This window comes from Dasypus novemcinctus, chromosome 24 (assembly GCF_030445035.2).
Source record: "Dasypus novemcinctus isolate mDasNov1 chromosome 24, mDasNov1.1.hap2, whole genome shotgun sequence".
Lineage (NCBI taxonomy): Eukaryota > Metazoa > Chordata > Mammalia > Cingulata > Dasypodidae > Dasypus > Dasypus novemcinctus.
Genome location: NC_080696.1, coordinates 41776281 through 41919089, shown reverse-complemented (window position 1 = coordinate 41919089; position 142809 = coordinate 41776281). Strand labels below are relative to the sequence as shown.

At 48.5% G+C, this 142809-nt stretch overlaps 3 protein-coding genes across 3 annotated transcripts in view; 1 reads left to right on the top strand and 2 right to left on the bottom strand.

Annotated features, from left to right (window-relative positions):
- Positions 1 to 14739, top strand: part of LOC111765424 (lipopolysaccharide-binding protein-like) — an 18943-nt gene extending 4204 nt beyond the window's left edge. Inside the window, exons 4-9 of the mRNA XM_058287072.1 lie at positions 1684 to 1747; positions 3824 to 3887; positions 4870 to 4961; positions 6432 to 6606; positions 7971 to 9191; positions 14672 to 14739. Of these exons, the coding sequence (XP_058143055.1) occupies positions 1684 to 1747; positions 3824 to 3887; positions 4870 to 4961; positions 6432 to 6473 (262 nt within the window). The 3' untranslated portion in view covers positions 6474 to 6606; positions 7971 to 9191; positions 14672 to 14739. The remainder of the gene's footprint in view (positions 1 to 1683; positions 1748 to 3823; positions 3888 to 4869; positions 4962 to 6431; positions 6607 to 7970; positions 9192 to 14671) is intronic.
- A 33080-nt stretch (positions 14740 to 47819) lies between these two features.
- Positions 47820 to 68353, bottom strand: LOC101432584 (lipopolysaccharide-binding protein). Its single transcript, XM_012527247.4, has 15 exons — positions 68179 to 68353; positions 65254 to 65368; positions 64074 to 64202; positions 61731 to 61886; positions 61091 to 61154; positions 60531 to 60594; positions 58160 to 58251; positions 57516 to 57692; positions 56129 to 56188; positions 54061 to 54228; positions 52951 to 53018; positions 52429 to 52471; positions 50571 to 50634; positions 49675 to 49751; positions 47820 to 48005 (listed from the first exon to the last, which is right to left on the bottom strand). The coding sequence occupies exons 1-15, from the start codon at positions 68300 to 68302 to the stop codon at positions 47961 to 47963; spliced, it is 1446 nt and encodes a 481-aa protein (XP_012382701.2). The 5' UTR covers positions 68303 to 68353; the 3' UTR covers positions 47820 to 47960.
- Positions 68354 to 80932: 12579 nt separating this feature from the next.
- BPI (bactericidal permeability increasing protein) lies at positions 80933 to 107760 on the bottom strand. The gene is made up of 15 exons (XM_058287071.2): positions 107592 to 107760; positions 104688 to 104802; positions 104002 to 104130; positions 102055 to 102213; positions 100874 to 100937; positions 97371 to 97434; positions 95938 to 96029; positions 92597 to 92773; positions 91547 to 91606; positions 89807 to 89974; positions 88636 to 88703; positions 86464 to 86506; positions 83813 to 83876; positions 82706 to 82782; positions 80933 to 81297 (listed from the first exon to the last, which is right to left on the bottom strand). The coding sequence occupies exons 1-15, from the start codon at positions 107698 to 107700 to the stop codon at positions 81259 to 81261; spliced, it is 1428 nt and encodes a 475-aa protein (XP_058143054.1). The 5' UTR covers positions 107701 to 107760; the 3' UTR covers positions 80933 to 81258.
- Between the last annotated feature and the right edge of the window lie 35049 nt (positions 107761 to 142809).

The window sequence follows — 142809 nt, the reverse complement described above, 5'->3', positions numbered from 1 at the left end:
TGGGAAAGCCTGTTCTGGGCCATGTTCCCACCTAATGGTGGCTGTGGTTGGGAGGGGCTCTTGGGGAGCAGCTTTATCTGAAACAGGTTAGACTCACTTCGCAAACTCTGAGAGGTCAGAAGGCAAGGCTGTCTTGTTCACCACCATCCCCTCGGCACCTAACACAGGGCCTAGCCTGTAGGAGAGGAAAATGTTCGTTGATCGAGTGAGTCAACGACTAATTGCTGGCCTGCCAGATTAGTTGTTGGGGGAATTTTGGCGGGTATACAGGGTGGGTCTTACCCCCTCCTTATACATTGCAAGTTTTAAAAAGTGTTTTTGAATAGGCAATTCATTCATTCACCCTAGCTCAGAATTCAAAATTTGCAAAAGGGTACAGAGTAAGAAAATCTCTCCCCATCTTGTTCCCCCACTGACCAGTTCCCACGTCAGAAGTAACCAATATTAACAGCACTTTGGAGATGGTTTTTGTGAGTCTATGCCTGCACATCGAGACATTTTATTCTTTTGCTATTTACACAAATAGTAGCATGCTATATACAGTATTAGGTTCCTATATTTTTTTCACCTAATGATGTATTTAGAAGTCCTTTCACATCAGAACACAAGAGATTCCTTTAAAAAAAACACTTCATTGTATGAAGACACTATAACGTATATAACTAGCTCTCCATAGATGGACATTTAGTTTGGAGAGCTTTCCCCTCTAGTCTTTTTTCTCTACTCTTTTGATCTTACAAATAATTCTACACAGGATAACCTTGTACATAACATTATTTTGCAGTTGGGTCAGCATATTGTAGGTTAAATATTCTAAATGGAATTGCTGGGTTATAGAGTATGTGCAATTTGTAATTTTTATATATACTAATGAATTGCCCTCCAGAGAGGTTTGGAGGCAAAACTATTCCCCTTTCCAAAACTTCCCAAGATTTTTGACCTTTAAATTTATCCAACTCCTTTACATTGCAAGTACAGAATACATTTCAGAGGTTTAAGCATTGAAGGAGTAGATTGGCTCACACATATGCCTGAAAAGTTCATGGATGGATACAAAGCTGTCACTGGATCCAGGATCATCAGGAATCTCTCTGTCTTTTAGTTCTGCCTTTTACCTTTGTTAGCTTCATTCTCAGGCAATGTTTCCTACCTCTACAGTGGCAAAGATGGTCCCTGGATGCCAAGGTTTCCCTGACCCTTAGTGCCTGAAATCTCAGCAAAAGAGAAAAGTGGCTTCTCCAGCAGCTCCAGGAAGAGCCCTGTGGAAAGCTCTCACTAGCTGTTGGGGCACATGCCTGACCCTGGAGCTGTCATTATGGACACTGATCAGCTGAGTCGGGGCCCCGAAGCCACTCTGAGACCTGGGGGGAGGACTGGGGTTAGCCCCATTGAACAGCAAGAACTGAAAGTGTGAAGGCGTAGGTTTCCAAAGAAGGAAGGAAAACGATGCTGGAGAGATAAACCACAGATGTACATAGATACCCCTTCCCCAACTAGCCTACTCCCACTCACTTTTCTGATTAGGAGAAAACCATGGATCACCCACCTTGGGTTAAATTCATCAGGTTGGGGCCCATCTTGGACAGGATGGGGAAAGCGCAGGTCGAAGGCTAACCTGTGGTTTACTTAGGGAATGAAGTAAATCCTAACGTGTGATTAGACACTCTTTGTTTTTTTCTCCAGTTGGATTCTGAACCTATTTCAAGAAAGAATTGAAAACAACTTGAAAAATACATTGGAACAAAAGGTTAGTTGGTTAATCATTGGCATGTACATGATCGTGTTTGGAGACAGTCTTCTCTAAGTATGTTGCCATTTGAATTTGCTTGGCAAAACCTGTGTCATTCCTGCTGCAAAGACAAATTTTAAGGTATTCCCGAGTTCTTATGACTACATAGGCTAAATTAGCATTTGGAATAGATAGAGTGATCTTTGATTATGTAGTCGCAGATAAAACTGGAGAGATATGGGGGAGAAATGAGTTTGGATCCCACCTTCACACCATACACAAAACTCAACTCCACATAGTCTAAGGATTTAAATGCCAAAGCAAATCTTAATATCTTTATGGAGCAAACTTAGTATATTGTGATCACCTTGACGACAGGAAAATATTTCTTGAATAAGACACCCTAAAAAATGCCAACCATATTGAGAACAGCAGTGAGGTTGGCCCACAGGGTCACTCACCTCTGGAAAAGGCTTGACTGTGGAGGCAAAGGGGTGCCTCTTCCATTCACCATGTGGAACTCTGGGTGAGGTGATGCACCCCTGGAGCTTCAGTCTCCTCGTTACTAGGGTGGAGGCAATGGCCCCTACCTCGAAGCACTGGGGAGGATCAATGAGATAACCACGAAGTACCTGGCACACAAGGTCTGCTCAGAGCAGTCATCACTATTTCAGTTTCAGAGCCATTTCACAGTTGGATTTCACCCCCTTGAATCTTCCTGCTGAGATGGCGAGCCCCACAGTCAGACACTCTGGGGTTCAACTCCAGCTCTGCCACTTGGCTGGCGGTGAGGCTTTGGGTGACTGGCTTATCTCTCCAGTCACAGGATTCTCATCTATAAAACAGGAATAACCATAGCACCTACCTCATGGCTGATGTGAAGACTGATGCCGTCGTACCTGGACACTCACCAGTGCCTGCAAAGAGTAGGAGCTGGGTGAACGGGGCGAGGCAACTTCAATTGTCATCTATGCTCCACAGTCCTCCTATGTGGCAGGCTGAGGCCAGGGGTGGGTAGTGGTCTCTGCCCTATAAATACAGGAATCAAAGGCCAGAGAAATCTGCATCCCATGTAACTGGGGGGTAGAGGAGGCTGAAGCCGAGGAGAGGACAGTTTCAGAGGACATAGTCATTGGGTTCAGTGTCTAGAGACTCTGGACAAAGCTCTCACAGGCTGTGCAGTAGAGGACCCCTGCCTTGGGACTTGGGGGTGGACAGGCGTTGGCCCCAGGGAGGACACACCCCAAGCCCCGGGAGGCATGGCTGCCTGGGCAACGCTGGCCTACCCGCTGCTCCAGGAGAGGCCGACAGGCCACGGACAGAGGCACTCTTGCCTGCTTGGAGTTTGTACTACGATGGGTCTCAAAACGGGGAAACTTCCCTTCAACTGAGAGCTGAAGCTATGCCATGTGAAACCTTGCTATTAAATTGTGCAGAAAGCAGAATAAACAAGTGATTTCCTTAGCAGTCCTCCCTCTACTCCTTGTTGTGTCAAAGGGAGAGTCTCAGTTTGAGACTAATGTATCCTGAACACTTCTCTGAAACGAAACACTGGCATTTACTCTCCAAGAAACAGCATCTAGAAAGCCATCCTCAGCGTTTCTTCAATTCCCTTGTATTCATTTTTCAAGATATTTCCTCTTCATGTCAAGGGATACCAGTTTTCCACCGATGAGAGCGTATAGAGCTTTTGTATTTTTTTTAAAACTTAGGTAACGTTTTAGAAGCTATTGGTGTAAGGCAGGTATGGAGTAAATAACCAAGGGAGAGAAATGGTAAGCGCAAAATCACAAGGATGGCATAGGAATGGCGGAAGCTAGGAAATCCCAGGACTAGGGGCTCCTGGGACTTCGCCCAGCCTGGAATTCCATACCTTACGCAGGAGGAAGTTAGTGACTGAGGAACCGTATTCTGGGTTGGATCTCCTCCTTCCTTTGCTCTGGGTCCCTCTGGTGGCCTCGGCCAGTACTGCCTGCAGACCAGGCCTACAGGCCAGGGCCATTCCCTCTGGGGTCTGGAGGTGGGAGTGGGAAAGGGTCACCTCCGCAAGGAGAGAGGAGGGGCTCACCCGGTGTTCTCCCTCACTTTCGGCAGATCTGTGAAGCGATCAAGAGAGCAGTATCCTCAGACCTGCAGCCCTATCTTCGGACTCTGCCAGGTTTGGAGCCCCTCACTCCCTGGAAGCCATTAAACACCACAGTGCCTGGTATCCTGGAAACATCTAGCCTCAAGGGCCCGTACCCTCCCCATCGAGGGCCTCTCCATCCAGAGTTGGGCATGGGGCAGCCCCTCCCTGAGGTTCTGCTGTCTCTGGGTGGTGCAGGTAGTGGTGGTAGGTGAAGGGTTCAGAGGTTGTGACTGGGAAACCTGCCAGGGGCAGGAGGTGGTGGTGGGTGGTTACACATACGTGGTGGAATCACATGTGGGCTATGTCCTGGCTGCTTTGACCACATAGGCATGGTCAGAGCTCCCTGCGCAGGCCTGGGGGACCTCCCAGCCCTGCCCCTCTGGCTGCCACCGAGGCTTCTCCAGTCCTACATCAGGTCAGGTCAGGCCCCCTTCTTGAGTCTTCAAAGGTCCTTCTGCTTCTCACAATACTCAGCCCAACCAGGGCGACAAGACGTTGCATGGTCCAGGCGAGCCCACCACCCCTGCCTCCAGCTTCATCGTGCTCCCCTCCCTGACTTGTCCTCTGTGTCCAACCACACTGACCCCAATGGTTCTCCTAATATGCTCCATATTCCTCCAGGATCTCATAGCATGCGGTTCTCTCTACCAGCAATTTTCTTCCCCCACATCCACCCTCTTCACCCAGTTAACACCTATTCTTCCTTCTGTTGTTGGCCCAAGCAGCACCTCCTCCATGTCTCCCTGTCTAGGGCTGAACCCTTTGCTCAACCCTCCATTGTGTTGCTGCTCAAAAATATTTAGTGATTGCATGCATGCATGAATGAATGAATGATTGAATGAAGCAATCTCTTTCCATGTCACAAGGCACCATGGATCAACCTCAGCCCCATTTCTATCGCCCAAAGGCTCTAGTCCATGTGAACAGAGCTCCTTACAGTTGTGCAGTATGCAACCTTCCCAGCTGCGTTTGGCTACCCTGGTCATAACCCTGCATCTTTCCTGTTCCACAGTCACCTGGTTGATTGATGAGGTAGCTGGCATCGACTACAGTCTGGTAGATGCCCCCATGGTGTCCTCCCAAGGCCTGGATGTGTTCTTTAAGGTGAGAGATTGTGGGCAAATGCTGTGGAGCTGAGGACTAGCAGGAAATCAGCTCCAGCTCCCAGGGTTGAATCCTCTCCTTCCTTTCCAGTCCATCTGTCTGTCAGTCCACATCCCTGACCCTTGCCCTTGATGGGGTAACCAAACCGTGTCCAGCAAAACCTAAGGCCAAGTCTCTCAGCCAACATGGTCTGTCATGAGTCCAGAGCACCTGAGCTCGAATCCTGCCCCCACCAGTGTTGTGCTGTGGGACCTTGGGAGAGTTACCTAACCTCCCTGAGCCTCTATTAAGTTGGAATAGTAATCACAGGCTACCTCGTAAGGTTGTGGTGGGAATGAAGTGAGCTGATGCGTATAAGGAGCTCAGCAGGGGCTTGGCACGTATTAAATGTAGATGGTAGCACTATCATTGCTGCTTCCCCTCCCCTTGTGGTAGGCTAATCCCTGGAACCTGTGAGTATGTTACCTAACATGGCAAAAGGGACTGTGCACATGAGGGCAATGTAAGGATCTTGAGGTGGAGAGATTATCCTGGATTATCCTGAGGGCCCATCATGATCACCAGGTCCTTAGAAGAGGGGTCAGGAGATCAGAGGGACAGAGGTCATGAGATGACAGAAGCCAGAGTAGGAGGGAAGCAAGTGGTTGGAGTGATGCAAGGAAGGGTCACAAGCCAAGGTGCTCAGGCAGCCTCTAGAAGGTGGGCAAGGCAAGGAGACAGACTCTCCCCTAGGGTCTACAGAAAGGAAGGTGACTCTACCAACACCTTGATTTTAGACTTCTATGTCTAGAAATATGGGAGAATATATTCGTGCTGTTTTAAGCCACTAAATTTGTGGTCATTTATTACATCAGCAGTAGGAAACGAATACACCCTCTTCATTGCTGTCACCTCCACAGCTCCCTGTGCCCTGAGCCAGGCCCCTGAGGCCCCCCTCCTGGCAGTTTGATTTCTTTAACCTACACTCATGTGTATCTTTTTATGTGGCAGGTGCTGTTGTAAGTGTTTGTGCAAATACTGACAAGTGAAAATTTCATGTCACCCTGTGAAGTAGGAACTATTAGCATTGTCCTCATTTGACTGGTTGCGGATTTTGAGGCACAAGAAAGCTGGTGACTTGCCCCAGGTCCCACAGCTGGTTGGATCCAGGCTTTTGTGCTCCTGAGCCCCTGCATGCACCTCCAGGCTGCGTTTCCTCTGCCACCCCCTGAGGCCTGTGGGAACGCAGGGCTCACTTCTCCACCCCAAAGGGATGACGCTATAATAGCAGTATTCCAGGCACCTGTCAAGCCTCGATGCTGTGGGGTGGGAGGGAATCTCCCAGCAGGCCAGGTCCACAATCTGGAAAGGAACCGCCTCCCAGGTCACTACCCCCTGCCGAGGAGGTGTCCCCATGGGGCTTTGGCCGCTTCTGCCCCACACTCCCTCTAGTAGGACCCTTGGGTGCCTGATGTGTCCTTCTGTCTCCAGGGTGAAGTCTTTAGCCGAAGCGCGCTCCCCAGTCCCCTCTGAGGCTCCAGGCCTCATGCTCCTCCAGAAGCAGGAGCGCATGGTCTACTTGGCCGTCTCCAACTATGTCTTCAACACAGCCAGCCGGGTTTACCACCAGGACAGGCGCACGAACTCCATCATCTGGAACGAGCATGTGAGTGGGGTGTGTGGAGCTGGGGACCCCGGGAGAAAGCTTCCGGTGGGGTTTAGAACTGCAGTGGTTGCTGGAGGGAGCAAGGGAAGAATGCAGAGTTTGGAGCCTGCCAAACATAGGTTCTGCCAAACCTCAGTTTCCCTCTGTACAAGTAGACCCCACTAGTGCCTGTTCCCCTGGGATTATATGAGGTATTGTCAGTGAAGAGCCTAGTGTCTGACACATAATACAGATGCGCACATTTAGCAGGTTTTTTTTAAGACAGACAGACTATGGTGTGTCGTATCAGGTCCCCTGAGGAGCAGATGCCATGAGCATTAGACTTGCTAGAGGCTGACTAGGGAAATGCCTGTGAAGGATAAGCGAGAGGGGAAGAACAGGTCGGTGGGGTGGGCCTTGGACATCTGTGAAGGGAGAGAGGGCAGGAGGGAGGATGGGGCAGCAGGAGCCTCAGACTGCACAGCTCTGAGGACGTCTCAGCCAAGCTGCTGGGGACACACAGAGCGAAGGCTTCTTAGCAGAGGAGGCCCAGGTCAGGCAGAAATTGCCGGGCTCTGCTGGCCCTGCCATGCTCAGCCACGGAATGGGAGCAGTCTGGGGAGAGCGTGGCCTCCATGTGAACGGTGCGGGGGTCCGATGTGAGGCAGCTGACAGTGTCAGCTTGCTGCCCCCTTGTAGCTGATCCTCTTGAAGGGCGATCTGAGCTGTGCCCTCATGGCCACCATCCAGAGACAGCTGTATAGGGGCAGGCCAGGCAAAGAGAGCAGGTAAGCAGAAAGAGAGGTCAAGGAAGGGGAATGTGCACAGGGAGAGACAGGGTGTGCGCAGCGAAGGGTCAGCAAGCGATGGGGGCAGAGGTGCTGTCGACAATGGACGCCTTGAGAGATGCTGGAAAAGCTGGTTGGAGGAGCCATACAGGAAAGGGCATCAAATGCCAGAATGTGGTGTTTACAAACTCTAGTTGGTCCATTGAGGAGAGGCCCAAGAGAAAGTAAACTACAATTCAAACTATTATCTATGCGGTGCAGCAGTGCTCCAAAATATATTCACCAAATGCAATGAATGTGCCACACTGATGAAAGAGGTTGTTGATGTGGGAGGAGTGGGGTGGGGTAGGGTGTGGGGTATATGGGGTATATGGGGTATAATGTAACTTTTTCTTATGATCTATATATCTTCAAAAAAATACAATAAAAAAAACTCAAAAAAAAAAAAAGGAGTAAATAACAGTAACAGACATTTATTAAGCATTTACTATGTTCCAGGCATAATCCTTACCATTTTAGCATTTATGTACATCATATATTATCTCATCTAATCCTCACACACCATGAGATAAATGCTATTCTTTCCCTATTTTCCAGATAAAGAACCTAACAAGGCTGTCCAGCCATCAGTCAGCTAAAAAATGGCGGAAGCAGCATTTGAACTCAGGCTGTGTGACACAGGTGAACACATCTCTGGCTATTATCCTGTCCTGCTATGTGAGTAGTATCCTGGTTTCTCTGCTGCAGATTCCCCTGGAGTCTTCAGTCAGCCTGCACACCAGCTCCTTCCGGGTCCTGATTCCTAAGGTGAGTCCTCTGTCTCCTCATCACGAAGGATAAACGTTCCTCAGCCTAACCCAATCTGAAGATTTTATGTGGACACCAATGTGCTGAGTGTAGGCTTTGCCCAAATGATCATCTTACCTGATAAAACAGTGGGTAAAAATAAAAATTATGAGGCTAATTTTTTGTTCAAATTCCACTGTTCTCTGATTTCTTGCAGCATAAAGACACTGGGTCTGGGTTCAGACTGTCTGGATTTGAATCCTGAATAAGCTGTTATCTAGATTTGAAACTCAATCTCGCTGGCCCTCAGTTTCCCCATTGTCAAGTGGGATAGAATCAAATGGAAGATTAAAGCACTCAGCTAGTACAAGTCTACAAGGGTCCCTCCAGGGCACAAAGGGAGCATCCTGAGCAGGCTGATCGTGAGGAGCCAAGGCCATGAGCACTAGAGCTGTATGTTTATTAGACACATAGTTGAAAATGGGTGGGGGTCGAGTGCAGAACAACATTTAGGCTCCTCTCTCTTGACCCAGGAAGTCAAGTTCAGTTCTGGCCCCAAATTTGCACCCCAGTCAACACTAGCAGACCTGCAAAGAAGTCAGTCTGGTGACCATCCATTGCTATTTGAACATGTCCTTCTGGGCACCTACCCCAGATATTTCCTCAAAATCTCCCCTTCCAAGCATCACAGTCCTCTCTTGCCAAAAAAAAAAAAAAAATTCTAGAAAATGTAGTTACTTCCATCCTGTGATAGTTCCAGTGCTGAGTTAGGGCCTTTAGAGATTTGAACCTTGAGGACCTGTCTACCTTCCCCTCCCCTCTGTCTGCTGCCCTCCCCTGAGTCTCTGCCCTCTCTCTCTAGCTGGCCAAGTTGTACCCAATATGGAAATGGAGCTTGAGGTATCACCTGAATCTGCACCATTCCTGATGTTCACCCCTGGAAATGTAACCCTAATGGCAGTAATGGATATAAAGGCTTTTGCTCTCCTGCCCCAATCCTCTGACCGCATGCCACTCTTTCAACTCAGGGCGGTAAGTCTGATACTGGCCAGGGCATCAAAGGGTCATGCAAAGGGTCACACACTGCTGATAGATGGTGAAGGCTATTTATTTCCATCTCTGGCATCAGTGGGCATATTTCATCAAGTTATACTGTCAGAGTTATAAGAAACCTGAAAGGTCTTTCACTTTATCTGAAATGAAGATTTTAGCTTTCTCACTCAATTATGTTTGTTGTAAAAATTTAAAAGCATAAACTTACTTAAATTGCTGTAAAGGAAAATCATCCAATTACCTTTTTAAAGAAGGCATAAAATTTCAAGAAACTTGGCAATATTCCCCCAAATTAAATATTCTATGCCAATCCCTAAAAAAAATTCCAGGTGGTTTTAAAACAATAAATAGAAAAGATGATCCTAAAATTCATATGGAAATGCAGGGTTCCTGGAATAGCCAAAACAATCTTTAACAAGAAAAGCAAAGTTGGAAAACACACCCTCCTCAATGGCAGAACTTATTACAAAGCCACAGTAATCAAGACAGTGTGATATTGGCACAAAGATAGATATATAGGTCAATGAACTAGACCTGAAAGTCCAGAAATAAACTCTCACATATACGCCCAACTGTGTTTTTGTTTGTTTGTTTGTTTTTGTGTTGTTGTTGTTGTTTTAGGTACCAGGGCTTAGGATTGAATCCGGGACCTCATAAGTGGGAAACTTGCAGGAGGCCACTGAGCCACATTGGCGTTCTTAAGTTTGTTTTTTCAATTGATTGCTTGCTTGTCTTTGTTTTTAGGAGGCACTGGGAACTGAACCCAGGACCTCCCATGTGGAAAGCGGGCACTCAACTGCTTGTGTCACATCTGCTCCCCTACAACTGTTTTTTTTTCCAACTTTTTTTGACAAAAGTGGCAATAATAGTCTTTTTAATAAATGGTGTTGAAGCAACTAGATAGCCACATGTGATAGAATGAAATTGGATCCTTTCTGTATACCACATAAAAATTAACTCCACACAGATCATAGACCAGTCTAAGAGTTGAGACTATAAAACTCTAAGAAGAAATCCTTACAATAACTCTTTATTACAGGGATTAGGCAAAGCCTTATTAGATATGACACCAGAAGAACAAGTGACAAAAGAAAAAGAATTGATAAATTTACCTTCATCAAAATTGTAAACTTTTGTACTTTAATAGATACCATCAAGAAAGTGGGAAAAAAAAAACCCATATAATGAGAGAAAATATTTGCAAATTATATATCTGACAAGGGATCATAGAGATATTGGAATTATCTGACAAAGATTTCACAGTAGCCATGATAAAAACGCTCCAATAAGCAATTACAAACATCCTTGAAATAAGTGAATGATTAGAAAGTCTCTCCCAAAGAAATAGAAACTGTAAGGTAGAACTAAATGGAATAATAAAAATCTCAGTAGATGTGTTCCACAATAGGAAGGGACAGAGGAAAGAACCAGTGAACTAGATGATAGAACAACAAAAATTATACAGTAACAGCAACAGAGAAAAATAGAAAGAAAAAAAAAAAGAACCTCTTTAGAGACCTGTGGGACTATAACAAAAGATAACATTCTTGTCATCAGAGTCTCGAAAGGAGAGGAGAAAGAGAAGGGCTGAAAAAATACTTGACATGTAATGACTGAAAACGTCCCACATTTGGCAAGAGATATACAGATTCAAGACCTTAGTGAACTGCAAATAGGATAAGCCAAAAGAAAGCAATGCCAAGTCACATCATAATTACATTTCTGAAAAATAAGGACAAAAAAAGTCTTGAGAGCAGCTAGAGAAAAATGACACTTTACCTATGTGGGAAAAACAATTCCAATGGCAGCAACTTTCTCATCAAAAACCACAGTGGCCAGAAGAAAATGGCACAATATTTTTCAAGTGCTGAAAGAAGAGATCTGTCAGCTCAGAATCCTGTAACCAGCAAAAATATCCTCCAGGAATAAAGGGAATATCAAGACATACTCAGAGAAGAAGAACTAAGAAAAATTGTCACCAACAGATCTATCCTAAAAGAATGGCTAAAGAATTTCTCTAGACAGAAAGGAAATGATAAATGATGGAAACTTGGAATACCAGAAAAGAAGAAAGAACACATTAAACAAAAGTATGGCAAATAGGATAGGTTTCCCTTCTCCTCTTGAGTTTTCTAAAACTCAAGATTGTTGATGCAAAAATCACAACACAGTCTAATATAGTTTTAAATGTATGGCTTTAAATGTATAGAGAGGAAATATTTAAAACACTTATTTTATAAATGGGGAGGATAAAGGACATAATGGGAAGTGTGATGGCTAGGCTATTGTGTCAACGTGGCCAGGTAATTGTGCCCAGTTGTTTGGTCAAGCAAGCACTGGGCTAACTGTAATACAAGGGCATTTATGTACCTTAGTCTCACCATTGACTTTACTGCAGTCATGAATCATAGATAGTTGGTTACAATTACATCCATCAGGGAGATTGCCGTCAGCAATGAGTGATGCTTAATCCAATCAGTTGGATGCCTTAAAAGGGGAAGTGATTCCAGCATTGAGAGAAAATTTCCCAGCTCGTCTTTGGACAGCCAACGTCAGCCCAGAACTCGTCAAGTACCTTCATTGGACTTTCTTTGGAGCCCCTGGTTGCAGCCTGCCTGCGGAACCTGGACTTGTGCATCCCCACGGCTGTATGAGAGACTCTTAGAAAATCATGTACTATTAACAGATATCTCTTGTTGATTCTGTTTCCCTAGAGAACCCTGACTAATACAGGAAGTAAGATGATGACACCAGTAGACTTGTTGAGCATATATAATGTAATACTAGAGAAAACACTAAAAAATCTATACATAGAGATACACTCAAAAACACTATAGGCAAATCAAAATAGAATTCTAAAAAAAGTTCAAGTAACTCACAGGAAGTTAGAAGCAAAACAGAGAGGACAAACAGAAGACGAAGTATAAATTGGTAAACCTGAGGCTTAACATCACAATAATTACATCAAATATAAATGGTCTCAAAGCACCAATTAAAAGACAGAGATTGCCAGAGTGGATTAGAAAATATTATACTGCCTACAAGAAACTCACACCAAATATAACATTATGGGCAGGTTAAAAGTAAAAGAATGGAAAAAGATATATATCATGCAAATGAATAAAACGAAAGGAGTTGCTATTTTAATATCAGATAATGTAGACATCAGAGTGAAGATAACTACCAGAGATGGAGAATGATAAAAGGGCCAGTTCACCAAGAAGCTATAGTAAATCTAAATGGGTATGCATAAAACAACAGAGCTGCAAAATATATGAAGCAAATACTGATAGAGCTTAAAGAAGTAGAAAAATCCACAAATTTACTGTGAGACTTCAATATCTCTCTCTCTCTCTATTTAAAGAACTAGTCATAAAATCAGCAAGATTTAAGAGAAACCAACAACACAATGAACCAACAAGATCTAATGGACATTTATAAAACACACCACCCAGGACAATAGAAGACACATTCTATTCAAGTGCATGCAGAATATACATCAAGATAGACTATATTCTGGGCCATAAAATTCAAAGTTAAAGGAATTGATATCATAGGGTTTTTCTCTGACCGTAATGGAATAAAACCAGAAACCAACAACCAAAAGATAAAAGCAAAATCTCTAAACACTTGTAAACTACAACACATTTCTAAATAATCCTTGAATAAAAGGGGAAATCTCAAGAGAAATGAAAAAATATATAGGACAGAATGGAAACAATAGCACAGCATATCAAAATATGTGGGACACAGCTAAAGCAGTGCCAAAAGGAAATTTAGAGTACTAAAATGTATATGTTAGAAAAATGGAAAGACTTCGAATCAATAATTGAAGCTACCTGCTCAAGACACCAGAAAACCTGTAAGTGTATCAACTGAGGAATGGAGAAACAAAATGTGGTATATCCACACAATGGAATATAATTCAGCAATAGAAAGGAATGGTACATGCTACAACATGCATGAACCTTTAACATATTATGCTAAGTGAAAGAAGCCAGTCACAAAAGGTCACATATTGTATGATATGTCCAGAATAAGCAAATTGATAGAGACAAAACAAAATAAATTTGTGGTTGCCTAGGCCTGGGGGTTTGGGGAATCTGGGGTCAAATGCCAATGGATACAGGGTTTCTTTTAGGGGAGATGAAATGTTCCAAAATTGATTGTGATAATGATTGAAGAATTTTGTGAATATACCAACATCTCTTCATTGTACAATAAATGGGTGAATTATATGGTATATAAATTATGGCTTGATAAAATGATATTTAAAAAGGGAAAAACTTGAAGACCTCAAAAAACTTAGTCATTATCAGCCATGTGTACTTAGGGTAGGCTAACTGATTTAATTAATAACCTCCAAATTTTAATAGTCTTACCCAACTGAAGTGCATTCCTCACTTACATGAAGTACAATCAGGTATTCCTTGTTGGCAGATGGCATACCACATGCTCGCTTAGGGACAAAGGCTCCTTCTGTCTATGCCTCCTACGTCCTCTAGGTAGGGCTTTGGAATCTTGTCCATACAGCCAATGGATAGGAAAAGTGACTGGAGAATCACACAGGTGTTTTCATGGACCAGGTCTGGAAGTGGCACACATCACTGATGCCCACATTCCATTGACCAGAACCAAGTCACATGACCATACCTAACTGCAAGGGAGGCTGAGAAATGTAGTCCAGCTGGGTGCCAGTGGATAAAGGAAATAGGTCTTAGTAAACACACAGCAGTCTCTGCCCTAGCACCTTCCTTGTCCATCTTCAATACTTCTTGGACACTGTTCAAGCGAATCCTGAGCTTGTTCAGGATTCAGCAGAAGTCAGCCTTCTGTCCTTTGGATGGACACAACAGCATCCCTGTTTACTTTCTACCAGCCTCTGTGGCATAACTGAGGTGTCAAAATGGAGTTGTTCATTGATGCTGCTACAAATACTTTCCCAGTGTTGCATTTAAAAGCTCACCTCTTGGTAAGAGGAAGTGGGCTTAGATAAAGCAACTGATCATCACAGATGAGACAGGGTTTTAAGGAGCCTTCGGAGGTTTCCTGGTCCAGCCCCACCCACTGGCAGCCAATCCTCACCCTCAAAGACAGGTATTAGTATTAGCTGATGGAGTCTTTAAACTCTCCCAGGCTTGGGGTCTTTCTGGATCTCCTTGGTAGAACCTGCTCTAAAATTCATGCTTATAGGCAGAAGGTACCCATATTTGAATGCTCCATGTCGTCAGTTTGAACTTATTCCCCTTTTTGAAGCTTCCATCAAGATGGAGATCTCGAAACCCTGGCTCCACCTTCTTAAGGGCCACTTCCTGTGCCTTCAGTCCATAATCTTTGGGTAGCTGCTTTCATACATACCACATTTGGCTGTGCTACCCTTTTCTGGAAATTTGTCTCCTGAGCCAATAGGATACCTAAATAGCTTGAGGCATTTGCGTCATCCTCTTTTGTTTTTCTAGAGAACGAACATTTCTGTTACTGTCAACGTGAACTCTAGCAGAATCTTTGGTTCTGTGACCACAGGAAGGTAAGAGGCATGGGAAAGGGGAGGAGTGGGGGTTGTTGGGAACATCCCCACAGTGGCCTGAGCATCCAGTCTGGATCACAGAAAGAGCTAGAAATGGGCCTTGGAAACTGAGATCCCCACCAGGACCAGCTCATTCTCTAATCCGAGCAATGCTCTCAGAAAAGCTTATTGACAGCACCTCAGGGAGAAACACCAAAGCTGGGAAGGCTTCTGGCAGCAGAGTTTACTTTCAGGTCCCCTGTTGCTTTGGGCTCTCCACCTCCCACACTCAGGCATCAGCTGGAGGAGCTGAAATTTCTACAAAGGAGGCAGTGAGAGTCGATACCCAGGCTGGAGGAGTTGGGATTGAAGCTGAGTTTGCAAGGATTTTGCACATAAAATGGAAAAACACTGTCAATTGTACAAATAAAAACTTGAGGAGATTTTGGGTGGGGGATTAAAGGAACCCCCAAACCACGCCTTCTTGATTCCACTGCCAATTAACCCAATCAACATGCAGGTATTAATTTAATCAATGAGTTAATGGGGGAAAGAGTTCAAGCTTTAGAGCCAGACTGCCCTGTGTTTGAATCCCAGCTCTGCCTCGCACTTGCTTTGGACCTTGCACAAGTTCCTTTGTCACTCTGAGTTCTATTTCTCCCACTGGTGAAATGGGTCAGTATGGTACCTAACTCATCGAGGGCAATTGCCAGGAGGTAATGATGTGCTGCCTGTAAATAGTTTGGCATGGGGTTTGACACATGGTAAGTGCTAAGAGAGAGCTAGTGGCTATTCCTGTGAGCCTACGGGGTGAGAGGCATTCTGCTGTGCAGTTCAGAGGACTGGTGTCCTCAAGAAACCCACAAGTTGGGGAGCAGGGGCTATGTCCTTGCTCTGGGGACCAGCACTCATCCCAGAGGTATCTTCTACAACCAGCCCTTCCCTATTATTCATGTATCATCCACTCTGGTTCTGCCCCCCGCTGAGGTGCAGATGCAAGGGGTTCATCAGATGGACTAATTGCTGACCATGGGGTTAGATGCCTGCTGGCTGGTAGAATGCCCTGACCCCATTAAAATGAGCATCACCTTAAGAGGTCTTTAAAAAGAGAAGCTAATGGTTTGCATATGGGGCAGTGAGGAGGACTGGAAAGGCGCTGTTTTGGGACAGATGGGTTCTTGGAGGCCCCTGGAGTTGGAATTTATGCAGGGACCTGGCCTGGGGTCTATGCCCTATCGGGGAAAATGCCCAAGGGCTTAGACTGTGGGGAGACAGCAAAGCTTTGAGAACTTTGATAAGGATTTGAGATAATTTTATGCAATGGCTTCACCAAGGAAATATCAAAACTAGTGTCCCTGATGAGCAGAAAACAAGGAGATCTGTCAAAGGTGATTAGAAGTTCCTGAATCAGGAACCAGGTCAGCAGGCCAGAAGAAGGCCTGATGGAAGGGGAGTCCATTGACAAATTGGGGTTCAGATTCTACAGTGAGAGTGATCCAGGTACCCTAAGCCACTCTGCCTTCCTTCACTCAGTAGGTGCCATTGCACGCCAACATCATGTGTAAGGCCTCTCTCTTCTGTTGTTTTTAGTTTTCCCTCCCCCTTCCCTGCCCTGCTGTTTTGGCTGTCTGTGTCCATTTGCTGTGTGATCTTCTGTATCTATTTCTCTTTTTGTCTTCTCTTCTCATTTCTCTCCTCTAGGATTCACCTCAGCATTCAATCCTGGGACCTCTGTTGCAGAGAGAATTTTCCTGTCATTTGTGCCACCTCAGTTCCTGGTTTCTGTTGTTCCTCACCCTGACGCTCCCCTTCCTCTCTCTTTTGTTGCATCATCATCTTGCTGCATGACTCACTTGCATGGGCACTTGGCTCACCACGGAGGCACTGGCTCACCATGCAGGCATGACTTTTTTTTTTTTTTTTTTTAACCAGGAGGCACCAGGGATCAAACCCAGGTCCTCCCATATGGTAGGCAGAAGCCCAATCACTTGAGCCACATCCACGTCCCTCTTCTGTTTTTATTGTCTATTTCCAAATTACAAATATGATGCATGAGGACGTTGTGTGTTCTGCCGTGGCCCACTGGGTAGACTGGGGGAGAGTGTGGACTACAATGTGGACCACTGTCCATGTGGTGCAAGAGTGCTCCAGAATGTATTCTCCAGGTGCGGTGGATGAGCCACAATGATGGAAGAGGTTGTTGATGTGGGAGGGGTGGGGTGGGTGGGGTGGGAGTATATGGGGACTCCATATTTTTTTAATGTAAAATTAAAAGAAAATAAAGAAGAAAAAAAAGAATAAAGGAAATATCAATAAAAAAATATGATGCATGCTTGCTGAAAAAAAAAAAAGATTGGAAAAGTACAAACTGTGTAAAATCAAACTAAATTCCCCATACCCTGACACCTAGAGACTACCATTGTTAGCAGTTTCATGTATCCTTCCAGTCCTTTATTAATTTTTTTTACATAATTGGAGTTACATAGTACACACATTTTTGTATTTCTTTTTCCACATAATACACCATAATTATTTCTTCAAGTTATTAAAAATGCTTAGTAAACATTATTTCTACCAATGCTGCTGCTCCTTAAATCTCAGAACATGCTTAAAGCCTTAAACCCACAGCCATCACATTGCAGAGAACTTTTGGGTTCCCAGCCCACAGGAATGCCCTTGAACCCAAGCACCACACACCGACAGAGTAACAGTGAGAAAGGATCAGCAGTGGCATGAGGTGACTGAAAATTCTCTTTTTCTCTACATAGTTGGCTGAAATTGGAACTGAAACAATCCAACGTCGATAAATTCAATGTGAGTTACTTTTCTCAGATTTCTTGACTGTGTGCTCCAAGCAGGGCTTCATAGGCTCCAGGAGAAGCAGAAAGTCTGGAAAGAGATCGTCCACAGTCCTGAAGGAAACAGGACACTCACGTCCAAGCATTAACTATCCATGAGGGACCCCCTCTGGGGGCTAAGGGGTGACAGGACATGGCCATTAAGGGCATGAGCTCTGGAGTAAGATAGAGTTGGGTTCTTATACCAGCTCTGCTGCTTTCTAGCTGTGTGAACTTGAGCAAATTACTTAGCCTCTCTGAGCCTCGGTTCTCTGGTCTGTGGAACAGGAATAATAATAGTATCGACCTCAAGTAGTGGTTATAACATGAAGTGAGGCAGTGAAGAAAGACACTTGGACACAGTATGTCACACATGGTGAGCACTCAGTGAAAGTTCACAAGGTAATAGTGGCTCCCAGGTGTGCTGTTCCACCTCCAAACCCCTGGTGAATTTCAGGATGGACAATATTTGAGAGGTACAGGGTGCCTGCTGCACGTGTTCTCTAACACTGCTTGCAGAATCTGCTCTAGCCCTTTAATCTAACACATCGATAAGTCTGCATAACATCTGTGAGTATTTACATAAAGTGAAATAAAGAAACAACAAATAGCCTTGTGACAGTTCCTGTCAGGTTTGCCATGAAATGGCCCTTACCCATTTATGGAAAACTAAGGTTCAAAGATTTGGAGGTTTGGAATTGTGAATAAGGGGCTGTGTATCTATAACTGTGGTAGTTAAGGTCAACCTCTATTTTAGAAACGGGGTGAGTGTTTCCAGAGGTGGGAGTCAGGTGTTCATTCCTGTCTTATTTGAGCCCTTTGTTCTGGCATCCTCTCTGCTCCAGGTGCAGCCAATGGAAACCATCTTCAATTACTACGCACAGCACACCATAATCCCCTCTCTCAATGGTAAGGAACAGCTGCAAGTTGCTCCATGCAAAGGTGCGAGTCTACCCTGCTGTGGGCCTTGTGGTCCATCCATCCATCCATCCATCCATCCATCCATCCATCCATCCATCCATTCAAGTTGAGCCTCTCATCAGTACCAGCTTGGCTACTGGCAAGGGTGATCCTTGCCCCATGGAATGCACACTTTGCTGGGAAGGCAGGCGTGTGACAGGCAATGACAGCACAAGTGTGACAACTGAGTGACAGAAGGAATCCCGGGGATGGCGGGAGCTAGGAGGAGGCACTGAGCATGGACTTAGAGGTCAGGCAAAGCTGCCAGGAGGAGGTGAGTCCAACCTGAGGCCGGAAGGTAAGGATTTGGGCCAAGGGAAGAGCAGCATCCCAGGCAGCACGAGGAGAGCACCTGGGGTCAGCACACCTGGTTCTGGGCCAGGTCCTTCACGGACTTGCCGGGCCACCTTGATGGAGGTAGTGCTTGGGACAATGAGCACCCGAGAACCTAGCAAGCCTCCTCCATCCCAGAGCCTTTCCAGCCTGCCTATAGCTCTGCCTTTTACAACAAAGAGATAATAGCATCATAATTGTCCTGGAAAAGAGAAAATGTGGGAGATGGTGTCCTCTGGGACAAATCCCATGATACAAACACAGCATGCCCCAGGCGTGGCCACTTTGGGTGTTGGGTGAGGGCTGGCTCTCCAATAGGCTGACAGAGGCCCAAGGACCTGAAGGCGCTGCATTTCTGGGCCTTTATCTTGATTCCCACTCCCAAACCAGCCATGGATGCAGTCTCCTATTGCATTGTGGAGTGCCCCAGGCTCTCCAAGCAGCTGCAAATGCAATGCTGGGTCTGCACGCCTCCCCAGTTTTCTCTGGCTGCCTTCTCTGTGCTGTTTATCTTCCAGCAAAACTTGAGGAGGGCTTCTGGCTGCCTCTGCCAACGGACACCTTCCTCAACAGCTTGGTGCTCCAAATCCACGAGGTCAGTGAGAAGTGGGGTCTGGGCAGGCGCCCAAAGTCCTCCTGGGAGGGCTGGCCTCAGGGGCTGGTGGTCTCATTAGGGGAAACCCCTAACTCACACTTGCATCCTGAACCCAATTTTTATCGAAAATAATATATTTTGTGTGTTAAATTTTTGAGTGTCAATACCGGGTTTCAATTAACTGGAATCTTGGCTTTATGTATAATTGCTCAGTTCCCCAAAATCAGCTTAAAAGCCTTCTTTGAGTTTCTATAATGTGCGAGGCACTTTAGCTATGTGTGAGGGAAGGAGACTGAGCCTAAGGACTTGGTTTCTACAGTGGCCTGGCTTTCAGTTGGAGTGAGAACTTGCCTCTCCCAGTGAAGGTCTGCATTTCCAGAAGCTCCTGTGCAGTTCTGAAAATGATCTTCCTTCTCTGTCCTTCCCTCCAGAACTTCTTGCTCATTGGGACCAACATTGATTAGGCTGAAGGTGGAGGAGGAGCAACTCTGGGGGAGTGAACACCACAACTGGACCTGTCCTGCCCTCGTGGAGGCAGCAAGGCTGCACTCACGTTGCCTCCTCCCCTGAGCTCCCTCTGTCCCCATGTATGCTGGTCACCAGAGAGCCTCTGGCACCCAAAGACTTACCTGACCAAAGAATGCCTCCCCATCCTTTCTCCTCTTCCCCTTTCTCATCCCATGCCCTTATATGTTTTCTGCAAAGTCGTCCTCAGTCTTACTCTGGGGATCTCAGCCCCAACTCCTTACCAGGCAGCCAGTAGAACAAACTTTGGTAAAAGAAAAAAGCATGAGGAAGGGCCAATTCCAATACTACCCAAAGCATCCAGCTCAACATTAAACATGATGAATGACTTAGTTGTACATGTCATTTGATGTCATGGTCAAGGGAGCAAGAGCCAGACAGATGTGGGCTCCCACTTTTGTTTATACTTTTTTTTTTTACTTACTTAGTGGATTATATTTATTGAGATGGGACCACAAGACTCTCCAGCCTCTATACAAGTTTGCATATTTATTCAGCATACCTTGATTTCAATTTTCTGGTAATTTCCCTGCATTAGCTTCTGCCTCTGGGTTTGTTGCTGGGAAGTTGAAAAGTGAATCAGGAGAACACATGGTTTCTGCCTTCTTCAAGCCTGCAGTCAAAATCAGAGGCCTGCAACCTTTTTCCATAATGGGCCTGATAATATGAAATTTATCTGAAGCCTGTGATCCTGGAAAGCATTGTGGATTAAGAAATCCGATGTCCTTAGTGTTACTGTCCAAGTTGGCATCATTTTCCCTTTGTCCTTACTAAGAGTTAGACAGGCTTCCCCTTGTCTGTTGCCCCTGACCTCCCTCCCCTTGGCCCTCTCAGAATCCAGACATTCCCCCTGGAGGGACCTCCTTGTAACTGGCACATCCATTTGCTTGGCCTCCCCCTCCAGGGCTTTCTCACTCACTGACTCCTGGCCTTCACAGCTGGCCCGCCCTTCAGCACAGCTGAGCCCCCTCTCCTCCCCTGTGGTGACGGCCTTTTGGTCTCTCTCTGTCTTCCCTATTGTATATAATGTTAAATAAGCTCATCTTTGCCTGTTTAACATTGTCTGGCAAAGTTTTTTCTTTGACATGGTAGATAGACTCTGCAGCCCATGTGGTCTCTGTCACAGCTACTCAGCTCTGCCATCGTATCAGAAAGCAGACATAGACAGCAACTGAGTGTGGCTCTGCTCCAATAACACTTATTTGCAAAAACAGGCACCAGGTGGATTTGACCCTTGGGTCATACTTAGCCAACCCCTGGCCATAGGAGGAAAAGTAATTAGCAGTAGTCTGGCACCTAATTAGTGCTCCATAAAAAGGAGAGGTGTTGCAATGTGGACCTCAGTTTATGGTGACATTATGCTGTTCCTTATTTTCTCATTCAATGGCCAGTAAAGATGCAATTGCTGTTGTGTGTGTATGGAAGGATGCTTGTGAAAAATTTGCTCTATAATGGGCATTATAATTATAATGAGGAAACTCTGGATCATCTGCACAAAAACACCCCATCTCAAGAAGTATGTGGGTTGCCCCAGACTCGCTGAATCAGTACCTCGGAGACAGTGACATAGGAATCTAGGTTACCAGCATCCTAGGTGACCAGTTATCTAGAATATTCCTTCCAGCCATAACATTCCAAGAAGTGACCAGTAGATGGCACTGCAGTCTGCACTTGTCACTAAAGCTTCCCCGTGTCTGGAAAGATCTCACGGTGGCGCTTCCAAACAGTTCAAGTCAACACCTGCCAGAAAAGCTTGGCTGTGGGAGCTGCTTGCCTCCTCCTCTCCCCTTCCTGGAAGGGTTTTCACCACTGCTTCTCTTCTGTCCCTTCACAGTGACTGCACTGGATGCCCCAGGACCTCCCAGGGATCAGAATTCACGTGGGTGTTCCTAAACCAGAAAATGACCCACCCCTTGGGGTGAGAGTCTCCTCTCCTCCTCCACCCCACCCCCACCCCACTCTTGCTAAAGAGCAAGCTGAGAACTGTTAAAATAATAATAGTAATAATACCAACCACCAGTATTTATTGGGGGCATCCTGTGTCCCAGACAGTGTGACAAGCACTTCAAATTCCCTTTCTCATGTAACATTCACAACAACCCCTGAGGAGGGTATTGTTATAGGGAAGGTCACTACCCAAGGTCATTCAGCAAGCCAGTGTCAATGTCAACACCTCCTGTTTCCATTTGGCTGGAACTTGCTTGAAGTTAGAGGAGGGCTGGGAGGTCTGTACCACACAGGCATGTCCTCTGAGCTCTGGGAGGATGCTCTTCTCTGCTGAATTAGGACAGCTGTGGGGACCAGGAGCTGCAAGGGACAGATGCTGGGTCAGCGCCCTTGTAAAGGTGGGGCTGAAATGGTCAGGAAGGCAGAAATGGCTTAAGTCACAGCACATGGAGCGTCTTGGGGACTGCTGTCTAGCAGACTCTGAGAGGTTGGAGGGACTTGGGGGCTCTGATGACTTGGAGACACTGTGGGACACTCGATCTGTGTAATGCACATTATAGAGCAAATCATGCTTGCTGAATTTGTTTCCACTTATTTAATGTTTCTAATAGATTGCATTGAGGGAGGTTTCAGGGGAAACGAAGCACCCGGAATATCTCTGAAAACATGGGAAATGAGTGTGGAGAAGTGAGCAGGAAGGACTTTTCACCAAGGGCAAGAGAAGTGGCTAGAAGAGAAGGAAACTTGAGGAGAATTCTGGAAGGCATCTTTATCATTTTATATTGGTATGGAGGCTGACACTGCCAGTTGCCTATGCAAGATCTAGTTTCTTCTTCTTCCTTATTAATAGAACTCCAGTTTAGTTGAACTTGCCAAACGTACAGCGACAGAGCTGCATTTCCCAGTAACACCTGCAACTAGTCCTGGCCAAGGAGTTCTAGGCCAAAAAAGCTGGGCAGGTGTGTTAGTCTGGATTCAATCAGGAGAGAGAAACCACATGGTAATTGGAACAGAGAAAGTTTAATGTAAAGAATTATTAACTGTAACAGGGAATTGGAGTAATGAGGGATTGGCTAATAAGACATCAAGAGAACTCTGAAGAATAGAGGAGTAACAGAGATAAGGAACACCTGACTCTTAGAGTGTTAGTGTCCAAGGAAGAGCTCCCCCAGCCTCCACCCCTTTCTCCAAGGATGGGATTCAGGCTTCGCTGGAGAGGGCACGGCTGTGGTTCACTCAATGGCAGAGAACTTAGTATGGTGCCACACCAGTAGAACTTGCTGGTAATCTGTCCTCTACAACTTGGTGGAAAACGTCCTCTGTGGTGCCAGGGAAAGTTCTTCATAGGGAGGTGTCTCACTGGAATCACTCTGCTACAAAACCACTGAAGATGGGGATGCTAGGGAGAGCTGTTGGCCACTAGTTGCTGCTAACAGCCATCCACTGCAGAAACTGGGTGCTGGAGAAGCCACCTGCCCTGCAGGAGTCTGCTTAGTGAGCACTCCAGACCCAGGAAGGGTTGGATTTCTGGGAAAACCCTTTAAAAGGGAAGGGACTTGGTTAGTTTGTTCTATTTGCACTTTGAGCTTCCATTTCTTCCTGCCTGGGAAATGGTCATGATGCCTGCAGCCACAGCATCCTTCTTGTAAGCATGAAGAGGGCACATTCTCAGGATGATGGAGAGAAAAGCTAGAAGGAGCCTCGGTATCTGATGTCCTTGTGGCCCTGCCCCATTACCCCTCCTGGATTGCCCTTTTTCATACTCCTGATTATAAGAGAAAAACAAATCCCTATGTGACTGAGATACTTCAATGGGTGTTTTTAGGTTCCCTGCAATTGAATTTAATTCCTAGTGAATACAATAATTTTTAACTTGAAGCTCAACTGGGCATGATTGTCATGAAATCACTTCCATCAATGAAGAGAAAGCTTCCAACAATCATGTGAAATTGTTTTCTAATTTACACACATTGACTTTCTCAGGTGACTGCAAAGTAGTGACTATTTATAAGAAGAGTGTTTTTGAGCATTTACTTACCTAATATATAAAAAAAATTTATTGGTCTGTGGAAGTTTGATATTGTTTATGAATTCCAAAAATAGATATTGGATTATGTTTGTCCCTCTGGGCATATTAGATTATATTGGATTCAGAGGTTTCTCTTTTACTTCATTAAATAATGATTAAGGCTTTGATTGGGCCATGTCAGTAAGATATTGAAGCCCTGCCCCCTTGGTGGGCAAGGACTCAAAGAGAAACTGCACTGCAGAGAAGGGAGTTTGGAATTTTGAGCTGGAACCTGGGAAGTAAGCACACAGAGTTGTGGAGCAGCTCAGTCTGGAGAGAATTGAGCCCCAGGGAGAGAGACAGATCTAGTCACCTGATAGTCTACAGCTGGCCTTGTGTAGAGAGTAACGTAGCTGAGCCCAGAGAGCACCAAGCCCTGGGAAGAGAGGAACCCAGGAAGCCTGAACTTTTGGCAGATGTCGGCAGCCATCTTGCCCCAACACGTGGCAAAAGACTTTAGTGAGGGACGTAACTTATGCTTTATGGCCTGGTAACTGTAAGCTTCTACCCCAAATAAAAACCCTTTATAAAAGCCAACAAATTTCTGATATTTTGCATCAGCACCCTTTGGTTGACTAATTCATGGTCTAACATAGATATAAAAATGTTCAAATCATATAAGAATTTTCACAGTGTCCACAAATATGAACATAATTCATACCCTGGAAGCCCCTGTCATTCTCCTGTTCAGTCACCACTCCTGCAAGGGAAACCACTATCCTGACTTAGATTAGTGACATCAATTAGTTTTGCCTGTTTTTGAATTTGATGTAAATGATATGATATAGCATATGGTTTTTCATTTCTGGCTTCTTTCTCTCAACATTATGTTTGTGAGAGTCATCTGAGAAGACTCAGGTCGAGCTCAGGCCCTGAGCAGCAGCTGGAGGGCAATGGTATGTGAAATGGATAGACATTGCTTGCCACTATGCATGCTGGGAGGAACAGACAACCGGGGGGGTGGGGGTGGAATTAAATAAATAAATAAATCTTCAAAAAAAAAGAAAAAAAGAAAGCGCAAAGATGTGATTTTCAAGGAGCCATAGAACTAGTTTGGATGTACTATTTGACCTTTTGCAATTTACTCATCATCCCTAGATCTCATTTGCAAAATAGAGGGGTCCATGCTAAAATTCTATGAATTTTATGAAAATATTCAATTTTTTTATAAAAGTTTCCTTGATGGAAAGCAGTTGGAAAGTGGGGCTCGTAAATGTCTTTGAGTATTGTAGTGAGTATCTGCATATGCCTAGCATCCTTTCCTGGAAATGGCAACTTCTTTTTACTTTGGTGACCTGCTTTTCCCCCACTCTATGTGATCCCAGTGGGGCTGCCGGTCACAGATCTCAAAGGGTTTGGTGATAAGTTGGGCCAATTAGGCCACCTCGATTAAAGACCTATGAGGATAGAAAGTGGACCTGAGATGTCCCCAGTCGTGGGGGTCTAGGGGGATTGTCCACAATTGCCCATGAACTCCTGCCATGGAGGGCCTTAGAACCAACTGTCCTTACTTTCTCCAGGTTTGGTTGTGCAGCTCTTCCTTCTACAACTTCTTCTGTTTTGGATCAAGATAACCAGGTTAGTTTCTGTGGATTAAACTCATCAAACTCTGTACTCTCCCATTTCCTGAGTATTATGTCCCACATAATTAGAAACTTGAGTAATTCTAGGCTAATCCTGAAAAAGTTTAGTCAGAATTTCTATTCACAGCTGAAATGGCATTGCCATGTGGTAACAACACAAACATAATTCACCTCTGCTCACCTGTTTGCCAATTATATATAAACTTTGATGACCTTACACTTTAGGGTTAATTTGCATTATTTGTATTTTGTATGTATAGTTTGACTTAATTATTCTATAATACAATTTCAAATGTGAACCATTCATAATCATGTAAAATTTACTACATTATATAAGGCATATGGTAAATGCTCATTAAATGTTGCTAAATAAAACAACAAATCCATGAATCCTAACAGGAATCAGTAAACTGTGGCTCTTAGGCCCAAATACAACCAGCCACCTGTGTTTGTCAATAAAGTTTTATTGGAACACAGCCACACCCATTTGTTGGCATATTGTCTATGCCTGTTTTTGTTCTATAACAGCAGAGTTGAATAGTTATGACAGAGACCACCTGGACTGCAAAACCTAAAATTCTTACTATTGTATCTGGCCCTCTACAGAAAGTTGGCCAGTCCCTGAGCTAGGGAACTCAGCCAGGTAGATTAGCTATTCTAAGTTATGTCCTCTTGTTGGGGGCAGTAAAAATGAGCACACACCGATTTTAGCAGAGCCAGCAGCACGGCCGCCGGAGCGGAGCCAACTTTCCTATTTGAGTAAGCTATAATTAGTTCACCCCAACATGGCGGGTCCCACATCATGGCAGAACTCAAATCTGCCCTGTTACTTCCTCATTCTTCTTCCCCCTCAGTTCTTTGTTCTCTGTCTTCCCGCCACTGCCCAGCTGATAAGATAGTGCGCAGGCGCAAGGCGCGAAACTAAGGTCTGCCTCCCACCCCGGCGACAGTAACAACCAATCCTTAGCCTCTACTACCTCACTCCCCGCTCCTCCCCCACCCGAGGGTATATATACTTTGCCCCCTTTAATAAAGTTGCAGTTTGATCAGAACCCTGTCTTGCTGTCATTCTTTGTGTCTCCTGTCCCACCATTCTTTCTCGGCAGGTTTTGGGTCTCCATTGCCGTCCCACGGGCCGGGGCATCCTCTGAATTTAGATGATTCCAACTCAAGATGGATCAGCCTTTTAAGTCTTATTCACTATAGTGTATAGTGTATAGCTATACTGTGTAGTGATGCTTTATGCGTTTTTCTGTGTGCCTAGAATATTCACAGTAAAAAACAAAAAGCAAAACAACCCATACATACACAAGAGAAATTTCAGAAGCTTAAATGAAAGAAGAGGAACGTTAAAGCAGAGACTCCCTCAAGTTGCTCAAGGAAGTAAAAAGTAAAAGGAACATCGTTAAACCAGTAGTCCTGGTTGCTGCTTACCTAGAGGCTGCACGGAGCTGCCCATTTGAGGGGCACCTGGGGCACCTCTGTCCTTGTGACTTGTGCTCTGAAGCCACTGCACTCTCTCTCAATCACGTCTTAACACACAGGCCATCCTGATCAGCATGCCCTTAGGTCTCCTGCTGGACCCTGGTTTCACGATGACCTTTGAGCTGCCCCCAGGGATCTGCAAAGTTAATAGCTTTTATTTTGAGTCAGACAATTCCAAACTTAATCTCTCAATTTAGTGAAGATCCAGCCATCAGTTTTCACAGGATGTGGCCCCAGACAGATAGAAGCAATTGATATTGATGGGCACAGGGAGGAAAAGCATTGACAAAATGACAGGGCAAATTACAGAAGAACATGTCAACTATAGCAGATTTGAGCAAATCAGCAAGGATATCTTCTAGAAGCACACAGAGACATCTGCAACAAATTGAAGTCCCTCCCAATGACCCAGATCTCAAGTGAATGCAAGTAGCTTAAGAGCAAGTGACAGGGCTCCAAAGGGTCTAGCCAACATCTTTACTGGAAAGGACGAGGGTTCAGGGCAGGTGCGTACCCACAGGAAATAGCGAAGTCCCACCTGGGCCTGTCTTCAAGCCCCAGGATGGCTGAACTTGGGCTGAAGTGAGGACCTACCCTTCTATTCTCAGCATCAGGCTTCTAACCCAAACCAACCACCTGAGGGCAAGGGGGAGGGGAGAGGAGAGATGAGAACAACACTCCTTCGCCTTTGTAGTCTGAGCAGAGATAAACACACTGAACCACACGAGAAGGGCAGCCCAAGGCTTTCCCATGAGCCACTGTCACAAAAGGGATTCAGAGGATCTGAATCAAATGACTAATTAGGTTGGTATAAGAGATAATATAGGATTCTATATCCTGCAAACAGAGAATATACCTTTTATTGAAGTATTTATAAAAATTGGCCATACTTAAAAAGAAAATATCAGTACATTTCCCTAAAAGAGAAACAGTAGAGATCTCCTTGACCATCAAGTAATAAAACCAAAAATTAATAATAAAAATAGAAATGAGACAAAAAGCCAACCATATGGAAAATTTTAAATTCCCTCCTAAGTAGCACTTGAGAACAAAAGGAAGTCAAAATTACAAGTTCAACCCAGATTGAAAAAAATGAAAGGAGTACATATCATGAAGTTAGCTGTTAACATTTACATTTCAGAAAAAGTCAAACAAAGGAAGCAGACTTGGCCCAATAGATACGGCATCTGCCTACCACATGGGAGGTCCGTGGTTCAAGCCCCGGGCTTCCTTGACCCGTGTGCAGCTGGCCCATGTGCAGTGCTGATGCGCGCAAGGAGTACCGTGCCATGCAGGGGTGTCCCCCACGTAGGGGAGCCCCATGAGCAAGGAGTGTGCCCTGTAAGGAGAGCTGCCCAGCGGGAAAGAAAGTGCAGCCTGCCCAAGAATGGTGCCGCACACATGGAGAGCTGAAAAGAGATACAGATTCCTGGTGCCACTGATAAGGATAGAAGCGGTCACAGAAGAACACAACGAATGGACTCAGAGAGCAGACAATTGGGGTGGGGGGGCAGGGGAATGGGGAGAGAAATAAATAAATAATTTAAAAATCTTAAAAAAAAGTAAAAGAAAAACAAAGATAAACAAATAAAACATTTAACCCAGGAAGCAACAAAATAAATCTCCGGAAAGAACAACAGAATAAAGGTAAGCAGAAATTAGTGAATCAGATAACAAAACACAGGTAGAACTGATAAGTCTAAGAGCTAATTCATTTTGTGCGGTCACCCCTCGGGCTGAAGTGTGGTTTGCTGGCCTGGCGAGGGGCGGCGGCCGCGGTAGGCCTATTCCAAACCTCTGCCCCTGTAATAGGGTGGTTGATCGGGCCCACCGCCACCCCTGAAGGAAGCTCGTCATGGGCGCAGAGTGCCCTCGGGTCTCCCCTTCTCGGCAGCCATGCTTCCGTGGCCGCCCCTCCTCCTGGATGGTGCCACACGATGCCTTGTGGGGTGGCACCCTTCTTCTTCTTTCTCCCTGCGCAGGCGCAGGGCGGAAAATTCCAATCTGCCCTTTTCCCCTCCCCTGACAGCAGCAACAGCCAGGCGTGGGCGGGAAACTCAAGTCTGCCCTCCACCCCAGCAACAGCAGCCACCAATCCCTAAACCCTGCCCCTTCCCCCAGCAACAGCGACAGCCAATCCCTAACCACCACCCCTCCCCCGTCCAGTACCGCCCACTGACCTTTCGCCGGCAACCAATCAGAACAGGGCGTGGCTTCGACCAATCAGCCTTCCCCAGCCCCTATAAAACTGTTGCCTCTCCCTCAATAAAGTGGACTTGCCTGTTTACCTTGTCTCCGCGGTAGTTCTTCTGCCGTGCGCCCTCCAGTCCTGAGAGCCCCCGACAAGGGCCTGGCCTCCCTTGTCCCCAGTTTGTCGCCTGCTTCTCCGGGCGACCCCTTTGTCGCCGGCTTCGCCGGGTGACCCCGTCAGCCGAACCGCGCAACCCCTGTGTGACCGACCCCTTGTCTGCTGCCGGACCGACCCCTCGTCCCAAGCGGGACCGATCTCTCGTCCCAAGCGGGACCGACCCCCGTCCTGAGCTGGACCGACCCCTCATCCGCAGCCAGACCCCACCTCTACCAACCGAGCAAGCCGCCGCAATTTTGGACAAAGCACATTAAACTAGATAAGTGTGACAGTGTGAAGCTTTTTGTGGCTCTTGGAAAAAATCATGTTCTTGGAACTAATCCATTCCTGTGGGTGTGGGACCCTCTGATTGGATTGCCTCGGTGAGGTGTGACCCAGGGTGGGTCTTGGTCCTCTTGCTGGAGTCCTTTTTAAACAGAGGACTGAGAGCAGAGGCACAGAAACCCTGAGAGGTTGAGAGAGAAGTTCCAGAGGCCAGAGGTTGGAATCAGTGGAGCACTGAGGCACGGAAAGAGGCCCCTGAGAGGCCTGGAGGAGAGGGGAGAGGTGAGTCATATGCCTAATGGGACATGGCTGAGCTCTGGGAGAAAGTAAGCCTGGATAGGAAGGCAGAGACCTCTGTAGAGCCACCAACGTAACTTGCCACATGGCAGGAGTCCAGGATCTGCTAGGAGCTGACCTTTGGTGAGACAGCAACTCTGATGATGCCTTGATTTGGACATTTTCAAAGCCTCAGAACTGTAAGCCTTTTTTTTTTTTTTTTAAGATTTATTTTTATTTATTTCTCCCCCCACTCCCTTGTCGTTTGTACTTGCTGTGTGTTTGTTGTGTGCTCATCTTCTTTTTGAAGCACCGGAACTGAACCTAGGACCTCCCATGTGGGAGGGAGGCACCTAATTGCTTGAACCACCTCCACTCCCTGCTTTGTTGGGTCTCTCATTGTGTTTTCCTTCTTGTGTCTCTTTGTTGTGTCATCTTCTTGTGTCAGCTCTCCATATCAGCTCACTGTCTTGCTCGTCTTCTTTAGGAGGCACTGGGACCGAACCAAGGAGCTCCCATGTGGTAGGTGGAAGCTCAGTCTCTTGAGCCACATACACTTCCCAGAACTGTAAGCTTTTAACCTAATAAATTCCCATTATAAAAGCCAATCCATTTCTGGTATATTGCTCCCAGCAGCTTTAAGCAAACTAAAACAATAAGCCACTAGGTAATCTAAGCAAGGAGGAAAAGACAGGTGGAGAGAACACAATCAGGAACAAGAAAAGGAAAGATAATCACAATACAAGGGATATTTTCATATGCATTTTAATTACATAAATAATGCATGTTCATTATAAACAAAAGTCAAACGATAAGATGAAAATAGAGCAAAAACAAAGTCCTCGTTCACCTTCCCTTCAAGTCCCACCTCTCTCTCCAGAGGTGACACAAATAACCAAGCCCACCCTGACATTTGTGAGACCCAAGAGTCAAACTGAGGTCCACATGCCATACGTTTACTTTTTTTTTCTTTATTTAAGCTAACAAACGGCTAAATAAAAGTGTTTGATCCTCCTAGCTTCATAACGTCCTGGAAGACCAGGTTTGGGTTTAGAATTCCATGACTCCTCACCAGGGTGTGTCAGTAAGACCCCTCTTCTTTTCCCATGCCCAACTCTGTCCACACCACTGGGGCCTCCCATGCATGTGGAGGATCTCAACCCGCATATCCAAGTTCCTCTCCCACCCCCTCGAGCAGTCATCTTGATTACCTGTCAGGCTCTGTACCAGTCACATTGGGGCCCTCCACCCTCAGGAGGCTATTACCTGGTGTGGGACCCCCACAGGCTCCAGAAGAAATTTCTGGGTCCCAGGTTCATGGAGCCTGGTCTAGAAGGAGGGCATGGGCTCTGGGTGGCCACGTCCCATGGAGTGTGGAGCATCTGGGGGAGTTGGAGCAGAACTCCCCATGGCACAAAGTCCAAGAGAAGAGTCCTTCTGCTCAGGTCCAGGCGTGACACTGCTAAACGCCAGCTATTATTGGGTATCTTTTCAGACCATTTATATCTAAAAGTGAGATTCTAACACCAGAACTTATTAAAAAATTATTTTTAAAAATGGCTTCTATCTTTTTCTAAGACTTGATATTTTTTCAATGTTTTATAGATCTTTCCATGTCAGCATATATAGATCTACTTTATTCTTTTTAACTGTTGCATGATATAATACAATATAGATATGGAAGAAAATGATTATAAAAGCATGTTTAATATGATTCAGTGTTTATCAATTTGAAAATAAACTACAAAAACACAAATTACCAAAATTGAGTTGAGAAGAAATAGAAAACCTAGACAGACTAATAGCTAAGGAAAGAATTGAGGGCCTTGTCCAAGAAGATTTTGTAGTTTCTTTTAAAGCCTAAGTGAGAGATAATTCTAAAGCTTATCAAGTTCTTTGAAAGTGGGAAGAATTAAGGAAAACTACCCAATTATTATTATGAAGATTCCAACATCAAAACTTGACAAGTAGCAAAAAAATTTACAACACTAATTTCATCTAAGAATACTGAAGCAAAAACTCTTAAAAATATTAACAAATGGAATCCAGTAAAAGAATTAAAGCATAAATCATATATTAGTCAGCCAAAAAGGTGCTGATGCAAAGGACCAGAAATCTGTTGGCTTTTATAAAGGGTATTTATTTAGGGTAAAAGCTTATAGTTACAAAGCCCTAAAGAGTCCAACTCAAGGTTGCTTTTCTCACCAAAGAAATTTGCCACATATTGAAGCAAGAGAACAGGTGAGGTATGCCTGTTCTCTCCTTCTTTCTCTCTTTTTTTAAAATTGATTTTTATTGTCTTTTTTTAAAAAAATACATAGATCACAAAAAATATTACAATAAAAAAATATAAGAGGTTCCCATATACCCCACACCCCACCCCACCCCACTCCTTCCCCATCAACAACCTCTTTCATCATTGTGGCACATTCATTGCATTTGGTGAATACATTTTAGAGCACTGCTGCACTGCATAGATTATAGTTTACATTCTCCCCCCAGTCCATTCAGTAGGTTATGGCAGGATATATAATGTCCAACATCTGTCCCTGCAATATCATTTAAGACAACTGTAAGTCCCGAAAATGCCCCCACATCACTTTTTTTCCCTCTCCCTGCCCTCAGTAACTACCATGGCCACTGTCTCCACATCAATGAGTTCTCCAGGGCATGCACATAGGGTATATAAAAATGTGCGGATATTCGTTGGGTATTGTCATAGTAGGTAGAGTTACAAATGACAACTGAGGGAGTGCTGAGCCAGGGGAGCTCTGTCACATTCCTCAATGGAACAGCAACAATCCACCAAGTGCAAGGGTAAAGACCAGTGAAGAAGGATGGTCCAAAGATGAGCCCTTGAGACTAATGACTATGCTTATGAGCCTGTGTGCCTGAAATTTCAACTAGGCCTAGAGCTGCAGGGTGCCTAAGAGTTACCTGCTGAGAGCCTCCATGTTGCTCAAATGTGGCCACTCTCTGAGCCAAACTCAGCCTGTAAATACATTACCTTCCTTCTTTCTCTTAAGGCTCTGTGGGCCCAGCTTCTTCCCATCTCAGCTGTAGGCTGGCATAGGGCTCAGCTACTCCGTGCTCTTCAGCTGCACACTATCAGGCGAATGGCTCATCTCTCTTCCCAGTGCTCAGGATCCTCTTCTGTGTCTATGGAGCTTTCTCTCTCTACCCTGTATCATTTTCTGTGTTCTCCTTGAGTGAGTGTCCATTTATATAGCTCACCAAGGGGGGAGGAACTCAACTCTGAGTCGCCCTAATGATGAGGTTGAATCAAAGCCCTAATCTTAACATAATTTAATCAAAGACTTCTCAGCTGAATCTGATACTATCAAAGGGTATCATACCCAGAGGAATAGATTAGTTCACAAACATAATCTCTTTCTGGAGTTCACAAATAATCTCAAACTGCCGCAGTAAAACCACAAAAATCAGTAATATTTCTACATACTAACAATGAATGATTGGAAACCAAAATTAAAAACACAATACCATTTACAATTGCTTCAAAAAAAGAGAATAATCATAAATAGAGCAATACAGGACCTATATGCTGAAAACGATAAAGTGCTCCTGAAAGAAGTCAAGGAAGACCTAAATGAAGAGACATACATTGCTAAGGGATTAGAAGACTCAACACAGCAAAGAAGACAGTTCTCTCAAATTTATTATAGGTTTGACATAAATCCTATCAAAGTCCCAGAAGGATTTTTGTAGATATAGACAAGCTGATTCTAAAATTTAGATGGAAAATAACTAAAACAATTTTGAAAATAAAGAATAAAGTTGGAAGAATAATACTGCCCAAATTTAAGACATTGTTAGGGAAATGCAAATTAAGGCCATGAAGAGATGTCATCATGCACCTGCTAGAAAGGCTGAACTTCATCACGGTAATGCTTTACAGACCCAATAAACACGCCAATAATTAAAATCCACCAGGATGGGCAGATGAATCCCAAAGTGAAATATAAAAAGCAGCAAATGAACCTGTGTTACAAATTAATAAGATAATGCCAGTAAAAGGTGTGGACAATAAAAGAACTCACCTAAGTAACTTTGGGAAACAGTATTTTGACCAGCTATTGTAAGGCCAAAGTCAAAAAGAATTGCACACAGCTCTCTGCTGCATCCACTGTGAGAACGAAGCCTGTTCTCGGCAACCAAACTCTCAACACCCCAGAGAAGGTTGAGTCACGTGGAAGGAACCCCCAGTGACTGCGGAGGGCCCCAGACGAGCCCTGGGGGGACTTCAGTCACATCAGTGCAGAACTCAGTGTCCCTGGAAAGAAAAAGAGGTGGCTTCGGGTTGACACATGGCAATGAAGTGAAGGAACGGGCTGTAGTTCACACGTGCCACAGGTGCATACCGGAAGTGACCCAGGCTGTGGCCCTGGGCTTCCGTGGCAAGATGAGGTCTGTGTCTACTCACTTCCCCGTCAAGGCTGTTTTTCAGGAGAGTGGATCTCTTGTTGAAATTCGAAATCTCTTGGGTGAAAAATATTCCTGCAGGGTTCAGATGAGGCTTGTTCAGTAACTCCAGGGTTCAGATGAGGCTTGTTCAGTAACTCCAGTCCAGAAATATGACATTGAACTTGTATCAAATTCAGCTGCTTTGATTCAGCTAGCCACAACAGTTAAAAACAAGAATATCAGGACATTTTTGTCCCCGAAAAAGGAACAGTCCAGCAGGTTGCTGAATAAGGTCTAGGAGTTGTCTAGCTACAGAAGCAACTAGGTATCAGAAGATCCCTAAGATCCATTTGTGATCTTTTAAAGATGCAATAAAACACATCAATTGAAAAACAAATTGTACACCCGCATTTTACTTTATTTAATAAATATATGTATTCTAGGATTGAACAGAAGAGCACATGTTATAGAATAATGAGAGCAGGTTTCTCAGTGTCAGCAAAAGAAGTACAACTAATGATAAACCCTAGGTGTTAGATTGGAGTCAGAAATATCCGTGTGGACCTATAGTGGTTTTTTTAAATTAGAGAAGTTATAGGTTTATAGAAAAATCATGCATAAAATACTAAGTTCCCATACACTCCCCCATTATCAACACCTTGCATTAGTGTTGAACCCATAGTTTTAAACATATATGTGGAGGGATAAGCATAGGAATAAATATGGATGTGTGTATATGCACATGTTAGTAGACCCACGTGTATTTCCTAGCTCTGTCCTCTGAGAAAGCCTGGAGGCAATGACACCCAGTAGCGATAGACCCATCTAATTACCCTTTTCTAATAAAAGGCACTGGAGTTCCCTGGGGAAATGGCTAATGCCAGGCTGGGGCAGGAAAAGTACAAGATGATTCTGGAACATATTTCAGTGCTAGAAAATAAGGACAGTGCTCAGAAAACAATGGGCCATAGCAAAAAGACACAAGAGCCAACCTGAAGTAGTTCCTAATGGCTACAATGGGGACAATTGAGCAACAAAATAAAGGAAGATTGGAGTATAATCCTGTTCCATTTTCACCCATAATCACTATCATCACTTTACTTACTATATTATTAACTTATTAGCTTTGTTTTTTGTTGATTGTCTCTTCCCAGTAGAATATAAACTTTAAAAGGTGGGATCTTTTTGGCCTGTTTTGTTTACTGCTATGTCCTGAGTACCATAACACCACCTGGAATAAATATTCAGTAAATACTTGTGAAATGAGGGAATTTTCTTTTTTGCTTTTTTCCTTTGGCATGTAGTTTAAGGAAACTGAACATTCTGAGGACAACAAAAAGAATTTTTTCAAACAATTAAACACCAAACATCAGCAGCCACCACCATTTGATTATTTTTTTTTAAGGTTTATTTATTTCTCCCACCTCCCTCCATTGTCTGCTCTCTGCGTCCATTCCCTGTGTGTTCTTCTTTGTCTGCTTGTATTCTCATTGCGTGGCTCCAGGAACCGATCCCAGGACCTTCCGGAGTGGTAGAGAGGTGATCATTCTCTTGTGGCACCTCAGCTCCCTGGTCAGCAGCTCACCTCAGCGTCTCTTATTGTCTCTCCTCTGGGTCTCTTTTTGTTGCGTCATCTTGCTGCACCAGCTCTCTGCATGGGCCAGCTCTCCTGCACAGGGCAGCACTCCTGCGTGGGGCAGCACTCCGTGTGGGCCAGCTCGCCACATGGGCCAGCTTGCCTTCACCAGGAGGCTCTGGGTATTGAACCCTGGACCTCCTATATGGTAGACAGGAGCCCAGTTACTTGAGCCACATCCATTCCCCCATTTGATTCTCTGCCTCAGCACATCTGAGACTCAAATCGGATGCAGGGATAGTTGGGAGGGAGCCAATCAGTCTGGAACATTCCCCCGAGGAAATCATGTGGCAGTCATGAGAATCCTTTTTCCAGGGAACACTGCCAAGGGATTTCCTCTCAAAAGGATACTCAGCTATTGCTATTTTAAAAATTCAGTGAGAGACTAACTTTTGTTTAATTAGGGAAGTTGGGGGTTTATAGAACAAGCACTCATAAAATGCAGGATTCCCAAATACTACCCTATTACTAACACCTTGCTTTGGTGTGGTAATTTGTTACAACTGATGAAAGCATTCACTTTTAAAAATAATAGTATTATTAACTGTAGCCCATGGTTTAACTTAAGCCCACTGAGACCTTGCCTCCACAGAAACCTTCTCATCCGGGTGCTTGACAATGGGTGCCCGTTTTACGGCTAAGACACAGGAAATGTGGGGAAGGTAAGTAACTTCAAATCATGTGATGTTGGAGTGAAAAGGGGCTTTTTCAGTTGGAACCATCCCAAGTCTACAGCGTGGTGCCTCAGCTGGGCATTGGCCACCCCCTGGCACTGTTCCTTGGAGTCCTCCTGATTTCCCCTGCCCAGTTCCCCTCTGGTTATTCCGAACAAACCATGACCTCCTCCTTGAAGATGCCCGCCCACCCTTCATCAGATCGCAGCCATCCCACTTCCGAGAGAAAATCAAGACATCTTCCTAAATGTCCTGACTTTGCTCCTGCATGGTCCGTGGCACCTGTCCCACCTCACTCCTCCCAGGGAATGTGCTGTCCCTCCTCTGTCCGTGTCCAATTCCCCTCAGTCCTGGTCCTAGATCTAATCAACTATCACCTCATTCCTGGACTGACCCACCAACCTCTCCCTGTCTGCTGGAGCCATCTTTTTATGGGCACAGACCCTGAAACACAATTGCCTGCATTCAAATGCCAACTCCACCACTGAACAGGTGCACAAACTTAGGCAAGTTATTAAACTGCTCTGGCCCTCAGTATCCCCGTAGGTAAAATGGACTTAACTCTCAGAAGTATTGTGAGGATTACATGAATCAATATATGCAAAGTACTTAGAACAATGCCTGGCAAATATAGGTGCTCAGTGAATGTTAGGTTCTGTTTTTTACATGAAATGCTTTCCCATCTTAAAAAAAAAAAAAGAAAGAAAACTTCTCCAAATCATATTCTGCTCCAACTATTAACCTTCTTTCTCTCCTTTTCTATTCAACCAAGCTTGGGAAAAAAGAAGCCTGTTTTCTGACTCCATTTCTTCACCTTCTTTTTTTTCAGTCTGCTGGCCTCTAGCTTCTCCTCCCACCGATTTCCTGAAATTGCCCTTGCAAAGGTCTCCAGTCATTTCCAACCTGCCACCAGCCACCCCATCAGGGTCAATTCTCAGTGTACATATTTAACTTAGATTCTCAGCAACCTTAGATCCTGCAGATGGTTCCATTCTTGAGCTTCTCCTTTGACTTCCTTAATGTATCTTCCTTCCGGTTCTTCCCATGTAGTGGCCCTCAGAATGTGGAGCCTAATTGGCCAAGGGCTTCAGCCGCTGGCTCTGCAATCCATCGCCACATTTGCACCAAGACCATGCACCCCGTGGGCTGCTCCCAGTCAGCGACTGAGCTAAGGCAGTTCTGTTCCTAGCAGACATGGCACTCCTCTGATGGGATCTCCCAGGGGTTCTGCTGAACTTTTCTTAGATCTGCACTGCTGACCAAGAATCTTTCATCCCTCCCTGCCTCCACTTTATTCTCTCTCTCTTTTTTGCTTCTCCAGGTCGTTCGTGTCCTTTTCCAGCTGCTCCTCTCCCCTTACAGCATGATACCGCACCTGACTCATCTCCATGAATTAGTTGGGCCAGGTTTTGAACTTTGTGTAAATGGGATCACAGCATGCACCTATTGTGACAGGCTTCTGCAATCCAGCATTCTGTTGGCAGAATTCATCCATCTGGTTGAGTCTAGTTGTAGTTCATTTATGCTCGTTGCTGTTTGATATTCTAGTGTGAAGATTCCACAGTGTATTTTCCATCTACAAGGACACACTGAGCAAATTCTTCTTCTCATGGAGTTTACTTTGTCTTGCTATTCAAAGTGCAGTCCCAGGACCAGTACAGTAGCATCGGCATCACCAGGGAGCCAGTTAGAAATGCAGACCCTCAGCCCCAACCCAGACCTACTGGATCAAAATCCGCTTTCTGATAAAAACACTCAGAGGATTCATAGTTTGAGAAGCACTGGGCTAGTAGGTATTTCATAAGAAGACAATTGACGGGAAGTGGACTTGGCCCAGTGGTTAGGGCATCTGTCTACCACATGGGAGGTCCATGGTTCAAACCCCGGGCCTCCTTGACCCATGTGGAGCTGGCCCATGCGCAGTGCTGATGCGCACAAGGAGTGTCCTGCCATGCAGGTGTCCCCCGCGTAGGGGAGCCCCACGCGCAAGGAGTGTGCCCCGTAAGGAGAGCCGCCCAGCGCAAAAGAAAGTGCAGCCTGCCCAAGAGTGGCACTGCACACATGGAGAGCTGACAGAACAAGATGACGCAACAAAAAGAGACACAGATTCCCATGCCACTGACAACAACAGAAGCGGACAAAAGAAGAACACACAGCAAATGGACACAGAGAGCAGACAACTGGGGGGGGAGGGGAAGGAGAGAGAAACAAAAAATAAATCTTAAAAAAAAAAAGACAATCGAGCATTAAGTAAGTGCTGCAATCTAAAATGGTTAAGAAGAAGGACACTCATAAGCACACGTGAATCTTGGTGTATGACAGAATACGTCATAAAGCGTCAAGACTGGATTCTGAGGTTTGCAGTTAGGAAGCCTGACTAATACAGGGTTTGTAGCCTCCACAAGGGCAGAGATACAGAGGCATCAGCTGGGGCAGGAGGTGGCGTCCTCCAGGCCCTGGTCAGGTCACAGTAAATAGATCTCAACCACCAACCAGCCTCACACTCAGCATCTGAGGCCAGCAGTGTGTCTGGTGTCTGAAGGAGCCGGGGCAGAGACGACCCCTCCACTCTGCTGCCACTGAGCCACGTGTGTCCTCTCCCTAGAACTGAGGCTCCACCTCAGGAGAAGGAGTCAGTGTGGAAAGAGGAGAGACAGTGTGGATGGACATTTGGGTTGTTTTTGGTTTGGGGCTATGATGAAGAGTGCTTGATGAATATTCCAGTATGCATCTTTTGTTGACCATATGTGGGCCTTTCTGTTGGGTGTGGACTGAGGAGTGGAATTGCTGGGTCATGAGGCACCTGCCTGTTCAGCTTCAATAGATACTGCCAGTTTGCCAAAATGGTTGTACCAATTTATATTCTTACCAGGGGACGAGTGTCCCAGTGAGTCCACAATCTTACAAATACTTTGACTTTGTCTGACTTTTCCATTTTAGCCCTCCCATATTGACTCTAAAATGATTCTGCATGGGGAGAATTCTTAGAGACCCACTCTTAACTGAACCACCGGTCCTAGAAAGCTAGCCAAGGGTGGTGGGTAGGGCTGGAAGAAGGCTGTGCTTGACTGGACCTGGGGGATGTGGTGGTGGCTCTAGGGACACGTCAGCGCCACCCTAGTTAGGCCAAAGCCCTCACCCCGTGATGAGACAGAGGTAGGTGAGAGAACCCTTTTTATAAAGCCCACCTGTTCTGAGATTTCTGCCCATATGCCTGCACCAAGGGCCCCATGAGATCACTCAAAACAAGACAAAATCCTTCTCTTAGGGAAAGTAGAGAATCTAGCCCTGTATTCTTTAGTTGTCCCTGGTGAGAAATTGTTTTCTTCCAGCCCATAAAGCAGCCATCTGCTCTGCAGTGTTTTACCACCAGCATTCCTCTGGGCTTGGAGAAGCAGGCCCAGGTGGATGTACTGGGGGGGGAATTTATGCACCAAATTCCAGGAGAAATCCTCAGACACCTTTACAGATTCATTCAGCACAGGAGCTGGGTACGGCCCCCCAAGTCCAGGCAGCCCAAGGGGGCATGAAGCCTGCAGTTAGGGACCAGCCATCATCTCAGAGAGAGATCCGGACTGAGACACAAATGCAGGAGCCGTGACAACCTGGGGTCTTCAATGCCCTGGGAAGATGCAGTCCCCTCGGGAGAGGATGGAGAAAGAACAGAGGGTTCAGGACTGAGCCCGGAGACTCACCAGAGGTTGGGGAGGGACAGTCACAGCAGCCTGCAGTCAGGAGCAGAGAGAAATCCAGGAGAAGCCAGCAAGCAGCCTCCAGGGCATGGCCAGAGGGACCAGCAACCATCTCTGTGGTTGTTTATTGTTCTTTATCAGAGAATTGTGGGTTCACGGAACTGTCATACATAAAATACAGGATTCCCATATACCACCCTATTATTAAGACTTTGCATTGGTGTGGAACATTTGTTACACTTGTTGCCATTAATGATAGTCCATGGTTTAATTTGGAGTTCGCTGCTGCATCCTGTAATTTAAAAAAAAATTTGTTCTATTACCACATATATAATCTACTGTTTCCCCTTTTAACCACATTCAGATATATCTTAGCGCTAATTACACTCACAATGTTGTGCTACCATCACCACCATCCATTACCAACATGTCACTGCAATCTGTGGTTATTTTTATTGGGTGAGGAGTCTGTGCTGGGGGATGGGTTTCTCTGACAGGGAACTTTAATTCTCCAACCAGTAACTACTGCAAGATACCAGCCACCCAACGATTGCATCCGACGAGCAAAGAGAATTCCATCCCTAGGGAGGAAATTCCGAAGAGAAAACCTAACCCCTCTTCCAGTGTCTGTGATGCGACTTCAGTCTGAAAAGCGATTCTAAACCCTGTGCAGCCGAGTCTGTTGATTCCGGAGTCCGCAGCCACCCCAACTAATCTCCTGCTCTCGCCATCTGTTGGTGGAGGGCTGCGATGACGCCCTGTCCTTCTGGTCCACAATTTCCCGGATAAACAGTTGGTAACTTCCGATCGTACACAGGTTGCTACTTGGTTGAAAATGTTTTACAAATGTTTTTCAAAACATATATAATTTAAATAACTTTTTATTTTAGCATAATTTTAGGTTTACAAAAAAGTTGCAAAGATAGGACAGAGTTCCCGTATACCCCTGACCCAGCTGTCCCTAAATTAGCATCTTGCATTAGCATTACATTTGTTACAACTAATGAGTTGATACCAGTACACTAGTATTATTAACTAAACTCCATACTTTATTCAGATTTTGGTATTTTCCCCTCTAGTTTCCGGTTTATTTTCCATTACCTCAGGCTGTCATGTCTCCTTCAGCACCTCTGAGCTGTGCCAGCTTTTCAGACTTCCCTTGTTTTTGAGGACCGTGGCATTCTTGAGGAGTTCTGTCAGGCGTTCTGTGGACTGTCCTTCAGTTTGGAGTTGTCTGACGTTTTCCTCACGGTTAGACTGCCGTCGTGGGTTTGGTGGAGGGCCACAGAGGCGATGTGCCGTTTTCCTCACGTGTCAAAAGTGCTCGTCCGATGTGGCTCCTCACTGAGGGCGTCGACCTGGCCACCGGGTATAATGTCTGTCAAGGGTCTCTGCTGCGAAGTTCCCTTTTCCCTCCTTCCGTACTGCGGAGGACTCCTTGGAGGCAAGTCACTAAGCACAGCCCACACCCAGGGGGTGGGAGTTGTCCTCCACCTCCTTAAGAGAGAACTATCTGGGAAGTGGATGTGGCTCAAGCAATCGGGCTCCCGTCTACCACACAGGAGGTCCAGGGTCCGATGCCCAGGGCCTCCTGGTGAAGGCACGCTGGCCCGCATGGAGTGCTGGCCCACGCAGAGTGCCTCCCGGCGCAGGAGTGCCCCCCCAGGCAGGAGTGCCGGCCAACAAGGAGAGCTGGCGCAGCAAGATGATGCAACAAGAAGAGACACAGAGGAAGACAATAAGAGACACAGCAGACCAGGCAGCTGAGGTGGCACAAGAGAATTGTCACCTCTCTCCCACTCCGGAAGGTCTCAGGATTGGTTCCTGGAGCTGCCTAATGAGAATACAAGCAGACACAGAAGAACACACAGTGAATGGACACAGAGAGCAGACAATGGAGGGAGGGGGGAGAAATAAATAAATAAATCTTTCAAAAAAAAAAAAAGAAGAGAGAACGATCTACTTAAAGTATGTAAAATTCTTCTGTATGGGAGATTTGTCTCTTCTTCCTACTAGGGGCTTTTTTGTTGAGGCCTTGATCCGGCAGTGCTAATACCAGGCCACCTAAACAATGGCTGAGTTGTTTCTGGTTTCTACTTAGCTTTGGGGCAAGTTTCAGTCACTTTTCATTCCCGGAACCCAGACGACTGTGAACGCTGGGACCAACAACTGACACTACTAGATGGTGGGGAGAGCTGGGCCAAGGCAGAGCTATGGGCTAAATCCCTTTGTGTGGGAAGTATTTACTGTGTATCTACATGTGCCAGGCTCAGTTCCAGGGGATTACTGGGTTTGCATGGCACTGAGCAAATTCTTCTTCTCATGGAGTTCGCTTTGTCTTGTTACTCAATGTGCAGTCCCAGGACCAGTACAGTAGCACCAGCATCACCGGGGAGCCAGTTAGCAATGCAGGCCCTCAGCCCCAACCCAGACCTACCGGATCAGAATCTGCTTTTTGATAAAAACACTCAGAGGATTTCATAGTTTGAGAAGCACTGGACTAGTAGGTATTTCATAAGAAGACAATCGAGCATTAAGTAAGTGCTGCAATCTAAAATGGTTAAGAAGAAGGACACTCATAAGCACACGTGAATCTTGGTGTATGACAGAATACGTCATAAAGCATCAAGACTGGATTCTGAGGTTTGCAGTTAGGAAGCCTGACTAATACAGGGTTTGTAGCCTCCACAATGGCAGAGGTGCAGAGGCATCAGCTGGGGCAGGAGGTGGCGTCCTCCAGGCCCTGGTCAGGTCACAGTAAATAGATCTCAACCGCCAACCAGCCTCACACTCAGCATCTGAGGCCAGCGGTGTGTCTGGTGCCTGAAGGAGCCGGAGCAGAGATGACCCCTCCACTCCACTGCCACTGAGCCACGTGTGTCCTCTCCCTAGAACTGAGGCTCCACCTCAGGAGGAGGAGACAGTGTGGAAAGAGGAGAGACTGAGCAAATACCCAATTGCTAAGTTAACTGACTTCAAATTATAGAAGTGGATTTCTGGACATATATTCTATGATGTACTTGCACGTATGAAGTCTGGATAAAATAATTCATTGAAGCACTACTTATAAAAGCAAAAGATTGGAAACAACCTTAGGATCCCTTGCTAGGGGATTGGTTAAATAAATTGAGGTACATCCCTAGCAGGATGTCTTAGTCTGACAGGCAGCTATGACAAATGCCACACAATGGGTTGGCTTATACAACAAGTGTTTGTTGTCTCATGGTTTTGAGGGCTAGTAGCCCAACATCAAGGACTTGACAGGCCATGCTTTGTCACTGAAATGTGTTGTGTTCTGGCAATGGCTTGCTGCTCTGCCTCTGTCACATGGTCGTCTCCTACGGCTTTTTCTGGCTTCTGGCTTCTTGTTTCTACTACCCACTGCACCCCAGTTTCCCTCTCTATAAGGCCTCCAGCAATATGAGTGAAGGCCCACCTTGATTCAATGTGGCCACACCTTAACTAATAAGAATAGCTTCAACAGGTCCTATTTACAGAAGGAGGGTAGAGAATGGAAATCTGGGGGTTAATCTGTGCAGAATTGATAGAAAGGTTGTTTTTAAATCTTTGGAAATGAATAGAAATGATGAAAGCATATCAGGGTGTTTGTAACTAGCAGAGCTATTATTACATGGGTATGACAGTGGTTGAAAGGGAAAGCCTAAAGTCATGTATATTACTAGAAGGAAAGCTAAAAACTGTAGCATGGGACTGTATAGCATAGTGAAACCTCATGTAAAATATGAATATGGGTGATATTGCATATATAAGACTGCTTCTACAAAATATAAATACAAATATACTAGAGAGAAAGAAAAAGAATAGCAGCTATGTATGGCAGGGGAAGCATAGAGAGATTGGGATGTATTTGTGTTTTTTGTTTATTATTATTATTGGAATAATGAAAGTGCTCTAAGAATAATTGAAGTGATGAATGTACAAGTATGTGATTATACCAAATACCATTGATTACACACTTTGGATAGACTTATGCTTTATTAATACGTATCAATAAAATTGATTTGTTAAAAAAAAAAGGTCCCATTTACAAATGGGTTCATACCCACAGGAACATGGATTAAGACTAAGAACATGTCTTTTGTGGGTACATGATTCAATTTCCAATTCAGGAGATCCGATGAATTTTGATTAGAAGAAGAAGTTCTCTTATCTATTGACAAATGTGGAGTACTCTGTAGCTGTAAACAAACAAAACAAGAATGCAGAAGCTTTCCAAGTACTAATATGGGTCTTTCCAGTGAAAAAAGCTAAATGCCTTGAAAATTCTGCCGTTTGGTAGTCTAGCTCCCATGTGATTTCCTAATCCCCGCCACCCAGCATTATGCCTGGGTTTGTTTCCGTTTGGTTTGTTTTCTTGTCTTGTCTTTCTCACACATGCTGGCTTCCTGATTCCACTGTCTGCCTAGCCCCTGGAGAGCAGCTTTCGTTTCATCACCTCAGACCTGTGGCGAGTCCTGACCTCATTTCTTACCTTGCTGGGCCTTCTCTAGGGTGGCCGTCCACTTACGTCAATATCCTGCCTATGTTGACATGCTAGTGTCTTTTCTCCTAAGCTACATCTTGAGCTCCTTAGGGAGAAATGCATGTTTCAACACTGAATAGAGTGAGTCTTTTCTGACTCCAATCAGAAATTCCTGGATTCCATTTTCTAGACTGTTCCTGCTGCTTGGGTCATTCAGATAGAGCTGTGGTTTTGGTGATGGAAGGAAAAGACCTCAACTCTCTGTTCTCCTCTGCCTTCTCCTGCCTTCTCCTCTGCTAATTGTCTTACTTAAGTGGGGGCCCAGGGCTGGGGACTGGCAAAGTAGGATGGTCAGGGGATCAAAGGACCTGTTGAAGATGATGGATTGGGCTTAGGTCTATGGAGAAGATGAAATCAGAATATGGGGCTGGAGCATATTGGAGGGGCTAGACGTCTTCATCAAGTCAAAGAAGGGTAAGTCAACAAAGAGTAGAGCAGGAAAGGAGGCAGTTGCAGTCAAGAGGAGGCATTCCGGGGGGGCATCTTAGTTTCATGTGACGATGTGGTCCATGATGTAGGGAGACTGCGGTCTCCTGGTGGAGTTTTGGGAGCCCAGAGTTCTGATCGTTAATATCAGAACCTCCTGTCCCTAGGTCAGTCCTGAGCTGTTCCGGATACCCACATGACTACAGGTCCAATTTCAGGGTGTCAGAACCTGCTCTGGGACCCCAGGGTCAGCTGTGGTTGTCCTGGATCTATCCCAGCAAGATATGATGAGTGGAACTTGAGACTGTTTCAGAATGAATATATTTAGTCTCAGGGGTGAGAACAGACTTTCCCTGCTTTATGAGTAACAAAAATGTCCTTCTACAAATAAGTTTTGTTTTCTCATTCACATAAGCAAACCCAGTTGTCCCATACCTATCAAAGATTTGTCTGGACTTCCCAGAGCCTTTGCTTGGAACCATCCTTTGGAAGGTTCTGGAATGTCCTAGAATGCCCCAGAATGCTGAATTGTTTGAACTAACCTGAGTTTCTTAAAAACATGCAGAGAACAACCCACAGCTTTTCCTGGAAATTTTTATAGCACATCCAGGGATTTGAGATGATGTGTAAAGCATATCAATAACCCGCCCATATTTCTATCTCTTACCATGTCAGTGCACACAGCCTGATTGCTAGTTTCTTTGCCTGAAAAACTTCTATGGTTGTCAGAGACCACTCTGCTCATGCACAGGGCAGACAAGAAGCAGCAGAAAATGAATGTCCCCCAGGAGCACCCTTCAACCAATGACTGACACACGATGGTACATAAATAGCCCCCAACGCTTGGTCCTCGAGTGGGCTGCCCTGAGACATTGGCTCTGTCAGAGCTTCCCCGGTGGGATCAGGCTCCAGTGGCCCACAGCAGTAACTGGTTTGATCATGTACTCTTTATGGGCTGCCTTCCTTCCCCACCATTTCCCAACCCCCACAGATGCTTCCTGGGATCTACTTGCACTCACATCCTTGTCTCAGAACCTGCTTCTGGGGAAATCCAAACTAAGACAGGTGACAATCACATGAGCCGTTTCCCAGGACCTGAGCACACACTAGGCACTGCCCGGAGATTTCATCCATAAACTCACCCAGCCCCCAGCCCGGATGGGGTCGGAATCCCCTGCTTCATCTGATAGGGGAGGGCACTGAGGCTTAGAGAGGGGGCCCAGAGCAAGACTGGCTCTTTCCACGATACCTGAGGCCATGCTCTTAAAAGCAGGACCTGGAACTGAGCCTGTGCCGCCTTTGCTTCTCACCAGGCTCTGCTCAGGGCTTGGCACACAGGAGGTGCTCAGTAAACACACTGGTCAGTCAGTACTGAACGTGCCGCTCTGGCTGAATGAGCACTTTCACATGTGCCACCCAATAGAATCATACACCAGCCCTTAGGCGGTGGCTATGGTAACTGCTATCCTTATTTCACAGATGAGGACCCAGCGAGGGAAAGTGGCCTCCCAAGACCACGTGGCTGGTCCTGGACCAAGCCTGAGCTGTAACCAGTCCTCCACAGGGATGGATGATGCTGGTGGGCAAGGGAATGAACGCGAAGGGGAGGGAGGAGGTGGAGCCACGACGTACCCTGCCACCAGCTGGGAAACAACTCATCGTCCCATCTTGGAACGCTTGTCTGTCACACACGGAGTAAATGGGTCTATTCCCTGAGAATTATCTGCTAGCCTGCAGCTCCATCCATCTGCTCATTAACACAATACAACAATATCAAATGAGCCTTCTGATTCCCAGGCCCCAGGGGCCCAACTACACAACTTGGAAATGACTCTTTATTAAGTCTGATCAAAGGCTCATTGTTCAGTAATTGGAAATCATGGCCTCCTCCAGGCTTAGGGCTCAGAAACAACAGTTGGATGAGCTTTTTATTTGGGTGGGACCAAAAACCTAGATGGATCCATTTCCTCCTAATTTATACCCGTTTCAATGGGGAAAGCAGTAGGAGGCCCAGTTCCTGCCCTGGGAGACCCACTGGCTCCCAGGTTTGCAGCAGGTAAGAATTGAGGGAGGGAGCATATGTTCACCCAAAGGGAGCCTCTGAACTGAGGCAGGAAAAGAGCCTGGAGATGGAGCCTCAGCGCTAAGTCCTGGATGAGTGGTGCGGGAACCCCTTGTTCTCTCCTTTAGGTTCCTACTGCAAAGGCTCATGGGAAAAGGGGTAGGGTCTGTCTTGGTGACCAAGATGGGGCTGACCATCCCCCGGGCCAGAAGAGAGGGGGTTCTGCCAGAGAAGCAGGCGACTCCTTCATTGACCCATTCAATAAATATTTATTGAGGACCTACTAAGTGCCAGTACACTGCTAGGCATGGGCAACAGGCAGTGAGCGGAAATACAGTGCCTGCCCTCAGGCCAGTCAAAGAGTGGGGGTCCATCCTGGTGGCCAAAAAGAAGGTCCAGAGTCTAGAAAGGGAGCACGGGCAGGAGACAGGCAGACCCTCGACCCCAGAGCTGGGAACAAAAGTGTTGTCTCCTCTGAGAAGCTCCGGAAGTGTGCTGCACATCTGGAAATGTAACCACACCCACGACAAGTCTTTCTCCTTGTCCTCAGACTCTCATGTACTGGACGTTGGCACCCAAGAACAGGAAGTCCTAAGAGAGACAAGACAGGACAGGATGGTAAAGAGCAGCCTCTACTCCAAAAAGAGGGATCTCAAATTTAAAGGGAAACCCGTGTCTTGGGAAACACAAGCCCTGCCAGAAACTAGGTCAGTGCATCAATCGTGAGCGTGCCTCCGTCCCCAAGGTCTCCATAAAGCACAGCTTTTGCCAGCTACTTTCTCCAAGGTAGCGATTTATCTGTCATTTCCCAAGCTGCTGCTTCCTGGCAGGCCTCATAAATGTCCTTGGGTGTCACCTAAATTTTCTTTCCTGGGCGAATGATGCAAAATTGCCAGCTGCTGGGGTTTGTTTAGTCTCCTGCCTCCTGTTAAGCTCCATTACCCAGAGGGGCTGGAATTCTGAACTCAAGGCAAGGTCCAATTCTCTCCCACAGCAATCCATCCCCTGCCTTTGGCGGTCAGATAAATGGACAGAGTTGACTTCAAAATTCTAATGAATATGATAATATATAATAAATCCTCTAAGCACTTCCCATGTGCAAGCATGGTGCTAGAAGCTTTCATACTTAGCCAGCAGTCTTCACTGAGGTTTGGGCTACTCCCCATTTTAAGAGGGAAAATTGAGAATAACTTAGTGAATTGGCTTTTTTTTCCCATCTGTCTCGGTGCACTGGTAAACACTCGGTGGTGACTGAGTGTTGAGGATCCCTGGACCCAATAGGGCTTCGGACATTCGTGTCCATATAGAGCAGGTGGTCAATATTTCAATGATCGCAACCGCTCCTCAGCCCTTTATTCTCTTTGGTAGTTACTGTCTACTGGATGTCGGTCATGTACGATGCTTCATCTCCTTTAATGCTCACGAGCCTTAAACCTGGTCGTCCCATCTTAGAGATGCTCTTCTAGAAAGATAAACTGACACCTGGGACACAGATAGACCACAAAATATTAAATATACTGGTTAAAACGGTGAAAAATCAGACCTATTCCTTGATATTAACATATTATGTAAATTATGGTCTATCTGCACAGTTACTTAATATTGCAGGGGAGGGGACTAGATCACAGCAAGGAAATAAGCTTAAGGGATACTGCCAAGTTTAAAAAGAAAAAAAGAGAAAGAAAACAAATATGCAGTAGTGATGCAACTATCCAAAACAAACGCATTTTTAAAATGCTCGGGCAAAAAAGAAAAGGGAAAAAACACTGCAAGAAAAGTGCACCAAAATTCAAACTGTGGTTGTATTGGGGCAAAGGGTTAACGAAAATTTTCCAAAACATCTGTAAGTCGCTATGTTACTTGTTTAAAATGGATGGGGACACACCAAAAATGTATTTATAATCAAGTTCTTTTACTTAAGAACTGAAAAGAACTTTAGCACAATTACAAATGGCTTTCAGAATCTGATCTCTTGGCAAGTCCAGGACTTGCAGTATTTTCAAAATGAGATGGTCTTGAGTTCCTCCAGGTAACACATAGTGGGAACAGGAAGGAGTGGTGGCAAAGATCTGACTCACTAGAGGTGCCACTGCTGAAGGACACATGGCTGGCTTCGTGGTGTGTGGCAGTGCCCAGCCTTCCCAGTTGCTGGGCTGGGCTGGGTCTCACGCTGAGTCATGGCTTCTGAACCTAACAAGCTACCCGCCGCCCCCCTCCCGCCACCAAATCCTCAGAGCACTCCCACCCCGAACCCACTGACCTTGTGGATTTGAAGAATGAGGTCATAGAGCTGAGTACGTTTTAGCATAGGGAGGGGGAAGCCTTTTGCCAGCTTCTCTGGAGGTTGAGGCACAACATTGAGAGAGACTGGTTAATAAGCAACAATTACAGACGATCTTTACAGAGTTTTCTCTCTGTCAGAAAGCATGTACCCTCATTTAATTCTTACAAAAACTATCATGTAAGTATGAATTTTTATTCCCGTTTTACAGATAATGAAACTGAGGCACTGCATGGTCAAGTGACTTAGCTTAGGTCACACAGCTAGAAAGCACAAAGTCGGGATTTGAACCCAGACAGGCTGGCACCCGAGTCCGAGCTTTCAGGCAGCATGCTGCATGGCGGAAGTGGCAGGTGTGGGGTGAGGTACAGGTGTCATAAGGAGCTGTTGGGCACCCAGTCTGCCCCCCATCCCTGTCCTGCTTTCTAATGCAGCCAGATGAAGTGGCGCCTCACAAAGGCAGGGTTCAGTGTTGGTTTTGTCTGTTACTTTTTGACTAGGAGTTTTGGGCAATTGACTGGGCTCTGTGAATTCAGACCCAGGCTGCCCTGTGAGCTCTTCCTTAACTGTGTCCTCACTTTTTCAGCTGCCGTTTCAGGGTGTGGGGGGCACTTCTGTGAGCCCCAGCTTCTCCTGCACGAGAAGGTTTCCTGTTCTCCAAAGAGAGCACCCAGCCCCAACCCTCGTTAGAGCCCTGGAAAGAGGGGACACCGGCTTCAGGGCCCCCTTCTCACACACCAGGCCCCTGAAGCGCTGAGAGAGGTGATCGACCAGGGCCGCACAGCCTACAGGAGTAGCAGCCCTGTTTCCCAACTCCAGGTCAACTCTCTTTCCCCCAAAAGCAGTGTCGGCTCTTGGAAAAAAGTGATGCTTACCATTGACATTGGGGTAGAGGGTGTGGAGAGTGTAGTAGTTGATAAGTGCCTCCAACAGCGCCACCTGGTGGAGAACAGGAGCGGTCCACTGTGACCACGTGAGCCATCTTGCCCTCCAATATACCCAGCCCAGACCCCTCTGCAGTATTCCGTAGATACTTGGAAGGACGGGGGCATGCATGTGCTGGCCTGGCAAGTGACTTGAAGAGAGCAAATTGCAGGTCAATGCCTACATCATGCTAGATAAAACTGTTTTGAGATGCACACTTACATGAATGCAAATGCATAGGAAACATTTTGGAAAGCTACACATCTCTCTTCTAGAAAGAACATCAAGGTTTAATTTAGCTTTATTTCTAATACTTAATTTCTTACAGTGAGATTGTTTTCCTACACTACTCGTGTAATAAAATAACTAAGTAAAAACAAAATGAAGTTCCCTATAAAAGTTATGAAATGCAACTTTTATTGAACACCCACTATGTGCCAGGCTCAGGGCCCAGAGCTTCACAATTCTCTCTGAGTCAATCTTCACAACAATCCTGCAAAGCTGATATTAATGCTCCCGTTTCTCAGATAAGGACAGTGAGGCCCACAGAATTTATGACTCTCTAGAAACTGGGCAACAGGGCCAGGATTTGAATCCAGATACCTCTAATTCTACAGGTTCTTGCTTTTTATATTTCATATTCTGAAATGCTGATATGATGACTTTTTTACAAATGTAGTGCTTTATTCTGCAGAACACTTTTACCTGCCATGCACAGATACAGTATTATTAAATAGCAACCCATTATTCACTGTATCTTTTATCCTCTGAAAGGAGTCATCCTTGGGGTGACTGGGGTCAGTGTCTCTCCCCAGCTGATGCAGGTGTTTCCTCTTTATAAGTTCTTAATGGAAAGTCTGGGAAGTGGAGGGCAGGAGTGAGGGTGAGGGGAGGCCAGCACCTGGGATGGTGAAAGAGAAGGCAACTACTGTAATAAAGTCTACCACCTCCTCCACCATGGCGGAGCAGCTGCCGTCACTCCACCTCCCCAGGAAGCTCTTCCCGATGGCTTCATCCCACCCTGATCTTCCATTCTCTTTCCTCTCTCAGCATGGGACTATTTCATCAATTTCTTCCTTGTGGAAGTCACTTCTTAGTTTTCTCCTGCCCAGCATCCAATTCCTCTTGTTTTAATAACAGGGTCTCTACTTTCCCTTGGGATCTCTCCTCTCCAATCATAGTCAATCTGGTTTGGGTGTTGCTGACTGCAGATTCTAGGCTCCTCGGGTGTAGAGAGGATCCATGCCCAGCCAATTGGCCTTGTCCAGTTTCTGGCCATAGAGAATTGCTCAAAAATAGGCAAATGACCAGATCAGTTCAATAATTTTTTTGAAGTTTTTTTTTTTTTTTTAAGTGAAACTACAGGAAACTTTGGGTTTGCCAGCTGTGGGAAGAGCCTGCTTGAGAATGAAGCCAACACAGAATAAAGTAGAGTGGACAGACGGAGAGAGATTCCTGATGAACCAATTATAGCACCTAGATCTAACCATGCCTGAAACCTCTCGCCCTGGGTATTTTTTAAATCGTTGCTGTTTTAATTATAACGACGCTGTATGTTCCTCCTCTTTGCCTAAGCTAACTTGGCTTGGCTTTCTGTTCCTTGTAGTTAAAAAGAATCCTGTCTTATATTAGGATGTAACCGTGCCTTGGTCTTAAGGTTTATGTCATCAGGAGTGTCTGCACTTCCCTAGGGCAGAGATGAGCTTGTCTCCTTTTCTCTCACCTAATTTAGGGTGCCATAGCAATTGCTTAGTAAAGATCTTAAATTAATACTCTAATCATTTCATCAATAAAAACACAATAACTTACATTGAATACGCCAACTTTGGATTCTTTCAGCTCCAGTTGTACTCTAAAATGAACGAGAGGCAGTTCAGGGGTATGGCCTTACCCCGCGGGGAGCCTAAGCAGCTGGGAGTCCTTAGAAAGGAGGAGATGCCGTTTAAACCAGGCACAGGCCAAGGGTGGAAGGGGGGCGGGGATGACAACAGAAGACGACTAACTGAAAACTATACTGGGAAGCCGGGCAGGTGGGAGGTGGGACAGTGTAAAGGAGCGCAATCCTCATCTATCATTTCCGAAAGTCAATAGATCTTAAACTCTTAGGTCAAGAAAAAAATCCAGTAAATTCTTTAGAAATTTGCAAGTAATGAGAGGCAGATAGGAAGTTTGTGGGGGCAGGGCCAAGGGGGCAGTAAGATTGGGCCAATGGTGGGCCCTCAACAATGGCAGGGGGTCTTTTTACACCCCCACTCCCAGCTGCAAAGGATCAGCTACAGTGTCCAGCCAGAGCCCACCTGAGCACCCGCTGTGGGCAGGAGGCTGACTTACCTTCCCGCACTCAGGGACCCGGTGAGCCTGCTGCTGTTGAAGCGCAACACGGCGGACACGTTAGTGGCCTGGAAACGTCAGGAGAAGGAAACGGGTCTAAATGATGGAGAGTGTCGTGTACAAGAAGGACAACTCTGAGGCCCAGCTGTCTCCTCTCAACCAATAGTTCAATGAGTTAAAGCAGGAAACTTGCCCGCTAGACTAGGGACACCGCGAAGGCTCATGACAGGTGTTCGATAAACGTTTGAACTTAGACTTGAACCTTTTACTTGAAATTGCAGGCTCTATTAGCAGCTAAACTTTGGAAGAGACTATGAAGAGAAGTCCAGAGCACCCTTCCAGAGATCTGATTTGTGAGTTTCAAACCAGAAACCAGACAGCAAATTGTTCCATCCAGTGAGCAGAACTCTTTCTCTATTATTCAGAATCCATCAAGAATGCAGAAACCACTCTCACTGTTCAACACAGAGGGAATGTAATACAGGGAGGTGGTTCTCCAAATGGCAGAAGAGCTGTGAAGCCATAGAGGGTTGGTGAAGTAACTCAGAGATGAGCTGTAGCTGGCAGTTACTTCCGGCCTGGGATGGAAGGAACAGAGGGAAATCTGGGGTTAGGGCGCCCCAGGGGATGGGGTCACTCAGTGGAAGCTGGAACCACAGAGGAGACAGTCACTGCCAGAGGCTCTGCCCAAGGCAGAAGGAGAGGGAAAGTACTCTGGCTTCTCCCCCCCTCCCACTCTCCATTCTTCTGACAGTTCCTCCATTGGCTAACCTAGCTGGAAGCCACAGTGCAAGGAAGTCTGGGAAATGTAGTCTACGGGGGTCAGAAATAGCTAGAGAGCAGAGCAAACAAGTCAAAACCTTTACACTTTCCTCCTCCCAATAGCCCATACTGGGACAGAGATAAACAAATAAACCTGCAAACAGCTAATAGGGTGCTAGAAGAAAAAATGGCAAGTGGCCAAGGTACAGGCACAGGTACAGGCAGCCAAGGAAGGTCTCTCTGAGGAAGCGATATTTATGTAGCAATTTGAAGGAATTCACCTGATGGTGAGTGGGGGGAAATCATAAAGGAAAGGGGAATAGCACTTGCAAAGTCTCTGAACCTTACCACACCAAGCCGGAAGACAGACTCCTTGAGGGAGTCGGGCAGGAGCACAAAGCCTTCAATCTCCATTTGGGGGACCAAGGAGATATTCCCAGGGCTGAAGGTCAAGAATGGGGCGGAGACCACTGCTCCCTGAAGCTCCAAGTTCATGTTGGGGTACTTCTTAGCTATCTGGGGTCAGAATTAGGAGAGTCAGAATTAGGAAATACACAGATCTGCCAGGAGAACCTTGAGGGAGTCAATTAAAGATGAAAATGCTTTTTGGCTGATTTTATTTCCCACAAAATATTCTGTGCCTTTCTCTCTTAGCATTATACCTGGATGTCTTACCATGTCAGACCTGAGGATATGCATATCTGTTTCCTGGCTGCATCGTATTCCCTTGTACAGATGTACTGTGACTGAGCCAACCCTATCAGGTGGTCTCCCAGGTTTTGCCATGATAAAAAGCACCCCTCTGTGTACCCTTGGCCATTACTTGGGACGATATATTCCCAGAGGTGTTGTCACTGAGCCAAAGGGTACATATACTTTTAGGCTTCTGATAGGTTTTGTCAAACAGCCCTCCAGAAAGGGTGGACCGATTAGAGCATTTCTCCTTCCTCCCCTAGCAATTAGAAAGTGTGACAGCAAATGTTTTCTCCACACCCTTGTCACACTTGAGTAACTGCATGCTGAGACAAGACACAGTGCTTTTGAAAAATGAAACTAGATCCCACTATTTCAAAAGTCCTCACAATTTTCTGTTTAGGAGGTAGAAACAGAACTTTTTTGGAGTGAAGACTATTCCTTTGTGGGGGTGGGGGAGGCAATTGTGTGGAGAAAATATGCTCCCATGAGCCTTTGAGAAGCCCACCTCCTATTCTAGAAGGGAGAAGTTTGGAAATTTGAGGAGGGTGGGTGAGTCTTCTCTGCTGGGTTTCTTATTCCTGCCTTATTACATAGGCAGGAAGGAGGAGGGCAAGTTTCCTCCTTTCTCTGAGGCAAAAGGGATGTTGGAACGAGCATATGACCAAGGGCTCTTCAAAGCTGGCCTCAGCAACATGGCGGCGGGTTGGGCTGCGGGTGGGGCCCTCGGGAGAGAACGGGCCTGGAGGGCTCAGGAAAGGGCAGAAGCCAGCCCTGCGGGGCTGAGAGGCTTACGTTCTCCCCCACCACTATCATTCCCTTCCCCTGTCACCTAGGCTTCCCCCACCACTATCATTCCCTTCCCCTGTCACCTAGGCTTCCCCCACCACTATCATTCCCTTCCCCTATCACCTAGACTTCTGTGAGGCAGGTTAAACCCTGAAGAGCTTAGCTCAGCAGACAGAGCGTCAAGGTTGCTCACTCACTCAGAAACTGTTGCAGCAAAAGATTGGAAACAATATACACGTGCATCCCTGGGGGCTGGTTAAACAAGCTATGGCAGATCCACCCCCTGGCATACTGTATACCCATGGGAAAAAATGAGGGAACTCTTTATCTACCTACATGGAATGGTTGCCCAGATATAGTAGGAGGAAAAAGTCAGGTACAAAAGAGTGTTATGCCTCCATCTGTGTAAAAAATGAGGGAAGTCCCACAATATTTCCTTGTATGTACATAGACTGCTGCTGGAAGGACACACACAACCTGCTAATATTTATAGCAACAGGATGGGGACTGGTGGTTAGAGGACAGAAGTGGCAGGGAAACTTGTCACTCTGTCATCGTTTATATCTTTTGAAAGTTGAACCATGAGAATTTATTACCCACTGAAAAAATAAACTTTTGAAAAGCCAAGCACAGCGCTGTCCTCTAGCAGGCTCTTTACAGTTGTATGATGCTGTTAATTAGAACACATTTTGGGGAACATGTCGGCGTTGCTTGGGATTCTCAGATACCACTCATGGTCCCACGAGACAGGGGCTCAAAGCTTGATGATTCGGGCTCTGAAGGGAAGGGGCTCCCGGAGGCTGCAGGGCCTCGGCCCTCAGTGCCAGCCTTCCCGTGCTCGGCCAAGCGGCGAGGAGCACCGAGGTCTTAAAGAGAAACGCCTGGAATCTATTGAGCTCAGCCTGCGCCCGCCAAGGGCTGAGGGACGCCTTACCCGGGGGACGAGGGCTCGGAAGGATTTGGTGGTCAGTCGGATTTGGAAGTCAGGTGGAATCTGCAGCAAAGAGACACAGAGAAGTTTAGGGTGCTTCCGCCAGAGCTGAAGGACTAAATCGAGGTAGGAAGGTGGGGGGAGGCTGAAGACTGTGGCTTTTCAACCACCCAGCATTACCACAGGAGTGATGAGATGCTTGCTCTGTATTTACCTTGGGTCCCTGGGTCCCTGGTCTCCTGGCTGCTCACCTTGGGATGCACACAACAAGGGGACCCTGCTCAGAGGACCCGCAAATGTGAGGTTTGCAGTCACACAACCGAGGTTTGACTCTGGACTTTGTCCAGATCTCAGGCCTGTCCCTTCACCTTTCTGAGCCTCAACTTCCTCATCTATAAAACGGGGATAATGGTACCCTATCGGGTGATAACGAGGGCTAAACGAGATGGTGCGTACAAAGCATCTGGCACAGGCCTAGCACATAGCAAGCCCGCAATAAAATATAGCTGTTATCGTCTCATCCATTATCATCTTACACACCTGCGTGTCAGGAGTGATGGGTGAATCAAAATAGTAATGGACATGAAAAGTCACTCGTCCATCTACCAGAGTCCCTGAGTTGTTGCCAAGGTAAGCTGGAGCGTTCCAGTTGGACCACACTGTTTTCATCCTGACACTGTCACTGAAGCCTCAACTTTTTCAACGTGGTATAAGAAAGAACCTTTTGAACACCCAGAAATATTAAGGAAACTGGGGAAATGGTAAAGGTGTGACACACTATAAAACTCAGTCTCCCTTACACAAAACCCTATCTGAAACAGTTCTTTTACAGCTAAGGGGCAGGAAAAGTTTGCCTCTCCTTTTCCCTGTGAATCACTAAGTTATATACTATTTTCACTTTGGCTACAAGGAAGCTCCCAGACAGATTAGTTGTTTTTAAAAAAATCAAATTACAGGTCCAGGGTCTTCATCATTGTGTTTTACTTTCCACTTGGTCTTTATTTCCTATTCAATGTAATTTTATATATTTACCAGTATACATATTATCCTGCCGTAGTCACTAAAATCTTTTTTTAAAGAACATCCACAAACAAAAGGAGGGAAAGTATGAATTAAAGAATTAGAAGTCTAGACTAGGGGAAAAGTGAAACACAGACAAGCATTCCCCGAAGTCTTCCACAGTTGTTATAAGGGAGATAGAACTTTGGCTCTGAGCTTCCTGACAGCCAAAATGAAAAAGGAAATGGTGCTAACATATATTTTCGGGTCCTGATTTTTTTCCCCCTGGGTCATAATTTACTATTTTACTGATGTAAATGGGGCAGAAAGGAAAGAAGGAAGGAAGGACAGTGCCCACTGCGTTCAAGTGCGCTGCTCTGACCGTCCTCACCATGTCATCTGTGATGGAGAAGTTCAGATGGCCTGCCTCGTGATAAACCCGGCTGGCTGTATTGAAGACGTTCTCCGAGAGAGCAAAGTAGACCATTCGGCTGTATTCCTCAGGGAGGCTCATGGCGGGGGCAAGGAAGGCAACCGGGGAGTGCTGGTTAAGGTTAAAAACCTCACCCTGGGGAGAGAAACAGGATCCAGTTGGATTTTTCAAAGTCTATCCCAGGGCTGGACATCTGAGCCGGGGAGCAACCTACTCAGTCCAACCAGGAATCCCGGGCTGGAGATTGCCTCAGACCCCATCACTGGAGATGTTTTCCTTTGAGGTAAAGTGTCACATCTCTGGCATCTCTTTTACTAAAATGCTCCCCAGAAGCTCTGATAGATTAACTAACCCTCATGACCTACTAGCCAGCCCCTTCCCCCAACCAAGGACCCCGGGTCGTGAGACACCTGTCGGAGGAATCTGGCTCTGGGAACACTCCCCACCACTCCATATTGCCCTGCCCTCCACATCACCCAGTTGGAAGCGCTAGACGGATGAGAACAGGTCTGAAACCACGGGACAGGAGACCCCACACATGAGCTGGCCCTGAGGGGATGTCACACTGGGGCTGGATCCAGCCCTCCTCCCAGGACCCTCACCTTAAACATGACGTCTAGCGTTTGGGCTGCCGCCCGGGGCGCTTCCGTTAAGCTGTAATCAATGCCGACAAAACCGTCGATCTCTGTCGTGACTGCGAAGGAGCAGAGGGCTGGAGCTAGGAGCCAGGGTGGTCTTCGGCCGATGGTGAAGGGAGGAGAGCTCTGGCTGACCCAGAATCCCTGTGGCTTTCTGCAGAGCCCCGGCCTCTCTGCTTCAAGACCCTCTACCCCGCCCAGTCCAGGGCTGAAGCTTTGCTGCCCGAGACTGCAGGGGTTCTCGTGCCCCAGGGATGCCGTGGGGGGTGGCACGCTCAGCCTGGGGCCTCAGCAGTCCTCCCCCCCATACACACACACACACAGCAGGACTCGTCCCTCCACACCCGGAGCTTCCCGCAAGGGAGCCACGCAGCTGGGTCATCCTTCCCCGGCTCACAACAGAGGCCTTCACCCTGGGAGAACCAGCTTCCTAGCAACATGCCCAGGGGGCCGCAGCCGCTCCCCGCAGAAGCCCTGCGTGAAGGAGCGTCTCTGTCCCACACATTGGCCATCTGTGCCCGCTGGACCCTCAGCTGAAGGGACGTCAACAAATGACTGCGTGGGGCCCAGGGCACAGAGAAGGCCTCGGACAGTTTGTCAGATGGTCCCTCGAAACTTAAAAGTGTCCCCTGGACCCAGGGATTCCACTTGCAGACAGCTGTTCTGCAGATCCACGTACAAGCATGGGCCAAGAGGCAAGGGCGCGCCCTGCTGCGCTGCTTGCACTAGCAGAAGGCTGCATAAATCCTAGATGTCTGTCCTTCGGGGACTTACTAAACAAGTGAAGACACATTCATATGATGGAATACTGCGCAGCTCTCGAAACAGTGCGCCCTCCACAAGCACCTTGGGGGATGCCTGGCAGTACCTGGCAATACCGCACCTCGGCATGACCCCCGACCCTGCAGCTTTCCTCCTAGGATACACCGAAGGCGAGCTCCGTAGGCACGAGGATGTAAAAGCAGCGTTGTTCATAGTGTCTAAACCAGAAACTACCCTAAGGGCCTTCAACAGCCGGGGATAAACAAATGGGGAGACATCTGCACGCTGGAATACTGCACAGCAAGGAGAGGGGTGAGCTGCGACCACGTGCGGTATTATGGAGGGACCTCATATTTTATAGTTGGGCACCGAAAGGCAGCTAGTTTTTTACAATGGGCCCTAAATACTACACAGTCCGATACAGTGCAAAACTGCAAAACTGATCTTAGCTGGTGGAAGGCAGGAGAGTGGTTCCCCCAGAGGGGTGGGTAGTGACAGGCGGGGACTTGGAGAGCCTGGCTGTGTACTGTCTCTTGGCGGCACAGCTGGCTCTGAGTGTGCTCAGTTCATGAAAATTCTGTGAGCTGAGTACTTAAGGATTGGAACACTTGCCTTTGCGTATACACTTCAATTTAAAAAGGCCTTAAAATGAGATTAGTTTAGGCATGCGGATAGAGAAAGCTCTCCCAGATGTACAAGTTAGAAAGGAACTGAAAGCAGGGACTCCGGGAAACGCTTGTACCCCAGTGTTCATGGCAGTACTACTCGCAAGAGCTGCGATGTGGAAACAAGCCCCGTGTCCATCGACAGATGAATGGATGAACAAAATGTGGCCTATCTGCACGGTGGACTATTATTCCACCGCAAAAAAGGAATAAAGATTGGAACCTGAGGCAGCGTGGATGAACCTTGAAAACTTTAGGCTGAGTAAGAGAAGCCAGACCCACAAGGCCAGATACTGTGCGATTCCACTTAGATAAGGCGAATTCATAGAGACAGAAAGTAGAATGCCGGCAACCAGGGGTCAAGGTGCGGGCAGGAAGGAGGAGCCATTGCTTAATGGGACAGAGTTTCTGTTTGGGATGGTGAAAATGTTCTGAAATAGATAGTGTTGATGATGATGCAACATTGTGAATGTACGTTGTGCCACTGAATTTTAAACCTAATGGTTAAAATGGTAAAGTTTATGTTAGATATATTTGATCACAATAAAAGATGTTAAAAAAAGAAGCAGGGCACAGAATAATGTTTATACTGCACACATGTATATTAATATATATAACTATAAAAATCCACATCTATTCATAAGCCAAAGGGATCTATGAGTATATATCTTCATATGCTTATGTATATTGACATGTATGTATGTATATATATATGTACATGCAAAGAGTGTGTCTGAAAGGATACACCCAAGTCAGAGATTACCTCTTGGAAGCAAAATTGGGAGAAAAGGGAATTTCTAAATTTTACTTTCTAGAGCTCCCTGCCCATTTAATGTTTTATAAGGTACATATCTGCTTCTATAAAAATTAATAGAAAGAAAATGTCCCAGGGAGTTAGGGTGACCTACCTGGCAGAGTTTGGAGATAAGGCTGTAGGTCAGAGGTCACAGATTTCTGGACCATTTTGCAAATCTGAAAAAATAAATGGGAAGAGAAAGCCTGAGGGAGTGCCTCAGAATTCAGAGTTTAATAACAGAACTAGACAGTAAATAGAAATAGTCATACAAATAAAGGTATTATTCATATAGAAATTTCTTAATGGTCATCACATAACAGGTTGGCTGGACTCATCGAGATGCCAGGGCCCCTTTCCTTTCTGGTGCTTGTGGAATGCAGGGCGGTGGGGGGCAGTGGGCAGGGCCGAGCAGAGGTTGGGCTGGGGGCTCTGTCGGCGCTGCTGTTTAACCCTTGGCCGAGTATGCAGCCACTCTCTGCCCACTGCATGGACTTGTGCCCCCAGCTTGGCCACACTTGAGTTCTGTGACCTCAAGCGAACGATCGGCCCTCTCTGGGCCTTGGGCCCAAGGACACCTGGACCAGCGCCCACGGCTTCGCCCAGGACCAGCGGCTGGTGAGGGCTTCCGCCCGCCCTCGAGCGGCCCACGCCCGGCGGCGTGGGTTGTCTTACCTCGCTTTCCAACACGTCTCGAAACCTGGATTCAATCTGGTTGTGGAAGAGATTCAGTAGCCACCTGGGGAGAGGACACAGTGAGCCCCACGGCGGCAGGGAAAGCCAGACCCTGGCCGAGGCCCCCCAGCCTGGTGCCCCCGTGCCCCAGAATCCTCGAGGAGGGATGAAAATGCAGAGTCCTGGCACTCTGACATTCACTCCCTTGGGGCACCTGCCCTCCCAAGTCCCCTGCTCACCCCAGTCAATCCCAGTCGGTGAAGGGTGGGGCTCAGGAATCGCATTTATATACTCAAGAGAACTGAGACTCGAACAGGTGACATGACTTGCCCAGGGGTGCGTGTATTTCTCAAAGACCCTCCTTCTGCCAAAAGACTGTTTCTCCAGCAGCCAAACCTCATTTGCCGAATGAGGGGACCCTGAAGTGGTGTGTGAGTGTGTGTGTAAATGTCACACAAGGGCCCTGGCTTGCATCTGCACCTGTGACTCTCAGCAGCGTCCCCCGGAGCACCACTTAAGGGGCCCGTGAGGTGTCGGGGCCTTTCGCTGGACCCTTACTCCTCTCTGAGGTCAGGCCTTGAGCTGGACGGGGCAGGGGCCAGGCGGGGCCAGGCTGCCCAGTGTCCCGACAGTGACCTACCCCAAGCCCCCGGACACATGCACGTCCACATCGCGGATGTGGCTGCTGCAGCTGGAAGCCGTGGCCGTGGGCCTCCCTGAAGCGTCGCTGCCCAAGAGGAGGTCGACCGAAACGGCGACGCCCTTGACTTGCAGGTCAAAGGAGCCTTGCAGTTTCCTGGAGGAGATGAGAGAAGCAATGGTTGATTCCTAGACGAGGGTCCTCCACCATGTGTGTGCGTGTGTGTGCGTGTGTGTGCGTGTGTGTGTGTGCGTGTGTGTGTGCGTGTGTGTGTGTGTGTGTAGGGGGAGGAAGCTCAAGGCTTACCCCAAAATAAACACCTGGTGGAGCAAAGATTTAAGCATAACAAAGGAGGCCGAACACGCTCCAGAAGAAAACCTGGCTCTAGTTATTTAGTCAGAGACAGGCAAAGACTTTCTAGGCAGGATCCAAATCTCAGAAGCCGTAAAGCAAATGGTTGTTAAACTTGCCAGTATAGAAAATTAAAACTTCAGTGAACCAAAAATGCCACGTGCAGAGTAAAAGAAAAATGCATCACAAGCCAGCCAAAGAGATTATTTCCTTAATATGCAAAGAATAAACCTATATAAATTCATATGAAAAGAGCAAAACAACCAAAAAGAAAAAAAAAAGGAATCAAAATACGAACAGGAAGTTCAATAGCGAATAAGCCTATGACACACTATTCAAAGCGAGTACCAACGACGTCGGTTTTCATCTATCAGAACGACGACAATTTTGAAGTTTGATAACACCCGGTGCCGGCGAAGGTATAGACAATCAGAAAGTCCCAGCCAGTACTTTTGAGAGAACACACTGGCACAAGCTTTCTGGAACACAAATCAGTGGGATCTGTCTTGATTTTAATACACAGGCTCTTTGCAATTCCACTTGTCAGCCTATACCCTGTGGCTCTCCTTCTGAGATCCTTGTGTGGGGAAGCTCACTGAGCATCATGGCATAGCACAAACGAATCGAAACGAAAAACAGGAAATAGTCTAAAGGTCCATGCGTAGGGACATTTTAAATAAGTCCCGGAACACCCATGCTATGCAGCCTTTAAAGAGAAAAAGGTAGATTTTCATGCGCTAATATGAACTGATCTTTAAGATAAGTCAGTGACACAACCAATCCAATGTCCACATAGAAGAGGTGGCATTGGATTGGGAAAAGTGGACATGGTGGACGATGGGTATGGGGAAAGGCAGGAAGAGATGAGAGGTGGAGGCGTCGGGGGACATGGAGCTGCCCTGGATGGTGCCTCAGAGGTAATCACCGGACATTGTAAATCCTCACAGGGCCCACTGGATGGAATGGAGGAGAGTATGGGCCATGATGTGGACCATTGACCATGAGGTGCAGAGGTGCCCAAAGATGTACTTACCAAATCCAATGGATGTGTCATGATGATGGGAACGAGTGTTGTTGGGGGGGGGGAAAGGGGGGGTGGGGGGGTGGGGTTGAATGGGACCTCACATATATATTTTTAATGTAATATTACTACAAAGTCAATTAAAAAAAAAAAAAGATAAGTCAGTGACAAAAAGGCAGGGCAGAAGAGGTGGCCTGGTTCCTTTAATGGAAATAGCATGCATGTGCACACACCTATGTAAAGAGTGAGCATCTGTCTAGAGCAGTGCTGTCCACTAGAAATGTACTGTGAGCCCCACACATAACAGACATTTTGAGTAGGCCACATTAGAAAAGGTAAAAAAACAAGTGAAATGAATTTTAATACTATGTATTATGTCAACATGTAATCCATATGAAAATTAATGAGCCTTCATACATTCTTTTTTCTTACTAAGTCTACAAATCCGGCACCTTCGGCAGGTCTCGGTTTGTACTGGATCAGAGAAGAGTTCGAAGTGCTGGCGGGTCAGTGGCCCTGGAGGCCGCCCTTAGCCAATGCCGAGCAGGAAGTTGCGGGAATGTGGCTCGGTTCGGGTAATTGAGGGGTGTGTTCCACGTGCTCTCCCTGAGTTCCCCAGCAGGACTGAGCTGCAGTTGCCCACCAAGCTGATTTCCCCCCTGCCTCACTGCCCCCTCCCCCAGCGATGTGTCCTGAGATGCCATCCCAGGCAAAGCCCTTGCGCGTGGGTCCGTGTCTTGGGGTCCCCTCTCCATGCTCTCTCGTCCCGTTCACTCGCGACCCCATCGGGGAAGCATGCCCGTCTCCTCGAAGAGCCTCGGAGCGGGGGGTGACTCAGCCGTGCTCAGGACGCAGACCGCAGTCGACCTCTGCCCTGGGACTCCTTTCTGCCCATCAGAGGCCTTTCTCATGGGCAAGGTACACGTTGGCGCCAAGAGGGACCCGAGGACCTGGGAGCAGAGTCAACTTACAGGAACGCCTTGCGCGCCTTCCACCTGCCCTGGACCTGGATGAAGGAGTCGGAGATGGTGAGACTCAGGCCCTGGCCAGGGAGGGGTCTCAGGGTGGAGCCGAGCAGCTCACAGCTGTGGATGTCCAGGCTGCGGAGAGAGACACAGGGAGGGGGCATGGGGCCCGGCCCCGGGGACATCAGTCCCACCTTTGCCCTGCCCTCCCCCCGTGGGCCTGGAGCAGCAGGAGCCGCTTTCTGGCCGGCACCTGGCCACCCCTCTACCTGGCACCTGCTGTGTGCCAGGCATCGACACTGCCAGGCCCCGTACATTATGTCATTTAAGCTCACACGCGCCTATTCCCTGTTTCCAGAGTGGGGAATTGAACCTCTGGGAAGGGATGCAAACTGTCCAAGGTCACACGGTCAGGGTCAAATCCCACCGATCTCATGTTCCTGGGATTCTGGGATCCTGAGTAAAGCCATGGACACACTCCTCCAGGTCCTTGGTTAACCATGCCCTCCCTCAACACATCCAGGCAAGGAAATCAGATTCACGAAGGTCAAGGGCCTTGAGAGAAGACAGAAAAGGCCTGGCGGGGAGGTGGTCAGGCGGAAAAGAATAATCAGGTTCCCTCTTTGCCTGGCTTATAGTACATGCTCAATAAACATTGGCTGATGGACTGACTGAAAGAAGGAAGGGAGCAATCAATGGTAGTAAGTGATGAGCTGTGGGCCTGACCGTCCTCCCTCCATTGCCCAGCCCTTCAAAACCAACAATTTTAAAAATCACCAGCTGCCCAAGAGTCTAATGATCCTTTGAAAACTCACCTTAAATGCCACCTCTTCTGGGAAGCCTTCCCCAACTCCCCCAAATGTGCAAACCTCAGCTCTGTCTTCCCATCCAGTGGCCAGACTGGAGCTCAGATTAGCACTCTGAAGTAGGTACCAGTATCACCCCCACTTTACAGGTAAGGAAACTGAGGCTCGGGTCACACAGCTAGTAGGTCTTCATTAATATTTGTCACAAGAGTGAATGGAGGAACCCAATTCCCTCTCAGAATTTCCCCCTTGGGCTCCTCAGGACAGGAACTATCCCACTGTCTGCCCCAGAGAGGCCCCCGGGCCCCATCCTGGGCGCACACCCCCTCTGCAGTGCTCCTCCCCCAGCTGCCCGGGGGCCCCAGCGCGGAGAGCCCCACCTGTGGAACTCATAGCGCCCGCGCCCCACGTGCTTGATGCTGAAGTCCCCGGAGAAGTCGGGCAGCCGGATCCTGTGCAGCTCCCTCTGCAGAGCCAGCAGCCCCTCCCTGGCCGCTGTGACGGGAAAGAAGCGGGAGTCAGCCTCGTCTGCCTCCCTCCCCTGCTCTAAAGCCTTCGGGGGCTCCCACCTGCCATGGGGAGAAAGGCGACTTCTTCATTAGCATCAACTGCTGTTACAGGTTATTGGGCCCCTCCTGGGTGCCTGATAGCAGGAGAAACGCTCGGGGGTCTCACCCCATTTTACGCTCAGGCTGACACGGTGCTGTTAGGTTTATGCCCATTTTACAGATGAGGAAAAGGGACACGTTTGCCAGGAACTCCCTGGGATTACTAGCAAAGATGCGCGTGGGTGCGTGCTGCTCTTTCCCACCCTCGGTGCTGCGTGGTCTGTGTGGGAGAAACTGTCATGGCTTTGGGGCCAGGTGAGGTTAGAATCCTGCTCCAGGCACCTTTCTGCTGCCTGACCCTCTGCCAGTGCCTAACCCTCACCTTCTCCGCCTGCTAAGAGGTGTGATAACAAGACTTTTCTCCCTGGGGTGCATGGGGATTAAAGGAGCCAAAGGGGGTGGGGATGGAGATAAACAGCCCTCCCGCGGGAAGCGCATGTGGCCTCCTGGCCCATGTGGTGAGCTGGCCCATGCACAGTGCTGATGTGCACAAGGAGTGCCGTGCCACACAGGGGTGTCCCCCGTGTAGGGGAGCCCCATGCACAAAGTGTGCTCCCCACATTGAGCCATCCTGCGCGAGAAAAGCACACCCACCCAGGAGCGGCCCCGCACACGTGGAGAGCTGACGCGGCCAGATGATGAAACAAAAAGAGACAAAGATTCCCCGTGCTGCCGAGAATACAAGTGGACACAGAGGAACACACAGCAAATGGACATAGAGAGCAGACACCGGGGGGGGGGGGGGGGGGGGGAGTGGGGTGTGTGGAAGTGGGGGTGGGGGGGGCAGGGAGAGACATAAATAAAATAATCTTTAAAAAAAACAAAACAAAAAACACAGCACCCCCAGCTTCATGCCTGGAACAGCAAAGCGGGGTCCATAGCATCAAAAAATGGAAAGGGGGAGGTGGACTTGGCCTAGTGGTTAGGGCGTCCGTCTACCACGTGGGAGGTCCGTGGTTCAAACCCTGGGCCTCCGTGACCCGTGTGGAGCTGGCCCATGCGCAGTGCTGATGTGCGCAAGGAGTGTCTGCCATGCAGGGGTGTCCCCTGCATAGGGGAGCCTCACGCACAAGGAGTGCGCCCTGTAAGGAGAGCCGCCCAGCGCGAAAGAAAGTGCGGTCTGCTCAGGAATGGCGCCGCACACACGGAGAGCTGACACAAGAAGATGACACAACAAAAAGAAACACAGATTCCCGTGTCACTGACGACAACAGAAGCAGACAAAGAAGACGCAGCAAATAGACCCAGAGAACAGATAACCAACCGGGGTTGGGAGGGAAGGGGAGAGAAATAAATAAATAAATAAATATTTTTAAAAAAAAATGGAAAGGACCAAAATGTGCCACTTCAGGGGACTGGTTAATAAACACAGCCCAGCACATTCACACAGAGGAAAGGAACAAAAAACAAGTCCTCCCGATTTAGGGTTTCAAAATAAACAGCATTTAGGAGGCCCCGCTGTTAGTTCTCAGATACGAAGGGCTCAGTATTTGGCCCTCTGGGAGGTCATGCTTACACACAAGACCAGCGCTCTCTGCCTACTTTGGCCCCCCCGCTTTTTGCCTCTCTTAAACTTGTACTCCTCCCTCTCCATAAACAGAACTCCTCCAAGACATTGCTCGTGCTGGTCCCTCTGCTTGGAATGCCACCCCTTGTCCCTGGCTAACTCCTACATGTCTTTTCCACATCAGATTGGGGATTACCTCCTCCAGGAAGCCTTCCCTGATTTCGCTCCTTCTGCCCCTAGCCTGTCTGGGCTCCCAACAGCCTTACCAGAGGGAATGTTGTTATACCATCTAAGAGATAAGGCAATTAAGACTCCACAGATGGAAGGAGCACATGCTGTCAGTGCCCACCCACATGCTGGAGCTTTCAGTGGGTGCCAGCCAACTCCCTGCTGCCAGGGCCCGCCTCTCCAGCCCGGAGGCCCTGTGACCTGGAACTGCAGAAAGGCAGTGCATGCGGCAGGACTGACGTGCTGGGGAATTGACACCCTCCTGCCCGAGCAGGCATTCAACCAGTTACTGCGGGGAGTGGGGTATAAACATCCCAGCTCCCTTGCCCCTTGGATGGGATAATTCTGAGGTTTTTTGTCTCAGCGCCTTTTTAAAAAATAGTCCTACTTTGACCAGTTTTAAAGAGTTGAGGAAGTACATACATGAAGTCCCTAAATACACTCATCTGTTTAGCTCAGTATTTTTTAAACTTGTCTCCATACCTGTAACCACCGCCCAGATTAAGGTACAGCACATTTCTAGCACCCCACAGGCTCCTGCGCGCCCTCTCCTGGTCTCCATCTGCCTCCAGAGGTGCCCTGCTCTGGCTTCCAGTTTTAAGGCAGGTGTTTAGAAACCTCACCAAGAAGTTTGCCAGGGAACTGGGTGGCAGCTGGTTTAATAGCACATCTCCCTCTGCCTTTCCTTCCCCAGCCCACGGCCCCACCCCGGCAGTGTTTCCTGGAGTCACCTCCCAAATCCTTGTCTCTAGGTCTTCCTGCAGGGACCCAGATTAAGACAAGCCACGTGCCAAAGCCACACAGGTGGCACACGATGAGACCAGAAGCCGAGCCTGGGTCCCCTGACTCGGGATCTGGCCCCGCCCTGAGCTGAGGTTGGGTGCTCCCCCCACCCCATGTGCTCTGAGCAGCCCTAGGCCAATGGGCCAGCCCAGCCCAGCCCGCCAGCCGCAGCTTCTTACCGTACTCCAGGCCCTTGGCAGTGACCCTGGCAACCAGCCCGGGGTTGGCGCCATGGGCCCCTGGGGTGCCCGCGAGCAGCAGCCCCAGCAGCAGAGAGGGCAGGGCCCCTGAAAAGACCCTCATCCTGGATTCCCAGTGGGTCCGGGCAGGACTGTCACAACAGCTGGCCGGGCTCAGCCGCCCTTAAGTAGCCCAGGCCCGAGGGCTGGGGGCAGTCACCAGGGAGGCGGGTTCCCGGGAGCGGGAAGCGCGGCCCCAGACAGGAACGTGGTTGCGACACTGGTGGGTCACGGGTCATCCTTGGCCGCCCGCTGCTGCTGCCCCAGGTGAGAAGCCTCACCCTGAGAGATAAAAAAGACATCCTTTACTCCCCGATGGGAAAATAGGCTCTCTCAAAACTTGCTAGTGGCAACATTTTCTGGAAGGCAACTTGGCAAATCTTTAAACACCTGCATGCCCTATGGCCCAGCAATTCTATTCCTGGAACTTGACCCTAAGTACATAATTATGTCAGTGCACAAATGAGCCACTGCCCTCCGATGCCCTTTGCCGCGCAATGTTAAAATGGGCGAGGGGAAGCGGGATGCGACCCAGAGCACCTGTCAAAGGCGCTGGTTAGATAGAGCCATTCAAAGCGACGCTGCAGAAGTGTGTGTGTTTGTGGATAAGGAAAGACGCCCGTGGGGGGTCGATTTCAAATGGCACCATGTAGTAAGATAATATTTTTTAAAAATAGGTTTCCATGCCTATCCATCTGGAAAATATTTAGCAAGGAGTTATGATGGGTGGATAAGATTATGGGTGTTTTAAAAATCACTTGTGTGTTGGTATTTTTTATTTATCTTTACTTGGGGGTTTGTGGGCATGTATTGTATTTGAAGTTAGTAAAGAGAATAAATAAGATTTTATTTTGGAAAACAATTTTTATAGTGGGAATTGTGCTTAATTCTGAGGGTTTTGCCCCAACACTTCTGCATTTGTGAGCTTTGTTCTGCCTCCACTTCCAGGAAGCCTTCCCTAATTACTTTCCATGTTTCCCTTGGATCTTCCTCTGAGGTCCCAGAATCCTCTGCTCTTGCACCATCAGAGCATTAATTCCTCTGTACTTTTTGGTAATTGTGGTGCTTGCCAAATAAATGTATCGACAAATTCTTTAACACTCCTTCCGTCAAAAGGTAGCATCCCTCCCGGTGAAATTGGCGGCTCTTTGCGACTGCCTCAGCAAACAGACTGTGGCAGGGGAACTAGTGACTTCTGAAGACTGGGTCACAAAGGGCGCTGGAATCGGGCTGAGGTCAGAACTTCCCGCTTCAAGCACAGGGAAGCCGGAGCGCGGCCCCTCTGACTGCCGTGCGGCGGTGTTCCTTGAGCTTTGTTGCCATCCTGGTGGGCCCTGAGGGCAGGGCTGAGCCTTCTGTATCCCGGGATGCCTGGGGCATCTGGAGGAACTGGAGGACGGTGTGACTGAGCAACCCCTTGTGCCACGCCCCGTGCGGTCACGCTGCGCCGTCTTCAGGCCTCCTCCGCGGCCTCTAAGCTGGGTGCCCTCGTCCTGTTTTGAGGTGAAAAATCCGAGGCTCAGAGGGGTGAGGTGATTTTGCCCACAGCCACCCAAGCAGGGATTTGAACCCAGGTCTGTGGGGTTCCATCCTGAGGTAGTGGTCAGGCAGTTGCAGTGCTGAGCTGACACCCTACGGATGAAAAGGAGCCGGTGTTTGGAAGAGTCGTTCTAGGCTGAGTTCAAGGACAAAGTCCCGGAGGCAGGAAAATACTCGCAGTGTCTGAGGAACAGAAGGCAGTGCAGCATGAGTGATGGGTTCTCACTCCATTTTAGAAATGAAGGGACCGTGCCAGTAAAATGGAGTGACCTGCCCAAGGTCACAAGTCCTCTGAATCCAGGAGTTCAAGAAGCACTCTCTGATCCCCAAGTCCACCACTGTCCTCTGATAGATGGGAAGGACAATGTTCCTGCTAACCATTTACATCCTAGTGAGAATCAGCTTATAAACTCCTTGCCTTGGGAGAGGGAACTAAAGAATGAAGTCACCTGAAAAGGGCAGTCTAGAAGGAAACAGAGATGTCCTGAACATTGACCATGCTCGGGGTACTTCAAATCTAAGCGAAAAATAGTAACAACAGGTGACCTTTCTGGAAAGCTTTCTATGGATTGTGCTAAGCACCTTATACACATTATCTCATAATACCTTCAACGACCCTATGAGCCAGGCTTGGTCCTTATCAGAGGAGTTAATTCAATTTGTCCACTGACTTTAGCATTCCAATACTCCTTATCCCACTCAGTCTTTCCCATAACACTTTACACCAGCTGATATACCAAATAACATATACATATTTTTAATTCACTGCTTACAGTTTCTATCTTCCACAAGAAAGTAATTTTTTTTTTTTTTTGTCTGTGGCTCATTGATTTCCAAACACTTAGAATGGTGGCTGGCACATAGTAGGTGCTCATTACATGTCTATAAAATGAATGACCCTGCCCAAGGTCATGCAACTGGAATACCAGAGCTGGGATTCCAGCAGCCCCACATTTGGTGACCCTACCGTACACTGCCGCTCCCCAGCAGTCCTCTCCGGTAGAATCCTTGGCCCCATTTTCCACATGTGTAAAGTAGTTTCAGGCAGGTAAAAAAAAATGGGCCAAATCACACACCCAGTAAGGGGAGGGCGGGGTGGCATTCAAGTCCAGGTGTCGCCCCTCCAAGGGCTCTGCTCTGGGTTCCCAAAGGAGCGAAGAGAGGCGCCGGGGCCCCCTGGGTGGCGTGGACACCTCCCTGTTGCACCCACTACCCAAGCCCTGGCCTGCCGAGCCCTGGGCTGAGAGGCGGGAGCCCAGGACCCGTGCCCGGCTCCGTCCCTGCCCGGCTGTGTGACCCCGGACCAGCCTTTTCTCCCTTCTGTGCTTCCGTGTCCTCCTCCGTAAAACAAGGAGGGCAGAGCAGGTGACGCCAAAGGGCCCTGCCAGCTTGGAGAGTGGAAGAGGGTGGTTGGAAAGTGGGGACCCGCGTGTCACTCTCCCTCTGGCGGCACTTTGAGGCTCTCCCCGGCAGGGGTCATTTGCAGGCTTGGGAATTTCCCACAGCAGCAGGCTGCCTGTCCCCCCACCTCCGGGGAAGGGTTAGGGTTCACTGCTCCTGCCCCAGTCTGTCCTGCCCTGTGAAAACACTCTCCCTTTGAACAGGAAGGGGGCCCAGTGTGCTCTGATTGCAAAAGTGCTGGTTAAAAAGAATTTGGAAAACCCAGAATGTGGAAACCCCAGTGCCTGGAATTCTGCCCAGCACGTAGTAGAAAATGGATGAAAGAACGAGGACATAATGCAGAAAACAGTGTGGTTGAGAGCCTGGCCTCTGAGGTCATGTGGCCTGGGTTTGAATCCCGGCTTGCCCACTGGGTGACCTTGGGCACTCTGTGACTCGGTTTCTTCATCTGCAAAGCAGGGATGGTGACAGTAACTACCTTACAGGGTTCTGAGCTTTAAAAGTGCTAAGGTTTGTAAAGTGCTCACACCTGCCGCAGCATACACAGGCGTTAGATAAACACCTCCTCTCGGACGCCAGAGTATGCATGCGTGGGCACGTTTCTTTTCAGGTGTCTTTCTCTCTGTGTGTCTCTTTATGCCTGGCTTAGCCTGTCTCTCTAACCTGCTGTTGCAGGTTGGGTTACTGGAGAAGCAGATTTTTTTAAATTTTTTATGGAAGACTTTTTTTCTTAATTTTAAGATTTATTTATTTTTCCGCCTTCCCCTCCTCCTGCCCTGCTCTTTTTGCTCTCTGTGTCTTCTCTTCTCATTTTCTCTCCTCTAGGATTCATCAGGATTCGATCTTCGAGGCCCCTGATGTGGAGAGAGGTTCCCGAGAAGCAGATTTTGATCGAGAGGCTGGTTAGGGGAAGGACGCAGGAGCGCGCGGAGGGAGGGGTGGCCACGCAGCCTCCACAGGGGCCTGGGACGGGAGCTGCCGAGGCAGGCTGCCCTGCGTTAGAGGGAGAGGGCGGGGGCGTGGCCCAGCCCCGGGGAGGCAGGCCTCCTGGGAGGGGGCCGTCTTCCGTGAGCACTGTCGGCAGCCCAGGAATCAGGCCTTCACTCTTTTTTTTTTTAAGATTTATTTATCTTTTATTTCTCTCGCCTTCCTCCCCCCCCCTCATTGTCTGCTCTCTGTGTCCATTCACTGTGTGTTCTTCTGTGTCCGCTTGCATTCTTGTCAGCGGCACTGGGAATCTGTCTCTTTTTGCTGTGTCATCTTGCTGGGTCAGCTCTCCGTGTGGGCAGCACCATTCCTGGGCGGGCTGCGCTTTTATCGCACAGGGCGGCTCTCCTTACGGGGTGCACTCCTTGAGTGTGGGGCTCCCCTACACGGGGGACACCCGTGTGACACAGTACTGCTTGCGCGCATCAGCACTGCGCATGGGCCAGCTGCACACGGGTCAGAAGGCCTGGGGTTTGAACCCTGAACCTCCCCTGTGGGAAGTGGGTTAGGCCTTCACTTTTGAGGGCAGCAGCGTCACAGGGTCCTCCGCGCCTACCATTAGCTTGTTTCTCTTACCGAAGAGTTCTCCCAAGCTGTTCATCCATGTACTCACTCACGCAACAATGATTTATTGAGCAACGATTATGGGCCAGGCTGTTGCAAAAAATGGGAATACAGAAGCAAACAAAACAGAAGAGCTGCCAGCCTGGACCTGACGTTCAATGGGGAGACAGACAGACAACATATGGTGAATTCGATGGTGAGGGGTGCTGGAGGGAAAAATAAAGCAGAGCAGGGAGTATTGGAGGGGGTTGTAATTTTTGATAGAATGCCCATTCACAAACTCATTTATTCTTTCTTTCAGTAACTGTTTATTGTATACAGACAAGCATATGCTAGATTACTTACCATTTTATTACTATTACTGTAAGAATTTTATTTAAAACTTAGTCTCATTACTGAATATTTTCACAGAAAAAATTCCTAGAAGTTGTCCTATGGGGTCAGAGAGCAGAAACATTCTAAAGCCTCATGATATCTGTAGACAAACACATTTCCAACAAGTATGTACCAGCCAACACTGCCACCAACAGTGGATGAGTGCCCAGTTCACAGCATCCTCACCGACAATGAGTTTTGTGTTTAATTAAAATCTTTGTAATTTTGTGGGACCAAAAAAGAGGGTTCAACTTCGTCTCACTTACTACGGCTGGATAATATTTTACCACAAATGTCACAACTTAAAGCAAGACACCTGAATCAGCTCACAGTTCCCGTGGGTCAGGAGTCTGCGCTGAGTTTGGTGTGGCCCTCTGCTTTGAGATGTCGGTCAGCCTGCGTTCTTCTCCGGAGGCTTGACTGGGGAAGAATCTGCTTCTAAGCTCATTCAGTCTTGGGATGAATTCATTTCCTTTTGGTTATATGGCTAAGGTTCTTGCTACTTGTTATCCAGGGACTGCTTTCAGCTCCTAGAGGCCACCTGTAGGCCCTTACCACGTGGTGGGACCCTCTTCTCACAACCTGGAAATTTATTTCTTCAAAGCCAGCAAGAGACTCTCTCTGCTTCTTATAGCCTTTGAGCTAAAGGCAAGTCTTGTAAAGGGTTTGCCTGATTAGACCAGGCCCACCTGGGATGACCTCCCCTTTGATGAACTCAAAGCCAATTGATCAGGGACAATAATAACATCTGAAGATTCCCTTGACCTTGGTCATATAATTTAACATTATTATGGGAGCAATATCTCATCATATTCATAAGCCCCACTTCCCCTCCAAAGGGCAAGGGTCATTGAGAATTCTATATACCACAATATCTAGAAAACTTATTATTTTTTTTAAAGATTTATTTTATTTTTTTATTCCCCCCCAACCCACCTCTGCTCCTGCTTGTAGTGTCTCTCACTGTGTTTCTTCGTGGTTATTCTTCATTGTGTCATCTCATTGCATCATCTGTTGCATCTGCTCGCCACATCAGCTGGCTGTCTTGTTTTTCTTTAGGAGGCACCGGAAACTGAACCCAGGACCTCTTATGTAATAGGCAGGCACCCAATTGCTTGAGCCACATCTGCCTCCTGAAAACGTTTTATTTTGAATTCATTTTAGATTTATGGAATACTTCCAAAATAATACAGAGAGTATCTATCCTTTATCATTACATCTTGCATAATCATATATAATTATCCAAACTAAGCAATTCACCCTAGGGCGATACTACTCATTAAACTGCAAGCCTAATTTGCATTTCACCAGTTTCCCACTAAAGTCTTTTTTCTGTTCCATGAGCCAACCCAGGATCCCACATTGCATTTGGTTGTTACCTTCTGTCTGTGATTATGTCTCGGTTTTACCTTGTTTTACATGACCTTGACACTTTTTGAAGAGTACTAGTCAATTATTTTGTTGAATGTGGAGTTTGGGTTTGTGTGTTGTTTTCTTACAATTAGTTTGGGGAAATGCATTTTTGGCAAGAATTCCAGAGAAGCGACGCTGCGTCCTTGCAGGGCATCACATCTGGGGTTCATGATGTCAATGTGTCTTGTCACTGATGAGGTTGACCGTCACCATTTGGTCGAGGTGGGTCTGCCGGGTCTCTCCACTTTGAAGTTACCTTTTCCCCTTGTAAGTAATAGATACCTTGAGACTATGCAAATATCCTGTGTCTTCTTAAATCTTTGCCCCCTGATTTTATTATCTCTCAGTGGATTTGGAGACTGCTAGTGACGAATGGTGATTTTGTGTCTCCCTCATTCCTCCTACGCTTAATTGGAATTCTTCTGTAAGGAAGGGCTGTCCCTTCTCTCCCACTTACTTATTTAGTCAATTATTTATTTATGTCAGCTTTCACTTATGAATGTGACTTTTATTCCACATAGTCACTGTTTTAATTATTACCGTTCTGGTTGTTCTATGTGCCCTCCCACCCCACGCCCTCCTCTCTTTGTCCGGGGAGACTGAGCCCTTTGGAGTGCTTGGCCTGACTCCTTTGCTCAGTGGCTTCTGGTTGGGTTCAGCCAAAGGGCAGCGTGACAGGAAGTCAGACGTCAGGGGGAGAGGGGTCCCAACGCTTCTTCCCTGCTCCCTTCTTGCCTTGGGTCCCATTTCTGGAGGTGGCTCTGCCGCTCCCAACAGCCCCTCCCCATGGTGTCTGCTTTCGCTGGCCTTGGCTAATCGACTCCTTTCTTTGCAGCTTTAAGCCCAGGAATGCTAGTCCCTGGGTGATTCCCCAGGCCGTGTGGGTTCCTTTAAGCACCCCCCGCCTCTGTAAATAGCTCCTTAACTCAAACCCCAAGAACTTTCTGAGTTGGATCCTGGTTTCCTGCTTGGACCCTGATTGACACAATCAGCAACACTAAGCATTTCTTCTGCACTTATTGATCTTTGTAGCAAATGCCTTCCTCTCGCAGAGAGCTTTGAATTCTTTTCTAAAGGCTGTATAGGTCATGTGGAGGGGACAGAAGGCCGCTAAAGATAGAACTAAGAATACACAGCAATCCACGCTTGCGGAGGCACCAAAGAAGGCTGCAGAGAAAGTGACAAGCCAGTTGGATCTTCAAGGTCAAATGGAGGTTTTGCTTGAGGAGAGAAGGAAGGGGGTTCCAGGAAGTGGGCACAACATGTGTTGAAACAGAGGGACAAAATGTGAAGGACTGGGAGCAAGGAAGCCTGAGCCCCATCTAGCTCCGCTCCTGGCGGGTTGTGCGACCTTGGGCAAACCAGGCCCCTCTCTGCTTCTTTCTCCTCTCCCCTTTCCCCAATGCAGATGAGGGTGCTGGACTAGGATAGCCTTTCTCAAAGGGTGACCTGCTTGGTAAATTGTCCAGAGATCTTGTTTAAATGCAGATCTGAGTCCGCAGGTCTAGGTGGGGTCTGAGACTGTGTTTCTAACAAACTCCTGGGTAATGTTCATGCTTCCTAGATGACCTCCAGCTTCACTCCAAGCTAAAGATTCTACAGCTCTGTTCACAATTCTTTTCAGCGCAGTTCTCTATGGCAGTCCCATAGCCCTGAGAACAGGGGCTCTGTTGGAAGAGAATGATTTCTGCAGGGTACTTTGGAGTTGAAGGTTTGATATTCTTGCCATCCGCCCTCCCCAGTGCCACAGCCCATCGCCTGCAGATCCGTACACACACACACACACACACACACACTCAAATAGTGATGTGTGAAGATCCAGTGCGCTTTGACGACTGTGCATGTCAGCTGCTTGGGATGCTGGGAGACTCCCTGGAGCCGGGCTGGCACGCGGATAAACAGCCCCTCACTCCAGGGGGCAATCCAAGGGACTTGGGAACCGCCCCCCATCTCCCTCCACCCTCTCTTTGTCTCTACAATTGGCAGCATCTAAAATCCCAGGCGTAACCGCATTTTGCTGGGTCTTGATGGCTTCGGGGGCCCTAAGGAGCTTCTGTTTAATAAAAATGTCGCGGCAAGAAGAGATTCTTTAATATTTACCGGAGCTTGCTTTATTGGATTCCTTTCCTGGAATTCCAGAAGGACCCTTGCTTTTAAGGAGGGGGAAACCGAAACCGAGGGAAGGAGAGGGCCTGGCCCGGGCCTCGGCGCGAGCCCCTTGCTGTCAGGGAGGAGGGGCCGCTTGGGGCGGGCCAGGGGTTCTGATTCTTGGGGTCAGGCCTTTGCAGGCAGGCAGCACTGGACCTCGTTTTAAGAATCACCGACCTCCAGGCTCTCGCGTCATGCAGATGTGGGTTCAAATCCTAGACCTTTTTTTTTTCAATAAATATTTATTGGGCAGGCTTCAGGAATACAACTGTAGAAAGCCAGTATAGTTCTGAAAGTCAGTTTATTCATATTTAGAGCTAACTTTGGCTACTATTTCTCAGGTCCACAGATTTTGTATATATATAAACTCATCCCCACTTTACACACGAGGACCCTGAGGCCTGAAGGTAAGTGAAGTGCCCAAGGCCACGCAGCCAGTGAATAGCAGAGCTGGGATTTGAACCCAGGATGCTGTAACCATTTTGCCACGAGCTCATCAATTGTGCCCCTATTTCATCCCTGCAATCTCTCCCGGATGAGAAGAGCACAGTTTTGCCTCTACTTTGCAGAAGAGGAAATAGAGGATGGGAGAAGGGGAGTAACATTTGGAAAGTCACGCCGCCCTTGAGGGGCTGGGCTGATGTTTGAAACCAGGACGAAGTGACTCCGGAGCTTGGGCTCTGACCCCTGGGCTGCGCGACCTTGGTGGCCACATAACCTTATCCTCAGACTCCATGACTGGAAAACGGTATCACACCTGTCTGCCCTTGGAGGGTGTCATGAGGTTTAAATGAGATGAAACGCTTCGAGACACTGGCCAGATTGCCCATGGCCTTAGGGACAAAATGGTGAGTCCCCCAGGACCCACCTCCCCTTTCCTCTCCCCTGAGGACCCTCCTCCCTCGTGTCCAGGAAGTGCACTGACAACACGGAGGTGCTGGAAAAGCTACAGTGGGCATTCCAACAACCAACACAAGAGGGCAACGCTCAGTCCAGAAGGGAAGCCGCGCTGAGGGTGAGCTCTCAGGCAGCCTGGCGTGGACGATGCTTTCGTATACATTGAGATATATTTCACACACCACACCGGTCACCTATTTAAGGAGTACAGTCGGAGGCTTTTAGTCTATTATTCACAGAGTTGTGCCAACTGTCATGCCAATCTAATATTTGAACATTCTCAACATCCCAAAAAGAGACCCTGTGTACATGAGCAGTCATTCAGAGCAGGCGATACTTAGCCTGAAGAGAGAAGCTGCTCAAACAATAGGTTTGTAGGCGACGTGGAGGATAATTTGGAGTATCCTGGGGAGTGCTCCTCCAATCGCAGCTCCCAGACAACTGTCTGTTTCGCAGCCATTAGCAAGAGCTCCGCAGGGCACAGTGTGTTCCACCCACCAGTCTTTAGGACCAAGCAATAATTGATATTTTCCTATAGAGAGTGGGGCATGGGCTGTGCCCGAATGTTTTGGAAAGTAGGAGATGGGAGAGGGCCAACTATCTCCAAAGAAAAGGACTAGAGAGGAAGAAGAGTCAGTTAAGGTAGGGTTGGTCCCCATATTTATCAGCTGCTCTCTCCATAGCAGCCACGGCAGTCTTTCTTTTAAAGATGTGCATTGTATCGTGCCATTCTCCTGCTCAAAACTCCGGTCATTGGGAACAAACTCCAGAGTCTTAGCAGGCTTCCAGTCCTCCCAGCTTCATCTCCCGTCGTGCTACTCCCATGTTCTCTTCCCTTTAGCCTCACTGACTGCTTTTTCACTGGTTCCTTTTTACAGGGATGACCCATGTAACTGCACACCGCAGCCCTGCCCTTGAATATGCTGAACGTCAAAGAGACAGACAAAATTTGGTATCTGGTAGAGTGGAAAGAGCATGAGCTCCAGGGGCAGAAAGGGTGGGAAGGCCAGCCCTGCCACTTGTCAGCTGTGACTCGATTTAAAGTATTGAACAATCCCCTCTTTGGAGGGCAAGGGTGCTGTGAGGCTTAGGGGGAGCATGTGGGTACTGTGCTTGACTCCTGCAGGTGCTTGAGCAATGCCCCTCCCTTCCCTTTTGTGGCCCCCAGATCTCTACCACCATTTAATAGAGAACCAATGATGTTGTCAGATGTATCTGCATTTTTCTTTAAAAAAAAATAACAATAGGGAAGTGGATGTGGCTTAAGCGATTGGGCTCCCATCTACCATATGGGAGGTCCAGGGTTCAATTCCCAGGGCCTCCTGGTGAAGCCGAGCTGGCCCACATGGTGTGCTGGCCCACACGGTGCGCTGGCCCATGCAAAAGTGCTGTCCCTAGCAGGAGTGCTGGCCTGTGTGGAGAACTGGTGCAGCAAGATGACGCAACCAAAAGAGACACAGAGAAGAGACAATAAGAAATGCAGCAGGGAAATAGATGTGGCTCAAGCAGCTAGGCTCCTGTCTACCATATAGGAGGTCCAGGGTTCGATGCCCAGGGCTTCCTGGTGAAGGCAAGCTGGCCCAAGCGGAGTGCCAGCCCATGAGGGAGTACCGCCCTGTGCAAGAGTGCCAGCCAACACAGAGAACTGGCGCAGCAAGATGACACAACAAAAGACACAGAGGAGAGATGATAAGAAGATGTAGCAGAACAGGGAACTGAGGTGGTGCAAGAGAGTAGTCACCTCTCTCCCACTATGGAAGGTCCCAGGATCCATTCCCGGAGCCACCTAATGAGAATACAAGCAGACACAGAAGAACACACAGCGAATGGACACAGAGAGCAGACAATGGGGGCAGGGGTGGGGATAAATAAATAAATCCTAAAAAAAAAAAGAAATGCAGCAGACCAGGGACCTGAGGTGGCTGGCACAAGGGATTGAGCACCTCTCACTCACTCCAGAAGGTCCCAAGATTGGTTCCTGGTGCTACCTGAAGAGAAGACAAGCAGATACAGAAGAACACACAGCGAATGGAGCAGACAGCAAACACAAAACGACAATGGGGGGATAAATAAATGAATCTTTAAAAAAATTAAAAATACTTTCTATCTGCTTTTACTCATTACAAATGCTTCTCTCCATTTCGATGGTCACCATCCTGACTGAAGTCTGAATGACAGTAATAGACTGCTAATTTGTGCCTGTCTCCTTCTACTCTTGCCCTGTCCAATTGTCTCAGAAGTCACAACAAAACAGGTTAAAGAAGAAATCTGGTCAGATTATAGTGTCTCTGCTTCACATCTTTCAGGTAGGGGGTGCCAGTGCTCATTCTTCTGGTCTTCTGGTCAACCCAAACATCAACTGCTCTGCGAGGCCTCCCACGACTGCTCAGTTGGCTTGAAGTTCAGCACTGTTAGAGGTCCTCTCATGGCCTGAGATAGACTCATCTGCTACCCCATGGCAGGAAACGGCCCCGATTCCCCAAGGAAGCTCACCAGGACCCATGGGGATTGGGGCTGGTGATCTGGGTTCCACATTAGAGATGTGGTCTCTGTTCTCTGGCCCTGGGTTCTGCTTTGGGCTCAATGGCTGGGGCAGGAGAGCATGGACTAGAGGAGTCATCCCCGTGGAGGCCAAATGTGGGCCAGGGAAGAGGGGCCGAGAGGAATCACTGTTCAACAGCCCAGGGATGGATCCCTGCTCCAGACCCTCTCTGCCTGGCATTTGGAAACAAGTAAAGCCCAAGTCCTCTCAGTGTGGAATGAAAGGTGCCCTCAAAAAGTAGCAAGGGGGCAAGTGGATGTGGCCTCCGCCTCCCATACGGGAGGACCCAGTTTCGATCCCTGGGACTCCTGGTGAAAAAGAAGAGAAAGCATGCCGTGTGGTGAGACTAGTGCCCACGTGAGTGCCTGCGTGGTGAGCCAGTACCTGCACAAGTGAGTCACACAGCAAGATGATGATGCAACAAAAGAGAGACAAAGGGGAGAATCGAGGTGAAGCTCAGCAGAGACCAGGAACTGCAGTGGTGCAATTGACAGGGAACCTCTCTTCACATCAGAGGTGCCCAGGATCGAATCCCAGTGAATCCTAGAGGAGAAAGACGAGAAGAGAAGACAAAAAGAGAAATAGATACAGAAGAGCACAGAGAGAATGGACACAGACAACAAAAACAGCAGGGTGGGGGAAAATAAATCTTAAAAAAAAAGTAGCAAGGGGACTTTCTGCTAATGTAGGCATGTGAGGGCTCAAGAAACTAATTAGAGAGAGAAAAAGAGGTGACTGTCTCTGTGCTGTACACTGGCACTGCATCCCGTACTGGTCACAGCCAATGACTGAATGATGCAAGCAGGAAACAACACTGGCACACAGAGCTCCCCGTGAAAAACAGTTGTTTTTTTGTGACGCACAAAAGGAAATACCGTAGTTACAACCGAAATGCCATTCTCAGATTAAATGTTTGTGTAGCCGTAGCCTCTTGAAAGAAACTCATAATCCTTAAAATACCACAAAGGTTTCCAAAGAACAAAGTTCTCATGTTTAGATCATTCCAGAATCTGAGTTCGGAGAAATTTGAGAGGGTTTCTTGGTAAAGATCTAGAGAGAAAAAACTGGAGAAAGGCAGCCTGTGGCCTCTCGGGGACAGACGCTGGCAGCCCTCCGCCCCCACGCAGCTGGCGGACCCAGCGTCCCCGGCGCCTTCAGCCGTAGCGAACATCTGCTCCGAGCAGCAGGAAGTTCTAGGGGGAGAGGGGAACACGTCATCAGCTGGAGATGCACCCCTTGTTTGTACACGTGGGGGTGCTGGGTTATTAGAAAGGACACCTTGGGAGCCTGCCTCTTGGGAAGGAGAGAGTAGAGGGCGGCCTGTCTGCCGACAGGAGGGCAGGAGGGAGTGGGCACGGAGGGTCTCGCCCCTGGGGCCCGCACGCCAGTGGCTGCCCACCCCCGTGATTCTGTCAGCAGCTTCCCTGGCAGCTGCTTCCCTCTCAGACGCCCCCCATCACCCCCCGCTGTCTCGCAGGCCTTCATCTGTCATCCCTGCCTCCTGGCAGCTCGGGGGAGCCCTTCTTCCAATCAAGGCTACAAAACCACTTCTCTCTGCCCTTCACTCAGATTTTTCAGAAATTAAAAAATTAAACTGTGCCGAGGGGTCTTTTTTTTTTTTTCTTCCAAGGAAGAACTTGGTAAAACTTGGGAAATATAGAGGATGGGTTTCTCCTGCTCTCCCAGCTATTTTTGTACCATCTCTTGGCCCCACGCACATCCTGGTCTAAAGAATTGGGACCTGGTTGGCTGGTCCATGGGGAAGGGAGAGCAAGGAATCTGGGTGGTGTGGGGGGGCTCCTGTGGGGGACACAGGAGTCTCAGGGAAGTCATGGACCCCGGTGAGGAGCACGACGGGGTGATGGTTTCCTGGCAAAGATGTCAGCTTAGCTGGGACGTGCTGGGCTCCAGGGGCCTCATGGGGGAGACCCAGAGGAAATCAGCAAGTGCACAAGGCAGGCGTTGAGACGGAGAAAGGAGGCTGGGGGTGGCTGGGACGCTGGGGGGCACAGAGGGAGTTGATGAGAGTGACCAGGGAAAGCCAGCATGGGGGAAGGGGGGCGAGAAGGGGCCCAGGGAGGACGCCTGCAGAACCCCAGCTCGGAAGGGGCAGCGGGATCCGCAAGGAGGACCGAACGCTAAGGGTGGAAAACCAGCAGGAGGGGCGGCTTCCACCTTAGAGAAAAAAGCACCCGAGGGGAGGGGCGGAGCGTCATGTCCCCTCGGAGGGCGGCTGGGTGACTACACCTGTCACACACGGACCAGCTTACACCCCGCGTCCCGAGCGGTACAGGATGCACACAGCATGCCGTCTAGACCTGCCAAATTTAAGTGCATCCACCCTCCCGAGGGGCTCCTTGCGCACCAAATGAGTTTCGTCTTTACCTAGCGTGGCGTGGGAACCGTGCAGCCGACGGTTAGACGCAGGGAGCCGGGCATTTTATTTAGACCTGTGTGGCTCTGGCCCAGATCCTTCAGCTTTCACTACCAGCACCTCCGTCCCAGGGTGGCTGATACAGGGCTTGGCATGAAGGAAGCGTCTCGGTGGGGGGCCGCTGTTGTGATGGGAGGTGTGGTAGAAAAGAACCTTTTGGGACTCACCTGGTGAGGCTGAAACACCAAGTTGTAGGGCTGGAGGTGGGCGAGCAGCGGGAGGGGGAAGCCTTCTTGCAGCCTCTCTGCGATGGAGGTGGAGGCCGGCAGTGAGGACCAGGGGAGAGAGAGCAGGGGAGCGGGGCGGAGAGCCCGGGTGAGCAGCGCCCCCAGAGCCGCCCGCCCGGCGCCCGAAGGCGTGGGCGCAGGTGCCCAAAGAAGGGCCGCCTGGAGCCTGCACCCCACCCTCCTCTCCAGCCCGCTCTGGTTACCTGGGACCAGGCCACCCCTGCCCACATCCAGGGCCAGTGAGGAGCTCTTCCCCATGGCCAAGGGGTGGCCGGGGGGGCGGCTGCTTGCAGGGGTGTGGACGGAGCTCAGACCTGTGCTTACCGGTACCCACCCGGGTGTGCAGGAACCCTCTCAACCTTTGGACGCCCAGCGAGGGGCAGGGGTCAGGCGGCTGGCTGCCTTCCTACCACATAGTGCACGGAACAGGGGAGAGACCAGGAGTTCCCAGCCCGAGCCTGGGCTCCCTGGTCACGGGGAGCTGCATCCGTCAAGTCCGGAAGCGCGATCATATTCTCTGCGGTGTTTTGGCCTAATTTATCATTTCTAAGGGTCCTCATCACACGTTGTGTGGACCTCTGTACTCTTGCCCTTGACCCTGCAGAGGCTGGAGGCAGGTCTGCCTGGAGCTTTTACCAGCCTGGGATTCCCACGCTCTTAGCCAAGATCAGCAGGAGATTCCCTGGCCCTTCTCCCAGAGGTGAAAAAAGACAGCAGGTCCTGGCTTTAGAGTCTGCATCAAACCCAAGCTCTACCTCTCACCTGCTCTGTGACCCGGAGGAAGTCACTTAACCTCTCTGAGCGTCATTTCCTCCCATCAAAAGTGGAGATAATATTTCCCCATCTCATGGGGCTGTTGTAAGGAATAGATGAAAAAACAGATGGGCGCATAGTAGGAATGCAAGTTCCCTCTTCCCATTCCCATTTGAGGGTCATTTGAGGGGCCCATCCCCCTCGCCCCCACAGCTGGAACCAGGTATGGGTGCCTCGAGGACAGTCTCCTCATCCATCCCCCCCCCCCGCTGCCCCCAGGACCGAGCTCCTTACCGTTAACCATGGGGAGTACAAGTGTGGGCACGAAACAGTTCATGAGCGCCTGCACAAGTTCAACCTGGAGAGCAGAAGGCGGCTAGGACCAGGCCCGGGTACGCAGGACCAGCCCCCCCCCCGCCCCCCCCCCGGGGTCTCAGCAGCCCTCCCCCACACAGCTGGAGCACCCCGGAGAGTGATGACACTGGGGAAACTGCAGCCTGAGCAAGGTCACAGAAATGGCCCCTTCTGCTCTGCGGATTCCAGACGCTAAGCGTGTTCTAAACTGTAAGGTGCGAGGCAGAGGTTAAAGAAGGCCATCAGGCAGTATTTAAACATGAAAAACCTTGGTGTAAAAAACGTGTCCGTCGCTGTTCATCAAGAGCCTTAAAAATGTGGGCCAGCACATTAGTCTTTAGTCTAAGGAAAATGGTCTAGGGTTGTGGGGAAATTTTTAAATGCAAGGATGCTCACCAAAGCTATACATTGAAACAAAACAAAAAATTAAAAGCCACCGTTTCCAACAATAGGGTAATCACTTGGGAAAAATGATGGCCCTTTGATAGTAAGAAATACTATGCAACTCTTAAGAATGGTATTGTAGAAATATAAGTATCCACAGATATTCATGACACATTTTTGAGTAAGGAAAAGCAAGCTACAGAAACCACATAATTCCTTCTTTTTTTAAAAATTAAATCTGCATAGCCAAAGCTTAGGAAGGATATACTCCAAAATACCAACTAAGTAATGAAAATATGAATGGTTTTAATTTTCTTTGTTCTGCAGATCTGTAGGTTCTGATTATTCTATCGCATGTATTTTGCTTTGGCAATAATAAAAAAAATTTCAATAATCATGCAAAACCCTCAAGATAATTGCCTGCAGTGCTGACATTTACAACTTGTAAATATGTACATTTTTGTTTCTGGAACAATTGAGTTTCTTTCCCCAGGCTACTCTTCCTTGGGCTCATCAGATGTGGCTTCTTTCTTACCATGAATCCTGGGAGCTTAAAATTTTATTTTCTGCAGAAGCAGAAGTTAGTTACTGATTTAGTCAAGCCACTGTGAGAACATTATCATCAGTAAACCCATGAAAATAAAATGAGGTTGTTTTCCATCCTTCTGTTTGTTTGTAATCTCATCAGGTGGAAATGACTGGTTGGATTTTCATCAGATTTGGAGGGACACGGGGATGGTGTGACGGTTAGGCTCATGTGTTAGCTTGACCAGGTGATGGTGTCCATTTTCTTGGCCAAACAAGCACTGGCCTGATGGTTACTGTGAGGACATTTCATGAACTTAAATCGTCAGTAAGTTGATTGCATCTATGGTTGATTACATCTACAATTAACTGAAGAGATTGCCTTCAACAATGAGATACGCCTCATTCAGTTAGTTGGAGGCTTTAAAGGAAGTGATGACTTCAGCAGACAGAAGAGAGAACTTCCTGGAGAATTCATCGAAAACCTTCCTCCAAGTTTCTGGCTTGCAGCCCGCCCTGCAGAATTTGGACCCATGCATCCCCACAGTCGCACGAGGCGATTTTATAAAATCTCATACTATTTACAGATATTTCCTGCCGGTTCTGCTTCCCTAGAAAACCCTGATTGATACAGCTGGTCTGATTTCTGGGCTGGGTGGCTTACAAGGCACTTGCTTGGTGGGGAACTTGGGGCGCATCTCAGAGATCTAAGGAATTGTTCTCCAGGGCGTGGACCCCGGTGTGGAACCGCCAGCACAACAGGAGATTCAGGCCACTTGCACTAAGACGCCATGGACAGAACCCAGGGCCAGTGGCTTGTAAAGTCATGAGGGGCTGCCCCGAATGGCTGGCGCTGAGGTCATGCAACTGCAGCTTGCAAGGGCCACTCGCTGTCACTGCCCCGAGGGAGGGCAGCCGGGAGCAGCCTGCTTACTGACGGCCAGTGATTCTCTTCTTGGGTTGGGGCGATACCTGCTCCCCTCCGTCCCATATGTCCCTTCTCCAACTCCGTCCCCACTTACCCAGCTGCTCAAGCCAAAAATCTAGGGGTCACATGCATCAAATCTCTCTCCAAGTTCTGCCTCCAAAATATATCCCCGGTCCACCCATCTTTCTTGCTCCTGCTTCTGATCTCACCATGAACCCTAGCCCTCCCATCCCTTGCTCTCCACCCTTGTTTTGTTTCTCCTAGCATTGATCACGACTGAAGCGATTGTCTTTTCTTTCTTGTCTGTCTCCCCACCACACTATAAGGCTCTGAGAAGAAGTTGCTCCCCTGTCATGTTCACCAGCTGCTCCCCAGCTCCTGGAGCAGGGCCTGGCACGTAGTAGGTGCTCCATGAAATAATCCACATGTTCATTCAACCAACATTTGTAATGCCGATTTTCTGTGCTGGATTGTGGACATCTAATCTCACGTAAACCTCACCACACTACCTCAGATTATGCCTCACTCTCGGGGCGAGTGAAGTTGAGAGAGCGGAAGCAGCCCCACAGTAAGGGATGCAGGGGGACATCCCAGCTCAGATCTCTCTACCCCCAAAGCTCCTCCCACAGTTACTTCATTAGCAGATTATATGCAAATGACAGGTGGCTCCTAAAATGCTGCCCTGAGCCTGGAGTGACCCTCACTCCCACCCCCGCCAGGAGAAACAAGGCGCCACCAAGGGCCTCAGACTCACCGAGAAGCGGCCAACGTTGGAGTGCTGCAGCTCCAGGGACAGCCTGCGGGAGGGGGAGGAGATGGAGACCCCCATTTTCCTGACTCTCGTGAGACCTCAGTTGCTGGGGAGAAGAGGCCTGGTCTGGTGGATGCCAGCTGGTTCTCCCACCCAACAGCCATTTCTTCCTCCTCTGGTCACAGCTCCCTGATCGTCCCTTTGGGGAAGTTGCCCATTCCCCACATTGTTTGAGTGTTGCTGACCCCACACCGTGCTCTGGGGCATATGGCCCCGATCTGGCCAAAGGGCAGATTCTGTCCCCCCAAGCCCTGACACAGTGACTCCTCCGAGGACGGACTGTGCTGGCCCAATGAGAGTTGGTCTCAGGACTTATGCTGGAATTATTGAGAATGAGGTGTTCTCTATTCCTCACCAAAATTAGGGAGTTGCTGGTGACCATTTTTGCCACTATTTGGTGGCAGCCTGCCATGAAATGAAGCCAACACAGGAGAGCAGAGTCAAGAGATGGACAGAGATTCCTAATGATATCATTTGGGCACCTGAATCCACCCTTGCCTGAAACCCTTGGACTTTTCAGTTACATGGGCCAATAAACTATGCTCCCCTTACGGACTTCATAGCATTTTAACAGAGATCTCAGAAAAGGGGAGAAATATACAGCTGTTTATTGAACTCCCATCATTCACTGTTCCAGGTGCTTTGTCCCATTGAATTCCTGCAACACTTCAAGAGACAAGGGTCCATTTTACAGACGAGGATGCTGACAGGTCCCGCAATCTGCTCAAGGCCACACGGCTAACAGTCACCAAAGCAGGACTTCGAGCCCAGGTCTCTCTGATGCCAAATCCTAGTTGTCTCCAACGCTCCACAAAGCTTGAAAACTTGCTCTTGTTCCCCAGAAGTCGGGAGCCCCAGAATCCCCGCCTTAGGGGTTTTTATCACCCCCATACCCTGATTTTTCCTCAAAAGTCCACGCTGGGCCAACACGTAGCTGCACCCTCCCCAGCTCCCCTACGGGAAAGGTCCACGGCGGTTCCAGGGAAAATTAAATCCACGTGTTTCTGAAGCTGTAACGCTTGTCAAAATTATGCCAGGAGAGATGAGCAGCGTGTAAACCTCTGGGGCTGAGCTCAGGGTTAGAAAGGAGAGCTCGCAGCCGGGAGGAGGGGCCCTGGGCAGGCATGCGTGTCAGGACCGAGTTTCAGCAAGCCAGCCTGGTTCAAGGCAGATGCCAGGGCTAAGGGTCGGGGCCCCCACGTCTGCTCGCGCTCTCCCTGCCCACGTGTCTCTGTGTCTCCTCTCTGTCTCTCTCCGCCTTCCTCTTTCCTCTTCTCTCCATCTGTTGGTCTCTCTGTTTTCCTCTCTTTCTGTCTCTTTCTGTGTCTCTCCATCTCTCCTCCCTTCTCGTCTCCCTCCTTCTGTGTCCCTCTGTCTTTTTCTCTGTCTCTCCTCCCGCTATTGTATTTCTCCTTTTCTGTGCATCTCTCTTTCTCCCTCTTGCTAATTGAGCACTTATTGCACCCCTGGAAGTGTCCTAAGCACGACCCGCAGAGTAGCACCTTTTTTAATCCTCGCAGTGAAGCTGTTGGCAAAGACCTATTCTTGGGCTTATTTTGTAGCCAGGGGAACTGAAGTCTGGAGAGTTTTGGTGCTTGCCGAGGTGAGCTGGGCTTCAAACGCACAGCCTCACGTCAGAGCCCACGCTCCTAGCCCACAGGAGCTTGACTCCCCAGTCTTCTGGCAGGGGCGGATCGATGAAGGAAGGGGTGGGAAGAAGTTGAAGGGGGTTTGCAAGTGCCACGGAAGGCAGGGACGTGGGGCTGCTGGGGCCCTGCTGTTCCGTGAGGAGTGGAATCGTCCCTGGGCACTGCCCGGCCGTGTGAGTCTGCCCCGGACGGAGACTTCCCGGGACACAGAATGTTCAGGGTGAAAACTGGGACCCTGTCAGGTGAATCGAAACTGTAGGTCACTGACTTTTCGGTAACCTCGGGCAAGTCAGTTTATCTCTGAGCATCGGTATCATCCCTCTCGGCAAAATGGGGGTACGTGTGCCTGTCTCGCATTGTTTGAGGCTTAAACGTGGAAAGTGGACAAGAAAGCAATAGCCTCTGCTGTCGCCCGGCACCGAGAGCAGATGGCCGCCCCCTCCACCCGCCCCACGGGCCCACTGACCTGCCCAGCGCGAGCTTTCCCACCAGCCTGTCGGACCTGGCGCCCACCTCCACGGAAACGTTGGTGCTCTGCAAAGCAACGGCCCAGAGCTGAGGTCCCGGCCCAAGAGCCCAGGGCTCCGCAAGGCCTGCTTCACAGAGGCCCGGCGGGGCCGCCCACCCGCTGGTCAGGCCCCGGCACACACGGCCGGGGAGCACCAGGCTGTTAGCCAAGTACGGCTTCCTCCCTCATTTCAGAGTTCCTGGGCCACCTCCAGGTGCAGGGACCACGGGGCTGGCATTGGGCCAGCCCTCTTCTCACAAACATTCATTCACTTATTCACTCAGCAAATACTTCTTGAGACAGAAAACCAAGGTTCCCGCCTGCTTTCTGCTCACTGCACGGCTCTGGGTGAGTCAGGCAGCCGCCCGGGACCCACTTTGTCTGCAGCGTGTAAGTGCCCCAGACAGAAGGTGCCTCGAGTAGGGGACAGGGGCCGGCTGAACCCCTCGTGGCCATGGTGGTCACTGCCAAGTGTTTGTGGAGGGATGAAATGGTCAGGTGAATGCATGCACAAGTCAACGTGGAATGCAACTTGAATAAATGAAAGATGGAACAAATACGCAAATGAAGGAATGAGCAAAGGAATGCAGGGATGAATGAAGGAATAAACAAATATACAAATGAATGATCGAACAAAAATATAAACAAATTGAACAGATGAATGTATCCATGACCCAGAAAGGGGGCAGGATATTTCAAGTCAATACTTGAATGAATAATTGAATGAATGAATAAGCAAATATACAAACGGAGGAATGAACAAAGACTTGCACAAATGAATAAACAAATGGATGAGCAAATACACAAAAGCATAATTGAATGAGCAGAGATATGAGTAAATGAATTGGAAACGCCGCAACATATTTCAAGTGAACTGACAGAATGAATAATTGAATGAATACGAACTTGGACAAATGAATAATTGAATGTATAAATAAATACACAAATGAACGACTCAAAGCCGGAGGAGCCAGAAGCAGTTGAGTACAGTGGCTCAGGTCTCAGGTTTTGGAGTTAGACAGTCCGGGAATGAATGTGGGCAGGATTTGCACCTGGGCCCTTGACTCCAAGGACAGTGCTCTCTGCGCTATCCAGGGCTCCCCGTTGCCCGCACCCGGGGACAGCTTACCAAGCCAAGCTGGAAGAGGAGGGCCAGGGAGGAGTTGGGGAGGACAGCGAAGGCCCGGGCCTCCAGGGCAGGCATGAGCGCAAGGCCAGCGGGGCTCACGCTGAGGCGTGGCGGGGCGGAGACTGCGAAGAGGAGCTGCACCTTCATGTTAGGGAACATCCGGGATACCTGCAGCCCCCGGGGGGGACCAACCAAAGGGGTAGTTTCCATTAAAGTGTTTCTACCTCTTATCATGTCCTGCCCCTGCATATACCCTCCAATGGCTTCCCGTGGCTTAGAATAAATCCGGCACGTGGCGCCTGGCCAACCTCACCCACCTGTCTCTCCCCCATGCCCACCCCCTCCAGCCACCCAGGACTCCTCTCCGCTTCTCCAACATGGCAAGCTCTCTTCTGGTCCAATCTAAGACCTTTTACCCTCTCTTGTCCCTCTCCTTGAATGCCTGCGCACTCCCCACCCCCCATTCTTCCCAAGGTTGTCTCCTTCTCCTCCTTCAGGTCTCAGCTCAGATGCCACCTTCGCAGAGCAAGGGTGGCTTCAAGGGGGAGCTGAGGAGAGACTTAGCCACCCCCCTCTCTGCTCCCAAACCCCCCCCAGGCAAACCCACGGTCTCGGGAAAAATGATGTGATGGTTTCGCAAATGCAGCTTCAAGGCTGCTGCATCTACCACCACCTCCCTCCCCACCAAAGTACCTCCAGTAGAGAAATTTCTGGAGTTGCCACCTCCAGAGAGCCTTCTTTGATGCCTGTGGCAGTTTTGATATTGTTTATGAGTTCCAAAAATCTGTGTTGGATTATGTTTGCAAACTAGTCCGTTCCTCTTGGTGTGATTAAATTATGATTAGGGCTTTGATCGGGCTACGTCAGAAGGACGTTGAGTCCCAGCCCCCTTGGTGGGCAGGGACTCACAGAGAAACGCACCGCAGAGAAGGGAGAATGGAGTTTTGAGTGGGAGCCCAGGAAGTAAGCACACAGGAGAGAGCAGAGCAGCTGAGCCCGGAGAGAAACGAGCCCCAGGAGAGAGATGAGACTTATCCCAGCCAACAGCTGATACTGGAAGAAGCTGGGACCACAGAGCCTTGAGAGGAAGAGGAAGGCTGACCTTGTGGAGAAACTAGAGGATCTATGCCCAGAAAGAAGCAGGACCTGGGAAGAGAGGAACCCTGGAAGCCTGAACCCTGGGAGACATTTGCAGCCATCTTGCTCCAACATGTGACAACAGACCTTGGAGAGTGAAGTCACTTATGCTTTATGGCCTGGTAACTGTAAGCTTCTACCCCAAATAAATACCCTTTATAAAAGCCAACAGAATTCTGGTATTTTGCACCAGTGCCCCTTTGGCTGACTAATTCAACCGCCTCATCTAAAGTGACCTCCTTAACCAGCTGACCCACGTATCGCCCTCTGTGGCTGTCCTTCTCTTGTTTGGTGTACCTGAATCCTAGTTTCCTCTCTCCACTGGACTGTGAGCCCCAGGAGGGCAGGCACTAGTCTGTTTGGTGTGTGCTCAACCCCAGCACTCGATAAACACGTGCTGAGTGATGAGCCCCAGTATCTACCCTCACTCCTGGCCTCCACCGGGGGGGGGGGCGCTGCAGGAAGCCTCTTCCATGTTCATGCCGTTTGCCTCTGGATTTGAGGAGGAGAGAGCCCACCGGGCCACTCAGTGGAGCACACCCTCCCCCCCACACCCGCAGGCCACGTCCAGAGCCGACGAAAGGGTCCAGGACTTTTACTTACCTGGGGTAGGAGGGTTCCAAGGAAGTTAGTTGTCAGTCGGAATTTGGATGTCTTTGGAATCTTTAGCAAGAGAAGAGAAAAGGATCTTGGGGGATTATGGGAGAGGGGGCAAATTCTGTTTGGGGAGTGAGAGACTGAATATACAGACAGACAACGGCCAGACCGTGTATGACAACAAGCAGCCCAGGAGGCAGACCTCGCCCTCGGCAGCAAGCCACTGGGAACGGTCAAGACTTGGTTGACCGCCAGCTGCCCTATTAATTTTGCCCCTAAGAAGGCCAAATATGCTCCCCGAACAAATCACCCAGTAGGCTCAGCATCTAGTTAGCAACAGTCCCCACCCCCCCCCAGCTTCCCCACACCAGCAAGCTCCAGAGCACATACGGAGCTTTCCTTTTTTCCACTAGAAAGCTCTCCCGCTCCCTTGTCTGCCTTTGAGTTTCTCCCCAATGCAGGTGATGGTGGCTGACTCCCTTGCTCTGAGTAAACAGCCTGCTCTCCCCTGGTCTAGCTCCACAGGGGGCATGTGGGTGCTCAGGGTGGTTCCCCTGCAGGGATGGGGAATCTGACAGCGCTTACATGAGCAGTGTAGGGGGAGCCCCACAAGGTGGGTGACCACTTTGTCATCGGCTTGTACCTCTATTCTGGAAAGGATGGCCATTTCTTCACTTTACAGATGGGTATACTGAGGCTAGAGTGGGCCTCCACCATGAATGTGTGATAGATACAATGAGGATGATGATCATGGTGATATGATGCTCGGACTGGATTACAGAGCCCAGTTCATGGCAGGTCTCGGGCAGTGCTGCCTGTTAGTCTGATTGGTCATTGAGTGCTTCCTACATGCTAAGCACGGTGCTGAATGCCTCTCATCCTTTAATCGCTCATTTAGGTCTCATGACACCCTTTTGAGAAAGGTACTGTTATTGGTGTTTTATAGACAAGGAAACTGAGGCACAGAGAGTTTGAATAACTGGTGAGGCGAATATTCAAACTCAGGTCTGGCTGAGTACGGGGCTCGCCCCACGCCCACACCCAGCCCGGCCTTACCATTTCGTCCGTGAGGGTCAGCCTCAGGGCTCCGGCCGCGTGGTACACGAGGCCAGCAGTGTTGAAGAAGTAGTCGGAGATGCCCAGGTACACCATGCGGTCGTGCTGGTTGGGAAGGGCCAGCGCTGGCGGGGCAAAGGGAGGCGGGGTGCGGCCGGCCCGACTGAAAAACTCCCCCTGGGGTGGAGAGGCCACAGAGTGAACCCGAGAATCTTCAGGAATAACACCTGATGACTCCATCTCAGGGGAAACCGGGGCTCAGGACACCCACCCCATTCACAGAAGAAAACGCAGAGACCAACAATAGCACTTGTGCATCAAATGCCTCCTACCTGTGAGTTTCTAAGTGCTTGCATGCCAACCCTGATGGGAGGTGTAATTACGCTCATTTTTACAGGAGAGGACACTGAGGCACAGAGAGGTTAAGTGACTTGCTCAAGGTCACACAGCTGGCAAGTGGCAGAGCCAGGAATTGAACCCTGGCATCCAGGGCCCAGCGAGCATGCCCTTAAGCACTCCACTGTTTCAGCATCAACCTTGCTAATAAGCACAGAAACCCATTGTGATGGTTAGGTGGAATGACCTTTTGAAGACTCAATTACGGGGCCAACTAGGTGGCAATACCTTATGCAGTGGGGCAGTGCTCTCCAGGAGGCTGTGTATGCTCTAAATCAGTGCCCACTCTATGGTGCTGTTTCTCCCATAACCAGGATCCATGGCTCCAGGAATTAGTGGTCACTATTACCCCTAGTGACCCACTAGGAAAATTTTTGCTTCCTGTCCCTGCAACCTCAAACTCTGCTGGTCTACAGGTTTTACTCCCAAAAGGAGGAGTGCTGTCACCAGGGAACACAACAATGATTCCATTGAATTGGACGTTAAAACTGCCACCTGCCCACTTTGGGCTCTTCTTACCTCTGAATCAACAGTCAAGGAAAGGAATTACTGTACTGGCTGGGGTGACTGATCCTGACTGTCAAGGGGAAATAGGACTGCATCTACATCATGGGGGTAAAGAAGACTTTGCCTGGAATACAGGAGATCCTCTAGGGCATCTCCTGGTACTGCCATGTCCTATGATTAAAGTCAATGGAAAATTGCAACAACCCAGGCCAAGCAGGACTAACAATGGCCCAGAATCTTCAGGAATGAAAATTTGGGTCACTCCACCAGGCAGAACCACGGCCAGCCTGAAGTGCTTGCTGGGGTAAAGGGAACGTGGAATGGGCAGTGGAAGAAGGTAGTAATAAATATGAACTTCGACCACGTGACCAGTTACAGCAACAAAGACTGTAATGGTCATGCATCTTCCTTGTTCCGTTATGATGATGATTGTATATGTACACAAAACGAATTTCTTTGTCTTCTTCCCCAAACTTTTCCCTTATCATATACGAAGCTGTATCTGTTTCATGTCATACTATTTGAGTATCACCCAAGAACTTGCACTCTATTCTGTATGGAATTAATGCATTTCTGGTTGTACGCAGGAGAGTTGAACATTGTTAGGCAGAAATATATATATATGCATGTCTGTTACTGTTTTTACTTAGAGACTAAGTATGGTTTAAGGTAATGTGTGTGGTTGCCAAGTTGACAAGGGGTGGACTGTGATGGTTGGGCTATTGTGTCAGCTCGGCCAGGTGATTGTGCCCAGTTGCTTGGTCAAGCAAGCACTGGGCTAACTGTAATACAAGGGCATTTATGGACTTTAGTCACCATTGACTTTACTGCAGTGGGAAATCATAGATAGCTGATTACAATTACATCAATCAGGGAGCGTGCCGTCAGCAATGAGTGACGCTCAACCCAATCAGTTGAATGCCTTAATAGGGGATGTGATTCCAGCATTGAGTGAGAATTTCCCAGCTCGTCTTTGGAGGGCCAACATCTCCCAGAACTCGTCAAGAACCTTCACTGCAGCCCCTGGTTGCAGCCTGCCTGCGGAACCTGGACTTACGCATCCCCACAACTGCGTGAGAGACTCTAACAGAATCGCGTACTATTGACAGATATCTCTTATTGATTCTGTTTCCCTAGAGAACCCTGACTAATACACCCATCAGAAGAATAATGAGATTCCTTTAAAAAAAATCTACAATTAGCAAAATTTTAAAAGAAAGAGGTGAACCATTTTGAGAGTGTGTGTTTTAACCTGATACTCTCTGGTTTTTGGTGACAGTTCACCCAGCGCTGGGGAATACACATTTACTTATGGGAATGCTTACAGCCTGGGAGCGGCGGGGCTGCCACTCTCACCGCGGACAGTGGGGACCTCTGGGCTGGCCCTGGGGTCAGGTGAACGGACCTTCCCATTTCACTAGGGATGATTATGATGTACTAATATTTTAATATTTTACTTTGTTCTATCTCTTAGATGGCTTTTTTTTCCCTTCAGTATGCCACTGGGCCCAGCAATTTCACTTTTAGGAAATACTCAAGGATGGGCCGAGATACAGCTGCAGGGGTGTGGACGCAGCCTGTGCTGTTTGGGGATAGACTGGAAAGAGCCTCAGCCTCCCAGGAGGGGGCGCTGTCCTCCGGCCACAGCCGCGGGAGGCCTGCCGCAGGAAGTCTCCCCAGCAAGGAAGGTCCTCACGTTACACTTGCACGTTTTTAAAAAGTTGTAGAACAGTAGGTGTAATGCGACTCCGTGCATAGATGTATGTGTATGTGTGTATTTGCATCCGTGTCTTTATGTGAGCGTGTGTGTGGATATTTTCTTAGACTCGGCACAGACAAGGATTGGAGGAATCTAAATGTGTGTTGATGGTAGTCATCTCTGGGTTGTGAGATTTGGGTAATAATTCCTTCTTCCCTTCCTCCCTTCCTCCCTATCCCCACCCTTTCCTTCCTTCCTTCCTTCCTTCCTTCCTTCCTTCCTTCCTTCCTTCCTTCCTTCCTTCCTTCCTTCCTTCCTTCCTTCCTTCCTTCCTCCCTTCCTCCCTCCCTCCCTCCCTCCCTTCCTGAGGGGGGGCGGGGACCAAGCAGAGGGAAGAACCAACGCCCTGGAGCAGGAGCAAGCACTGCACCGTTGAGAATGGCAGGGATGGCGGCGGACTTGGCCCAGTGGTTAGGGCGTCCGTCTACCACATGGGAGGTCCACGGTTCAAACCCCGGGCCTCCTTGACCCGTGTGGAGCTGGCCCATGCGCAGTGCTGATGCGCGCAAGGAAAAAAGAATGGCAGGGAGGCGCATGTGCCTGGAGCAGGGAGGGGAGGGAGAGACTGGGGGGGGGGGCAAAGAGGAGGCGGGGAGACGGGTTTCTGAGTGTGCTGGGGACCCTCAGGAGGGTCTGGGACAGTGACTTGAGGGTAGGCGATTCACAGTGACAGCCTCACCTTCAGCTTCCCGTCCAGGCTGTCGGCTGTGGCTACCAGGGGGGCCACCAGCGAGTAGTCGATCTCAGCCACGGCATCTATCTTGGCTGTCACTAGAGAGGAAGGAGGTGGACGCTGGATTGGCTCCCCAAGGCAGTGTTCCTGGGCGCCGGAGCACGGGGTCAGCACCCCCCAAAGTTAGATCACGAACTGCCGTGCCACTTCCATCCCCACCTCCTCCTGCAGGAGCTCCCTTCAAAGGAAAATGAACCCACACCCCACGTTCACAGACTTCATCCCGTTCCTTCCTTCTAATAGCCCCACGGTGAGTATCTAAAGGGAACAAACTTGGGCTTGGGCAAAACTCAGTTCCTCACCAGCTGTGTGACCGTGGGCTAGTGCCTTGGCTTCTCTGAGCCTCTCTGTTGTTTGTAGAATGTGACCTCACAGATTAAATGGGGGTATGCCAAATGCCCCGATCACAGTAGGGGCACAAAGCCAGGAGGGCTAGCTGTAAGCAGTGGTAAGAATCTCGGCAGAGCCCAGGCTGGCTCAGGTCAATGAGAATGAACTAAATATCAGCTCCTCCTTTAGCCTTCCTTCCCATGTCGCAGGGGGAAGAAACCGAGGCTCAGAAATGGCAAGTTGTCCAGGATGGTAGAGCAGGTGGGCGATGGAGCTAAGACTCAAATGAAAATCTTTTTCCTGTCTGGTAAGAACAAACTCGGACACTGCAATTGCCTTCAACAAGTCCCAGCTGGGCCCTACCCCTGCAGGGGCTGGGGCAGCACCTGGAGAAGGAAAAGCATCCCACGACAAGGTGCCTGCCCTGCCAGGCTCTGTGGGGTGGCAGCCCAGGGAGCAGTTTGGGGCACGGACGCTGTAATAAGAACACCTGGATTTGCATCCTCCTGCTGCATCTCACTGACTTTGTGACTTTGAGCAAGTCACAGCTCTTCTCTGAGCCTCAGTTTCCCCATGTGCATGCCAACCTCACTGGGGTGTTGGGAGACTGGAAAGAGACAATGCCACTGAGCGCTTGGCACAACACGAGCACCCGGCCAGAGGGCATCCTCCCTGGCTGCAGCGGCTGCTCCCAGCCGAACAAGGCAGAGAGTATTGCCCCCATTTTAAGGGTCAGAAGACTGAGACTCAGGGAGGAGAAGTGACAGCGTCAGATCTCAGGCCAGCTGCGCAGCTCTGGCTGCACAGAGCTGGGAATCTGAGCCCTTTGGCTCTGCCGACTGCTTTTCCATCTCGATTCTGGGCCAGCCACAAGAACCTGGCTCAGTAGGGATCCAATCCCAGCTGCCATTTGAGAATAATCTTCTCTATCCCTCCCCACCCAGGTCCAGGCCTGTCTGGTAAACCTCTCTGCTCCATGACACCCTCCCTGCCTTCCCCACTCCTCCCTCTCCTATCCTGGGCCTCCCTGATGCCCTCCCAGCCCTCACCTGGCAGAGTCTGGACATAAGGTTGTAGCTTGGAGGACACAGCATCGGACACTGTGGTGCATATCTGGGAAGAATGAAAGAATTTGTCAGTGAAGGCTCGCCATAGCAGAGAATGTCCTTCTGGAGTAAAGGCAGGACGTGCTTTGCTTTCCTCGAATGTCTCCTTGACAATCATGTAGCTAATCAAATTTTCCTTTTTTCTTTGGCCACCAGGAAGTTCAAAGCTGAACATGCCTTTGGAAAATAGTTATTATACCTGACTGCATGATCTACAGATCTGCACTGTGTTTCCTGTCTGGCGTGGAACTTCCCTGACAGGTGTTTCTGTTTTCTACTTTATAATGTGGTTTTTTTGTTTGCTTTTACTGTCCTAGGTCTTTTGTGGAATGAGATGGTGTTAAAAAACACAACAAGAAACAGGAGATGTCCAGGGGCTGGCCTGCCCCCATCTGTGCTGCTCCAGGGCAGGGGGCAGGCTTTTCGCTCAAGTCTGGGTGGGCACCCTCACGTCAGCAGTGAATGGCCGGAGAAGCCCTCCCTGGCCCCCATCCCACGTGACTCTTGGGGGAACAAGATCTGGGTCCCAGGCCGACTCTGCCACTGAGGACGGTCCCGCATTTCTCTAGCCCTCCACGTCCTCCTCTGTAAAATGGAAAGTGGCGCGTTAGGTTCCGCTCACACTTCTGTAATGTGACCTTGACACTCCCGCAACAAGAAGTGGAGTCTAAGAGCTCTCCCCTTGAACCTGGGCAGGACTTGTGTGCTGCCTTTAACCAAGGGAAGGTGGCGGCGGTGCCCCGGTGTCACTTCAGAGGCCGGGACACAAAAGGCAGTGCAGCTGCCTCCTCGGCCTCTTGACACATCCGCTCTCCGGTTGCTCTCTCTGACCTCAGCTATTCTGCTGTAGGAAGCCCAAGACACCTGGACGGGCCAAGAGGAGTTGCTCTGGCCGATGGCCCCAGCTGAGCACAGCCTTCAGGTCGTCCCAGCCCAGGCCGCAGAGGCGTGGGACAGGAACCCTCCAGATTCCCCGAGCTTCTGGGCCTGCCCAGTGAGGCCCCAGGCCTCATGGAGGAGAGAGGAGCTCAGCCATCCCACCGTGCCTGGTTTCCTGAGCCGCAGCATCTGGGATCAAGCAATGCTGGGTGTTTTGTGACACTAAATTTGGGGCTGTTTGGGAGCAACAGGGAGCTGGAACATAGGATCAAAACCACGGCCTTCCTCAGCCCCCCGCCTTCCTCTCCCCACGGCACAAACGACCTCTGCCTCGTGAAGCCGATGGGGCTGGGCAGTCCCTACCTTTCTTGCCCGCTGGACAGCACCTGGCAAGGCCTGCGGCTCCCTCCTTTTAGGAAACCCTCCTTCTAGAGCTCTGTGCCCAAACACCCTCCCAGCCCTCCATCACTCTTTCCCCAGATTTTTGTGCGCTCCTCTTCCCTCCACGTAAGCGTCAAGCTCCCCGGGGCTCTCCTCGCTGCTTCCTGCTCCTTGCTCCCCCTGCCCTCTCCCTGAGCCAGGCCATGAAAACCCACAGCCCCAGAGCACACGCTGCCGCCCACCCCCCCCACGCCCACCCACCACCCAGGGCCTCTGCCTCCACTCCTGCTTCTCTCAGCCGGGGGCTTCCCCTAACCCCTGGGCCATGCTTGAGATGCCCCATGGGGTCACGACTCCAGGAGCAGTCCTCGACCCAGGAGGGGTAAGAGTCAGTGGGTAAAGCCCCCCTTCCTCACCCCCTCGGGACAATCCTGGGGAGTGTGCACACAGCTCCCCCGAGAATCCGCAGCAGGCCTGAGCTCGGGGTGCCCGTCACGGTAACCGGCTCAGTAATGCCCCTTGCCCCGCCTACTGCCCCGTCCCTCACCCGGCTGCCTGGGCTCCCCCCGCCCCCACCTAAACTTCTTGCACCCAAATCCTTGCTTGGCCAAACCCAAGCCAGGGCACCGCGGCTGGTCCTGCTTGGTGGCCGATGCAGGGTGTTGGCTTGCAGCCCGGAGCTCCCGCCCGGTCCCACCCGCCCCTACACCAGCCCCTGGAGGGCCCGCAGGCCCCAGAGCCACACGTGCCCAGCCAAACGCCCCCCGTTCCTATTCCTCCCCCGGGATGGCCCCTCCAGCTGCCTGAGGTCACCCTCTGCCTTCCCTCCTCACTGTCGGTCAAGTCGTTTTACCAGGGGCGGGAGAGAAAAGAAGCAAGTGAGAGGGAGGGAGGCAGAAAAGGTGGTTTCCCTGGGGTGTGTTTCTACCACGTCGGGGGTCCCAGAGGACTGAGAACATTATTCCCTGAGGGGCCCACGCCTTTTCTCCAAGAGGCCCCGGGCTGGGAGGGGCGGCATGTCTGGCAGCTGGGACAGGGCTGGACACCTGGGCTGCCCACCAGGTACCCATCAGGGCCGACGGGGGGCTCCAAAACCAGGAAGCCACCGCTGGGAGCGTGGCCGCCCCTCAACCTACTCCCCCAGGGAGACGGGGCTCTTCCTTGCCTCAGACCCAGGGTGGGCTCCCAGCGCTCTCCTCCCCACCTCCAGCCCCTGCTGGCCTCATGGACACCCTGGCACCCAGAGGGTCTGACCCCCAAGCCCCATTCTCAAGTCGGATGTTATGCAGCTGGACAACCATGCACTGATTTTTTAAAAACTTTCGGCAGAGCGTTTTCTGGTAGGTTCTCTCATTTGATTGACGTCTCCCTCCCTGCGCTGTCAGTGCCCCTGACCAGGAACCAGCCTCTCCCGCCTGGAAGACTGCGCCAGCCTCCCCCATGCTCCCCTGCCTCTCCTGCCTCTCCTGCCTCCACTCTCGGCCTCTCCAAGTCCTTCTCACCGCAGCCAGGGAAGTGGCTCTAAAGCGCAGATCCGGCCCTGTCACCGCCTTGCCTACACCCTTCAGCGGCTACCCGCTGTCCTCTGGAGAAAGCCCCGGGACACTGCCCTCAGCTGTCTGCCCCGCGAGACGGGCGCCGGTGATTTCTGGAAGCTGAGGATTTGTTCATGGAAACCCAGCCCCTTAGTGGCCCGGCTCGGCTGAAGGAGCTGGTTTGAGGGGTTCAGGGCACACCTCTGAGGGGTAGCAGGGCTGGGGAACGCTAGCTGGTGCCAGTCTCCCGTACTAGTTCCAGACGCAAGGAACGGGTTACAACTGGGGTTTGGCCAAAGTCCAGGCCTTAGACTTAATCAATGGCATGTTTTCTGGGCAGGAGGTGGGGGGGGGGAGGGAGAGGGAATGGTGGGAGGAGAGGGCTGGTGGGGGGAGAATGGTAGTTTCTCTGTAGGAAGGAAGAGTGAGGGGCAGAGCAGAGGTTGTTAAAGTAGATGGAGGAAAGTTTGCCATGGCGTGTGTGATGTGGCCCCATCTCGTTCTCTTGGCGGAATCCTCAGTAAAATATGCACGGTTCGTGCTGCCCAGGGGCTCTGGGGTGAGAACAGAGTGACCAGTGACGCAGCGGGTGTGCGGACCCTGAGGTCCTCCCCCCGTTCGGCCTTCGCGGAGCCCCCACGCCCGACCTACCTTGTTGGTCATGGTGTTTCGGAGTGCAGACTCGATTTTTCTGCGGAAAATCCGGATCAGCCACCTGGAGATTGACACGCCAGGACATGTATGAGGCTTCCCAGGTGGTCCCACATCTGGGACGCCTTCTCCCGTCTCCAAATAGAACTAGGCACAATCGTCCCTGGGCTCCAACTCTGCACACCCCATTAGGCACTTCTCACGTACGTGGCAGTGACCTATTTACGGGGCCAGCGCCTCGATAGCTGCAAGGTCGGGCCCGTGCCTTCTCACTGCTCTCCAGCCACACTGGCCTGTCAGTCTCTTGTGTCTTGTGCTTCCTGCCACTACAGGGCCTTTGCACATTCTGTCCCCTCTGCCTGAAACCCTCGCTGTCCCCAGCACCTACCTAGGTAATGCCAACTTATTCTTTTCATCTCAATTCAAAGGTCATTTCCTCCAGGAAGGATGGCTAGCTCCCAGACTGGGTCAGATGGCTGCTCTGTGTTCTTGCGGCACCTCATACCCCTTCTTATTTCTTATCTCCTTTTGTAATTACCCATTAATCATGATAATTTGGTTAATGTCTGTCTTCCCCACTGGGCTGAAAGCTTCAAGGAAACAGGATCTGTGTGGCTAAGAGTCTGGGGTCAGATAGTGCTGGGTTCAAATCCCTCCCCAACATTCACTAGTTTTGGGAACTTGAGTTATTTTTTTCCTTTCTGTGCCTCAGTTTCCTCCCCTGAATGTGGGATAATAATAGCCCAACCTCATAGAGTCATTGCATGTATTGAAGGAGAACCTGTACATGCTTAAACAGTGCTTGGCACGTAGCAAGCATCCAATCAAGGTTCACTATTACTCGTTTTTTATTGCTTGCTACTGCTTCCTGAGCACTTTGCACAATAGATACTTGTTGAAGGCCTATGATTTGTAGTGAGGATTTGATAGCTTAGTGCATATAACATGCTTAGCACAGAGCCAGGGTCGTGTTATAGTAAGCGCTCATTGAAGTCTGCTGAAGGTTGAAGGAGCAAGTTACCCCTGCGGCAGGGACAGTGTCCGCCTCGCCTGTGGACCCCTGCCCCTCCTCCTCGCCCAAAGCCTCTGAACTAGTTCCAGCGTGGAGGCGGCGCTCCAGACGTGCTTTCCGAGGACAGTTCTGTTTGAGGTCCCCCCACTCCACCCCCAGGAGATCATACCCCAGAAAGCTGCCTGAGACGTGGAAACGGACATGGTCGATGCGGTTGCTGCAGCTGGAGTAGGCGACGGTGACGCGGCCCGAGTCGTCACTGCCCAGCTTCAGGTCAGTGGAAATGAAGATGCCATCCACGTTCAGGTCGAACTTGCCGCTGGTTTTGCTGAAGGGAACAAAGAGAAATGACTTGGAGTGAGCCCTTTATTCCCCATTCACGCGTCACACCAATGCTGGGAGGTAGGTTCTGCCATTACCCCCGCTTGGGGCGAAGAGGGGAAGCTCAGAGAGGGGAGGCAGCTTGTCCAAGGTCACCCAGCAGCTGAGTGGTAGAGCTAGGGTTCCAACCCGATGTTTGAACCCTTGCTCACCTGGCAGAACCCAGCTCTTAACCAGCGCCTTGACTACCTATTGCTGTGGAGCTGTGGGCACATTCCTTAGGCTCTCTGAGCTTCAGGCTCCTCACCCAGATGCTGCACCTGAGTGTCAGTCTCTGCTGTGCCGCTAAACAGGTGAGTGATTAGGGGCCCATGACTTCATTAGTTAAACGGGATTGGTAACTGAGGGATGACGTGCGATTTGGGTACGACAGCGGACATGAATGCAATCTGTCAGCTTGTGTATAATGTGATGAAACAGTACGTCTTTTTCTCAATAAGTGGAATATTAGATGCAAAAGAGCCTGAGTGAAGAATGAAGCAATTTGTCCTGTGGGGAGTGGACAGATCCAGTCCTTGTAAGGGAGGACAGGTTTGTGTCCCTTTCTGAGGTCATGACACCCACTTCTCCTTCCTTCCCTAGAGTCCCCATGAAAGAGAGGAGCTGACATGACTGGCCAGTCTGGGCCCTTATTCCCAGCTGGCAGGGTTATGTGGTGAGAGCCCAATACCTAGGTTATGAGTTGAATTTGGGAGGATTTGCTCCACCTTTTCACCCATCCCTGCATCTTACCCTCACCAAGGCCCACCATTGCTCTGCCCTTGACTTTGGGTCTGGCCACATGACTTGCCTTGGCCACGGGCATGTGGGTAGAAGTGACTTGTGGGCCACTCTGAGCCTCAGGAGGACCTGCATGTTTCTCTTGCCCCTTTTGCACCTCTGCCATCACCAACAGAACAACATGTCCTGGCTGGCCCCCTGGTCCAAGGAGGAGGACAGAGCCACGTGGGGCAGGGCTACCCCAGCTGAACATCAGCCAACCCAAAGACATGTAAGGGAAACTACATGATTGTTTTAAGCCACTGAATTTGGGATGGTTTATTACATGGCAATAGCTAACTTATAAATCAGAGGTGAGGAAGCAGTTCTGGTTCAACTAATAGAGTGTCCGCCTACCATATAGAAGGTCCAGTGTTTGACACCCAAGGCCTCCTGGCCTGTGTGGTAAGCTGGCCCATGCAAAGTGCTGCCATGTGCAAGGAATGCTGTGCCATGCAGAGGTGTCCCCCACTTAGGGGTGCCCCACACACAAGGAGTGCGCCCCGCAAGGAGAGCTGCCCCATGCGCAAAAAGCGCAGCCCGCCCAAGAGTGGTGCTGCACACACGGAGAGCTGATGCAGCAAGATGATGCAACAAAAAAAATGACACAGTTTCCCAGTGCCACATGACAAGACTGCAAGCAGACATAGAAGAACACACAGCAAATGGACACAGAGAGCAGACAACAAGAGGCAAGAGGGGAGAAATAAAATAAAAATCAGAGATGCTACTTAGTCTCCCTCCTAAGCCACATGCTCCATCTCTGCCTTGCCAGGGCCCTGCATTTAGGAGTTCAACGCTCAGCTATTAACCAAGGGTTGTTTGGTTGAAGCTGCTTATGTGAAAAAACTCCCTCGGGAGCTCTTTGAGGACTAGGGTGATGGGCGAGGCAAAATTTGGGCATCCTTGGGAATCTGACACTAAACTCTGTCAAATATCACCCTTCTACCCAAAAACTCTGAGCAGGGAAACCCACATGAAACCCTTTCGTGCCTTCCATCTTCCACTGATCTTGACATTGGCATTGCTGATGGAGAGTTGAAGGCCCACATTGGGTAGCAGTTTTATCTGGGAACTGGGCAGCTGGAATTCACGAATAACAATGCTGCAAAGGAGAAAATGCCAGTCAGCCTGGGGGTGCCCACATGAGGATTTGGTTAATTCAGACTCACCTCCCCCTCCTGCCCTGATCCTTCACCCCATCCTTCCCAGGCGGTCCCAGAACGCAAGACAGTGGCCTTGGGAACTCTGTGGGCATGGGAAGAGGACGTAGGGCTTTGAAGGTGAACAAATCCGCGTTTGAATCCTGCTCCTCCACTTACCATTGTGTGCTGGCAGCTGACTTAATCGCCCTGAGCCTCAATTTCCTCATTTGTAAAATGGGGACAATAATGTTTGTTTTTTTTTTTTGTTCTTGAAACCCAAATCATAACTGACAAATGGGCTGGCAAAGAGTTTTGGGGTTCATGACATGTACCTGGGGAGTTATGCCGAGTGCCTGGAAGACAGCTTTTGTGGCTTCCTTGGGCAGTGTATCCCCTTGGGGTCGTGCAAACATTCCCTTTGGGAGTTTAGGACTGTGTGGCTCTGCAGTTCTAGGGCCCGATGGCCCCGGAAGACGACGGTTTCCGCACACGAGGACTGAGCCCTGGCACGCCTTACCTGTGGAAGTGATAACGCCCTTTCCCGAAAGGCTTCATCTTAAATTTTCCAGAGAAATCGGGGATCTTGATCTTCTCCATCTCCTTCTGCAGCGCAATCACTCCCTGTTGGCGGGCTGGGGACAGAGAGCAGGGGTTCGTCAGAGCACAGCCAGAGAGTCCGGAAGGGGGGGAGCAGGGCAGGCAGGCTCCAGGCCCTGTCCAGGCCTTGTCCACAGGAGAAGCACCGAGGGGCCCACCCTTGAGGAGGGGTTGGAGAGGTCTAAAACAGGGGCAAACAAGATAGTATTTTCCGCTTTGTGGATCATACTGTCTCTGTCACAACTCCTCAACTCTGCCATTGTTACCAAAAAAAACAACAACACGTAAGTGAATAAACTGGACTGTGCTCCGATAAAACTTTATTTATGGGGACTGAAATTTGAATTTCATGTGATTTTTCACACGTCATGAAATATCATTCTTCTTTAGATTTTTTTTTCAACCGTTTAAAAATGAAAAAACCAGTCTTAGCCCACAGGCCATACAATAGCCAGATTTGGTCTGTGGGCTGTAGTTTGTCAACCCTGGTCTAAGATATCACCCCCAGCCCAGTCAAGTACCTTACAAGTATTTATTAAACACCCATGCCATGCCCAGCAACGTGCTATGCCCTCACAGGTATCTTTCTCCCTCTGGCTTTTAGTCCCTCTTTCCCCAGGACCTTTGCACATGCCTAGACCTTCCTTTCCTCCCGTCTTCCCCTGGTCGGCTTCTAGTCAGCTTGAGCATCATTTGCTCAGTGAGCATTCCCTGACCCAGCAGTGAGAGCAACCCCCTGTTATCATCCTCACGACTCTGTGGACCTCTTTGGAGCCCAGGGACAACATATCCATGTGACCCTTTGATTAACGTCTCTCTCCCCAACTAAATGTAACCTCAGCAGCAATGTCGGTTTTATTTACGGAGGTGTCCCCTACATCTATCCTAGTGCCCTGTACTTAGAAGGCACCTAATTAACATTTGTTGGATGATGAAAAAAATGAATGCCCCAATGCCAGGAATTCCACCCTCCGCTATTGTACAGCTAACAGCATCAGAGGACCAACGGACAGGCAGACAGGTGACCTGGAGAGGAGTCAGCAGTGAGACGAGGGAGCGGAACTTGAACCCGGGCCAGCTGACTCCCATGCCATGTCCGTCCTGCTCTTCCAGACTGGCACTCTGGAGTCAGGTTAACTGACTCCCAGTCCAGTGCTCTTTCCATGGCTTGGGGCTATTGGATTTGCTTCAGCTGCAAAGGAGGGTGAGTGAGAAGTACAAAGAAGAACAAGGGAGAGATCTGGGCAAGGGCTGCTCGGAGGAAGGTAGAACTGGGGTGTGGAAGGTGCCTGAGCCTTCGTGGCCTGAGCCTGGTGTTTCCCAAGAGCCTGTTAAGTAAATAATAGCAACAGTAGTAGAAGTAGTAAACATTTTTCACGCTCTTACTCTGTGCCAGTTTCCTCTGTACATGCATTAAGTTACTGATTTTTAATAATCCTAGGAGGTAGGTCCCCTTACTGCCCCTATTTCACAGATGAAGAAGCGAAGATGCAGAGAGGTAAGGAGCCCTGCCCAGGGCTCCACATCTGATGGGTGGTAGATGCAGGATTTGAACCCAGACCTTCTGATCCCAGAACACATGCCTTGGCGTAAGCCTGCTGGGGGTTCAAAAGTAAGTAACACAGATGTGGTCACCTCCCAGAGGGGAAAGGAAGTGTGGGGTGGTCAGGGTCTGAAAGGCAGCATGGGTCAGGCTTTGAAGGGTCTGTGAATGCCATGCCAAGGGGTGAGGATATCTTCTGAGGGCACTAGGGAGCCATCGAAGATATAAGCATGGGAAAGGCAAGAGCGGATTTGCTGCACTTCAGAAAACTCACTCTGATGGCCACACGGGACATGGGTGGAAGGGGAATCTGAGGCTGCTGTGGCAGGGCATGAGGACTTGTGGATTTAAAGCCCCAGCCCAAGTCTCCTGCCACCAAGCCTCCAGGGCCACCCCAGCTCTGGGTTCAGAGAAGGGGCAGGCTCCTTCCGCTAGATAATGAGGGGCCTGAGGTCTGCACCCCTGGCACTGAGAGATGTGCCACTTGGCCAGGGTAGGAATTGAGGGGTGGGGTACAAGTTCTCCTTGAGTTCTGCCATGATTTCCTCCAAGTACATGAGTCAGTGGGGGCCTGCAGAGCCCCCTGCCATATCTCCACTGGGTCAACAGACAAGACCAGAATTCAGCCCAGCTACCCACTTCCCATGCCCCCTCGCCAAGCCTCAATTGGCTCATCTGCAACTGTCGATAATAAGAGTATGCCCCAGCCAGGGCTGCAATGAGGATTGAATGAAATCACCCGCGAAAACTCCCAGTGCAGCGCCTGGCGCCAGGCACAGGTCAGAGCAGGGTAGGAATGGGGGCGGGGCTGTTTCATGCCCCTCTGTCCTCTGACGGGGCCAGGACAGCGGCCTGGAGAGCCCTCTGGGGGTCCACTAAGAAGGACCCTCCCCAGACCCATCCCACCTGGCCAGCCTGAGCTCTGCTTACTCTAAAGACTGAGGCAAGGGTCCAGAGGCAAAGGGCAGGGCTGAGAACCAGTTTGACAGGAAGAGGAGAGTCCAGAAGCCCCAGCGGGGAGGTCAGGTAGAGGAAGGGAGGCAACCACGAGGACAGTTAGGAGCCCAAGCCGTGGACTTGGAGCCCTCCAGGCCGGCTCTCCAGTCCCAGCTCTGCCACTCGCGAGCCCTGTGGCCCTGGGGAACTCCTGCCTTGGTTTCATCATGTGTAAAATGGGGACGCAAGGGCCCATTTTACTGGATTTAAAGGTCTGGCACACAGTGGAGGCTCAGTAAGTGCACCTCAGGGGAGGGAGAGGAGGGAGGGAAGACGTTCAATTACCGTAGTCAAAGCCGTCCTGGGTGATCCTGGCCACGACGCCGGGATTGGCAGCCATGGCCACCGCTGTGCCCACCGCAGCCAGCACCACCAGGGCAGCCCACCTGGCCATGTCTTTGTCCTCCAGGGCAGCCAAAGCCTCAGGCCTTGGAAGGGAACCCAGGCCCTATAAAGGAGCCGCCTAGGAAACGCGAGCCCGCGGAATGGGAAATGAGGAAAGCACCAGAGCGCGGCTAGAGGGGCGGCAGTTCCCGCACCACGGGCGGGGCGGCAGCCCCAGTGGCAGCCAGGAGCGGAGCCAGGGTCCGCGTGTGCAGCCTGAGACCCCTGGGCCTCCTTATGTCCCTGAGCCCCCCAACGCCCTCTCTGAGCCCCCACCCATCTCAGGACCGAGCTAAAGCTGGGCCACTCTATTATTCTTTCTCCTTTTGATTTCTTCGATATTTTCCATAGTAAAACGTTAAGAAAACAGAACATTTAGCTCTTCCCTGTCCTGAGAGTCATTAGCGGCAGTGAGTAATGGCTGGGATTTGGGAGTCTAACATCTTAGTTGTGGTTTCAAATTTCAGCTCTGCCACTCTCTAAGGGTCTGATCTTGGGCAAGCCTCTGAACCTCTCTGAACCTCAAGTTTCTCTTCTGCGAAGTGGGGACAATGATAGTACCTTCCCTCTCTGGATTGCTGTGAAGCCTGAAGGAGCTTTAAGTCATGTAAAGCCCTTGATGCGCTGCCCCCTCGTACTAAGCACCCAAATGATAGTGGGTAATGTCACTCTGGTTTCAAAAGTGATCACCGTTCATTGGCCAAAATTTGAGAAAGCACCAAGAATAAAAATTGTACATCATCTCCCATTCCAGAGACAAGCAGAAGTGTAATTTATTTCACCTTTTTTTTCGGTAAGCATAGGTTGAGTTCTTTTTCTTTAAAAGACAAAAATGGGATCGCACTGATCACTTTTGTAACATGCCTTTACATTCTCCCCCAGTATTAAACATCCTTCTACTTGCACCATATTCCACTGTTGCCTCATCCTCCAGTTTTCCTAACCAAGTTTTTTAATATCTACACATTTACCCCCGCGCTGGACAGATGCGGAACCTGAGGCTTTGAGGGGAAGCACGCTGCCCACAGTCACGGCGCGAGCGCCCGCAGACCTGACGGGCGCACGCGCTCCACCAGCCACATCTCCCACCGGCTGGGGTCCTTCGGCGCTCGGCGCTCGGTGCTGGGGAGTCGAGGCGATGCGGACACTCCCAGCCCCCAGCCCAGCTTTCCAGACAGGTTGCTCTCTGCTCTGCCCCTGCCCCTTCCTTTGCAGCAGCCTCAGGCCCCGGGTGGGCTGGAACCCTGCCGGGCAGCAGCTCCGTCTCCATGGTGATGAGAGGAGGGGCGGGGCTGCGGCGGGGGCTGCCGGCTTCTTTCCCGCTGGTTCCCCATCAGCCCCCTGGCGCCCTGCTTCCCCGGCTCTGACTTTATGAAAGTATAATGAAGCTCGCTGAGGCAGGAGGGCATGAGACCTCCTGAGGGGTTTTCTTCCTTCTTCCCCTTGCTTGGTTCTAAAGGGGTCTCTGTCCTGCCCTCATCTGTTAACCACTTAGCATCTTACCTGCTTGCTTAAGAGTGGAAGCGCTGGTCGTGTACAGAACATCTACTATATGCCTGGGAACAACCTGTGAAGGAGGGACGGTTAGTCTCCGTTTTGGAGATGAGGAAACTGAGTCACAAAGCAATTAAGTCACTGTCCTGGTCATGTTGCCTTTCAGGGAGAGAAGACTTCTCCCCACCCAGTGCAGTTGTCAGGAGGACTTGCCACTCTAGGTCCTCAGCCCAGCTCTGCCTTCCTTCAAATGACCCGTATCCCCAGTCAGCTTGTATCTATACAAGGAAGACAGCTCTGAGTAGGAGCCAAAACACATAGAATGATGTCTTGTCATAAAATTGGATTTTTGAAAAACTATCTTGCATGCTCTAACTGCTTAAAGTGCCTGAGTCCCCCAGGCCCAGGCAGATGTTACATCTGTGAGGCTGTCTAGCAGGAAAAGAGCATCAAGATGAAACTCATATGGCGATGACTCACACTGCCATAAAATCAGAATCTTAAAAAGAGCTGTCAGGTTTCTGAACAAGCCATCCCCACTGACTTCCTCCCAGTGGCTGATGCCCAGCCAGAACCAGATGAGTCCCCTGGCCCTCTCAGGACCGCGCTGTGTCAGGGGGTGCCTTTAACTTTGAGTAAGAGAGAACCCTCACCCCACACTGGCTTCAAAAATAAGCACATTTTGAGAGGATTGTGAAAAGATGGTGGAGTAGGAAGCTCCAGGACTCGTCCTTCTACAGGAACTGTTTGAAACAACTATTTTGAAACTGGCGGCCAGAAGAACACTGTACAACATCCAAGGAAGAGCAGGAGGAAGAGGTTGGCAGGTTACAGTAAAGACCAGTAAATTGCTCTCTCCATGTGTGGTTACCTTCAACATCCCACTCACTTTTGTGGCAAGTTGCAGTTGGGGTCCAGCCCATGGCTAGCTTGCTTATGACATAAAAGTCCTCTTACCCAAGACCAGGGGTGGGCATAGCTATCACTGACCATGGCTTTAGATTAGAGACTTCAGATTGCCAGGGACCTGACACTGAGGGTGGCCATTGTTCCAACCCAACTCAGACAAAGGTGACAGCAATTGTTTTAACCTGCCTGGGCAAAGTGGTGGTGGAAAACACTTCAAGATGCAATTCTTCCTCAGGGGTGTGGGGGACAGTTACTTGAAGGGCTACATTTGCTGGGCAGGTCAAGAAAGCTCAGCTTTGGGGAGCTGTGGAGGAAGTTCTCAGCACCCCTCCTGATGTCCTCTCCAGGGCACTTTGGAGCTAGTCTGTGCCCTTCATAGGTCCCTGGCCCCATTTCTGCTGGGAAAGGCTGTCTTGGGAAATTCCTCTCCAGCATGTACCCTCTTCCAGAATTTTCCCTCCAGACAAAAACAACTTGAGGCAACAAAAGGAGGATAAGAAACTATGGGGGCATACAGTCTGGGGCAAAGGCTTTTCTGGTTTTAAACACCAAGGAGTGGGAGGTCTGTATCCTGGGAAATAAAGGGGTGATTCAAACTCGTGTAAACAGGGAACCTCCAAAACAGTGAACAAGCGCAAACCCAGGACAAGACACAAACCCAGAAAAGACAGGGAGGACCCTGGACACTGCACTCCCCTTGGACCGACTTTCCTGGTAGGAGGGCTGAAGCTCAAGATAATCTGTCTTAGCACCAGCTGGTTACAAAATCAGGAACACAGACATCTCAGGGAATAATTCCCTGAGTCAATATTTTTTGAATATTAAAATGTACAGTGTGCAAAAAAAAGTATAAGACATAGAAACAGGAAGGTGGCCCATCCAAAGAAAGAGGACCCCAGTGAAGAAGGCCAGAATGTGCACATACCAAACAAAGACTTTTTAAAAATGATCTTTAAAATGCACAAGGTAGGGGAAGAGGCTGTGGCTCAATCAGATGAGCTCCTGTCTACCATATGGGAGGCCCTCAGTTCACATCCCAGAGCCTCCTTGTGAAGGCAGGCTGCCCGCATGCTGTGGAGCACCACCTGGCCCTCAGACGCCGTGGAGTGCTGCCCGGCCCACAGGCAGCACGGAGAGCTGACTCAGCAAAGGTGATGCAACAAAAGAAGGGTGACAAGCAAGAACACCGAAGAGCCGGCAGTGAATGAACACAGAGATCAGACAGCAAGCAAGCTGCAAGGGGGGAGGGGAGGGGAAAATTTAAATACATAAATAAATAAAATGCACAAGGAGGGGAGTGGGCGTAGCTCAGTTGTTGAGCACCTGCTTTGCATGTACAAAGTGCCAGGTTCAATCTCCTGTACCTCCTAAAAAAAAGTGCTCAAGGAAATGACGGCAAATTCAGAGAGAAGGAACTAAAGGATATCAAGAAAACAATGAATGAGCAATATGAAAATTTTAGTTAAGAGATAGAACTTTTTAAAAGGAACTAAACAGAACTACTGGAATTGAAAACTACCATAACTGAAGTGAAAAATTCCCAGGAGGGTTTCAACAACAGATTGGAACTGGCAGGAGAAAGAATTAGTGAACTCAAAGAAAAGACGATTGAAATGAGTCAGGCTGAGGAGCAGAAAGAAAAAAGAATTATAAAAAGTGAAAATAGCCCAAGATACCACTGAAACACAACCACGCACACCAATACATGCATTATGGCAGGCCCAGAAGGAGAATAAAGAAAGGGGCTGAAGGAGTATTCAAAGAAATAGTGAGAGAACTTCCAAAACGAAAGATGTGAATATGGACATCCAAGAATCCCAGAGAACACCAAACAGGATAAACATGAAGAAAAACATACTTTGTCATATATTGATCATACTATCAAATTCAAAGGAGCAAGGAGAAAATTCTGAAAGCTGCAAGAGAAAGCAATTGTGTTATATACAAAAGATCCTCAATTGGATTGTGTCAATTTCTCATCAGAAACGATGGCAGCAAGAAGGCAGTGCTAAAATTCTTAAAGTCCTGAAAGAAAACAACTGCCAACAAAGAATTTTATATCCGATAGTGCTTTTTTCCAAAAACAAGGGAGAGACTAAGACGTTTCACGATAAACAAAGCTGAGAGAGTCTATCACCACTAGACTTGTCCTACAAGCAATGCTTAAGGGAGTTCTTCAGATTGAAAAGAAAGGACACTAGACAGTGGTTCAAAGTGGCACAAAGAAATAAACACCTCTGGTAAAAGTAACAATTTGGGTAATTATAAATGCCAGTATTATTGTGTTTTATTGTATTGTTTGGTATGTAACTCCACTTCTTACTTTCTATAGGTGCTAAATGCAAATGCATAAAAAATAATGATGAATCTATGGTTTTGGACATGTGTACAAAGATATGTGGTAACAGATACAAAAAAAGGGAGATGAAGGGGTATAGGAAAAGCATGTGTATATGCTATTAAACTCAAGCTGGTATCAAACCAGACAGGATTGTTATATATTTAGGATGCTAAATTTTTTTTTTCTTTTTTTTTTTTTTTTTTTAAGATTTATTTTATTTCTCTTCCCTCTCCCCCTCCTCATTGTCTGCTCTCCGTGTCCATTCGCTGTGTGTTCTTCTGTGTCGCTTGCACTCTTGTCATGCGGCACCAGGAAACTGTGTCACTTTTTTTGTTCATCATCTTGCTGCATCAGCCTCCATGTGTGCAGCACCTCTCCTGGGCAAGCTGCACTTTTTTTTACGTGGGGCGGCTCTCCTTGCAGGGTGCACTCCTTGCACGTGGGCACCGCTACCCGGGGGACACCCCTGCATGACACAGCCCTCCTTGCACATGGCACTGCGTGTGGGCCAGCTCGCCACACGGGCCAGGAGGCCCTGGGTTTGAACCCTGGACCTCTTTTATTTTTTTTATTTTTTATTTTTTTTTTTAATATTTATTTATTATTATTTTTTTAATTACATTAAAAAAATATATATGAGGTCCCATTCAACCCCACTGCCCCCGCCCCCCACTCCCCCCACAGCAACACTCTCTCCCATCATCGTGATACATCCATTGCACCTGGTAAGTTCATCTCTGAGCATCACTGCACCCCATAGTCAATGGTCCACATCATAGCCCAGACTCTCTCATGTTCCATCCAGTGGGCCCTGGGGGGATCTACAGTGCCCCGTAATTGTCCGTGAAGCACTATCCAGGACAACTCCACGTCCCGAAAACACGTCCACATCTCATCTCTTCCTCCCGTTCCCCACACCCAGCAGCCCCCATGGCTACCGTTCCCACACCCATTCCACATTTTCTCTGTGGACATTGGATTGGTTGTGTCCATTGCACACCTATGTCAAGTGAGGGCTTAGATTGCACATGGGTACTGGATGCACTTTTCCCGCTTCTAGTTGTAGACACTCTAGGCTCCATGTTGTGGTGGTTGACCTTCTTCAACTCCATGTTAGCTGAGTGGAGTAAGTCCAATAAGTCAAAGTGTAGGAGCTGAAGTCTGTTGAGGCTCTGGGCCTGGGTGTCATATTATCAGTCCAGAGATTCAAATCCCCTACATATATCTTAAACCCAGCACCAACTACAATTCCAATAAAGTAGCATGCAAGTCTTGTGAAAAGAGATCCACTCTGAGTCCATTTCCATCACGCAGAAACACCAGCTCCAAAGAAGGGCCATCTGTCATGGCAGTGAACCCCTTCTGCCATGACCATAGAACCCGTGGGTCTCTTTATCCCTCAAAAGAACCAATACCTGGGGTTGTATCTACCTTATCTGTCTCTTAGACTCTGTTCAGTTGTACATAGGGGTATTCCTTCTGACAACCTCCAGACTCTTTTTTTAGAGACTCACAGCCTTATAATCTCATTTCTCCTTTCCATTTCCCCCTTACATTAGGTCAAACCGCTTCCCGAAGTCATGTTATTATATGTAGACAGGTATATTCTGCTGTTCCGCATTGAATCTTTGATTCAAGGTCATTTTCTAGTTGCTTCTTCAGCTGGTATGTGGTAGTGATCCCTCGGTGCCAGGGAGGCTCATCCCCGGGTGTCGTGTCCCACGCTGGGGGGAATGTAGGATGCTAAATTTTAACCCCATGGTAACCACAGGAAAATATATGAAAAATACATTCACATAGAAAAGAGAAGTCAGTCAGTATGGTACAATACAAAAAATCAAATATAAAAGTAGGCATTAACAGAAGAATTGAGGGACAAAAAGGGTATATGACTTACAAAGGCTAAATAGCAAATTGACAGAAGAAAGTCCTGTGTTATCAGTAGTGACTTTAAAAGGTAGAGGTTGGTAGAATGGATTAAAAACCATAAGCCAATTCTATGCTGTCTGCAAGAGAGTCACCTAAAATTAAAAAAATATTAGTAGTTTGAAAGTGAAAGGAAGATGCAAGTAGTAACCAAAAGAAAGCTGGGGTAGTGATGCTAATGTGATGGTTTGAAACTGTATGTACCCCAGAAAAATAAGTTCTTGAAGCTAATCCTTTCCTGTGGGTGTGGACCTATTGTAAGTAGGATCTTAAGTGTTTTGAGTATGGCATGGAGCAGTGTCAAATGACAGCTTCCCACAAAATTGGGATATGTCAGACCAAAGAAACACTTGGACAAGTCCAGCTTAGCAAGCAAAAGAGCATATAATAGGGGTTTTATGTGGGGCCTCACCCTTGATGGTCCAGAAAGAAAATCCTCTCTCTTGGAGAGTCCAAGCCTGGTTGTGGCCTAAATCCTCATCCATGGTGGCAGCAGATAACATGGGACTTCTGAGGCTCAGGCTGTACTTGCACAAAGCAAGAGGGTGTCTTATACTACATGTCTATGTGTGGATTGGGAGGGCACATGAGCAGGGAGCATGATTAAAAAGTGCAGTGCTAGGGATAGATAAACAAGGAACGGACTTTCACAGTGTTTCGCAGCACAGCAGAAGTTTCACTTTCACAGTAGCAATGTAAAACCAACATTTACAATGCTTCGTCAGTAAAGCTGAAGTTATTAATACATCCTTCTATTGATACAAACAACAGATTATTCTTACAGTTTCCAGGAAAGAAGTCTAAGCATACAACTTTTACTTACCAGTCACAACCTCACAAACGGTTATTTCTCAAGGTTTGCTGTGTAACTATTAAGAAATGAAATGCTGGGAAGCAGCCGTGGCTCAATCAGTTGGGCTCCCATCTATCATATGGGAGGCCCTGGGTTCACGTCCTAGGGTTTACTTGTGAAAGCAGGCTCACCCACCAGCGCTGCAGAGTGCCACCCGGCCCGTCAGTGCCGCAAAATGCTGACTCAGCAAGGTGATGCAACAACAAAAAAAGAAAAAGGGGAGACAAGCAAACACATGGAAGAATACACAGTGAATAGACACAGAAAGCAGACAGCAAGCAAAAAGCCACAAGGGGGAGGGGTAGGAAAACAAGAAATGAAATGCTGACTAAAAGGGGGAAAAAATGGAAGGGCTGTGAGAAAACGCAAAGCCATATATGCTACAATGTGACCCACCTCTTTCAGGGCAGGTCTTAATCCTCTTACTGGAATATAAGAGAATGAAATTCAGACAAAGGGAGAAAGCCACCAAAGCAAGAAGCTGAAAGCAATGAAATGCAGACGAGAAGGGAGAGACGAGCCACATACCTTGCCATGTAAGAGAGTCCAAGATTGCCAGCAGCCAGTCCTCAGGAAGAAGGTATCATCTTGAAGATGCCTTGATTTAACATTTTCATGGCCTCAGGCCTGTAAACTCGTAAGCTAATAAATTCCCATTGTAAGAGCCAACCCATTTCTGGTATTTTGCTTTTGTCAGCCTAGTAACTTAGAACAACTACTATCAGGTAAATAGACTTTCAGTCAAAATCAGTTACAAGGGACAAAGACAGTCATTACATACTGATAAAGCAGTCAGTTCAACGTGAAGATGTAACAATTATAAATATATGCACCTTAACAACAAAGCTCCAAAAGATATGAAGCAAATACTGACAGATTTGAAAGGAGAAATTGCTGGTTCTACATTAATAGTAGAGACTGTAATACACCACTGTCAATGACGGATAGAGGAGGATGTCATCAATATGATGAAGTAAGCCAGCCCCTGAAAATCCTCCCCAGAGATTCAGCATATAAAGACAAAGCCCACTTGCTTAGAACTCTGGAGGATGGTAGAGACTGGAAAAGGATTCCACAAATGCTGACTTGAAGATAAAGGAAAATATCAGATAGGACACTTGCAACCTACAGACATGCTGGTCCTCTCCCTCTCTGTCACTTTGTCCCATGCAGCTTGGGGAGTTGCTGAGAGACAGCAGCCCAGATCCCCCCCACCTCCCACCAGGGACAGCAGGATAGAACCCCACACATATCCAGGCACAGGGACCCAGGTTCACAGAGACCCAGGGTGGAACAATCCACTGAAGAGTGCTGCATATAAAAGCACCCTCAGGAGGGAAAGAGAGAGAGAGAGGGAGCTATAAAACTGTAGGTGGAAAATGCTGCACTCACTCAATCCAATTTCTGATGAAGGGACCACCTAAACAGAAACCAGACTTTTCTGGAGTGACTCACCTTTCTGAATTGACTCCATCTGGCCCCCTGGGGTGGGATACTCTATTGGGGGAAGAAACTGGAGGCAGAAAAGTCTTACAGTGGAAAATAAAAATGGGGGTGGGGGGGGGTGGAGAGTGAACTGCTCTAAGATGGGAGGGTCCCAAAACTGAAAAGTGTAAGGAAAATGGGACACTGAATGAAGGAGAGAATTTAAACAAATCATAGGAGCTGGGGAGAAAATTCTGCACAAAACCAAACAGAACAGATCAAGATTCCCAAAAAGGGATGGAGGAAAGGACACTTTCCCCTGTAGGTGAAACAATTGCACAAAAAGTACAGTCTTAAAAATTGTACTGCATATCCAGGGCAAGAATCATATGAAGAAAAGCTGAGAAAATTGGATCAGTTAAAGAGTGGCTATTTTAAAGGTCTAGAATAAGTTGGACCAAACATCAAAGAAGAGCCTTAACACAAAGCCAATCAACAATAAAACCCTAGACAAGAGGTAAAAACTGACCTTCAGAATTAACTCATCAAGAGATAATCAGATGCTTGGATATTAGCAAAAAAATTACAAGCCATACAAATAAAATAAAGATATGACTCAGTCAAGAGAACAAATGAAAACTTCAGTGGAGATACAGAACTTGGAACAACTAATCAAAGGAGTTCAAACAATTCTCCTTAATCAATTCAAGGAGATGACAGAAAATATGGACAAAGAACTAAAGGATATTAAGAAGACAATGTATGAGCATAAAGAAGAATTTAAAAGTATAAAAAGAAACATAACAGAAATTATGAGGATGAAAGGCACAATAGTAGAGATTAAACATAAATCATAGGGAATGGATGTGGCTGTAGCAGTTGAGTGCCCATATCCCACATGGGAGGTCCCAGGTTAGGTTCCAGTGCCTCCTAAAGAAGACAAACAACAAGCAGATATTGAGCAAAAACAATGAGCAAGAACAATGATCAGGCAGCGAGAAAAAACAATGAGCGACCATGAGCAGGCAATGAGGGAAAAAAAGCAACAATGAGCAGACAACGAGTAAAAACAAAAAACAAGCAGGGAGCAGATCTGGTTCAAGCAGTTGAGTACCTGCTTCCCACACGGAAGGTCCTGGGTTCAGGTTCCTGTGCCTCCTAAAGAAAAAACAAACAGACAGTGAGCAGACAATGGGCAAAAAACAATGAGCAGACAACAAGAAAAAACAAAAAGAGCAAACAGATGAGGGAGCCATCTTGCGGGGGGGGGATGATTAAACTAGAGGCATGAAACAGTAGATTGGAACAGATAGAAGAAAAAAGGATCATCAAGTTAGAAGACAGGCAAATCGAAATCATACAGTCAGAAGGACAGATAGAGAAAAGAATTGAAAAAATTGAGAAGTGTCTTAGGGATTTGAGTGACAGCACAAAATGCACAAACCTGTGCATCATGTGAGTTCCAGAAGAAGAGAAGGATAAAGGGAAAGAGTATTTGAGAAAATAATGGCCAAAATTTTCCCAACTCTTATGAAAGACATAAACATACGTGTCCAAGAAGTACAACATCCTCCAAACAGAATAAATCTTAATAGACCTATTCCGGGACACATACTAATCAGAATGTCAAATGCCAAAGATAAAGAGAGAATTCTGAAAGCAGCAAGAGAAAAGCGATTGTCATCTACTAGGGATCCCCCCAGTAAGACTAAGTGCTGATATCTATTCAGAAACCATGGAGGCAAGAAGGCAGCGGTAAGGTATCTTTAAAGTACTGAGAAAGAAAAACTGCCAGGCCCAAATTCTTTATCCGACAAAATTGTCCTTGAAAAATGCGGGCGGGTTTTAAATAGTCACAGAGTTTTTAAAAAATGAGACTAAAGGCATTTGCGCTTCCAGAGGGCAGTTTCTGGGAAGGGCTGAAGGCTGAGGGAGAGGAAAACAGAAAGTAAAGAGGCTTTCCCAAGGGAGGGGTGGAGAGGGATGTATCACTCTCACTTCTCCTTTTCCTCTGGAAACCGAAGAACTTTGCCTGTGCCACAATGTTGGCAAGGAAGGCTCTTGTTTGACCAGAACAAGGGAGGATCACAGGAAGAAAAGTCACACAGGAGTTTTGCCAAATATCTGAGAGCCTCCGACACCCCGAGATATTTCCCCTCAGCCACAGGAACTAGGTGTCTATACTCAGCAGAGCCCTACAGGGAAGTTTTGCTAGACAAGAGCGGCTCCCTGCCTGGTCCTGCCCTGTGGTGGTGGGCAACAGGCGCTCTGGGACTAGAGTGGGGCCAGTGAGGGACAGGGGACTTGAGCCCTGGCTTTGCCTCCACGTGCCTGTGTGTCCTGGGACCAGTACTTGCTGCTGTCTGGGTCCCAGGGCCCTCGGCTGTAAGAACAGGCACCATCAATGGAGAGCTTGGCCCCCACCAGGAAGCAGGCCTGGCCCTTGGCCAATGGTCTCTTTCAATCCTCACGTGACTCCAAAGGTGCATCTCCTTGGCTTCTTTTTACAGATGAGATCATTGAGGCTCAAAGAAGCTAAGTGCCTTGCTCAAGGCCACACGGCGAAGAAGTGGCAAAGGGATGTTGGGTGGTCCTTAAGTGTCTGCAAGCTCTGAGAGTGTGTCATTCTGTGCCTCCCCCAAAGGGCAAGAGAGAGGACAAATCACGCTGCTTTTGGACACAGGTGCCCTGGGTTCAAGTACTGGCTCAGCTTTGTGACAGGGGGAGTTATTGAATCTAGAATAAGAAGGGGCCTTGGAGAGTTCTCAGTCCAGTTTTCCCAAGAGATGGCTCAAGTGGCCCTGAAGGGGACCAAGATGATTTCTGGTAGGACAAAGGGGAATATATTTTATTTTAAAAACTATTTTTTGAAGTATTAATGTATATAGTCAAGGTGCACAAATCTTAAGTGCACTAAATCTTACACAAGTACATACCAGCTAACCATCATCCAAGTCAAGATTTAGAATATTCTAAACACCCAGAAGCTTCCCGGTGCCCTTCTGTGTTGGAGAACTCCCCAGACGCTTCAAGGCCCAGCTCAAATGCCACCTCCCAGGTAGAGCTTGCTATTTGCTCTGGGTCCCCTTCAGGTCCCATCTCCATATTTGCCACCCTCTCTAATTGTCATGTTTATCTACCTTTTTTCTCCACCCCTTAAAGGATTGATAGCACAGGCTCTGAAGCCAGCTCGACCTGGGTTCAAATCCTACCTTTGTTACTTGCAAGCTGTGTGACCCTGGGCAAGTCACTAACCTCTCTGAGACGCTGTTCCCTCTTCTGTAAAATGGGAATGATAACATCTACCTTATATGGTTAGTATTAGATTAATGGGCAAATGCAATATAGTCCATAAGAGATGCTCAGTCATGATAGCTATTTTTATTTGAATTTTTGGTTCTTAGTACTCTTAAATGTTTTCTTTTGAAATAATCCCAAACTTACAAAACTGTTCCAAAAATAGTGCAAAGAAAACCTGTAAACCCTTCACTCAGATTCCCCAAATTAAAAATATGTTAAATTTTTTCAGATTTGACAGTAAGTGCAGACATGATATTTCTGGGTGTATTTCCTAAAAACAAGGACTTGCTCCTGCATACTCACAGTATCAACATTAATATAGTTCAACCCTCTAATCCACAGGCCCCGTTCATATTTTCTAAGTGTGTTAAGATCTCCTGTTGCGTTTAGTTGTTATGTCTCTGGCCTCTTTTAACCTGGAACAGTTCCTTATCGTTTCCTGTTTTTCATGGCCGTGACATTTTGAAGAGAACAGTCAGCTACTTTGAAGACTTTCTATCAGTTTGCACTCGTCTGTCTCCTCAGCACTGGCTTCGGGTTCTCACTTCGTGCAGGGGTACCACAGAAGCGCCCGTCTTCCAGTGCTGCCCAGCGGGCGGCTCGCAACCTCTGTGGGTCCCGTCATTTGATTAGGGTGGTGTCTGCTCTAAAGTTAGTAACAAGTGTCAGTAGTGGAGAGATACGTTGAGACTACGTAAACATTCTATTTCTTACCAAATGTTCACCCACTAATCTTAGCAACCGTGGTTGATTCCAGCCTGAATCAATTACCACGATTATGAAGTAGTGAGTTTTCTAATTCTATAATTCCTTCTACACTCGCTAGTTGTTGTTCTACTAATGGAAGATCTTTCCATTCTCCCACATTTATTCATTCACAGATTCCTATTTTATTTAATGGGTTATAATCCATTACTATCATTGTTCCTTTTGAATCTCAAATTGTCCCATTTTGGCCTGTGGGAGTTCCTTCCAGCTCCTGTATCCTTTTGACACATCCCCGATATTTTTTGAATAATTCCTTACATTCTGGCATAACAAGATGTTCCAGGGTCGTCGCAGGGTTTATCTGCCACAGCCTCGCAGTCAGCCATTTCTCTGGGGAGCTCTGCTTCCTTTCAGTGACACGTCATTTAGAAGCCCGGATGTGGGCTTCAGGGGACCCCATTGGGGTGTCCTTGCTTCTAGTCCTCTGGGAAGTAGAGCTGGACAGAGCTGGGAAGTAGATGTATGCATATCCACATGCATACACACAAACATGCATCTATCTGTATGTTAAGCTAGACCTGGTCCACACACCTATACACATGCGGCTACCTGTACATATTAAACCCGTGACTGTACACGGAGACCTCCAATTCCAAGTCAGCCTCTCACAACGCATTCCTACCTTTCCTCTTCGTGTTTTCTAATTCCCTTCTCCTGGCTTCCGTTAACTCTCAAGCTATTTACTTATTTGTCCAATGCCCCGGCAATCACACGGCCCACGGGCTGAACCCTCCTGGGGCTCGGAGGGGGAGGGCTGGTGTCGAGCATCATGTCGTTCAAGTGATAGAAAAAAGCAGAGTGTCCGAGGGCCCAGAGCCTGGGGAGGCAGAGGGTCTGTGCTGGGCCGGAGCCCCTTGGCCCCGGTGCAGCCGTCGCGGGCAGCCGCTCGGGCAGGAAGGGCTGGCGCTGGGCCCGGGGCTGGTTTGCGTCTCAGCCAGCAGCGCGTCTGTGCTCACCGCGAGGCTGCGGTCTGAGGCTCAGGGATGGGCCGTGTGGGAGGGCCCTGCCGCTGCTGCGTGCATCCTGCCGTCCTTGTTTCCGCAGGACCTGGGACCAGGCCCGTCCACACGGCCACAGACGGCCACCTCGGCCCTCGGGGCGGGCTCCTCTCTCCGGGTGGGTGGCTCAGGGCAGCGCACCGCCTCTTCCCTGCATCCCAGGCTCGCTGTCCCCGTCGTCTCTCCACCCGAGCTGCCAGCGGGAGCCCTCAGAAGCCCCACGCAGACCTGGTCTCTTTCTGCTTCACGTCACCCCGGGACAAAGCCCATTTCCTCGACAGGTTCACCCCAGTGGTTCTCAAACTGTAGACTGAGGAGCATCACGCAGGAACTTGCTAATGTGCAGATTCCCAGGCCTGCCCTCCCTCCCCCTCGCCCCAGCCCCCTGCCCTGAGATTCTGACACAGCAGGTAAGTACAGCGTCTGGGATGTTCCCAGTTGACTCTCACACAGCTGGGTTCCAGGCCAGACCTCGAGAAACACTAACGTAAAGAAATAGCCTTGACTGTGTGAAACTGCTTCGTGCCTCCCTGCCTTTGACCTTGCAGTTCCTCACTGCCTGGCACGCCCTTCCCAGTTCAGCTGGACCGAGCCCTCCAGGAAGCCTACCCTGCCCGCCTTGCGCGGGGCATCCTAAGCTCGCCCCATGCAAAATACAGCCTTGGCCCACCAGGCCTGGGCCACGTGGACAGTTATTACTTTTTGCTGGGGGGTAGGGGGGGTGAGGAGATAAATGCTGACACTGCAGGCCAGTCTCACCCACTCCCAGCCCTTAGGAAAGACCACTACCTCAGTTTCCTCATCTGTGAAGTAGGGGAGCAATGCCCGCTTATAAGGCTCACCAGCAGATTCAGTGTGATAGTGCACATGGCACTCAGCAGACCGTCTGGCACATAGCAGGTGCTCATTAAAGCTGGTTTCCTTCTTCCTTCTCTCCTGAGGATGCCAGTTCCTCCTACCACTGGAGCCAGGGGTGAGGCAGGAAGCCCGACCTGCTGTCAGGTGACTCGATGTGTTCAGGCTGGGGAAACTCAAGGGGGTGCTTCCAGGCCAGGAAGCTGTGCCACTTTCGCCCCCGTCGGCCAGCCAGGCAAGACCCTCCTGCATAAGGGGAAGGAAGCGTGGCTCAACGACACCCTCTCTGATTGCTCAGGCTCTGGCCTCACCATCCTGATTCTCAGAAACTTCACGCCTGGGAATCTATCACCATCAAAGTCCAGTGCCCTGCTCTGCAGGGTAAAGGGTCCCATGCAGCTTAATAGAGGCCTAATGGAAAAGCCCAGGAAACTGGCTGCAGGGCAGGCCCAGAGCCAGCTGCTGACCCGATGTGCATTTCTAGAACAGTCCTTCTGACCGCAGGTTGGAGGGCCAGATGGGAGAGCAGGATAGTTTATTTGCAAAGCCCATGATTGAGAAAAAGCCATTGCAAATTTAGCAATTCTTTTAAATGAGTTTGCATTTCTCTAGTCCCCAACAGTCTACAGACATTTGAAATGAGGGACATGTTTGATGACATTTACTAGTGTTTGGCTAGAAGGACCTGGAAGGCCCAAATCTTGCCCTGCAAGTTCCCTGCACCCTGCTCCCATAATCTACCCGGGGAGCCACAGAGGACTATTCCACACAGAAAGAAAAGACTGATGTATTATTAGCAGGGCCGCAGCCGGTGGCCGAGGCCCGGCTTGAGCAAAACCCGGGCTTGGGGCCTCCCGCTGCTTAAACCCTTCCCCACGGGCTGGCCATCTGGGAGAGAAATCCCGAACACGACCGGCAAGGGGGCGGGGGAGGCTGAGAGCCAGGCTGGGCTGGGCTTGCTGACCACGTGGCACAAAGTGGAAGGACGTGGAGAAAGGGCACCCGAGCACGTGGCCTTCTAGCCACAGAGACGCCTGCCTCCTGGACACAAGGCCGGTCAATGGCCTGGGATTCAGCCCATCAGGGTGGCAATTCCAGCTTCCTGGGGTGGGGGGGAGGGGAAGGATAGGGAGAGCAGGGAGGCAGGCAGAGGGTTAGGGGGGTGCTTCCTCCCCCCTTGGGCCTACAGACAATGCCTCGTGGAGATGTGGGTTTGCAGGCCCTTTGAAGGAATCCAGAATCTCCACGCCAGCCTGCAACGCACAGCCCAGGATTTTCTTGGTGGACCATACGGAGCTATTAGGGGATTTTGCTAAGATAAGCCTTTGTTATTATTATTATTAGATGACATTTACTGAGCACTTACTATATGCAAGGCACAATGCCAAGTGTGCACCTCAATTAATTTTAGGAAAGTTCACGCCGGCTTCAGGGTAGAGGCCTGGGGAATTTCCTGTGATTCCGTAAGTCTAACCATATCCCTTTAATAAATTCCTTTTCAGCCTGAAGGAGCTGAAGTGGCTTTCTCTTGCTGATAATGAGGAATCCTGATTGATTCAGTGCAGCTGTAGCGCTGAGTAACTGAGGTGACCACAGGTGACGAGAACCACAAAAGGCAGTTGTTTCCTGGGGTCTGTGGCCAGGTGCCCCATGGTCTGAAGGTGGAGGCTTCCTTCCTGAGAAGAAAGGCAAGACAAGCATTTTCAAAAGGATTCCGTATACACCATCTCATTTAACCCTCTCCACTAAAGAAGCAGCTGGCATTCACATTTTACATATAAAGACACTGAGGGTCAGGCAGGTTGTCAAGGTCTCACAGCTACTAAGAGGTTAGGCTGAGAACCAGTCCAAATCCAGTCTCTTCCTATATACCCCTCATGGAGCTCCCAGAGGTACCTTGAGGACTAAATGGGTGGGAGACTGACCATGTGAGGGTGTCAGAAGGTGTGGAGGGCCAGGGTGGGGCACTGTTACTTATAAAATCCCTGTCTGGGCTGGCGCCCTCCCAGCACCTCCCCGGCACATCAGTGTATCCTGATATGGGCCTTCCATGGACTCTGCAAGAGATCAGCCCGCGGGCCAGCCCTCAGGGCCTTGCTGGCCACCAAGAGCCTACTGTGCGCCTTGCCCTGTGCTGTAAATTCCCCAAAGAGCGAAAACAGTGTGACTCTGGGCCCGGATGTTGCTGCCAATCCACCTGCGGGGAGGGGAGCACTGTGCAATGAGACCTCCCCTGGCCGGGCGGGTGCTGGCGCTCTCCAGGCGTGACGGGACGCAGGTTGTCCACCGAGGGTGCTCGGCCCCGGCTGGAGCCCTGTCTGCTAAGGGGAGTCCGGGCTTGGCACCTCAGCCTCTTCCTGTCCCCACCAGCTGGGCAGGGGCTGCATGGTGTCTTGGATCCCGGGTGGCCGAACGGGGAGGGGAGGGGTGGGGAGAGGACTAAGGTCTGGGGCTGGCCCTGGGGATGCTCTCTGCGGGCAGGACCCTTCTCTGAGTTCTTCCTTGATCTACCCCAAGCACCTCGAACGGTCCCTGGCACATACTGGGTGCTCAGTAGACAGGTGCTGGCTGGATGACGAGAGCTTGGGGGAGGGGGAGCCCCAAAGCGATGGTGGTGAGGAAGTGGGGGCTGAAGAGAGGCAAGAGTGGGAAGCTGTCCTGGAGACCATGCACATTCCTGTTAGGACACCCCAAAACACAAGTGAAGGGGCTTGGGGGTCGTTTCAGAAATATTTTAGGGTGTCAGGACCACTATTCTCTGGCCATCACATCCCCTGGAATGAGGGATCAGTAGACTTATTTATCGGTCAGCTGGATTTTTCGCAGCAATCCCCCTAAATATTTACTGAGCCAACTACACGACACGGACAAGAAGCCCTCAGTTAAACCATGGGCTTTAATTAGTAGTACAATTACAAAAAGGTGCCACCATCAATTACAGCAAATGCTCCACACCAATGCAAGGTGTTGGGGGTGGGATGTGTGGGAATCCTGGATTTTAAGCACTCTTGTTCTATAAACCCACAACTTCTCTAAAAAACAAAATAGTGAAAAGATATAAAAATACATTTACTGAGCACTTACATGGTGTCAGGGGACATCCTGAGCTCTTTACACGTGAGCGGGTACATTCATACACAGGCAACATTCCGATAAGGTAGGCACTCTCGGTAGCCCTGTGTTCCAAAGGAGGATGCCAAGGCACAGAGAGGGTGAGGAGCTGGCCCAGGGCCACACAGTTGATAAGTGATGGATTGGGACTCAAACCTGTCAGCACCAGAGCCCGTCCTCTGGCCCTCACGCTGCATCTGCCAGAGCCAGGCAGTAGGGGAGGGGACAATGACTCAGAAGGGACCAGGTTGCCTGCGGCATCTGAATTTCCACGCCCTCTCCCAGGCTCCCGCCCGGTCCCCCTGGGAGGAAATATAAAAGTTGACAAGAAGGGCCCGGTTCATCTGCCGCCTCTGTTTTCCCAGCTGCGGAGTGTCTGCGCCTCCCCGCCCGGGCTCCCCAGAGTCAGCACTGGACTCCTGCGGTTCCAAGCAGCTGGGACAAAGTGCGGTCATCGTGGGAAAAAGTAGAAAATACAGGGAACAAAAGACAAAGAAAATCGGACTTAACCCCTCCGCTCAGAGAGACTCACGGTCACCATTTTTGGTGTTTATCCAGCAGTTTTTCTTTCTAGCACTGGACGCGTCAACGTGTGTGCGCGCCCGTGGAAGCCCATTACACAGCTGTGTAACCTGGATAGTCATCTGACTGTATTGAGGATGTTTTTCCATATCATTAAATATTTTACACAACATATTTTTCTTTCGCTTTCACTTTATCGGCTTATTTTGATTTATAAAGGTATTATGTGCAACACCTTTTTATAGTTTGCAGTTTTTATTGAGGTGTAATTTACATGCAGTAACATTCACCATTTCTAGCTGAGAGTTCTATTTCTGGCAAACTCATAGTCAGGTAATCACCACCATAATCAGTATTTGAACAGTTCTGTCGTCCCCAAGATTTCTGTGTCCCTTTTTAGTCAACTCTTCCCACCATCCCAGCCGCTGGCAGCCACTGATCTGTTTTCTTTCCCTACACATTTACTTTTTCAAGAATGTCATATAAATGGAATCATAGTCTGGAGCCTTTTGAGTCTGACTTCTTCCACTTGTCCTAATGCAGCTGAGATTGATCCATGTTGTTGCACGTATCATACTGTTTCTTTTTATTGCTGAGAATATCCCACTGTATGGATGTGCCACAGTTTGTTTATGCCTTCACCAGCTGAAGGACTCCTGGATGGCGTTCAGATGTTGGTGATTATAAATAGAGCTGCTATAAACCTTCATGTACAGGTTTTTGTGTGAACATAATCTAGGAGTGGAATTACTAGATCCTAAGGTGTGGGTTTAAATATACGCAACATAATTTTTTTAACATGGGAAAAGCTAATGTGTTTTATTTATGGTTGTCCAAAATCATTGTGAAAAAAATCAAACAATACAGATAAATGGCTAATGGTTTAATATAAATCCTTCCTTCCTTTTATGCATCTGTGAACATACGTTACCTCTGGATTACATAAAAAATACTGTATATGGTTCTACAACCTGCTTTTCTCAATATTTCAATCTGCTTTTTTTCCATTTCTCTTCATCACCATATTAAAATGTACCACATCTTTTTAGATTACTACACAATGTTCCATTGTGTGGAAGTACAAAAATTTATTTAAACTATTCCTTCTTACTGGATATACAATTAGATTGTTTTCTGTTTTTTACTCTAATAAACAACAACCTTGAGATAAGTCTCTTTTTTCTTCACATTTACAGTTCTTTCTTTTTTTTGCATAGGGGCAGCTCTCCTTAAGGGGTGCACTCCTTGCACGTGGGGCTCCCTACGTGGGGGACACCACTGTGTGGCATGGCTCTCCTTGCGTGCGACAGCACTGCACATGGGCCATCTTACCACACAGACCAGGAGGCCCTGGGTTCGAATCCTGCACCTCCTGTATGGTGGGCAGATGCTCTATAAGTTCAGCTATATCCACTTCCTCAGTTATTTCTTTAGGATAAATTCCTAGGCATGGATTGGCTGGGACAAAGATTTGTATGACACTTTATTTTATTTTACTTTTTCTTTAACATGTTTATTCTCATCTGATAAATGACACAGCCTGCACAGTAGATCCAGGAGAAAAATATGGTCAGACAAATGGTGCTGGAAAATTGGCTATCCATATGGGAAAAAAAGAAATGATTCTTTACCTCATATCATACATTAAAATCCATCCCAGATGGATTAAGGATTTAATAAGGATTTAAATGTAAATGATAAAACTTTACAACTTTAGAAGAAAATGTACAAGGACCTGGCTCAATCCCCAGTACCTTCTTTCAAAAATTACATACAGGTAGCGGACTTGGCCCAGTGGTTAGGGCGTCCGTCTACCACATGGGAGGTCCGCGGTTCAAACCCCGGGCCTCCTTGACCCGTGTGGAGCTGGCCCATGCGCAGCGCTGATGAGCACAAGGAGTGCCATGCCACACAGGGGTGTCCCCCACGTAGGAGAGCCCCACACGTAAGGAGTGCGCCCCGTAAGGAGAGCCGCTCAGCGCGAAAGAAAGTGCAGCCTGCCCAAGAATGGTGCTGCACACTCGGAGAGTTGACGTGGCAAGATGATGCAACAAAAAGAAACACAGATTCCCGTGCCGCTGACAACAACAGAAGCGGACAAAGAAGACAACACAAATAGACACAGAGAACAGACAACCGGGGTGGGGTGGGGCGGGGCGGGGGGGGAGAAATAAATAAATAAATCTTTTTTAAAAAATTACATACATATATATGCAACATAACTAATCAAAGAATAAGTATTCAGAGTATATAAAAACTCTTGAACCAACAAGACAAATTCTATTATAATAAAGTCACAATAGGAAATGAATTATTAAAGACATGAACAGGAATTTCATAAAATAAGGGGCAGAAATGATCCATAAACATGAGAAAAGATGCTCAACCTCATTATCAATCAAATAAATGCAGATTAAGACCAAAGGAGACTCAATACATGCCCAATGAACCAGCAAAAATGAAAAAGTCAGAAGACCCCAAGGAAGGAGGAGGCTCTGGATGGAGCTGGAGGGTGCTCGGGAAGACAGCATGCTATCGTCTAGCAAAGCTGAAGACGCTTGCCCTGTAATGGGAGCAAAAATGCATCTCATGGTGCACTCCTAGGTCTACCCAAAAGAAGTCCCCATCTGTAAATCAGAAACATATAGAATACTCAGAGTGGCACTGTTATAGTAGCAGAAAAGTGTAAACAACTCAAATATCAATGAACAATAGAAAACAGCTACATTGCATAACACGCAGGCAAAGAAATACTGCACGGCCTTGAAAACCAATGAACTTCAGCTGCTTGTGTCAATGTGCGTGAATCTCAAAAGCAGAATGTTGAGCGGAAACAGCAAGTCACAGAAGAATATATTCAGTCCGACCCCATTCATATGAAGTTTGTAAACAGAACAAACTAAACAATTTTTTTTTGTTGTTTAGGGAACTACATATAGGGGACAAATACACATAAAAAGAAAAGCAAGGGAATAGTTTGCCCTGGATCTGGGCAGGGACATGGAGGGAGGGGGCTTTGATGGGAGGGGTCTTAAGGGTAATGCAGATTGGTGGGTTCATGGGTAGTTACCATTATTCTTCAAACTGTACATATATGTCTTTATATCACAATGAAAATGAAAAAATCCGTAATTGTTCTTTATTTCGAATGTACCACGGTTGTGTAAGATGCTAACATTGGGGAATGTGGGGTGAAGGGTATACTCGGAATTCTCTATACTGTCTTGGCAACCTCGGTAACTCTAAAATTATTTCAGAATAAAAGTTTTTAAAAAGTACTGCAAGGACAAACCCTACAAGGCCGTGGAGACCGCTCTGAAGTGTTTGGATTCTCTTCTCTGCACAATGGGGAGTCCCTGGAGGGTTTTCAAAGGTAGGGCAGAGTCTGAAGAACAGGGTAAGACGCAGATACAGCATCTTAAGAACTTCACATATGGTCATAGATGTGGAGGCAGAACTTCCCTGTGGCCAGATGGTGATTGTCTTGACCCTGGGTCTGTGTTTTGGGGCCTGTGAGTCTGGGGGTGGGACCATGTGACCCGTGCGAGGGGGGACATGTGGGGGGGGGGGAACAGGGGAGAACACAGCGTCCATTGATCAGAGGACAGCTGCGGGAAGGGCGGCCCCACAGAGACGTCAGTGGAGGGTCCCTGGGGGAGATGGGGAGGAAACGAGAAGGACAAAATCTGTAGGCGTTGATGGGGGGCTGGAGGGGGGGCTGGGAGCCCCCCATTCAAGCTTCAGGCATCCTTCAGCCACCTCCTAAGTGACCTCTCCTCAAGACTTCCAGCCCCTGCGCCTCCACTCCCAGGTCACATCCCTCCCGCCCCTCTCTTCTGTCATCTTAGGAGGTGAGCAGCTCCACGCCCCACTCCTCTCCCCGCCCACATGCACACACCTGCCTCTTCTCCGCTCCGTGGAGGCGCAGCCCTCCACCTGGGGCCTGCTTGTTCTAAGTTTCCAGCCTCTTTTTTCCTGACATCTCAGTTCACAAGACACTCGTCACAAAATCAGATAAAACTCCCTCTAGCCTGGAGGCTTCCCCCCAGCCACCGCTCTCTCTCCCCTCTTCAGCTATTCCTCCTCAAAGCCTCATTTGTCCCTGCGCCCACTCCTTCTGCATCCACTTCCTGCCTTCAGGCCACCCAACCCCACTAATGGCCCCAACCTCCCACCCCACATGTAGGAGCAGCACCTTCCCCCCACCCCTGCAAGCAGGCCCCCTTGCCTTGCTTTCTCTCTCTCAAGTAGCACTCCTCTCCTCCTGCTGTAGATTATCCTTATCTGCATCTAATCTGTCTCCCCCACTAGACTGTCAGGCCTCTGAGAGCAGGAAGTCTGCTCACTGCACGTGGCTTTGCTCACCGCACTGTTTCCAGTGCCAAGAAAAGTGCTGGCACCCAGTAGGAACTCAGTAAACATTCGTTGATTGAATGAAAGAAAGAACTTCTTGCCAAACTCAAAGGACACTCATTTTAGTCATCTGATAATTAGGTAGACATAGACGTGTAGATATATAGATAGATACAGAGATAGAAGAAAAATGTAAAAGATACAAAGGGGTAAACAGTGAAACACATATTCTCCCAGAGATGTGCTATGAAAGTACAAGCAAATATGTACCATACGTTTATGTCAAGGGATGGCCTTTTCACACGTCCACAAATGACTGTGTACGAACTTACTGCTGCCCGCTTGATGGTCTTACCTCCTTTGCCTTGTGGGAGTCAGTTTCCAAGATGACCCCAACGGTGCCTGCCTCCTGGCATTCCATCCCTAATATCATCCCTCCCACTGAGCAGTGCTGACCGCCATAGGATGGTGTGGAAATGACGTGTGTGGCTTTCCAGGCTGGGTCACAAGACATTCCGGCTTGTGCCTTGCTCTCTCTTGGGTCCTTGCTCTGGAGAAGCCAGCTGCCATGTTGAGAGGACACTCAAGCCGCCCTACGGACGTTCCAGGGGAAGGACCACGGCCTCCCGCCGGCAGCCAGCACCAACTCATCAACTGATGACGAAGCCGCCTCGAAGTGGATCTGTCAGTCTCAGGCAAACCTTCAGATGACTGTAGCTTTGCTCAACACCTTGACCGCCATCTCCTCAGAGACCCTGCGCAAAAGCCGCTCAGCCACGCCACTCCTGAATTCCTGAGCTGTAGAAACTGCGTGAGAGAAATGTTCCTTGTTGCTTAAAGATGCTGAGTTGTGGAGTATTTTGTTACGCAGCAGTAGATAACTACTATACCCTTGAAGATAGTTCCGTATCAGTTCATAGAGAGCTGTCCCATTCTGCGTAATGCCTGACAAAAATTCTGTGTCATATTTTAGGTCTGGATTTAGTAGGTCTCTGAGCAGCCTTGACACTGCACATCTCTTCTCCATGAGGCTTAGACAGCTCTTTCTCTGGTTCTCTCATGGGGTCCTATTTCACCCCTTAAGCCCAGAGACTTCGGGCTCTGTCTTGGGCCCCCTTCTTTGTCCCCTCAACACTCTTGAGCCATTTCCCATGACCAGTGGATCAAGCTCTTTCCCCATCCCCCCATGATGCTGCCAACTCCCCAACCTCTCTCTCTAGTTCAGATCTCTTTAGACCCCCAGATCATTGTCACCCCCTCAGTCTCAGGAGCTTGAAATTAAGTGTATCTTTCCCCAATCTTGCTCATTGCCGTGTGTCCCCATCCAACAGATGCCCCCCCTCCCACCAGTAACCTGAAGGCATCCAGGACACCTCCATCCCCCTACCACTAGTCAACCGACTTCTAGCCTATGGATTTTTCCTTCTATAGATTTTTTTTTAGTTTTTAGTATTCCTTTCTCCTCTCTATCCCTAACCTTCCCCTCCCCCAACACCAAGACCACCATCACCTCCTGCCTGGACCACTGTGGCAGGCTCCTCACTGGTCTACTGCTACTGTGTCGAGTATTCTCTGCAGGGTAGCTGGAAGGATCTTTAAAATCCAAATTTGCTTAACACTTTCATTGGCTTCTTAATCTTTACAAAAAGAAAAAGAAAGAGAATTCTTAGCACACACATCACACAAGGTTCCTTGAATTGGACCTGGCCAACCTCAAACTCCTGCCTCAGGACCTTTGCACTTGCTGCTCACTCTTCCTCAAACACACTCCACCCAGATTCTTCATGACTCACTGCCTTCATTTCTTCAGGTTTTCTACTAGTGGCCATTTTATCCAAAAGGCCTTCTTCATAAAATAGAAGACTCCAGGCCCTTACTCTGCTTTCCTTTCCTCCACAGGACTTATCACCTCATGTATGTGATGCATCTATTTGCTCATCAGTTTGTTTTTCTCGTTTCTTACAAAGATGTGAGGTGCAGAAACTTCACTTTGTTCACTGTGCCCAAACCCAGTGGCTAAATACAGCCTGGCATATAATAAGCATGCAACAGATGTAACGAATTAATGCATGAGCTTCTTGTCTCTTCCTGCCTCATATTTTGGCTTCCAGCAAAACTGAATTGCTTTTGGCTGCCCACACCTACTGTGATGCTTATCACCTCCAAACCTTTGCTCATGCTGAGCCTCCTGCCTGAGTGACCCTTCCTCCTTTACACAGACATTACCTATGGCTTCTTTTAAGATTCTGTTTGGGTGAACACCTCCTCCAGGCAGCCTTCCCTGACTGGTGCTCCATTTGCCTGGGTGAAATACCCTGCCCTGGGCTACTGTAGTATCTTGGACATCTCTTGATTGCAGGACTTGTCACTGTACTTTTGAGGAGCCTGATTGCTTGCTTGCTTATTATGAACGTCTTGTGAGCTTGCCCTCTCTCTGGTAAATCCTAGCATAGGGCCTGAGACCGGCAGTGCCACGTGAATGCTTTTATGAATGAATGAATGAATGAATGAATGAGTCAGCCAGGGGACTCGATCTGTGACCTTGAGCAAGCACCAGTCCCTCTCTGGGCCCCAGCTTCCAGCTTTTCCCAGTCTGTGGAACCAGAGGTCTGACTCTCCAGCGGGCTAATTGAAACTGCAGGTCCCAGTCCTGGCCTGGGGGGGTTCTGTCCTATTTTGGGGGGCAAGGGGGACATCTGCATGCAGCACCCCCTGCGGTCATATAGCTGGACCAAGGCATCTAAGACCCCTGCCCGCTCTGCACTCCAGAGCTTTGCCAAGAACCTAGAAGGGGCCGGCAGTACTCGAGCCCCTGGAGGACCATCCGGGAGGACTCCCTGGGGTGGAGGCGGGGTACGGGCAGGAGAAAAGTGATTGCCTCCCCTGCTGTGCCCCCCCTTCCAGGGCCGAAGACTGAAAGGGGGAAGAAAAACAAGCCCAGCTGCACAGGGCAATCTAGGCCTTTCATGGTGAGCTGAGTTCTCAGCCGCCGGGTGAGGCCACACTGTGACCCCAGCCTCTCCCTGCTGCCGCGGCCGCAGCTGCAGCATCTGCCCAGCTTCCTCACACGTGGGGAAGAGGCCGGGGTGTCCTCGGGTGGCTTCTGAGCCCTGAAGTGGGGCCACGGATGGGACAGGGCCAACCCGTGAGAAAGCAGGCAAGGAAGCCAGAAGTTTGGGGGAGCAGGCACGTCCGTGTGGAGAACCCCGGCTACGTGGGAAGGCAGGCCAGGCTGCCGGGGCTAAAGGAGCTCGGTCATCCGCCGACCTCCAGGTGTGAGAAAGCAGGTGGGCGGAGCTGAGTTCCAGGCGGCCTTGACACCCTCCGTCCCACCCCACCTGTCTCCAGGTGAGACCTCACTCACAGGTCCTTCCTCCACGCCTGCTTTTCACTTCTTCTGTCCACAGTGAGAACCCTGAGATCCAAAACATCAGTGCACTTACCTACTTCTCCTATCACACAATATGCAAATAATACTTTCCAAATAACAGCAGTATCTCAACGAACTACTACTAAGCGAAGTTCAAGATTTTTTTGCAGTCCTCCTTGTCCTTAGACTATAACTCACCAAGAGGTCAGAGTCCTGTGGCCAAAGTTATGTTAATCAATTCTCTTGTTTTTGTGCTTATCTGATCAATCTGAAATACACCTAAGTTCACTTGTCGCCTTTGTATTCAAGTTTCGAGTTTACTTTTTTCTCTTTTTAACTGAATTTTATTTTTGAAAACATGAAATATTTACATCGTTCAAAAGTCAGAACTATATTAAATATATATATGTTCACAAAAATTTCCCTTTCATCTTTTTCTTTTCCACTGTGTTCCCACCAACACCCTATGAGTAACTATTGTCAATAAATTTCTGATTTATCTTTCCTGGGTTTTATTTTAATTGATTAATTAATTAAAATATATATATTTAAATTTTCTCACACGAAAGGTGGCATACTATGAACAGACCTTTACACCTTGATTTTGTTTAGCTTAGAGCCACTCCCTACTGGGCCCTAGGATCTTGCTCTTCGCTTTTATGGCCCCAGAGCACACCCTTTAGTGCCTTCATGGGGTGCCATGGCTCGTTCCCCCGGTTTCCTATGGATGGACATTTGTGTATTTCCAACATTTTACTATTATAAATAATGCTGCAATGAATAAGTTGTTTCATATTTATGGAAATACAGCTTTAGGATAAATCCTAGAAGTAAAATGGGTCAGAGAGTAAATGCATATGCAGTTTTGTTAGACATTACCAAATTCTCTTCCAGATTTGTATCAATTGGCATTCCCACCAACAGTGTGCGAGAGCGGCTATTTGCTCAAAGCCTCGCCAATGTGTGCTGTCAAGCTTTGGAACGTTTGTCAATTTGCTACATGAAAAATGGTATTTCTGTGTTTTAATTTGCATTAAAGCTTTTCTTAAGTGTAAGACCCATTTGTATATATGGTTTCTTTAAAAAAAAAAAGATTTATTCCCCCCCCCCCATTGTCTGCTCTCTGTGTCCATTTGCTGTGTGTTCTTCTGTGTCTGCTTGTCTTCTCATTAGGCGCCTCCAGGAACCAAACCTGGGACCTCCCGGAGTGGGAGAGAAGCGATCGTTCTCTCGCGCCACCTCAGCTCCCTGGTCTACTCTGTCTCTTATTGTCTCTCCTCTGCGTCTCTTTTTGTTGCATCATCTTGCTGTGCCAGCTCTCCTTGTGGGCCAGCACTCCCTCTTGGGCCAGTACTCCCTTATGGGCCAGCTCTCTGCATGGGTCTGCTCGCCACATGGGCCAGCTTGCCTTCACCAGAAGATCCCAGATATTGAACCCTGGACCTCCTATATGGTAGATGGGAGCCCAATCACTTGAGCCACATCCATTTCCATACGTCCACTTCCCTGTATGTATGTTTTCTATGAATTGTCTGTTCATGTCATGCTCATTTTTCTACTAGGAGTTTGGTCTTTTTCTTGATTTTTAAAGAGCTCTTTATATCTTAGATATGCCCTTATCTCATATCTACATCGCTAGTGATTTCTCCCAATTATTGTTTGCCTTTTGACTTTGCTTCTGGTGCTTATCGTCCAGACCACGGTCTTGCCTGAGCATATAACCATGCATTTGCTGCTGCCCAATCCTCATAAGAAGGGTAACCACGAGAATCTACATTCATGGACAATTACCTGGGGAATATTCTTCTAGCTCTGTGCTGTCAAATAAAAATACAATGTGAGCCACACAGGTAATTTAAAATATTCTAGTAACCATATTTTAAAAAGTAAAAAGAAACAGGTGAAATGAATTTTAATAATATAATTCATTTATACTGCTATAACTAAAATTTTATTTCAACATGTAATTAATTTAAAATATTATTAATGAGACATTTTACTTGTCCTTTCTGACCTAAGTCTTCAATTGGGCTTTCTTTGCCAATTAAACGTGAGCAGAAATGATCTATGTCACTTCTAGGTGAAAGCCCTTTAAACCAGTGCACAATTGGCCACATTCTCTTTCCCTTTGTCTCAATCACCTGAAACTTTGGAGCCAGTGGCCAGCCCATGGTCCTCAGACAGATGCACACCAGGGGCAGTAGGGAGGGTTTCTGTCTCCATGGCACGTGCTGGGCCATTCCAAACAACCACAATGTGCTGGATCTTGGAGCTGACCTGACCCCATAGGTGCCTGATGACAGTGGCTCCCTGGGATGGTTAGGCTAATGTGTCACCTCGGCCAGGTAACTGTGCCCAGCTGTTTGGTCAAGCAAGCACTGAGCTAATTGTAATACAAGGACACTTATGGACTTTAGTCATCAGTGAGTTTACTGCGAGGATGGTTCATTACATCTACAATCAACCAAGAAGCATAGCGTCAGCAATGAGTAACACTTTATCCAATCGGTTGAATGCCTTAAAAGGGTAAGTGATTTCAGCATTCGGAGAGAATTTTCCAGCTTGACTTCGGATAGCCAGCATCTCCTGCGAACTCATCAAGGACCTTCGTCGGAGCCCCTGGTGTGCAGGCTGCCCGTGGAATTTGGACTTGTGCATCCCCACGGTCACAGGAAGGAATTTTATAAAATCTTAAGCTATTCACAGATCTCTCCTGTTGGTTCTGTTTCCCTAGAAAACCCTTACTAATACACTCCCCATCGATCCCAGAAGGTCAGAGGGATCTCCACCGAGGCTCAGGAGCTCCTCACTCCACCCCTTTGGTGCCTACAGCTCACTGCTCCTGCCCTGGGTCCCCCACCAGCCAAGGGGGCAACCACTTCCACGACACAGAGGAGGCTGTGAGGGAAGAAGAGGATTTGGCCTCTGCAAATGCCCAAGTTTGACCTCCACGACTTGGAGGGCCATTTGGGGCCCAGGGGTGAAAAGTCAAGACTGGGTCTCTCCAGGGTGACCGGTCTAGCCTCTTACCCCTTTCTCAGCTTATGGCTTTTCAACTCCATCTTCCCCTACCTGGCAGCCTGAGAGACCTGCCTAAAACTTAGAGAGGACCATGGCACTCCCAGATTTAAAACTTCTGGCTCTCCAGGATGACAAACTATTTGGGATCCGACCCCTGCCTACCTTCCCACTGGAATTTCCCTTCCCACCCAACACACCAAGAGTGGTTGTGTTGGGCCCCAGAAAAAAACATGTTCTTAAATTGAATCCATCCCTGTGAGTGTGAACGCACCATAAGTTGTACCTTTTAATGAGGCTACTTCAGTGAAGGTGGGACCGACTTCATTCGAGAGGGATCTTAATCTTATTACCAGAGACTTTACAAGAGAATAGAATTCAGACAAATAGAGAGAAAGCCATGGAAGTAAGAAGCTGAAAGCAACAAAACCTAGAAGAGACAGGAGAGACCAGCAAATGCCATGTGTGCCTCGCCATGTGGCAGAGGAGCCAAGGATCACAGAGAGCTGGTCTTTGGGAAGAAGGCATCGCCTTGATGAGGCCTTGATTTGGACATTTCCCTAACTTTAAGCAAATAAATTCCCATTGTTTAAGCTGAACCATTTCATGGTATATGCTTTGAGGAGCCTAAGAAACTAAAACAACACCCTATATCTCCCTATCCATCCATCTATCTTAATTATCTATTGCTGCTTAGCAACTTACCCCACAATGCAGCAGTCTAAAATGCAGCAGATAAACGTTGATTGTCTCACACAGTTCCTGTGGGTTGGGTGTTTAGAAGTGCCTTTGCTGAGTGGTTCTGCCTCAGGGGCTCTCAGGAGCTGCAGTCAGAGGACAGCTGGGACTGCAGTCATCCGAAGGGCTGCCTGAGGCTAGAAGAGCCACTGTGAAGGTGGCTTGTTCACATGGCCAGCAAGCCATAGGGCTGCATGAGTGTCCTAACAACATGGCGGCTGGCTTCCCCCAGAGCAAGTGCTCCACAATGGCTAAGTGGAAACCACAGTGTCTTCTATGACCTAGTCATGCAATTCTCACAGTGTAACTTCTGCCACATTCAATTCCTTAAAAGTGAAAGGGAAGGGAAGTAGACTCCATCTTTTGAAGGGAGAAGTGTTCAGAAATCTGTGGACATGTTTTAAAATCTATCCATCTAGCCAACAAACACTGACTGAGTGCTGCCACTTGGCTGGCTGTGAGCAACTCAAGGTTCAGAAACTTGAGGACATACTTTCTAGATGAGGGGTGGCCAACTCCAATGCCACCGCGTAAATGAGTGAATGGAGAAGTAACCAGGGGGACTGTGGTGAGCTGGATAGCACATGACTAGCTGAAGGGAGATGCTACCACCCAGCTTCAGAATTTTACGTGACACCTTCCAATCTTTAGATGTTGACTACTAATTCAAAGTTGTTGTTGTTGTTTGTTTGTTCACACTTTCTCTTAGCCACATTTGACCCATATGCTGCCAGTTTGCCAATTCTGATGCACCCACCTGAACTTCTCAACATTCACTTACCCATTCATAAACAATTACATGCACCACACCCTTTTCACACATTATAGGAATGATTTACGGTTACCCCCAAACACGTGCTTTTTCATGTCTCTGCCACTTTGCATATACCATTACCCTAGCCTGGCATGCCTTTGCATCTTTCTCCCCACAGTGAACTTCTACTCCTCCTTCAAAACCCAGGTACAAATGTCCACCTCTAGGGGGAGTCACTGGTTCCCTCCTGTAGGTTCCTGCCGTATTTGTGTTCAGTGCACTCCTCTGTCTCCCTCAGCAGAAGGTGAGCTCCCTAGGGGCAGGGACCAGTTCTGGATCTTTTCTACAGGATGAGAAGACAGGTGCTGGGAAGGTCGCTTGGCGCACCAGGCAGGGCTTCCCAGAGGAGGCAGTGCTGGAAGGATGAACCTGACTTGCATAAAGGGGCTCTCCTGGTATAGGGAGGAGGGTGGGAAAAGCCAGAGGCAGGAAAGCGTGGGCGGTGCCTGAGACTGGCAGGGGCCCAGCTCCTTCCTGCTTCCACCTCCCGGCAGCTGGAGGGGCTGTTGGCTGTCTCCCCAGCTGGTGCGGGGTGCGCCTGCAGGCCTGCAGGCCTTGAGAAGTAGCCGGAGGAGGGGCGACGTCTGGAACGAGAAACCCAAGTCCCGGATGAGTCAGCGATGGAGTCAGGCCCACAATAACAAGACAGGGCTGAACCGGGAGGGAAAGAGCAACCCCGGGCTTGCAGGCCCAGACGAGTGGGGGCTGAGGGCTTGGGCTCGGGGTGCACAGCAGTCCTTAGAGTCCCTTGCCTTGGGGCCTCCAGCCCCAAATCCCCTGCCGCTCTGGCCCTTGGCTTCTACTGCCCTTGAAGGCCCCACTGGCGTTCTCCCTGCCTCCCTCCTCTACCGTCTCCCCCACCCAAGAGCTAGAGGGATCTTTTTTTATGAAAAGCAAAACAAAACCAATCAGAAACTTACCTGGTCATGTTACTCCCTTCCTTAAATCCCTGCCACGGCTTTTCGTGGCGCTAAGGAGAAAATTCAAACTACTCTCCGCGATCTGCAAAACCTTCCCCACCTCTCCCACCTCTTCTTGGGCTGCTTTCGCGCTCACTCTGCCTCCAACATCTACCTCCTACCACAGGACTTTTGCACATATGTATGTTCTTCCCTGACTCCTTTCACTAAGGAACTCTTCCTCTCTCTACGGATCTCAGCTTGAGCCCTCAGGGCAGCTCCCCCAGACCTCCCAGAACCCATCAGCCTCCTCTGGTATGTGCTCTTTCTGTTCTTTTAAAGACCGTACCACCATTTGTGTGATGCATTCACTATTAAGGACTGACCCCCTACTGGACCGTGAGCTGCACGAGGGCAGGGGCTGTCTGCATGTGCACCCTCACATCTCCAGGACCCAACAGACTGTTCCTGGCACAGAGCGGGCACTCAGTAAACGCATCTCATGGCCTCATCCCTCGCAGGACTTGACAAATACTCATGGCTGCTGCCTTAGCAGCCAGCAGAGGGAAGCCAAGCAGAGGCTCTCGGCTCCATCGTATAGGTAAGAAAACTGAGGTTCAGAGAATTCAGACAAAACCCCAAGATTTCCCAGCAAGTTAGTGGGCAAGCAGGGACTCGAACTCAGGGCATCTACATACAAGGCATGAGCTCTTCCACCTTGAGGCCAAGTATGACAGATAGTTGTCCCTAGCTGGACAGCGTGACATTGAGAGAGTCATCCCTCTCTAGGTGGATCTCCCTGCCATAAACTGGACAGTTTTTTTGTTGTTGTTTAGCTTCTTATTTTGAAATACATCCAAACTTACATGCCAGTTACAAAAATAATAATAGAAACCCCATATACAGAGAACTCCAGCCTACCTCTACCTCTCCAGATATCCGGATCACAGATCCATCAATTTGCTCTATTGGTCTATCCATCTATTATCTATCCATATATCTATCTTTCTATCTATTTATTAATATCAATCCATTTCTTGACTACTTGAATATATAATAGCTGTATACATCATTCTCCTTGAACACATAATTATGCCATGTACCTTTCCTAGCAAGGATATCCACTTATGCAATCACATTAATTGCAGTTACCAAGTTCAAGAAATTTAACATTGATATAAAATTTACTCTCTATATTCCAATTTTTTCATGTGTCTCAGGAATACTCCTTTGAGCCTTTTCTCCTCCCTTGCTAGATCCCACTGAGGAATCAAGGATCACATATTGCATTTAATTGTCTTTGTCTCTTTAATTGCTCTTTCGGTGTGGGAATATATATACAATATAAACTTGACCATCTCAACCACTCCCAAGCAAGCCAATCAATGATACTAATCACATTCACAAGATATCCTCACCACTTTCCATCTAAAATGTTCCCATCTCCCCAAACAGAAACTCTACATCCATTATGCACAAACTCCCCATTCCCCCTGGCGACCTGTACTCTAATTTATGTCATTACGGGCTTGCATATTCTCTGATATTTTCTTTGAAATTACCATGGGGCTTAAGTTTAACATCCTAAATCTATAACAATCTCTTTTGCTTTGATACCAACTGAACTTCAATAGTATGCATAAAGTATGCTCCTATCCCCCCTGTGGCCCCACCTCTATGTAGTTCTTGTCACAAATTACATGTTTATGCATTACGAATCCCAAACCACTGATTTATCATTACATTTTATGGATTTCCCTTTTAGATCCTGTAGGAAGCAAAAAGTGGAGTTACAAACCCAAAATACGGTAGTACCAGCATTTATATTTACCCATGAGTCACCCTCACCAGATGTCCTTGTGTCTTCTGTGACTTTCATCTATTAACTGTTGTCCTTTCCTTTCAACCTGCATAACTCTCTTCAGCATCTCTCGTAGGGCAGCCTGGTGGTGACAAATACCCTCAGCTTTTAAAAAATACGTATCTGGGAATGTCTTAACCTCTCCCTCCATTTTGAAAGACAGTGATTCTGGATATAGAATTCTTGGCTGGCAATTTTTTTTTTTTTTTGCTTTCAGCACTTGAAATATGTCTTCCCAATGTCATCTTGCCTCCATGGTTTCCAAGGACAAATTGGCATTAATTTTATTGTCGTTCCCTTGTATGTGACATGCTGCTTCTATCACAGTTTTCAGAATTCTCTTTTCATCTTTGGCATCCAATGGTTTGATGATAATATACTGCAATATGAGTCTATTTGAGTTTATCCTGTTTGGAGTTCGTTGAGTGTCTTAGATTCATGTCTTTAGTTTAATTTGGGATGTTTTCAGGCATTATTTACTTGAATATTCTCTCTGCCCCTTTTCTTTCTTTGTTCTCCTTCTGGGACTCTCACAATACATATATTGGTATGCTTGATGGTGTCCCACAGGTATGTTAGGCTCTGTTCACTCTTCTTCATTCTTTTTTTCTCTTTGCTCCTCAGTCTGAGTGATTTCAATTGCTTTATCTTCAAGCTCATTGCTTCTTTGTTCTTCCAGCTCCAATCTGCTGTTGAACCCCTCCAGGGAATTTAAATTTATCTTACTGTCGTCTTCAGCCCCAAATCCCCTGTAGCTCTGGCTCTTGGGTTCCTTTCATAATTTCCATCTCACTATTGATATTCTGTTCGTATTCACCTACCATTTCCCTCCTCCCCTTTAATCTTTGTCATGTTTTCCTTTAACTCTTTGACCATTTTTTAAAGTCTTGGTATGTATCAGGTCTAATCCTCCTCGTTGATGCTTTTTAATGCTTCAATGTTCTCCTTGGTCTGGGATATTGTTTCCTGTTTCTTTGTATGTTTTGTAATCTTTTGTTGACCTGGACATTTTGATATTTTAATGTTTTATCACTGGAATTTAGACTCTGAAGCATCTGTTCCTTAAGCTTGTATCCAGCTAGTGTCATGACAGAGCTGTCCTTGAATGCCAGGAGTTAACAAAAGAGAAGGAGGAGTAGGAGGTCTAGGGGATGCAGGAGGAGGAGGAGGAGGAGAAGGGAAAAATTAAAATACTTTTCTTAGACTTTGCAGGTTGACCTATGTGAGCGCCCTCCTTTAGGGTTTATCCTTATGATGAGTTTAGAGAATAGCTCCAGGCCAATTTTTAGGGGCCTCCCTAGTACTTGCTACACATGTCTTGTCTGAACCATAAGTGTGGCCCTAGGAATTCCCGTTTCCATGGTTCTGAGGGTCCCCTCTTCTCTAGGAAACAGTTTCCTCACAGTTCCAGGCACTGCACTGTATGTCTTAGAGCCAGCAGTCCCTTGCCCCAGGCATCTATGTGACTGCTCTCCCACAGTGTTCTGGGACAGCAAGTCCCTCTGGCCACCACCAGGTAGGTTGGATCAGACATACATGCTCCCAGTATGTGTACGAGGGTTAC

Coding starts and splice junctions, on each gene's coding strand:
- LOC101432584 (XM_012527247.4), bottom strand. CDS start 68,302: ATGAGGGTCTTTTCAGGGGCCCTGCCCTCTCTGCTGCTGGGGCTGCTG. Junction 49,752..50,570: donor CCTCTACCCCAATGTCAATG/GTAAGCATCACT, acceptor CTCAACCTCCAG/AGAAGCTGGCAAAAGGCTTC. Junction 48,006..49,674: donor TCATTCTTCAAATCCACAAG/GTCAGTGGGTTC, acceptor TGTCTCTCTTAG/GACTTCCTGTTCTTGGGTGC.
- BPI (XM_058287071.2), bottom strand. CDS start 107,700: ATGGCCAGGTGGGCTGCCCTGGTGGTGCTGGCTGCGGTGGGCACAGCG. Junction 104,131..104,687: donor GGGCGTTATCACTTCCACAG/GTAAGGCGTGCC, acceptor TCTCCTTTGCAG/CATTGTTATTCGTGAATTCC. Junction 82,783..83,812: donor TGTACTCCCCATGGTTAACG/GTAAGGAGCTCG, acceptor CCTCCATCGCAG/AGAGGCTGCAAGAAGGCTTC.